The sequence below is a fragment of the Struthio camelus genome, chromosome 3 (genome assembly GCF_040807025.1).
Source record: "Struthio camelus isolate bStrCam1 chromosome 3, bStrCam1.hap1, whole genome shotgun sequence".
Classification (NCBI taxonomy): Eukaryota; Metazoa; Chordata; class Aves; order Struthioniformes; family Struthionidae; genus Struthio; species Struthio camelus.
In genome coordinates this window covers 117,296,763-117,440,941 of record NC_090944.1, presented here as the reverse complement: position 1 = coordinate 117,440,941, position 144,179 = coordinate 117,296,763, and the positions used below count along the sequence as shown (strand labels likewise).

Sequence of the window (144,179 nt, the reverse complement as noted above, 5' to 3'; positions counted from 1 at the left end):
GGCTGATTTCTGCCAAGCACTGCAGATAGGTCTGATCTCAGCTGCCTTTTGAGACCTCCAACATAGATAAAATCACCTTACACACCCTTCGCCGTCACTGGAAAAAAGTAGCCTCTTCTAGGACGTGGTTCATCTCGTCCAGAAGGATAAAACTAAAATACTGAAGGGAACCAGACCCCCGAAAGTGTTTGCTTCTCACGGCAGTCAACAAAAAGAGCCTAGGGTGACCAGCTTAGCTGTAGACATGCACATCTGGCCACATAAGTCTCCTCCACAGAGCTACATCTCCCCAAAGAGCTGGTGCGTCTGACTTGAGAGCCCTGGCAGCTCACACTAAGGTCATATAAGAGGTCCTTGACACCAGCTGCTTGACCCAACCATTAGCTGAGGGTCATTGCACTGCAGAAGAAGTAGTATAAGCACAAAAAGTGCTTTCCTCCCAACTGCTGCACTTGAGGCTTGATGCATTACCCAAAGCAGGGAGACCTGGTGCATAGTAGCTGAGGCATGAATCCATTTCTCTCCTTATTAGTAATGTTGACCTCCTACCTCTAGATCTGTCTGTGATTCTTTCTGAAGACATCTTTTCTTTTCCAGGGAGCTTTAGGTAAGCTATTGTTAAGAATTTACAGCCATCATGTCAAGCAAATCCTGCTGAATGCTTATTTGAAATATTTTTGTGCAGAGGTTACCGTGACTTCCCCTTCCCTTCCTGGGAACAGCAAATGGCTTCTGTACCCAAGTTGTTCCCTCGCTGACTCAGTTTATTCTGTCAGCATGTACAATTACCTGTGTAGGCACAATTTGTCAGAACTCCTTTTGTTCAAAAAACTTGACTTTTAACCTACCAAAGATCCTTTTAACAGATTCTTTACTGTCACTTATTTATGTGAACTTCCTGTTGATCCATTTGAGAAGTTTGCCTGTCAAAGGAGTTTGGAGAAGGACCCAGTGTCATGATGCACAGCACAAACTCTTTGCCCCTCAGCTGGAGTGTTATCAGCTGATATGAATACCCTCTTGTGCAATTGTTTATTTATAATCTTCATCTTTGAGCACTTACACTCCACTGATGACTTGAAATTTAAGCAAGTTATTTACAATCATGCTGAATAAGACCATACTTCTATTCTGCTCACAAGTTAAGTTACTTATCAGATTACATTTTTCTCTCATTCCTTTTATCTCTGATACAATATGCTGCTCTCAACAACAGCATCAAATGATCTTAGATGTCTGAATATAAATCATGCACATGTCGAAACAATAATGCTGAAAGGATTATCATCACCCCCTGTAACTACAGTAATGGAAAACAGATACTGAGAGGACATTTTTCTGATCCCCGGAAAATCCCTGAAGAGGTCAATTTACTTTTCTTTGGGGTATATTTAACACAAGGAAAGTTATTGGGCTATTCATCTGTTGAAAGAACTAAATGTATAATAAGCATAATGTCACAGTATAAATTTAAAGTATATTTTATTGCACCATTATGGTGGGCGTCTCCAGATGGTCCTGATATACATAGTTTTAAAGTAAGTACTTTTTTGACTGAGCCCACTGTTCAGTATCTGACGAAATGCTCTGTCAAAGCTGAGATGCACTTCTGTTTGTGGGAGCCTCTTCCAAGTAGCAGGGGAGAATATCATCCACCTAAAGCTAACCAGCATCTGGGTTTTGTTTTGAGTAATTGTAGTAGAACTGGGTGTGGTATTTTGCTGGAGATTTTGGAAGAAGAGAATTTCTTGTATGCTATTGGCCCAGCTTTATTCAAGAATGGATCTATTTGGTGTAAGAAAAGAAAAGAAGTGCTAAGAAAAAGAACCCCCTCTGCATCATTCATTTGTGCAATTGTAAGAAGTAGACATCCAGCCCTGATGCCCTGGATTTGAGGCTCTCAAGTCCAAATTGCGTTCTATTTTTTAGGACCTCAGTAAGTCTCAGTAAATGCATGGACTTTTCCGGACTTCTTCATGGAGGTTAGTTCTGTCCAACAGAATGAGTTTTCTTAGTCCTATTTTCAAGTGCAAAAGCTGACTCCTGTAACAGATAAAGTCAGTACCTCTTTGTCTGTACTGTTGATTCTCTGCCATCCAACAAACCATTTTTAAGCTAATGTTATTCAGAGCATAGCCACATGAACAGCTGTGTCAGCACAATCAAAGGTGCAATAACCTTCAGCTTGGGGACTGCTGTGACAGAATAGGAGCTCAGCTCCACTTTTAAATAACCAGACTTTGCTCATCTAGCACGTTTTGACTAAAACAGGGTGGGCAGCACTCAATATGGGCAATTTAGCTGTCAGCTCTGGCGGATCAGCCACCTCCAGCTGCCAAAAGCAGTAACCTGTTCCACTGGCACAGCTGGAGCTAGAAGAAGACATCTGTCTACAGCTTAAGCCACAAGGTTTTGGCTATGTGAGCTCTCTTAAAGAGGCTTGCAAAAGGACCACACAAAAATGTTCAAATGAGAGTTGTCATCCACCTTCGTGGCTGTTTGTGACACAGATGTTTTCCCCAGGTGCTCTTGCCAACAGTAGTCTTCAGAGTTATCTGGCAACTTTGTCCATCTGCAGCTAAAGTAGTGTGCACAGTTCTGGTTTCTGAATTAGAGGAGGACAATAAAAATAACATATGGGATAGAACAGCTGACTTATGAAAAGAGACGGAAAAAACCAGACTGTATAGTTCTGAGAGAAAAAAGATGGGGTGGATGGGACAGGTTTAACAGAATCATGACACTTGTGCGTAAGGTGAATGCAGTGTAGTTCTCCACCAAGACACTCTGCTGAAACTTAGCACCAGTCACTGAAACGAACAGGAGTTTAGTTTAAAGCAGATAAAAGAAAATACTTTTTGCACAGTAGGTAGTGAACTTCTGGACTGCATGCAGAGTTTGGGCAGGCAGAGAGTCTCAGAGAATCAGAAAAGGGTTAGATAAATTCAGAGACAAAAGGTTCAGAAGAGAAAATCAAAGGGCTGTAGCCTTTAACATCCCCAATTCAGTGACTGCGGTTGTTGAAAGAGTATGAAGGAATGGATTACAGATACAGATGCTCTCTCTAAATGCACTTGCCTACTGCCACTGTCAGAGCAGCAGGCTGAGCCACATTGGGTCCAACTCAGTAAGGCGAGGTTTTGCTTATGCTACTAGAATAAAAGCTCACAGAAACAACAAAGATTGTGCATATCTTCAAAACAAATGCTCTACTGTGCAATCCTCCCATCTCTGTCTAACAGAGTTGCATTGGAACAAAATTCCTTTTCAATTTGTTCCTCAGCAAGCCTGTTACCCTCCCGTATGTCACTGCTGCCTGCTGGAGTAAGCAGCACACACCACAGTTAGTGTTTAAAAAACAGCTCCCTCCAGCTGAAGGGACAGCTTGCTTCCTCTCCTTGCTAGTTGGCTAGCTGTTTGTCTCTTGGTACAGTCTGTGAAAGCTGTTGTGAGATGTGCAGGTTGCCAGAAGAAAACATTGCTCTGCCTTGTTTACAGAACCTGAGCGCCCTTAAAAAAAAAACCCACAATGGTTAAACTGAGTAACTTGTGCCCTGCTTCAAAGGATGGAGAGCACATAGATATTCTACCCCAGAGCAGAGCACAGGCTGAACAGTGCTTTTAAGAGACATATTTTAGTCTTTGCTTCCTGCTTGCTTGTGGGAAGAAAAAATTGTATGAGCCTTTTTCCCAGATTGGATCACTTCCTTTCAGCTGTGTTGGAGGACTTAATGATCAAAGGTAGTCCTGCAAAGCCAAGGTACTGACTGTTCCTTGTCCATGCATAGTCACAGATATGAAAAGGATATACAGGCTTGGTGAAGTTATATCTACAGATCTAGTCCAAAGATGGTAGTAAAGTGGCCTGGAGGCATGTCAAAGCAGCTAACACTTATAAACCATCTCTGCATGTTGGTTCTAATTCCTTTCTCCTATCTGTTAATGACTTGGTACAACCTTTGAGACTATCAATTTTCAAAACTTGAACGTGGGGTCAGAGACTGGGATTCACCTTGCCTAGTTTTAGGGATCAGCAAAGGAAATGTGTATATCTGAGCTAGTCACTTAAAATCCTTTCATGCTCAGTAGAGATCTATTCAGTACAGTCAGTAGAGTTCAAAACTTAATTCAGTATTCCACGCTATGTTCAGATGAATCATTCCCTAGACTGTCATTCACGTACTACTGCCTGGGTCTCAGCTGGCTACAAGGAAATATCATATGACTAGCTCAGATGTAGACACCTACACTGTAGACTACTATAATCAGGCAAGATGAATCCCACCGAAGGAATGGGTAGATCTTGAAAGGCCGTGCTTGCAGCACAGATTCACCATTCTGTGCACCAGATGTTGTAATCTTTCATCATTTATTAAAATATTGCAAAGGGACCTTAACATAGATAAAGACCTCCCTGATTTAGAACTTCTCATCAGCAGCCCCCTCTTGTCAACATAATAAAAATTTACATTAAAAAAAAAAAAGCCTGTGAAAGCTTATATATGGACACAACACACCTGGACACTTTCCTTGCATGCGCACGTGCCCACATGAATATAAGCAGAACTGTACCAAACAGCTTCCTATGATCTCTAAGACCTCCTGGTCACCTCGCAGACCTCAGTCTACTCATTTCCTTAATGGTACCTTTCAACAATTCTTACCACACCACTGAAGGAGCAGGTGCTAATTCTAATTCGAAATAAATATGTCCTATATCCTTTATGGCAAAATCTAAACCATGGTAAGCCTTATTACTATAGTAGAAAGGCCCACATTTCCTTAGCCTGGCTTCCCATTCCCAGGGAATGGAAACATTGAGAGTTCATATCATCTTTTCACACGCTCTTGACTAGATAAGATCACTTTTACTACCGTGTGTTTCTATATCCCACACTGCTGTATCCCACACTGCTGAATATTCCCGCACTGCTGAAGATAGCTTTGCATGTTCTAGATATCCAAAAGGGATACTCAAGGGCCACATTACCGAAGAAACTGTGCTCTTGAACAACCTAAGCTATTGTTTTAATGACTTGTTTTATTGAGGAAATACTAAATGTGATGTCATGCCACTTAACCGTGTAACTGACGTGTTGAAAGCAATGTGGCGCTACAGCAGCCTGTGGAGAACGTGGGGAATGCTCTCTTGCACAACTTGCTATCCCAATGCACATAGATAGCAGATGCTTTATACTAGTCACTATGCTAGAGCAAATTGCTCATTTGGCCTGGCTCTCTTGGGTGATTCAAGTGAAATGAGCCAGATTCTTACCTTCTTTTTATCTCTTTCACTTGCATTGTTCCCAAGATGGGAACGTCTATGCTCACCCAGGAATTGCTATCGTGAGTATTGGGATATAGGAGGAGACATTTCTCTTCCCCATTATCTTCCCCCTTTCCTAGAATTGCTGCTTCGTTAAGTCACAAAGTACTGAAGTCAGCATAAGGGACCAAAGGAAATCCTTCAACCTTTCCTTCCTAAAGAAGAACCAGCTGGCTGTATGTCATCCCTGACTGATGTTTATCTAATACCTGTTTTTAAAGATGTGGAAACTCCACACTCTTTTGCAGACTGTAATATTCTGGCGATTCACTTGCCATCCTTGCTGTTAGGACTCTCACCCCTATTATCCCATTCTCTTTTAATGCATTTTATTCCTACTGTTATCCATTGCAGACATGGAGCATAAATTTTTCCCTTCCTCACTGCAGCGCTGTCTTTTGGCATTTTTAAGACAGTTATGTGCAGGGTTAAACACTGACTTGCACATAGGTAGGTCAGTAATATTTTGAAAGACGGAGATAACTTGAGAAGTCTGAACATCAGCCAGCTCTGTGCGGAAGCTTCTATCATTCATTCTTTTTTACTGATGAGAAGACCAAATCACATAATTGTTAGTTTATGGAAGTAAGATCCTGAAAAAGTATTTTCACTCATGGAGTGCCAATATGTGGTGCCCCATGGGGGCTCCCTGTAGAAAGCGTCTAGTGGTCATGCATCATTTTTCCCATGAGTTAATTTGTATAATGGGTTGGTAGACCTCCAGTAGGCACATCAGATCTTGGTCTTTATATCTTCTATGCTATCCTAAAGAAATAATTTAATGAAAAACCATCCATTCAGTCCAATGTGAATTGGTTTATTTAAATAAATTGCTTTATTATGGTGTTGCTCTTTTTCTCCTTGTCTCGTTCACTCCTAATGCTGCAATCACTAATTCTCCTAATTAGACTGCAAGCTAATTAAAAGCAGAGCTGGTGTTTACTCTGTGTTCTGGGTGTAGCATCATTGATCCTGCTCTGGAACCCAGGTTCCAGGTTGTCATGCCATCTGAAAAGTTAAAAATAGTAGAATATATTTCTAGTCCCCATGAATCTTGTCTCTGAGATAGACATTAACTCTATTTTTGAGATAGGACTAACTCTATTTCTGAGATAGGACTGGACAGTGGCTGCTCTTCGTCTTAGAATATTATTGCAGTAGGCATGCTAGTGAGCTTGCAGCCATTCAAATGCATGCATGAACAAAAAAAGTGTTTATTCTCTGCTGTATCAGTCTTAATGGAGAAAGCCAATGTCCAGCTTGCCATTTTTTAGTCACTCTGCCTTTGCCTCAGTCCTATAACTGGGATGTGATTTTTTTAATATTATCTCTACTTCCTTTCCATATTTAGATGGGACACAGTCTGGGGCACATTATGCAATGCACACTTCTCTGACTGATACATCACCCCGACCCTAAACCTTAGAGTGCATCCGACAATATTCCTCAGTCAAATCATACTCAGCTCAACACAAACATTTTAAATAGATGAACCTCAAAGAAGAAATGCTGCCCTAAGACATTTCAAAGGCATTTGCAAAAAATACGACTCAGGATTTTAGAGTTCTTCTTGTTTTCATTATTCTGTACTCAAGTGCTGGCCAAGTATCAAAGCTCCTGAAAGCAGCAAGACAACTGGGATATTTAAAAGAGGGAAAAGAGCCTTTAAACTATCCCATGAAACAAGGACTTTTTTCTCTGAAGATTTAGTCTCTCCTATAAGGTTTCATTTTTACTATATTTTAAAATCAATCTACAGTGATTCTTTAATTACACTGCTATCAATACAGCAACAGTATATCCTTAAAGCATTATAAATTCATACTGAAATTAATCTGCCTAGACCCCAGGGTTCAGACTACCATCTGTAGTCTCAACGTACAACGCTCCTTTGTTTTGCCCTTCTTATTTAGCCTTTGGAAAGTCCTCTGTGACAGCCAAATCAAGTGGTTTCAGAGAGTGGCAATTCTTGCAACTACTTTTCATCAATCATTCCACTTTGTTCCCTTTTAAAACAAGTGCATTCAATTTCCACTTTAATTAAGAAGCTGAAAACATAAGAAGAGGCATAAATAACATAGACTGTAGAAAATATATGCCCATGACAGAGAGCCAACCTATAGTTTCTACTGTCTTCAGAAATGAAATTGACTTTGCTAGCTGACTGAAGCACTGTTTTTAATAGCATCAGATGTTAACTATTGTATATTACAGTAACCCAAATTGAATAACATAAAACTTTGTCCCTATTATCTGTAAAATAAATAAATATAATAAAAATGCTACTTACTAGCTTTACTACTATAAAGCTGTGTCAGTCTGATACTCACAACTGAGCACGTGGCACAGCTTTTCATAATTCTTTTCCCTCTCGTATGAATGCTTACAAAGGAGAAGTATATTTCGATCCGTTGTGAATTTTTGTAAAGATATTAAGGGAATGTTTTCAGCCTTCCATTCTACAGGACTTCATCCTTTCAGTTATCTTTCCAGCACTTTTAGCTACCTTACTGAAATGCAAAGATATCAAAGAGCCAGTAATGGTGGAAATATGCCATCTTTTGTGTTTTTGACTAGAATTGAAATAGTCTTATTTTAGTTTGGTGGATATGTCTCCACAGAATGTCTGATGTCTAGTGGGTCAGAGCCAGGAACTCCCTTTGAACGCTGTTTTTACTAGTTGCCTTGTTTCTCTTTTGCTGTATGTACGCCTTTTACAAACAGTTCTGCTGAACAACATCTCTCCAGTATATTTATAGATTTATGTATGGTGTGGTTGCCTGTGTCAGCAAGGCACTGGAACTGATGATTCAAGAACCCCAGTCCTATGTCTTATGTTTCTCAGATTTATAGGACCAGCCAAGAAGAGGTACATACCCTAGCTTTAGGTATCCTGGCAACAATTAAGAAAATAACAGTATCAAAAACAGCAGTAGCTTTCGGCTTCACATATATTGACAATTAGTTAGTTCTTAAAGTGAAGGAAAATGAGCAATAAGTCTTTCTTTCTTTATATCCCCACACTAAACATTTTTCTGCAACTAATCAGCTCACACAAGATTTCCGTCACTTCTACCACTGCTAGCTGAGGTGTTGATCTAAGCTTGGGCAGCATGACCTGGGAAAAGGCATAGCTTTTTAGTACTTTGTAGAACACTACTACTGCCTTAGGTGTTTCAGGGCAGAGGGAGAGACTGAGCAAGCAGAGAAGGAGGGAAAATTCTGTCTGCCTTTGGTAATGGAGGAAAAAGAAAGTGGCCGAATTGCTTTGACTGGGGAAGCACCAATACACACCAATGGTGGGGTGGGCGTGAGCATCATATCGCCAGGGAGTCTAGAAAGGTAATTACCTAAAGTCACTGAACAATGGAGTATTAGAACCAGATTAATACAACAGATGACTTGGCTCTGAATGGCAGGTCTGCTCTGCTACCTCTGGCTTGCTAATTCCCTCACCTATAACTCAGAGGTAATAATAACAATACTTGCCTCAAAGGGATTTGTAGGTTTTTACCAAGAATTATGTAAATGCTATTGGTACAGCACAGAATGATGCTAACTAATACGAATAAGTGTATAAGAAAGAGGCCCACAGTAAGTGACATCTGAACCTTAGCAGTGCAGACAGTAGCTCTGCGAAGAAAAATGCAATGATCCCTTCAGTATGTTTTTCTCCTTCTTCACACACAGATTAGAGATTTTAGAGCAGAGGTCCCACAGAATGGGGAAGGCACTGACCTGATATCTCTGCACCCACTGCTCTGCAACCAAGTTCCTCCCAGCGGGCGCACAAGAACCGGATGGCACCCCTCAACCACACAGCCTGGTCACCATGCATCTCCTGCTCAGGCTGAGTGGGATGCAGGAACTCCTAAACCACAAAATCAAAGAAAATCAGATGTACAAATTACAATTATTCTGGTTTGAATAGCCAGAGTCAGCAGGCAGATAAAGGTGTTGGGGTGTTGCGGTGTGTGGGTGTGTGCGTGTGTGTGTGTGTGTGTGTGTGTGTGTCTGTCTGTCTGTCTGTCTGTCTGTCTGTTTATATAGAGAATTTTCCTTTACATAATGCAAGAAGCAAAAGTGACTGGGGTGTTCAGATTAGAAGAGTACCAGTATATGGTGGCAACAGTGAGTGAATATTTTTCCACTTTAGAGGTGTGATCCTTGATCTTAATCAAGTCTTAATCAAGACTTTTAAAAATGTGATATTTGAGCTAATCAAATTTGCATTTAAATGATACAGTATGTCATAGAAATAAAATTATCAAAGAATCATTCTGATGTTTGTTAGCAATCCCATCACACGTACTACTTTTATCATGCAGAATACTGACGAAGCCTCTGCTATTAAAATAAGAATAAAAAATAACCGTATAGAGTAGTAGATGAGAAGACCAAACCTTTGTCTGCAGCACTGAAAGGCAAAGCCCAAGTACCGCAGTTTTTCAGGGTTCTTTTTCCTTTTCATGTGAAGATTTCAAAAATGTTGAAGCAGAAGTCAAAATTAATCTGCCTTGGAACAAACTACACATTTACTTAGCATCTCATACAGAAAGACACGGTCAAATTGTCCATCACATCCCTGTTACGTTTTACTGTGGCTGTTAAGAGCTCAATTAAACCAGATAAACCTTTACAAAGTGAAATTATTTTTATAGCTGCCTTGATTACACTCTGCCCCTAAGTCCAAACTGTGTGTTCTCTCTCACCACAGTAGATGCTATAAACAGCTGCCTCCTGAGGAGAGGAAATAGGAAGTGGAAGAATGTTTCATCAGGCAATTAGTACTATTAAAACATATATATGTACATATATTTAAAGTTGCAAAGGCTTGCCAGGATACAGTGTGGATCTGTGTCTAACACAATAAACATGAAAGTATGGCCTCATTCTTTGCTGCAAAGTATTTATATTATAAAAATTGGTTAAACATGTTCTGCCTCTATGCAGACTGAAGATGTTTCACAGCAGCACACACAAAGCCAAAAGATTCTACAATATACCAAAACAGTTTTTTCAAAAGTTTATTTTTCAATGCTGTAATTATTCTGTAAGTTGGCCTGAGATGTAGAAATATTTTATCAAGTCAAATTTTATTTATGCAAACATACAAAACAAACACGGAAACCTACTATTAAGTTATACTAGCATAACATATTTCAGAAATAAAGTGGATGTTTCTGAGAAACAAGGTATTGCAAAGACTTTCCTATTTCATTATGGAGTATAAAGCTATGGACATTCAGCACTTTAATTTTCATTTCCACTCTGGTAAGTGCTTCTCATCTTGAAAAGTTTAATTTTCAGAGCAATTTTGGAAGGTGAATATGTATGTGCTTTCCGGATACAGTTTGCTTGCTTTTTTTGACAAACTGTTATTGCATTTCCCAAAACACTCATTTTTTTTCCTGTTTACAGTCACAGGGATAAGCTTTTTATAAGAGCGTTACCCATGGGGAGGGAAAGAGCCAAGCAACACTTGGAGTCCTCCTGAACAACTAAAACCCCTCCTGAAAGTTTTGCCAGCTATCAGAAAAACTAAAAACATTATTTTAAAAAGAGAGTGCTTAAATCTGTGCTGTTTTGTTCGTATTTAAACAGCAATATGGATCATCTTATTTTCAAAACCAGCTGTAATTCTTTTGTTAGCTTAAAGGGCTCACTTCAGGAGTGTTTTGAATGACTGACTGACAAACTTAGACCAATAAACTGAGTGACTGAAAAACATTACATCCTTACGGCAGATTTGTAAGGCGAGAAGATTTTTACGTAGAAATATGAAAAAAAAGATAGGGGCCAGTTTTTTGCGGAGGACCAAAGTGTGATACAAGAGCTAAGACCAGAGCTGGCAACAAGGGTTTCCAGGCCCAAGCTGGAGGCGACACAGGAGAGGCATCCGTTTGGCCCCGCACCACTGGCACTGCTCCCTGCAGGATTAGCAGCACTGGTGGGAGGCAGAGATGCTCAGGGGAGTTTTAAACAATTTGTTTGAGGGTTGGTTGTGATTTGACTAGCCAATTCAACCAAACGAATGTTAACACAAGCCCAGCCAGGGCAACATAACTCAGGTCATCTTTGGCTGAGCTGAGTTGTAAGCCTCTAAAAACTTGCTAAAACTTTCTGTGAAAATCATGGTTAACTGTTGTCCTCAATCCTGACTTCAGCTGGGATCTTCTAATAAACTTGGAAGTAGTTTTGAAATAACTATTTCAGAGTACAGATAAAAATACATATTTTGAAGTAGGGCTTAACTATCCCATGGCATGGTTATTATATCTCCTGCACTGCTTCAGGTGCCAGTGTAAAGTCATGTTCTTCAGCATGTAGGTATGCGCGGATGCGTACACACACACACACATACACACAGACACAGACAGACACACACAAATACCGAGCTGTGTGTATTCTCTACTGGCTTTAGGCTTAAGGGAATTCAGATATGGAATTTGGGCCAATCGACTCAATTTTCACTCAAGAAGTTTGAGACTAGCTAATCTCAAGATTAGTTTATCAAAGATGATCTTCCTTTGCCATGTATAAAAAAACTAGCAGACTCTAAGCAGAAGGACTTGTACGTGCTAGGCAACCATGACACAGGGCTGTCTGAGCGTAGAGGTTGACTATAAGTTGGCACTAAATACAACTCTTTTGACTGTACATCCCAAAGCTCTGTGCTGAGGCCAGATTTTCTTTAGTGAGGTGCCTGAAGCATATATACAAAAAAATGACTTGAAGATGTCCACTGAGCTGATGGCAGAGAAAAGAATGAGGTCGTATCCCTTGATTTCTATTCTCTTGCTTTACCAGTCCTCCCTGTCCTTACTTAATCCAAATATAAATGGATAGCTGATGGCTTGCAGGGAAGAATAGAGCACCATGCAGATTTCATTTTCCATAAAGAACCTGAAGATTTTATCTGCCAGTGGGTGGAAACCTCACCACTTTTTCTGAAAAGTATTTTAACTTCCAGAACATAAGAGACAGCCCTCATCATTTACCAGACCACCAGAGGTTAATTGGCTCTCCTACAAATGACCACAGATGTTTGCAAGATGTTGCTAAGTCCCCTCTGAGACTATCATTACCTGCCTAGTGTCAGTGCAGTACCGTTATGTAATTTATTCTTCTGGAAGAACTCCATCACAATATAACAGAATAACATAAATCTCTTCACAAATGTCTTTGCCTTGGGATAAGACCAGCATTGAAATGCTGTAGGGATTGCTTTACATCAACCAGGTTCTGTGCTTGATCTTGCTGCCATGCAATGGCTCTCAAAGTGTTTTTCTGCCACTCTGGCTAGGACATGCCCCCAGACATGGCAGATGTGAAACCCAGCCAGTAAGTGCCAATAAATGCTCACATATGCAAGTAGTATTTAGTAGTCTAAACACGGGATAAAACAAGCTTATTTTTTTTTCACAGACCCAGTCTGTTCACGCCCATTACTAGACACCTCTCAGCAGTGTTTCTGATCGGAATTACAGAACAGTCTTCCCCTCGACACCGTCATTTTAACATGTAGCCAAAAGGTGGCAGTACTCATCCACTAGTCCAGGCCCAAGCGTTGCCTAACTTCATTGCAATATTCATGTTTGTAGTATTAGTATAATCAGATCCTCCTCTGATTTATTTCTATTTACAGCAGATAGAAAATAAAAGTTCCATATTTCTCTTGTGCTGGGAGTGCTTCACTTCAACAGCCATTGGGGGTGAACCCTGGGAGCTATCTGGATTTTTGGCATCTAGTAGCAACACAGCATGCTTCTGCCATCTCCACTGCACAGTCAGCCTATGGAGCTACAGCAAGTCCCCAACTGCGGAGAAGGTTTTAATTTTGCTGAGGAGCACAGTTCTCAAAATGTCATAAAACCATGAACACACAGCTGGAGCAGTTTATGAACTGCGGAAAAACTCTGAGGATTTTAGCTCAAGTATTAATTCAAAGAGCATGCTTTGTTATTTCCTGTTTCATTGTTGTTTGTAAAATAGTTTAATGGGTAGTGAGCAGTAAACCGTTCAAAATCTGCTGTGCACATTGATGCGGTTTTATATTGCTGGAGAGGGAAAGATTTCGCTGCTTTGGGTGTGAGGGAGAGAGGAAGATTATCCTGATAATGAAAACCACAACCAATGCATTTACTTTGGAACTATTGTTTCAGTTACATTACCATGTAGATATTTTAATCAGAAATAAAAGTGATAATCCCTAAATGTAGGCCTAACAACAATCAAAACAGTTGCATACTTTTAAAAGGAGGAAGTTTAGCTATTAGCAGTGAGGTTTACATGCAGCCAGAGAAAGAATTTTCTGTAAAACAAAGTGACCCTGTTTAAAAAATAGAAGGCAGTATTCATTAATAAGTGATAATAACTTACTTATAATGCTGATATGAATCAATGTGGCTACACTACCTCAAAGCATCTAGGCTGTTATATGTGTGAAATTTTCTTGTGGATTTTAGAAATATCTACCGCAAAGCACAGGCAGAGTGGGTGTGAGCAAAGGGACAGGCTTGCATCCACACGGCTAAACTCTTTTTACCTCTCCTCAACATAATGAGCTCATCAACCCTAATTTTTGGGAACAGTCTCTGTCTTGTGCTATCCCTTGAGCAGTGCCTGGGAACGCTAGTGGGCACAGGAAGCCCTAAAAATATAGGTATAGAATAGAGTATATTTACTACGTGTTTTCCTGCAGAGTGTAGCATGATAGCAATGAAACAGGAGAGATGACTGTGCAAGCGTGCTCACACCTTCGCACTGGGTCTATTTACATTACTAGTACGGGCGTAGCCAAAGAGACTATACAAGTGGAAGTCCCTACCCACTAACCAGAGAATAACCAGGGTACAGGAGACCCTTTGTGTGAAGCAAAATTGTTATCCCAGGCTGGGCGTTTGCAATATACACCGTACTTGGTTCTGTCTATTCTTCCCTAAGCTTCCTCTGGAAAGCTGAAGGCCTTTAAAAAAAATCTTTTTCCAGTTAGGATCTCTTTTCTGACCTCACAGCAAAATCTGTGATTTCTCAACATACCATGGCTGATACCAATCAAATTCTGAACACATTTTTGGTGCTTCTCCATAAAAGCTCTTTTCCTTGTTGCCATCCTGAGCTACCTCAGAGTCGAAGAAATCAGAATTGGGTTCAAAGTCTGATTTCAAAATATACACAAGGAATGACGCCTCCAGCTCCTACTAAAGGTCAAATGCTGAAAGGGAAACTCATGAGAAGACATCATCACTCAGCCCAAAGAATCCCCTCATCTAGGTCGATGAAAGCTAAACAGTTTTGGGAAGAGTTACAGAGAATCCTGATCAAAGTGTTGCTGTATCTTACAAGGGAACAAAGTGTCTTCACAAATGATCCTTTAAAGTTAAATAGCAAAAGGAAAACTCATGGACGTTCTAGCATTTTGGAGAGACATGGCAAAAATCTTTTCTTCAGTTTCTAAAATATTCAGCCTTCAAAGGTGCTGGCACAGCTTATTTTATTAGTTTTTTGGAAAGAAAATAATGGAAAAAGGCTTTGATATCAAGGCTGATGAAGTTTAAATGGGATTATGTGGTGAACTGCAGTTATCCATGTTCATATGTTTACATTTATGGAAAAAACTTGAGACATTAACAAAAGAGAAAAAGAGAAGAAGAGTCTTCTTATAGCAGCTAGGAGCAGCAAGGGGATTTCACGTGGTCAGCAACAGATAAACCTCTGGACTGGGCTTGCGGGGATGGGTGCTGGATTCTAATTCAACCTGGACACTGACCTGTGAAACAACCATGAATGAACCATCTTCTTGCAATGTCATGGTCTCGCCTTTTGAAAATGCAAGCTCTCAGTGCAGGAACTGTCATTCTTGCTTGTAGAGTATCTGTCACAGCGGTGTCCTGGCTTCAGCTGAAACACGGAAGTGCTAGGGCAATCACAGAAACCTTGGCAGCTTCCCCAAATCTCCTCTGGTACATCAAGCAAGATCCATTGGGACTGTGAGCCCTATGGCCTGCCTGGTCAGATTCTTGAGATTTTTAGGGCTGAGACTTGGGAGATGTTGTGCCTATGCTCTTCTCTTTGCTCTGCATAGCTTTCTGTGATCATTTCAAGCCTAAAAAAAATATGCTAAAAGACATTCATTTGAAATCAGAGGTAACTTCATGCTGCAACACCTCTGAAAAATCAGACCCTTAATCTCCCGTTGTCTCTGATCTTCATCTCCAGAATGGGAGTCAGACCTCCATAAATGACTGGGATTACAATGACAGCATCATATAACTAATCAGAAAGAAAAGAGCAAAATGTCTATTTCATACGCATTTCTGCCAACATTTTTAAAGCCAAGCTCAGGAGAGTACAACTTTTATCCAGGAAGAGTATGTTTGGGGTAGGCTTTTCGAAGGTGTTTAGTGATACTATAATTTTGTTCACTTTGAAGGCATTAACAATTTTGCCTCTAGCTTCACTGAGAGAGGAGTTAAATCATTGCAAAATGCTTTAAAAAATACTACCTTGCTTCCCTTTTGAAAGTGAACTCTCAACTTTTGTTACATGATTTTAGGTTAGTGCCTAGGTGTACTGATGACTACAGACACTGATATCTGACTTGACTGGTTGTGCAACAGATGTGTGCACCAGATTTCTTTTTTTTTTTTTAAACATGTTCCCCCATAGAGAAATCATGTTTTCTCTCACTGCTCTTTTCACTGATCTTCTCTGCCCATCTTTTCTTTCCCCATCTTTACAGAGATTCAAAACTTGCCTTTCTACCAGTACAGAACATGCAGTACTGAGTCTTCAGAGACTGTTTTTCATAATGTCTCTCTTGCTACAAATACTGCACTCCATAAATTTGACTTCTATGTACCTCTTCTGTAGCTGCCTTCTGTCACAGCCTTCTATCACCACTAATGGCCAGTAGCCTTTCTAGTTTATGGTGGGTATGAGATGTAACTTTATTGACCATAATATACTTGAGAGGATTTGCTTGGCAAAAAAATCAATGTCAAGAAAAACTGTAACACACTTTGTTTTGAACTACAATAGTAGTAATAGTCATTATTCTGGCAACATGCAGGAATCTCTGAACAAAATTGGAGCTAGATGTTGAGTAAATGCATGGTAAAGAAAGCCTCTGCTTTAAGGATTTAGTGAATTTGTAAACAACTTTCCCTTCTTATTGTTATCTTAATAATCTTTGGAGAGGTCTATAAGGTCTAATCAGGAACAAGGCCACAGTAAACTTCCTGCTATCCGAGTGTACCTGCAGGCAAAGTCTTCCCCCAGTCATCTTGTAACTGAGTTTGATGTGTACACCAGTAATTAGACCCAAAAAAAGAAAGAAGGGAAAATCAGATCGTGTATTTGAGGAAGTTAGCTTTTGGGCAGCTTCATGGTAAGAGAAGTGCTAAGCAGAAGAAAGGTAATCTTATGATTAGAGAACTGGATTCAGATTTAACCTAGGCCTTTATAAGTAGACCAGAACAGTCCAGGGCCATGGTTAAATGTCAGAAGGTGTCACAAGTTTACAGCATGGTTTTGAGCAGATTGTGAGATCTCAAATTAGACAGTCTAGATCCACTGATACTCACTTGAATTTAGTAGGTAACAGTTAGGCACTTGCAGCTGCTGCATTGTCTGAGCTTCACGTGTATAAGCATGATTAACGTATGTATAAGCATCAGCATTGTGAGGAGTGATCCGATGGAGAAGGATTGACAACCTGATTGATTAATTCAGCCAAATATTTCATGACACTTTGTGTGAAAGGGAAGTGAGAGAATTTGCAAGAGAACGAGAAATGGGTATTACTGGCTGAAGAGAGTACATTAAAAGAAAAAGAGGGGCAGAATTCTGCAGGTGCCTGCACCTGTAAGAACTGTTTTTTGCCTACAGGCAATCCTTCAGTACATCACTGCGTCTTCATGAATGAAGTTTGGAACAGCTGAGCAGGTTACACAGCAGGAATGTCTTACCAGCTACCAAATAAACAGCACAGAGAAGACCCTGGCTGCAAAACTGGAAACTCAAGTAAAGTGCATGCATTCAGATAAGTTTCTCAAGGTTTGTAATCATTCTAACTAGAGTACAAAATTTATTCACAGACTTCTAACAAGGCCAGTAGCAAACTTCCTCTTCAAGTTTACTAACAAGCTCTCAAGTACTTACTGCTTCTCTCCAGGCCAAAAATTCTGTGATAACCAACTTTCCGGTGGCTTTTGCAACTTTTTCTGTCATTCAAGCCAGAAATGTAGAAAGTTGCAGCAACTAATTAACCAATATAACCCCAAACCAGAGTTAGACTTGAGGCCAAACCCACACCCTTGAACTTTGGAGAACTTTGGTGTGTAGGGGCTGCTATAAGTAGCTTAATAAGATTGTGTTTTACAAAGGAAAATTTGGAAAGTAAAGGCCAGAGTTCTTTTTGTGGTGGGACAATGTTACGCAGATGCTAAGAGAAATGCCTGAAAGAGGGAGCCTTCCTTCCCTCCTAATAGATCTATAATCCCCCAGTTGATTCCCACCATTTTGAGGAAACAGGATTTAACAAGGCAAGAAATGCTAGAGAACAATAGCGTTTATGGGGAATGACACCACAATTCTCCTCATGGGACCAATATCTCAAGCTCAGGCTTAGAGAGGCCCTAAGTTTACAAATATTAAGAGTGCATTTGAATGCTCTCTAATCCAATTAGGAACTCACAAAGTTCTTGGCTTATAGGATCATAGGAGCCAAAATGCCCACGTAAGATATTCTTAGTTTACATGTTACTATGCTAAAAATGAACAGGGGGAGCAGCAGCAGGATTCATGTACCCTTGGTGGAGGAGGATCAGCTTAGGGAACAAAAAATAAACACAGGTCCATTGGCCCCAATGGGATGCACTCACGAGTGCTGGGGGAGCTGGCTGATGTCATTGTGAGACCATTCTCAATTATCTTTGAAAGGTCATGGCGATGAGGAGAGGTTCCAGAGGACTGGAAGAAAGCAAATGTCAACCCTCTCTTCAAGAAGGGCAAGCAGGAGGATCTGAGGAACTACAGGTGGGTCAGCTTTATGTTGATCCCTCGAGAGATGATGGAGCAACTAATCTGGGATACTATTTCCAGACACGTGAAGGACAGGAAGGTGATCAGTAGTCAGTATGGATTTATGAAGGGGAAATCGTGCTTAACCAACCTTCCACGATGAGATGACTGTCTGGGTAGAGGAGGAGAGAGCAATGGATGTTGTTTCCCTTGATTTTAGGAAGGCTTTTGATGCTGTTTCCCATAACTTCTTCATAGATAACCCAAAGAAGCATGGGCTAGATGAGCAGACGGTAAGGTGAACTGAAAACTGACTGAACTACCAGGCTCAGAGGGTTATGATCAGCAGCACAAAGTCCAGCTGCAGCCCAGTCACCAGTGGTGTCCCCTAAGGGTCGATACTGGGGCCAATAGTATAACATCTTCATCAAGGACCTGGATGAAGGGACAGAGTGCACCCTCAGCAAGTTTGCTGATGATGCAAAGCTAGGAGGACTAGCTGATACACCAGAGGGTTATGCTGCCATTCAGAGGGACCTTGACAGGCTGGAGAAATGAGCAGAGAGAAGGAACCTCATGAAGTTCAACAAAGAGGAGTACAACATCCTGCACTTCGGGAACACCAACATGGTTATGAACTAGCCATGTGCTCTTGCAGCAAAGAAGGCCAACAACATCCTGGGCTGCAACAGGCAGAGCATTGCCAGCAGGGAGGTGATCCTTACCCTCTATTCTGCACAGATGAAGTCACATCTGGAGTGATGGGTCCAGTTCTGGGCTCCCCAGTAAAAAAAGTCAAGGGCATACTGGAGTGAGTCCAGTGAAGGGTCATAAAGAAGATTAAGGGAATGGAGTATCTCTCATACAAGGAGAGCTTGGACTGTTTAGTGTGGAGAAGAGCAAGAAGGCTCATGGGGGAATCTTATCAATGTTTATAAATATCTGAAGGGAGGATATAAAGAAGATAGGGTCAGATTCTTCTCAGTGGTACTCGCTGACCGGACAAGAGGCAGTGGGCACAAACTGAAATATAGGAAGGTTCATCTGAATGTAAGCACACGTTTCTTCTCTGTGAGGGTGGCTGAACACAGGAACAAGTTGCACAGAGAGGTTGTGGAGTCTCCATTCTTGGAGATATTCAAAAGATGTCTGGACATGGTCCTGGGCAACTTGCTGTAGGTGACCCTTCTTGGATCAGATCGTCTCCAGAGGTCCCTTCCAATATCAACTATTCTGTGATTCAGAGTAGCAAAGATAAGTGTCCAAGCTTCATAAATTATCGGTAGAAAGAACTTGTTATCTCTGAAATGCGATTCAGACACCACGTATGAAAAGGACAACGTCCTAAAACTAGCAAATAGTAAAAGTTTTATCAGAGAAGGGAGCATAGCAGACAGGTGCCTTCCCTCTCTGGAGCTTACATTCCTGACTGGGCTGCACTTTGCAAAATGTGAATTTGCCTAGGGCTAACTACCTACTAAAGGAAAGCTCGTTCTTTCAAAGGTACAGCTACTGGAGCAAAAGGTGGTGGTGATGAGACTCTTCAGCAGCAGAATATCTCCAACAGTAAGTGGTTCCTGTTGAATTTTCTAGCCAAAGTCTCATATCTCTCCTAGGAATGACTACCTTACCTGAAAGAGTCCTCAGAAGGTCAAAGCTTGCTCTATCACTCTTTAGTGTTAGCCTGAAGATCCCTGGAGAATCATGCCAAACATTTAAAATCACGTATGTACATATTTACAAAATCAAGAGGCAACTCGTCTATTTCATTGCCACAGCTTCCTTAAAGTTGTAACAAAACGTGCATGCAAATGTAGGGGGTGTCCCCAAGCATCAGTCACTTCTAGTTAGCATTAATACTATTTTTGAACTATCATGAACTCATGAAATGGACTTTCCTTGGGTAGTGCCCAGACTTAACGTATTCAGGAAGAGTAACCAGCTGTGGCAAGAGTTGCATCCTATTCTATATGGCTATGGTTCCCAGAAAGGTGGTATAGATAATGATGTCAATGCTTTTTTACTTTAAATCCCTGCAGATATAAGCTACTACAGTTCTTCATGTAGAAGGGCAACAAGATATGTTGCCTTGCGTCATGATGCTAAGTAGAAATGGTTCCAGGCCAGCTAAGCCAGCAAGGTGGGGTTGCCTACCGGCTTCCTCTCCTCATACCTCTTTCCCTCATTCTCTTTGTGACCAGGTGAAAGTCTCTGTTCAAACTTGGGATGACATGGATTGACAACTCTCTCCTACCCCCTTTTCACAAAGATTGATTTCTCCTCAACTTGTTTAGAATGAGACCTGGGCCACCTGTGCATGAGCTGTCAGGAAACGTGGTGCTTTCATTTAAACAGCAGGCAGCTATCAAAACAGCAATAAGAGAGGCTATCAGGCTTAATAAAGGCATGCATTAAAAGTAAAATAACTCTCTAAGGTCCAGTAATGTTGCTTTTACCATTTGTCAGGTGTATAATCACTCTGGAGAATAAGAATAGTGAGGCCTTTGTAAAATCATGAATCAACATTCCCAACAATTCAACTGCTGTGAGTAGGTCAGGTCAATACCCTCACGTCTCAAAAAACTACTTAAGCCCTCCTGTCTCCTGAGACCATTACATCAATAGATACCTCCAGTACTACTGAAAATGACAGCTTGCAATGTAATACCAGGAGATCCCCTTTAATAGCTCTTCTATATTAACAGCTGTTGGGCTCTACTCTGGGCGTTTGTCCTTGTTTCCGAAACCATGCCATATATAACTCCCCTGTTTTATGTGAGAAGAACTTTTATCACTTTCAAGAGGATCTTTTTTCTTTTTTTAATATGAACAGAAGAATAAAACATATAATTCTTAAGAAAGGACAATCAGAGAGGTAATACTGGCTAAAAATTTTGTTTCCAAAAATTTAGGAGGGTTTGTTTAGTACGCAAAACTGTGCAATTTTCTTTCAATGAAATTTTTTTCGGCCCTTTCTCATATTTATGGCTGATAAAATCCTGAAACTGGTGCTGCCAATGCCAAATCTAATTGATTTCAATAGGCCTAGATTTTACCCACAGAGTTTATATGAAGGTTTGTGTTCCCGCACTTTGTGCTACGACATTCTCTTGCTGTAATTGCAACTTACCACCTCAGAAAAGGAGACTTCTGTCTTCTTTGCATTAATGCTTCTTTTGTATCATTTACATACATTGTTAAAATCCAGTAGTGAAGGCTCGCAATGACTGAAAGATTATTGCCACAAGCCAGTTCTCAAAAAGACAGTGGGAAAAGACAAATAGATAAATATATTAAATCTGTTACTAAAGCAAAAGTGAAGATTTTCATCAACATTTTATTCCATTAAAATGTGATTTTTTTCTCCCCTCAACATCTGAAAAATCACTTTTCTTGGGCAGGGAAACACTCCACCACAAGTGGAAGTTCTGACTTCAGCAGGCTTTAGGCAAATCTAGTTTCATCCCATGTGAACTGAAATGCTTGGTGGGCATAGATACCCTTGAGCTTTCTTTAAAAATGAGAAAGAGCAGGAGAGACACAGGGAGAGAGAAGTTCATCTGGGACTTGCATTGATCTCTCCATTTACCATAGAAGGAGCCAAAGGAGGACAACACTTACGTACTTAGTCAACACTGTGTCAACTCATTCCTCTACGTTCCACCATGTGCATGCAGGGGAGTTTTTTATCACATAACCTAACAAGTCTGCATACTAAGTCAGGCCTGACCTCCTGGCCCATGCCAGGAGCCAGGCATGCGTATGTGTCTTTACGGGCGAGACCATGGGAGCTGGCGGAGTGTAGGGTAGGCTGAGTGTCTCAGCCCAGCTACTGGAGAAATGCACACTGTATGTATACATATATGTATTTCCCACTAATGAACCTTCCTCCTGATCAGCCAGAGAGCGGAATAGGATGAAGCCGTTGGTGCTGTTTGAGTTTGCGTGCATGCTGAGCGTGTCTGCCTGTGTTGCCCTGTGTTGCTGGCTCTGTATATGTGTATATTTGTGTTTTATACATGTGTTTGTGTGTGCCTACTGGGAATATGTGCTCATCCCTATTACTGGATGTACCTGGGTGCATGGAGGTGCAGTAGCATGGCTCTACTGGGCCGCTAGATTTGGCCTCCTCTCTAACAAAAATTAAACAAAATTGATCTGACCAACTTGCAGTTTACAGACTTGGAATGAGAAAAAATATCAGAGGTGAAACAGATATTGTTCTTGATTTTTTGCCAATTCCAGGAACCTACTGAATTGATAAAAGGCCTATGGGAGGCAGCCTTTTATTCTATCCTGTTCTCCTCTACCATTATCCCAACCACAGGCTTCTTATATTTACCACCTTTCATGAGGCCTCTTCTTATTCAACTTCTTTATGAGCAAAGTATTTTGTTTCCTGAGCAGGAGAGCTAATGAAGCAGTCTTCCTACAGACTCTTTTGAATACCCTCAGCACTGCTCTGAATTCCTTCAATATGTCTTTGGTCATAAGACAACTGCATGGTAGTGAATCCTGAAATGCTTACACAGTGATTAGCCACAGGACTTTCCCTGAGCAGAAAGTCCAGCATCTAAGTTATGCCTGTGCCTTTCTCAATGGATAAGCAGTAGTGCTGGGTTGGCTCTCTCCTTTAGAAATTAGTTTCCGTGAGACTTCTAGATGTTTAGCTATCTTTGAGTCTTCTACCACTTTTTAAATTTTGGCCGGAATTGACTAAAGACTGGGATAGATTCAAAGCGATAAAACCACTTAATTAAAATCATCCCGATCTAGTGCAAAAATGGGTACCTTGCACCTCTCTGTGACCTATTCCACTGTGCTTGAACAAGTTACAGTGAAAGCGCTAGTAGCATGAGGCATCAAAACATTTGTTGTGCTGCCACGTGTCACAACACCTGGTTTGTGACACCCTTGCAAGTGCTGTCGGTCCCTGTGCGAGCAAGAAGAGGAAGTTACATTTCCAGCTGTCTTTGTTGTGAAACTCACTACAGCTGGACACCCTGTCTTATGATTTAAGCCAGCAGAAGTAAGCATCTAAACGGATGAAGGTGTGCCTAGTGATTCTGTCTTAGCTAGTAAGTATATAGGGTGGTTCCTGGTGATGAAAAATATTCTGGTGATGAAAAAATAAAAATGGATTGGAAATATCTTAGCCCATGAGGAAGAGGGCTTCTTCCATCTCTAATTTATTTGAATGTTCAAATATTGAAACTTTCCATATATATGTATATATTTTTATATTATTTTAATTTTTATAGTTCATATATTTTTATTTTTTATAGCAAGCATGGAAACACAATTTCATTAGAAGTTCACTGTATGAAAAACCACTCTATCTAGTTCAGAAAGGCATAGTTAAAAAGGAAATATATGAGAATGGAGGTTGACTGATAACTCTTTAATGTATTTATGCTCGTAACAACTTTGTTCTTTTCCTGACCTCTTGTTTCAGTTATTTCTTTCTGATGTTAAAAGTTCAGGCTGTAAATGTTCCATAAGAGCTGCAATCAGTTTTCTGAATGGCTGAAGAGAACAATAAGATTTTGTAACAACTGAGATGCGTCTTAGCCCTTGCTGGTGAAAAATGTAAGCTACAGAAAGTCCTTTTCATCTTTTAGCAAGGGTCCATTATTTCTATATATCTCTTTTCTGTGCTTTATGAAAAAGTTTGTACAGTAAAGAATGACTGACTATGTAGTAGTTCTTTCTTCTTTTGCCAAGCTCTTTTTAGCTTTGGCAGCAATTCTATTTTCCCTGTCATCATCTAATGTCTATTTATTTTACATTGCTACAAAGCCAGTGCAATTCCCTCATAAATCCCAGGTTGTGAAGATGAAGAAACAATCCAATTCCTTTTATTAAAATTCTTCAGTGTCCTCTTTTTGATTCATACCATCTAATTAGGCTCAGAAAGGTCATCAGTTTGAAAAGCTCCTGGAAAAGCATCAGCTGAATTACGAGATCAGAGGTTGCCAAGTGCCTTGCATTTTTGAGCTCTGAAATACCTGATCAATCTTGCTTGTCACAGGTGTCACAAGAGTGCTTGTCACTGACTGTTGATCTAACCAACCTCATAGTCTCACTCCCTTTCTCTCATTCCCACCCTCCTATCCTTTTCCCCAGTCCCTCATGCTCTCCCTGTACACACGAACACACACACACGCACGCACGCACACGCACGCACGCACACATGCACGCACGCATACCCCTATTAAATCCTGAGGAATGTGAAGATATTACTCTTGCTTTGCATGCTGTTTGAACACTTCAACACTCCCGGCAGCTACCTAAAAAGAAGGTGAAAATAACAACAATGGGAAGCTTTGGTTTATGGACATAATGAAGTAGATTCTTAAATGTAGAATAATCAATGCTAAGTGACATCATGGGGGGCTGGTTCAGAAATATTTTGTGGCAAGCCGGGAATTGCCTGATTCTTCCATTTTGTAGGCAGTTACAAATGGTTGCTCCTCCAGTGTATGGAGAGAGAAAGAGTCATCTTCTGGATCATATTCCTTCTCACAGTATGATAACACTTTGCTCACATCCCTGAGTGTAAGTCCTGGATTCAATCTTAAGTAGTATTTTTAGAAGTAGACAGCCCCAGATGATGCTATGATGCTTTCTGAACACGCATGGTGCAGACACTGCTTCCCAGCTACTCAGTTGCTGATGAACTTGCTGCTAATGTGCTTTTATACTGAACTCAAAACCACCAATTGACAGAGAGAATTCAAGGAATCAGTGCAGTAAAAATGAGAGGATGAAAGTATCACATCAGAATGACAGCAGAAGAAATGCACCTCCTTGGAGCATTTAGAAGTTTATGTCCAATACACAGAAGTCAAGCTCTTCCCCAAAAGTAATCCCAGCATCATGCCTCTCCCTATACCTAAAGCTATAATACACTCATCCTATCATCTCACACACATCAGAGGGTTTCACAAGAATCAGCAAATCTGATCTGATGAAAATTTTGAATTCACCTTCTGTGAAAACAGCTTTTCAACTCTAACTATGCAGAGATTGCAATGAGGCTGAGTTCACCTTCCACTGATATTTCTTCTGATGTATAAAGAGTGAAACAGCAGTTTGTTTGTCCCTACCCTTACCCATTCCACCTTAGTTTTGGGCTCCAAAAGTTTTAGGAGAAAGTACTTTCATAAATACCCAAGATCCTGGCTCTGGACAGGAGCTTTCAGTGTTATAGTAATAACACCAGAGTCCATGTTCATGAAATATTTTCAGTTTTGCTAAAGCCCTAATGTTTTCTGTCTCTGTGCAAAGATTGGACTAAGCTCTACATTGACATTTCTTCCAGCCCTGTATAGATATGATTCTCTAACTGGTCTTTCCACATGCAAGCTGATGAGTGACACATTCATTTTATGAGAAATGCAAGGTAATCTGACTAGAAAGAATAAAAGAAAAAATAAGCTGCCTTGACTTGGCTACTGAGGTAACTTCTTATATCATTTTGAAATGATGATGATATGCTTAAAAATGAGGATGATGAAGCATAATTTCCTAATATGGTTTAGATTCTTCTGATGCTAAGCAGTGTAAAGATAGACATCTTATTTACATAGCTTATATTTTAGAATATCTAGAAGGCATAGAAGTAATCAGGACTGTCCTGCAATGTTCCTTGACTCTGATTTTAATTCTATTGAAATATATGACCCTTACACTGCATTTCAGGGATAAAATACAATACAAACAGGGCAGAAAATCTGAAAGATCTGAGCTTTTCATTTTTTACTGTATATTCTTCTTAACTAGAAAAAATGAAGAAGTCCGCAAGCACTTCTTGTACTAGTGCGTCATTTAGGGGGTCATCAAAAATGCATGTGGTCACAAGAGGAGGATAAGAAGATATTTTAAAATAAAACTGAATTTTATGAAGGAGTCATTAAAATATATAAATACAGAGCAATTCAAAATTTTTATATATATATATATATATATATATATATATATGTATATATAAAAATGTTTTTTTTCTTTTTAAAGAGATATACTGTGTACAAAAAGGTGGCTAAATGATCACCACAGCTTCTCCAAATACTTGTAGGTATATTTCGCTTTTCCGTATATTGATAGAATAACTCCGTAGAAGTCAACGGAGAACAAATGCAAGTATATGTGTATGGGCGTACCTCAGCCCCTACAATATCCTTTGAGGGAAGTTGATAGAGAGTTGCATGTGAGAATATGAGGGCTGGCTTTTGCCCTTTGCCTGGTTAGGCACTGCCTGCTGTCACTTTAGCACTCTCTTTGTTTTATGTCTGGCACAGGTTTTATGTATACCTTTTATTTGAAAAAACATTAACTGATCTTATCTTTCTCATTGCGCTAATATTTAGCAACCAGCACCAAACAGATTAGACATTCTGGCCTTTATAGAATGGGAGAAAAATTTGTCACATGCTCAACTCTCTCTTGACAGAGAGGTGTTAAATATGTCTTTTCCAACACAAATACATTGGTGAGTTACGCATAGTCAGTGCCCGTGAAGAGTGACTTGTGATCTTGCAGCTAGACGGAACAATGATTAGGAACTCCCAGGAATTCAAATGAAACAGTATTTCTGAACTTTATACCTTTTTAGCAATTAACAAACTAAGGAAAAAGCAATCCAATTTATGAGGCCTGAAAAAAATTTTGAAGATTATCTACCTCATAAAATGAACTTTTAAACCTAAAGTCGTATTTCTTCAAGCTAATACTTTAGTTTATCTTTGATCATTATAAATTATTCTCAGTAAAGAGCAGTGGTTAAGAAAGCAGTTGGCAGCATGAATCACTGAAGTTCATTCTGCTTTATTTATTGAAAAATACTAAAAAGTAAAACACACAAGTACTTCAAATTAAAATGGTTTGAACCTACCAAGATAGCTGCTTTTAACTGTCTGTGTAAAATTATGGTGAAAGTAACCACCTTTGGTTCCAGAATAAACTTTCCATGTATTTTAGAGCCAAAAGCATTTGCTTACTCAGATTTTTCACTTGAATGATATGTAATATGTATTTTTAAATCACATACATTAAAGCCTTTAAAACAGAAGGATGGAGAAAGGCATCAAATACCTCTCATCTTAGGAGATGATGCATCATAATAACAAAGAATCCAGACAAGTCTCACTGAACAGTTCATTCTTTTAATTCATTGACACAGTAGCTTGTGAATGCACACATAACTGCACAGTACAGCTTAATTCCCAAGAGAGGTTTCTTTCATCCAAGAAAATTGTTTTCCAGTGCCAAGGCCTCAGTTCTGCAATAATGGGATCCTAATAACTAAATATTGGTATACATTCTCTCTGGATTGAGTTTTACACCACCAGGCTTTTCACTAGGAGTGGTGTCCTGGCCTGCTGGCATCCGTGACAGACCTATTGCTTCACTGGTGGCCAGACACTCACTCCATAGTATTTGACTGCCTTTCAATGCATTCTATTAATATTATTGGTTATAGTATTAAATGACAAGTCACAGGTAGGTAGCTGTTTATTGCATAGCCAGAGCAAAATACTTACCTTTTGACTATTTTACCATCTTTCATCCCTTAATGAAAAAAAAAAAAATTGTTAGGAAAAATCTCAGGTTTTTGACTTTCTATTGCTTTTTCTCAAGGAACAGAGTCATGTCTTGGGCTGGGATACAGGTACCTTCAGAATTAGGTGAAATTTCCAGAGAATCACAAGCTGTTAGCCACTGAAGACTGACTCACAGCAAAGAGTCAGTTCCTTCATGCATGCTAATACACAGGGTGCAACGGCTCCAAAAATCCACGTGCAGTGCTGCACAGAAGTCGCTTGCGATATTCTGGGGACTCAAAAACCCTGGGGAGTTGGGAGCTGCTGCCTTGCCAGGCACTAAGGGCTGTGCCGTGGTAAAAGGAGGTGCTTTTCCAGCTTACAGCAATGTGGGAGGAACTGGGAGTTGTTGCCATCCTGGAAAGGAGGTGCCAGCAGGGGCTGGTCTTGCTTGTTTGTCTTGCTTGCCCCCCTGCTCCTGTGAAGCAGCGGTTTCTGCCAGCTTCAGAAGCCCAGCTGTTATTTCCCTCTTACGTTATGCTCTGCTCAGAGCTTCCAAGTCATACAGCTTATAGAATTGAAGGGTGTCTGAAATCCCCGTTTGAGACAGCATATACTGCTGGGAAGGCACATCTACCCATAGATCCCACATTTCCTTTGGTAACTACGGAGGCAATGAGCCTGGGTGGCCTCCCCAGTCCTTCACATTAGTACTTGCACTCATTTTATTGGTTTACTTGTCCATTCCTAAAGCTTTGCAGCTGGTCTTTAAATTTTTGGAAATGATATTATAAATATTACAAATAACTGAGTTCACAGGCTCTTGCTGCATTTTCACTGTTATATGATTTATTTTTAAATCTGTCATCGCCTTGCTTAATTATTTGGTCAGCCTTCACTGAAGGGAGCTCCTAGGATCTATGGTAATCAATGCTTTGGGGCTCTGAAGGGCCGTTCCGGAAAGGCAGGAGTTCATCAATTGCAACCACTTTTTGAACCTCTGATGTCAGAGCCTATGAGGGAGGCTTCATTTTGAACTGGACTGGGTGCTTTGGGGGAAGAGGTGTCCAAGCGTGAGGAGGAGAACAAGCAATTCCGACAGCCATTACACTGAACCATTGAGTTCCTTCCTTGCAAACCGTTGCAAATTTCCAAGCTGACACAGAAGAGCTCATACCTTGTAGCCTTCCAGGGTTTAGCACAGACTTTTCTATTTGCAAAGAGCCAGGGCAGACATTGTTTGGATTTCATTAGAAACTCATCAGACATGCTGGATCTGAAATCACTACTGCCCTTGGCCAGCTGGAAAATACCCGCTTGTTGCAAGGAAACTCTAACCCACTAATTGTCCTAAAAAATTCATGTAGGAACTCTCTTGACCCATTTTTTTTTATTCCTTTTTTTTTTTTTCCCCTTGAAGGCATGGATCAATTACTTTCTTAGAAAAATGTTGATCATTTCAATGTCATCTTTCTGGAGGTTTAATCATCACAAAATGTACAGTGCAAAGTCATGTAGCATGAGTGTCACAAATTAACAAGATGATACTGTTCTGAGAGTCTTTCTGGTAGGGAGAATCGTAACAGTTTTGAAAAAAAAGAGGCCTCACCATGCTGCTCATTGTGAAATCTGAACTTGAATCAAACTTTTAGAATATGAAATATTCAGTTTTTCTATATTTCTCATTTTTTCTCTTTTTCACATGCATCTGCACTTTTGTTTTCCAGCTGGGACAGAAATCAAGGGAAGCCAAAATACCTAGACAGGAACAGATAAAAGCCAAAACACTGAGACAGGAACAGTGAAAGGCCAAAATATTAACCAGAAACAGGAAGTACTGGACATCTCACAAGACAGCCTCCATATTCTGAGATTTCCAGCCAGCCAGTGGTGCTGATTGAAGAGGTTCAAATTATTTGGATGAGGTTTGAATAATTATCTAAATCTTTAGTTATTTAGTAGAAGCAAACATGAAGTCTGAATCTCTCACAATTTGCTTGTCACTTGAATAAATGGCCATTTCTCAAATTTTAAAGGCAAATTTGAAACAGGAAGAAATTCAAGAAAATATCAGAGTTGCTTTAACAGTAGATGCTCTCTGTCTGCTTGCTAGGGTTCTAGGTGAAAATGGTCTTCCCAAATAGATTAAGCTGGTAATCTTTGTGGTTGTTGTACATTTATTGTTTGGATAGCTTTGAGGTTTTGTTTTGTTTTAGTTTGCAACTGACTTTTGAGCCCCAAGCAGAAGCAATAAAAAAATGTTTTAAGAGAAACAATTCACTAGACAAGAATGCCCAGAAGGCTTTTTCTTTTTCTTACTGTCACTTACATTTGTACGACTGATGACTGGATAGCTTGCCACGCTACACAGTAGTCTAGCACACGCTCTCTTAATGTTCTTTATTTGCTCTCCGCACAGAATATAATAATGCTTGGAACTAACAGGCTGGACCCCTATCTGGTTTCTGATTATTTGGGTAACTGAATAAAACGGCTGGGAAGCTGAAGATTAGTGTAACAGTTCACCAATAGCTACCTTCTAAAGGAATGCCCTCTCCAAAGCCTGCCGCTGTTTCGCAATCCAGATGGAACCTGAACGTGAAATTGGCTTACTGTAAATACAACTACTACAACAAAAAGGGCTTTAAGTGGAGAAATAACACGGGGAAAATTAAGTTTTAATTATGTTATGCTTTTGGTGGTGATTTTTGATGCATATGGAGATCAGCATATTTTGAAAATCACTTTCCCAGTTCCTTTTTCATCAGGAAATGAGTAACAGGAAATATAGCTTTATTTGTGGTTTATTCTGAAATATACAGAAGTGTTACAACCTTTACTTAGCTTAGCATCCATCAAACCTTCTTTCCTGCTCTTTGAAAGTTTTATTGCAGTAAAAGGTAGTAAAAGTCATTATTATGGGCCAATGTTGATAAGATGATCATTTACTGAAAAAGCATTTTAAAAGCACTCAGCTTCTCCACTAAATTAAAATCTTAAGATAACATGCCACTTAAAGTGACAAAAATAAACATACTGCAGTATCTGTGGTAACAACATGATCAACTTGAGAACATATTTGGAACTGAGATTAGGGGTAAGAGAGCAGAGGAAAAAGCTGATGGAGTGGTTTTCCTTACTCTTTCTACTAGAAAATCAAATTATTTCCTTGGTGTGAGCTTGATTCGCAAGGTAGAGAAGGTGAAGGTATTTGTGTTTGTTCCAGACTGCTTTGGACCAAACCTTATTTACAGGTTGGTCATTCATCATGCTAAAGTTCTGTATGATGAAATGAGCATATTCAAGTTTTGAACACAGAGAATAAGCCATACAAACATTGTGAGAATAAGCCATACAAACTGATTACAGAGAAATGTCAGCTGAAATACTGTGTCTAGCATAGCGCAGAAGAAGAGATTGAACAGAATTTGTATTTTAGAAGGGTAGGTCGAGGGGAGGGACAGCATAATAGCAATTCTCAAAAACAGAATGCAGTACTATAAGGAAGATGAGAATTGAATGTTTTCCATATTGAAAATGGGTAGAAGGAGAAATAATCTACTTAAATTGCAGCAAGAGGGACGTAAGCTAAATATTAGGAAAAAGCTCTTCAATAAGAGAAGATTTATCAAGACAAAGAGTTACTGGAAATCTTTAAGAACAAGCTAGACAAACATTTCTCAGGAATGGTACGCAGAGCTGACAACGTCTTTTTGGCGGGGATGAGAAGCCTCTTCCGGTCTTAAGATTTTACATTTTTGACAGTGTGTGATGACACCCATATATTCTTCTGTAAGTATGCTATTTGTTCAATGCAATAAGGGATATAGATCAAGATCAGTGTAACTCCCTCCTGAATATTGCTTTATAAATCCTTAATTCTCAGCATACAGTTATGCAACTCGAGTCAAACCAACAATCTCTGCAGTGTAATAAGACTATCTGACAGTGGCCAATGCCACTTCTCTAATTAGGAGCATGCAGTTAAGCATACAGAGGCAGCTCTAGGTTGGTTTACTTAAGAGGAATGCTTCTTCCATCACTTTAAAACTGGCTTCCATCTTCCACTTTAAAACTTATCTCTGGAAATAAGCTTCTCTTCCAACAGTTTCTTAATGGTTTCTCTACTTATAACTCTGAGTGATCATGTTGTCCAAGTAAATAGCCTTTCATACTCCAAGGAACTTTCGGCCACTGTGACTATTTGTGGTGTTGAGTTTTCTAAGAGGAAACGTTCACATACAAACAAAATTTTCCCCCGTTTAGTTTTACTGTTCCTGCTTTTCAGATAAGGTCATCAATGGGTAAGGCCATCAATAGGTCCCTTTTATTGTAAAATGAGAAAGAGATAAAAAGAAAAGTCCCGGGTCAGTTTTTAAATTCACAATTCTTTGTTTTCCCATTTGACATTTCTTTGTCATTCAAATATTTCTTTGACATTTCAAATGCTTTGCTTTATCCCAGTTCAGAACAAGACTCAAACACTTCCGCGTTTCTGTAGAATGAACAGAGTCCTAGGTTTAGGTCAATCTACCTAGTGAATTGTTTTGGAGTCAGGGAATTTTGCAGTTTTTAGGGGCTACAGCTGTTGGGTCTTCCTAATTTCTGAGCTAAAAAGCCTGCTAGGGTGGCTGTCAAGGCACTGAGCAGGTAAGATGTAGCTATCTTTCCTCATGGTCAGTAGTGAACTGATTTCAATAGTGAAACCAGTGCTTTTTTTGATATAGCTAATAGAGAACCCAATAAAGCATTAATCTGAAACTGTGAAGCTGCATTCATTCCCACTGGTTTTTAAGAGCATGCTGATGAAGAAAGTGTAATGCGAATCCACACTGCAAAAGAGAGCTTATTTTATTTTCTTTAGTATTAGGAAGGTTTTGTATCCACAGTAGTGTATAGTTATGAATTAAATAATTGATCTAAATTTTAAGATTAAGCAGTCCTCAGGTTTCCCTCTAGAAGAATGCCTTACAAGACATGTGAAACTGGTAAGTTTCGATGGAAGAGTCAGCGTACACATAAATGTAAATTGAATTTTAAAGAAACACTATTGATTTCAGATCCTCAGGCAAGAATATGGAAGTAACTAGAGCCTTTGTTTTTTCAAATTATCAGGAATATCATCTTCTAGCTGAGAAGAGTTACTCCATCATTGTCAATCTAAATGCCAAATACATATTTTTCAGATTTGACAGATTCATATCAGCTGTAAATTATGATAAACATCCTTCACCTTCACCTCTGCAGATGCAATCCAACCCACCAATGGAATATAGGTGCTGAGCTAAACATGGAATCGTAACAAAATGTTCACACTTGAGGAAACTACTTTCCAGCTCTAAATGCAGAATTCAGTCACATCCTTTTGCCTCTGCTTACCTTTTGCCTCTGCTTGTACTGAGCATGAACAAACCAGAAGAAAATTTTGCTTGCTTCCTCATATGAAAAATGTAGCATTACTTATACTTCGAAGTAATACTATTGCAGTTTAGATACTGTAAAAATATGACGGTGAATTTTGTTTCTCTTTCCAGTCTGAATATACAATTCCATTTTATCTTTTTTTTTATAGTGGCTTCTCATGCTAACTCTCCCTGTGATCACAACATTTCCTCCCCAACAACAGAGAGACCAGTAATCCAAGTGAATACACAGAGAATTTGTGTGTCTTGGCAGCTGTGATTTGTACACTAATACATATTTTATTAACTCCAAAGTCCAATTTGCTAAGATGTATGTAGTTTGTACTGCAGGCCGAAGTCACATTGGGACCCGTCGAGGAAGTCCTAAGTGAATCCTTAATCATGGCATGTCCTTTAGAAAAAAATGGACTGCACACCTAGAAAATTCAGTTTCCAGTGCCAGATAGCTAACTTCCCACAGCTCTTTCTGCTCTCCAAAACTCAGCAGTGTCTTTGAACAGCTGACAACATTTTAAATGATACATCTGGAGAAGCAAAAGCACTAGAAAACATCTGTTTTTGTTGTTGAACAAAAATAAACAGTACAAAGCTGAAAGCTGAGCAAAGGAAAGCGTTTCTGATATAGTTAATGTTTTGTTTATTGCACAACTCTATTCATATAAGCTGATGTAGTACTGGTGGGTGGATCAGAGCATTGTTGTCATCTGCTGTAAATGCATGAATATCACTGAGTGGGCCATGTGAGCTCTCAGCACTAGAGTCATGAAGAGGTAGGAATTAGATTTGTAAAGGCACAGCAATGCTGAATTTTTCAGCACCAGAACTGCTGCATGCAATTCACAGTACCCAGGGAAGGAGCTCTGGGACCCCTCTGTAATACAAACGAGAGTCCTCAGCAAAATAGATTAGATTCACTAGAGGCCCCACATTGGCTGGAGGGGTCCTATCTGAGCTGGACTACGGGGAAAGACAAAGATCAGAATTGCTCCAGCATCCAGGCATCAGTGTCTTATTTTGAACTTCAGAGAAGTATTTCTGTCTGCTGATCCCTCCATCTTACCTTGACTTAGATAATCTAACTCTTCTTTTAAGAACTTGTGAAGAGATGAGTCCTTTCATTTAAAGGAAAACTTGAAAGAGACGCTGTGACATCCTTATTGACGTTTTGATTGGAGTTTAAAGGATTCCTTGAAAATTTTAGGGACAAGGTGCACTTTGCTCCTCCTTCTGGAGAGATCTAACCTGGCCTCCTCCTGCTCCCAATAGGGTGCCTCCAAAATAGTGCCAACATTTTTAGATGCCGAAATGCTGCTCTTGCCACTGATTCTAGCTCCTAATCTATTAAAAAAAACATTACTCACCTCAAAGATGCTACTCTAGACTTAAATCTTTGTGCTTCAGTTCTCCATGAAGTTCAGTAATATATCTATTATTTACACTAAGGATACTTTAGTAATGGAATAGATAGCATTAACTGGGGCGGAAATAATTTTTGAGAACCTGGCTTTATTCTTCATTTATAATTGCTGTAAAACCTATATATGACAATTGACGATGTTTGCAGATAAACCTATCCCTTTCAATAGAGAAAGCTTTTATAAGCATAAAGCTTTTAGAGCATAATTTGCCTTAGGACACTGAAAACAATCATGTGTGTTCCTTCACTAATCTAGTCATCACATCTGATTAGAAGTGGTAGATGGTGCTTTTGATTTGGTCTCGAAAGATTTTTTTCAGATTTTGTATCTACCATTCACAAAAAAAATCTGGCTGAATATTTGAAATTTTGAAAATTCTGAACAAAGTTTATGTCCATTCTTGTTTGTTTTGTTTCTTTTTTTATTTTTTCCAGTGTTGGATCTTGGTGTCTGAATCAGGTTGTTTCATAGTAAAATAAAACATTTGATTTTGAAAAGGATGATAGGATATTTTGCAAATTTTTTGACAAGATTTTTCCCCAAAGCCTTTTTTCATTTTGGGAAATCATTTTTAGGGGAATCCAACCTGACCCCTCCCCTTATTTCAACTCCAATTTTGGCAACCTGGAAATTTTTTGATGAGAAAAATCATTTAAAAATAATTCTTGTGCCAAAACCCAGTATTTTTCAGAGGCACAACAGCCTAGATCACAGGCTGTAGAGACTACCTGTTTCTTGCAGTGTTCAAACAACAGTTTGAGAACAGTGTGAGCTCTGCTCCTCAGGAAAAGGGAAATCAGCTAGAAAGATGACACAAAGCAAAATGCTTTCGTCCAATAGGCCGACAGACACCCTTCAACATCTTCAGCTACCGCTGTGTGGAATACTTGAATTGCCTGAATGAGAGGTACCCAAAAGGTACAGGGACATTGACATTGAAAGACAACAGTAGAAAGATCATTAGCATAAAAGAACAGACCAAAAGATAGGACTCCTAAAAACTTCATTCTGCTATTACCCTACTTCCACAGTAATAACACAGAGTTGGCATGACTCAGCTGGCTCTCTGAACCGTTTCTCACTTTGCATTGCCAATAGTACCCACGGCACAAGGCTGCAGCAGTTCGAGTTCAGAGGCTGGCAGCGCTTTTAACACAAAATAAAAGATTTTTTTGCAGCTTCTTAGCTTGAAAACTGTTGTCCTCTTATCAAAAAAGCTTCAATAACGCAAATCCAGACTGCATGCCCCAGCATGTGGCACCACTGATGCTACTATAACACGTGCCAGCAACATGAGCCAGCAACATGTGTTTAGGCTCATCTAAATAGGCAGCCTTCTCTCTCCCATGGAGCTGCAAACTCTGGCAGAGGGCTGAGATGAGTCGCTTGGCAGGCTGATGCGAACCACGCAGGCTTTGATGTCTTACCACTCCCAGCAATCTACCCTATGCACCCCCTGAACACAGGAGCCTCTATAGGCGGATTACAGAAAATGGGTTATATGTCCAAACTTCAAACTTCCTCGCTGGACTGTGACCTGGAATGGCTGAGGCCAGGCATGCCACGTGTCCAGCATGCTTCCTATTTGCTAGTACTGGTCTTGCACAGACATGAGGAACAGTAAAATTATTAATCAGCAGGTCAAATCCTTTTGGTTTTTTTTGGATGGGCAGGTTTGACAAGGGGGAACTTATAATCTAAGAAAAGAAATTATTCAGAATCTAAATGTAGCATTGCTCCTTTCGATGGCTGTGCTGGTCTTCTTTGGCTTTCAGATAATACTATGATAATGTATCTGCATCTCTGTGCAATACTGTAGGTTACATCTTTTATGGTTGCACTTAGATTTACAGTTGCTTTCAACATAAGTTGAGGGAAAAGTGGTTCTTCCCAGCTGTTAATTCTGATCAGCGCTCTGATCAAGAACAGACCAAACTTGTACTGATCAAACATGATGACAGAGCAGCCAGTCCGCATGGCAACACAGCAGCATTGAATACTGAAGTTTATTCCCCTTATAATATATTGCTTGTAATGCAAACCATCTTCTACGTTAGACAATTGAACTGTGAATCCATCTGGGAGGCCTGACAAATTGAAAGATGAACTTTACTGTGAATGTAGGATCAGTGTTATTCAATGAACCAGATTACAGAGAGGAGCCACTGCTGATGGGGAGATCAGCACAGACAACAACACGTTGTGTTATTTCATTTGCACAAGTGGCAGCTTTTGATACAATGAACATATTAAAAAATAAGTGACTAGAGTGACACTGCACATGTGAGAATTACATGTCTAAGTGATCCTGGGATAATTTTTCTAGCTTTGTTCAATCTTGAATGGATCATAGCTTTTACTAGCTGCTGACTCAGAAGAGAAGATAGCTGATCTTTTTCACTAGCAAAGTAAATACATAGAGAATTAGAAAGGCAGAATAAGCTCCTTTTTGCTTTCCAGCACTTCTGCAGGGCTCCTGGGGTTATAGAGATGTTAATTCAAATGACTGAGAAAATATGATCCAGTTCACCGATAGATTTTAAAAATAGATTTTTTAATGCAGTGGAAACAAAGGTTGGCATGAAAGATTCAAAATAGAAGAGAATAGCTTCTTCTTAAATGAGTATAAATTGTCTGTGTGTCATGGCAGTGAACATGCTTCTTTTTTTTTTCTTTCAGGAACTACGTAACCACAGAGTTCCTGTTTACTGTATTTCTTAAGGATAAAGTTTTCTGCGGTAAGAGACACCTAAGACCATTAGGCACGCACACTACAGATCTAAAGAAAGTCTATTTACCAGAGCTTCCAGGAAAAATATTGACAGGGCAGTAAAAATACTTTCCTTGATTACTCAGGCTCATATTTTAAACCTAAAATTACAGGAACTTTTCTCTTTTACTGATTTATTTTTAGCATCTTTTTTTCTTTCCTTTTTCTTCTTCTTTTTGCTTACCTTTTAAAGCATGGCATGTTTCCATTGATTTTGCAAACAAGAGTCAAATTTTGGTACATGCCTCTAATATGCTTTATCCCTTTTTCAATATTTTGCAAGTCATTAGGAAATAATCAATAGAAGGTAAATTACCTTTCTCCAGGAACTGACAGATAAAGCTATAGCATATTTCAAAGAATATGGGCTCTATCTCAATCTACTTTTTAATAACACATGGGTGGTGATATCTGTGTAATGAAATTTAGCTGTCTACATATTTATGTAGTGCATATTACTGCAAAAATCTGAACACCAAGCAAACACTGATGAATTATCCTGGAAACTCCCTGAGGAAGAAAAATATTCAAATTTTCACATATGAAGGTGAACAGATAAGTTAAAATGAATGTCAGGCTATTTGCAATTTATGGGTAAAAGATCCCTCAGTCCTAGAGAAGAAGGGAACTCCAGACTTCTGGATGTGCTTTTCATTGCAGAAGTTTGCAAACACGGTGAACTGTCGTCTGACACACTTGTATAGACATCAAGGATCAGTATCTCAAGTTCGGCCGAAGCACTGTACAGTTTGAAGGCCCTGTCCTGTGAGAGGGAAAATAGGGCTCCCCTCCCCTTCAGGCAGCTAGATGTTCTCTGAGCCTTCGGGTTCGCCCCTGAGACAAGTCATTTGCCTTCTATCTTATTGACACAGTGGAAAACTTTAAGGAAAATTTAAGCTATACAGTCATCTAAAAAAGATCACAGAATCACAGAATCACTGAATCACAGAATCACAGAATCGTTTAGGTTGGAAGGGACCTCTGGAGATCACCTAGTCCAACCTCCCTGCTCAAGCAGGGTCACCTAGAGCATATTTCCCAGGATCACATCCAGACAGGTTTTGAATATCTCCAGGGAAGGAGACTCCACTACCTCTCTGGGCAACCTGTTCCAATGCTCTGTCACCCTCACAGTGAAGAAGTTTTTTCTCAGGTTCAGATGGAACTTCCTGTGGTTCAGCTTCTGCCCATTGCCTCTTGTCCTGTCACTGGGCACCACGGAGAAGAGACTGGCCTCATCCTCTCGACACTCCCCCTTCAGATACTTGTACACGTTGATGAGATTGCCTCTCAATCTTCTCTTCTTCAGGCTCAACAGGCCCAGCTCTTGCAGTCTTTCTTCCTAGGAGAGGTGCTCCAGCCCTCTAATCATCTTGGTAGCCCTCCGCTGGACTCTCTCCAGGAGTGCCATGTCTCTCTTGTACTGGGGAGCCCAGAACTGGACCCAGTACTCCAGACGAGGCCTCCCCAGGGCTGAGGAGAGGGGCAGGATCTCCTCCCTCCACCTGCTGGCCACACTCTGCCTAATGCACCCCAGGATCCCATTGGCCTTCTTGGCCACAAGGGCTCATGGCTGGCTCATGGTCAGCTTGTTATCCACCAGCACTCCCAGGTCCTTCTCGGCAGAGCTACTTTCCAGCAGGTCAACCCCCAGCCTGTACTGGTGCATGGGATTATTCCTGCCTAGGTGCAGCACCTTGCACTTGCCTTTGTTGAACTTCAGGAGGTTCCTCTCTGCCCACCTCTCCAGCCTGTCCAGGTCCCTCTGAATGGCAGCACAGCCTTCTGCTGTGTTAGCCTCTCCTCCCAGTTTAGGATCATCAGCAAACTTGCTGAGGGTGCACTCTGTCCCTTCCTCCAGGTCATTGATGAATATATTGAACAAGACTGGACCCAGGACTGACCCCTGGGGGACACCACTAGCCACAGGCCTCCAACTAGACTCTGCGCCGTTCACCACAACCCTCTGAGCTCAGCCATCCAGCCAGTTCTCAATCCACCTCACTGTCCACTCATCTAGCCCACACTTCCTGAGCTTCCCTAGGAGGATGTGATGGGAGACAGTGTCCAAAGCCTTGCTGAAGTCCAGGGAGACAACATCCACTGCTCTGCCCTCATCTACCCAGCCAGTCATTCCGTCATAGAAGGCTATCAGATTGGTCAAGCATGATTTCCCTTTGGTGAATCCATGCTGACTGCTCCTGGTCACCTTCTTGTCCTCCAGATGCTTAGTGATGACCTCCAGGAGGAGCTGTTCCATCACCTTTCCCAGGATGGAGGTGAGGCTGACAGGCCTGTAGTTTCCTGGCTCCTCCTCCTTGCCCTTTTGGAAGACTGGCGTGACATTGGCTTTCTTCCAGTCCTCAGGCACCTCTCCTGATCTCCAGGACTTTTCAAAGAGGATGGAGAGTGGCCTAGCGATAACATCCGCCAGCTCCCTCAGCACTCGTGGGTGCATCCCATCGGGGCCCATGGATTTATGGATGTCAAGTTTGGACAAAAGATCTCTAACCTGATCCTCCTCAACCAAGGGAGAGTCTTCCTTTCTCCAGCCTTCCTCTCTTGTCTCCAAGGTCTGGAATTCCTGAGGACTGGCCTTAGCAGTGAAGACGGAAGCAAAGGCAGCATTCAATAACTCTGCCTTCTCTGTATCCTTTGTCACCAGGGCACCCGCCCCATTCAGCAGCGGGCCCACGTTTTCCCTAGTCTTCCTTTTGCTATTGATGTATTTGAAGAAGGCCTTCTTGTTGTCCTTGACATCCCTTGCCAGATTTAATTCCAGCTGGGCCTTAGCCTTCCTTGTCGCATCCCTGCACGCTCTGACAACGTCCCTGTATTCCTCCCAAGTGGCCTGTCCCCTTTTCCACATTCTGTACACTTCCTTCTTCTGCTGGAGTTTGGCCAGGAGTTCCTTGCTCATCCAGGCAGGTCTCCTGCCCGCTTTGCTCGACTTCTTCCTCAGAGGGATGCCCTGCTCTTGAGCCTGGAGGAAGTGACGCTTGAATATTAACCAGCTTTCTTGGACCCCTCTTCCTTCTAGGGCCCTACCCCATGGGATTCCCCTAAGTAGGTCAAGATGACTTAACATTTCCTGGCTCCTGGATCAAAAAAGAGATAGAGATCATGCAGTAAAATGGAGCAATTTGTAAAGTCCACCAGGAGAAAATATTTGTTTTAAAATGGTACCTAGAGCAGGGCTTGTGTCAGTCTGGCTCTACCGCCTCAGCACTATCTGCAGGTGTTCCAGCTGGAGATATCTTGAGTTGGACCTCTAATTTGCATCATTCTCTGTGTTTCCGTGAAAATGGCCTATATACTACTTTGATCAGATGACGTTTTGACGTATTGTCCAGAATTAGAACTTTCCAAATTTTAGGGTATGAAAAGTCCTTAAATCAGAGTCCACATGGGAAGGTAACATATAGTACAGAAATTATTGTTAATCTATTTCAGATGATCATCCTATTTGTAGCCATAGAGGTCTATCAGGAAGTAATGCTGCTCGTGTTTGAACTTTATGTATACATTTCCAGTGCATACTTCTCTTCAAATCATTCCCTTTTCAATTTTTCAGAAATTTTCCAGATTAGATAACAGCCATGTTATCTTACAAGGGAAAGAACACATCTAGACATCACTTTTAAAAAAATTTGAGGAGCAGGGAAATAAAGAGGAAGAACCGAGGGTTTTATCACATAAACAAAACTCAGAGACAAATCTCAGAAAAACAATATCTATAGAAGGGATTAGCTTGCTTTGAAAGTATGGAGAAAAAAGACAATATTCGTGTTTTATGTCACAGATATGTATAGTTGCTATGGCTATCCGGCAGCTGCTATTACAGAGGACATTCATGATATCTTTGAACTCTCCTGCTCACTTTCTATGAGATGTAATTCTGTCTTTTTGTCTTTTACTATAGATATTTTTATTCTAACCTACTGTTGCCTGTGATTTACTGTGACATATGCAATATGTTCAGTGGAATGCTAAATGAGGTGCATCTTTTGCATGGTGGTTTGTAACTGGAAGCCAGGATTGGACAAGCCAAATTGTATTTTCGGGATACCATAGGAAGCAAGTTTGCTGAATTCCTGTATATATAAACAGATGTGACAAGAACCGGAGAGGTATGATAACTCTACCGAAAGCTACTATGTCTAGTTGAAGTGGTATCTGAAACCTTTTGGAGAGACGCATGGAAGACAACATTTTGTTTCAGAAGCAGATGTAAACTACTATAGAAATGACTATTTTACGTTTAATACTGACCAGTAGGGAATTGGATTGGGTGTATAGAAGTGAAACATTATTTGAATGAAAGCAACTATAAAATGACTAAGTTTCATAGTTTCAGAAAGGTGTGTGAGCAACAGAAAAAACATAACATAATAAACTAATGAATACAAAAATTGCAGGAGAGATGACAGTTATTTTAAGAGGCTGTTCTAAAGACTTGCTTGCAAGCTACACTGATGCAAAGCAAAAAGAAAAGTCTAGCAATAAACTACTAGGGAGAGCTCTTTAAGGATCTGAAAATGTCAAAAGAGAAGTCAAGGTACACAATTAAAGGTCAGATTAAAAGATTGACCTAACAATATAAGGACAAAACAAAAGATGAGACAGAAAATTTCAGATAGAAATGCAACGGTCAACAGAAAAGACACAAGAAATCAAAAGACAGAAATCTGTAGGAAAATGGGAAAAGAGAGTCAGTAATGAATAAATCTGAAAGGACTAAAGTATTCCATCCCTTCTTTGCTTCAATATTGCCTCAGAAAAGGTAAATTTAGGCACTTAATTCATTTTAATAAGGAGAGTTGCACAGGCAGTTGAGCTAGATGTCCTGCTTAGTCTTGAAGACATATCACTCTACACGCTCTCATGATCTTTCTCTGCAATTATGATAACATTAATACTGGTTTTTAGGTAGGAAGGAATTCAATTCTCTCTTCCCAGATAGATCTTTTCTGGTATAGGGGAGGAAGAAATGATCATAGTCAGCCATACAGTTCCTAGAGTTTCTTGGATTCAGGACAAATATAAACACGTGGTGCCAAGAAAGTCAGTCATAGGCTGAACTGTAAATGAATACAATTAGATACAAGGTCTCATCTCAGAAGAATGTTAACAGAAGGTGTCTATAATGGAAAACAAATGGTAATCCTGAAAAAATAATTCTTACTGAAGCCTGCTGGGAATTCTGAGTTCATTCACAGGCATGTTTCAGTGTTCCTGTGTTCACATGATACCTTTATATCCAGAAATTCCGGGTCTTCCCTGCACATCTGGTGAAAAATAGTCAAATACTTTATTTTTCCTAGTTCAGCTGAGAAGATGTCATCAAAAATAAAGAGCACACTGCCTCAGTTCTTGAAACAGGAAATTCTCCATGGCAGCAGTCCTGCTCTGATCCTTACAGTTAACATGTGCAATAATTTTTCATGGAAGGTGGAAAGACTATCCAATGGAAAATATTTCCATAGTGATTGAGTGTGTTTCCCATCTGAAAATTCAGTGCCCAGCAAGGGAGAGATGAACATATGTCTTCTCACCAAAGGTAGTGCTCATGCATATTGGTCTGACTAAGATAGCACTGCACCTTCAAAACTGCTGGTCTTGCAAGATCTTGCCAGGTCAGTCTTGCCTCTGAGCTGAAACACACCCTAAGGGTACTCTACCAAATTGGTTTTACTGTCCAGTACAAAGTCTGTAATTTAACTGCTATTTAAAACCAAATAGACTTGAGTTTTTCCAAGAGTGCTTTATGATGGGTGTACAAGACTGTCCAAATAAGAAGGTAATTTTAGCATGTTAAAGAAAAAGTGGTTTTATGCAAATCCAGTGCATATTTTTTTCTTAGAACATCAGCTATATTCTGATCTAGATAGTCACAGAACTCAGCCTTCCCCCCACTCTCCACTCCTTAGAGTATTAGCCAGACTAAAGATTTATAAGAAAAAGTGTTGTCTTTATTACCTGTTAGAGAAAATGGCCTTACCCTTGCTATGATATCTGTGTCTATATTTATACCTATAGAGAAATGTCCTTCAAAAATGCTCCTGAAAGCAAGCAGATTGTCCAGAACAAGGATGGGAACTGGCATGCAAAGACGATTTTATTGACTAGGTGGAAATTATGATGCCTTGCAGCAGTTTTATTTTTACTTCTGCATATGCTTAATGAAATCAGTAACTTTAGAAAATTAATTTGAGTTATTGTGGCCATGCAAACTAGCTCAGTAACTGGGATCAAAGAGAAGGTGGCCATTCTTGTTTTGTTAGTGACAAACAATTCTTTTCTTTGACCCTAAACTGCAAGTGCTGCAAAATAAGACCCGCAACAGAACTCGGAGCTTTGTGACTTAAAGAAAAGCAATCACAAATGCTTTTGAACATTTTTTCCTAAAGTGCTCATTCTAGAAATGCGTAAAAAGATTAAAGGTGAAATTCTGTGGGAGCTGAAGAATTTCCATTGAGCTGAGTAGGAATAAGATTTACTTCTGAGAGACTTTGCTACTGTAAGGTAAAAAGAAAAAATCTGATACAGGGATGATCCATAACAGTGAAATTGCCCTGCTTGAGAATTAGTTATGAGAAAAATGGCATTCACTTTTCTCTGTTAACAAATGCCTAATAATTAGCGTCTTCTGAAACTATATCTAATATATTGTGCTTTTACCCTTCTCCGAACAGATGTCATTAAAGAATCTGAAGCATCCTATACAGCATGATTTTCCTTCTTTTTCTGATCTGGAATTACTCACCATGGTATTGCGGCCAAAATGGACAATATTTCATTTTAGATAAATGATGTGTTTCAGATACTTATCTCATAGCTTGTCAGACTAAAAATGGAAGGCCTGGGAAACAGCCTTTCCCAGTTTTCCAGCCTGACTTATTCCTAGCTCAGAAGAGTCCATGGAGAAAAAGTCTTAAAATTGTGATGTTTTTATGTACAGAAAAGTGATTTGAGATCTTTTTATGAAGGTTTAATGGCTTTTACTGAGAATCTCACTCAGCTGGAGTCAGTAGCTAAAGCACCTGGTCTCTTAAGCAAGAGCACACATAAGAAAAGGGTCTGAAATTCATAAAAAATGAAAATATTTATATACTAGAGTTCATAAGTTGTTTTTTTCTTTAATTTATTACATACATCATATACATTCTAAGCATATGATGATGTGATCTGAAATGCAGGTTTTACTGGCATCATTTTGGAATGACTGTATCACTTGTAAGTAGTGCAGACCTGAGAGAACTATATACATCATCCCAAATGAGCGCAAATAAATCCTTTCTGTCATTCAGTGCTTTTCTCTGTATTCTTGCTGTGTAGCTAGGTGAACACTCTCAAGTGAATTTGGAAAGCCAGCAAAGCACCCTTTTTTGGATCAGTTTTGAGCAGGATTAGATTTTAATTAATTTGATGAGAATTCCTGATTTACGTAAAATAGCCTTCCCGAAGGATTGTTCACTAATAATTTCCACCATTACTGCTTTGAACATGGACTGAAAGAAAGGTTCAGTATTAAGATAGCATGTGATCACGTAATTAAAGACCCAAATATATGGAGAGGGTAAGCAGGGGAGGGAGAGGAGGAGAAGAGAACAAAAGCTGAGCAAGATATCCTGTTATGAACATCTCTTACCTTTTGAACATTGGATTTTGCAGTTTAGGAATCTTTTTATTTCTTTCTTGTGTATGAAATAATGCTATGCTTCCAATCATATGGTTTATGAAATATGCATATATAAAAAAGATAAATCGTTATGTTTCAACAGAACTGCATGATATATGCATGTGTAAGTAAGATTAGAAGGAGTTTCCCTAGAGCCCCTTTTCACCCACTAACTTCACTGCCTCTGGCTTCTTCCAGGTTTTGCCTCCTTATTTTGTGGGTTATCTGAAGATTTATTTTCAAAAGTGAACTCATGTGGTGGATGCAAATGGACCATTATATCTACTTTGAAAAGTATATACTGGTCCTGATAACATTGTATGTGATATAATGTTCTTAACTAAAAAATTGCTTCACTTCAGCCTACAAAAGGATTGAAAGATAAACAAAACTAAGGAAAGTAGTGAAGAATAGTTCTGATGAAAACGTACTTTTGTGGGCTGTTAAAGCAATAACTCTTAATATGATCATGAAATTTTCTGTAGTAGTATATTGAATACCTTTTTTCCTTAAAATATTTGTCGTAAGAAAAAGTATCCAGTTGTCTGCTAATGGTTCAGTATTACTAAGGGCTGTACTACCACATTAATATATATACATATATATATATATGCATGTATGTATGTATGTACATATATTAGCAATAGGTGTACAAGGCAAAAAGTAAGCCATTATGCGAGGCCCCTAGGAAGTTCATTACCTCTTTTACAAAAACATCAGAGTAATCATACCGCACCTCTGAACAATGCCTATAACAGAAGCTCAGGTGCATGGTCAAAAATCTTCATATGAGCAAAGCTGCTCCCTGTTTTCCGTTCCCTAGATTTATATGTACAGCATATTGCATTTTTGCATCTCGTCTTTGAACTTGTCTGCAAGATATCTGGTATTATGTAGTGCTGTATAAATAACTTATTAACTTCTGGTGCCTGTATTTGCTCTATACTACATTGATGCATTTGAGTCACAAAAAATTATTATGAGACACATGGAAATTGTTCATAGAGCGTTGTAGTAGTATATTTTGCAGTAGCTCCCATGTCATGGTAATGTAGTCATTTGGCTGCAGTAATCCCTGTTGATATGGGCTATGCGACTGCTGAAGAACACCATGTTTACGATAGTACTCGACATTTCTAGACTCGTTGCTCAACATTTCAGGGCTGTTTTAGGTAGGAATACACTATTGTGTGCTTTAGGATACACTGACACACACTCAACTCATGGTCGACACCAGGCAGAAAGCAGTGCCAGGCAACTTGTGTAAGAACTCTCTGACATTTAAGGAAGTTTTGAGGCTCAGAATGGTTCTGTAGAATATTGGAATCTGCCATGACGAATCATTATTTTGCAGAAATGTCTAATATTTAGTGAAAGATTCATTTCAGATTGGCTTGCATCTCAGTGGAATTTTAAAATTTGTTGTGCTGAACTGAAACATTCTGTGTAACTTCCTTTTTAACCTATATCTGCCTATTAAGCAGCATTACCACAAAAAAAGTAAACATTTTGTAGCTGAGCTCTAGTCTTTGAGGTCCACCTTGGATGGACTCTGTCTCTCACAATGTGCTTCCATTTTCCCCTAGCAAACTCTGCAGTGCGTCATGGGAATCATATGCCAATAGCACGTTGTAAGAGATGTCCAAGTAGCGGAACTGCCTAACTGGGATCAGTCAGGACAAAATAATCTAATTATTAACACTGCCATGTGCTACAGAAGCACTGTGTTGCAAAATAAATTATCTGAACTCCAGATCTCTTTGCAGTATTTTAGAAAAAATTTGGAGACACTTAGAAATTTCAATAATTTCTATTAACATTTTTGGGAATGACCTCAATTTCATGCAGAATAGATTTCATTTCATTGAAAGAATGAGATTTTTAATATATGTGGTGACATTAAAACTGTTCTTAGCACTTTTTTGACTTATGCGGTCAGTGTGTGTATGATGAACTCCAGGTTACGTATGGATGCACTCCAAGTTATGTACAGCTGCACTGCAGCTAGTGGCTATTTTCAAAAAACTGCTCAATTTCACTTTCGATTCATTCAACTATATTCATATAAATATCACTAATTCAAAAATAATGGCTGGAATTATGTAATTTTTTGTTGGATGACCTTTTAAAGGAAAATAAAGGATTAGAAGAATATTTTTAAAACAATTGAGTGACTAATTCTTGGACATTGCCTCAAAGTCTTATATTTGAACAATAAAAACGATGAATAAACAAAAAAGCTTAGAAAATAAATTGAAGAGAATGGCTGAACTAGCAAAAGAAATCTAAAAAAGATTAAGATTTTTATTCAAAATTTGAATCTGACCAAAATGTTAAGCTGAGAAAACTTTGATTTTTTAGTTTTGCACACTCACTCCTCGTTAAGTCGAATAAAATGTTAAGCTGAGAAAAATTTGATTTTTCAGTTTTGCACACTTATTCCTTGTTAAGTCCTATGAACCAGCGATTAGATGTGAAAAAAGTACCGTGTATAAATTCACAAATTTTATCAGATCCGTTTTCTCAAAATTGGCTTTGGCTTATTATATGAGACTCCAAGTTCAGAAAATTTGAAGAAATTTTTTACAAGCACTAAGATAGGATTTTCCTTTCATTTACACCAATCCTATACCAGTGTAGATCATTTGTTGTCAAAAGTACATGGTAAATGTCAACTAAGTTACAGGAGTGGGATCAACACCTGCAGGAATGTAGTACTTCCTTAAATCCATCCTATTAGAAGGTAAGGTACAGCCATCACTGCAATAAATTTTAGAGACAAAAGGTTGAGTAAATAGAATTTCCTCCATGAAAAATAAAAATGTCCCCCTAGAATAATGGCATTTAGTAGTGCAAAATAAACTATGTCAAAATAGATACAATTGCAAATCTTTTCAGTGTATTATAGTGACATTTCCGTTTAGATTAATAGTTTAGATTAGTTTGAACAGATATAACGCTTCTTACTTCCTCTAGAGATCAAGAGGGCTATGTGAGGATAACAGCTCCTGCGATAGAAAACCTTACCGCTATCAGATTGCTCATTTCCTGCTTTTGTGCTACCTTTCCGAGGGAGGCGAAACACAGAAGCATAGAACGGGAGCGTTTTCAGAAGTCTGGTTTTGGTTTGTTTGGGCTTTTAAAAATTGATTTCAAGATATTCCAGCTCATGGTCCTGATCCAAATCCTGCTGAGCACGGTACGAGAATTCCCAGGGTCCTTAATAGGCTTTTAATTACATCTTATAAAGACAGAGTTTCTAAAAACTAAATAATAAAATTTGGCTTTTCCAAACTGCAAATCTCTGCCATGTATTCTGTATACCTTTCAAGTTGAACTTAAACAAACACCAAATATGCAGGAGACAGCTGCACGGCAGACCAAGAAAAAGATTATGTCAGAGAGAGACGTAAAAGTTGATACTCTTTCTTTTAACCAGGGGACTGGATATTGTCCTTGGATCTGCAGACTTGCCTATTAGCAGTTCTTAATGGGGTGCTGCTAGTGTGCGCAGTGCTTTTAAGGTTTGTCAGAAGAAGGGTGGGTCACGGCCTTAAAGCAGCGCGTGGAGATTCGGCGGTAGCAGTCCACTTGTGATAGTTAAAGAACTAAACTGTGTTTTTCCAGGAGGTCATTAAAAAAAGTTGTTAATGAGATGATTGCGTGAGAAGCACTAGTCGCTGCGCACTTTTATTTGCCTTGTCTTGTCTAAGGAGATCTGGGGCCCCGCAGAAGACGGCCTTTTAACAAGATTCATAAAAATGCAAGTTTATCAATCAAATAAAAGGTAACTGGACATGTGCAGGACTAGTGAGGCTCTAGCACAGTGTGCCAAACACAGCAAAAGGAATTAAAAGAGCCGCCCTCCCACCGCCTCTGATTGTCCCCGTGGCTTTTCCTGCCAGTGAGGTTATGTTTTAGTGAGCAACTGCCTTTCCAGGGAGGGGAAAGGGCAGGGAGGGAAAGTGGCAGACTGAAGGGCACCAGGTAAAGGTTTATAGGAGCCGTGTAGAAAAACTTGTTGGTTTTTCAGTTTTCTGAATAGGTCGAGACTGTAAAGTGCAGTGTAGGAAAAATCTGATTATCAGATGTAATATTCACACAAGATTTTTGCCGTTCAGTCTGATCTTTAGGTGTATACAGGGTTTCAGTGTTCCTTAATAAATTACCTCTTCTTGTAGCAATTAACCCACTTCCGTGAGGGTTCAGTGTTTACTTGGGGCTGTGCCAGTGCTAACAGCTACGGTTTAACATTCCTTTTAATGGCTGGCAATTACTACTGAGAGCGAAGGCTACATAAAATATTAACACTTAAGCATCTTTTACACTCCTTTGAACATTTGATTGTACGTATAATATAAGTGACTTTTCATTCTTACAAACCTGTTATTTGCTTAGAATTCCACTGGACCCATGAAAATGCTGCAGTTAAGTGCTTTCTGTTGATTTATTAACTTCCCTCAAAGTCTGATGGAAGTTGCTCCATACAAAATATTGAATACATTTCGTTCCTTAAACTGTTCCGCAGTAATGCCAGAAGAATAAAGATTTCCACATTTTTAAGAGAGGTAAAGTAACTTTGATAATAACTTTTACAGCATATTTCTTTTTCTTTTCCTGCCGTACTACCCATTTGAGAAAATCACCCAGTGAACAGCTGCTGTATTTGTAGAATCAATCTCACGACTGCTGATTACATGCAATGTAGTCCTTTCAAAGTACAAGAGAGCAGGAAGATTAGGTTGTAGAGTACGACCAAGTCTCCGACAAGCAACGTACAGATCCAGCAGCCACTTTGGATCTCGACTTCAGAGCTGGTTCTCCAGCTCCAGCTCCAGAACAGAGTTGATGGAAGCGGAGGCCTTTGGTATCCCACCCATGCCTAGATCCATATTTATATTGTGTGGCGGTTGTCCCTATCAACAAGCAGTGGTTTGCCTAGGTCTCTGGTCGAAGAGCAGATGTGAGTAAGTATCCCACCCCCGCTGTGTTCTCCCATTGGCCTCATCAGCTATTCCATTGTTTAAGGGAAAAACACACTTACTTCACCGCTTCGTGTTCCGTGGGCCATTAAGAGAAGTGATAGACAAATTTTCAACATCTTGGCATTGAGTCTGGATAAGCTCTCAAATAGTTGTAGCTTACATAAATCATTAAAACATCTGGGATCTACAAAACTGTCAATAAATCTCAAGCAATATGGATTTTTCATGATTTTCTTTCCATGTTCAGCTTCTGTTAGGTCCAGCAACATTGTGAAATGAATCTTTCTCAGAGTATTTTGGCACTCCTGCTTTTAGCCCTAGATGGACTTTGGAAATGTACAATGTGAAAAATTAAAGAATCGACTACATGCTTCTGAACCTTGAAAGTTTTTTAATAGTGATTTTATTCTAGTCTTCATCAAAAGTGCAGTATCTTCAGTTTTTGGAAGAGGTTAACAGGACACTCCATACTAGTTCTCCTTTTTTTTTTTTTTCTGCTTATGTCCATGGGAGATTATCCTTTTCTCTTCTGTTATCCTTCTATTTCCTTCTATTGACTTAAATTCATCCTGAAGACCCCTTTCTTTCCACATGCAGCCCTTAAATAAAAGGATGTGAATAATTTAAATGAAGAAGCCATGTAGAAGCGAAGGAAAGCATAGTATAGATTTATTAAATCTCTAAATAACCTGATTTTGAGTTCAGTGTCCAAAACATCTGCTCATTATATCTTCTAGCTTAACATGGAAGAAGCATTACTTCATGAAGCTTGCAGATATTCCTGGCACTAAAAAGACAAATTGAAATAAAGCAGCAGTAGGATCTGGTGACTCAAGCACTGTGGGGATGACAAAAAAACTGGGTCTTCCCCTCAGCAGTTCCAGGAACCTTTTCAGCTAAATCACTGACTTCTGTTTTTCAGAGCAAATTGCTCAGAATTTGCAGAGCAAACATTGTAAAATAAAGCATTATTTATGTATTTTTGTAGAATAGAAAAAGCTCATGAGTTTTTCAGGCAAATCCTTTTAAGAAAGGAACCTGAAAGAGAAAATCCAAAGCAAGGAATTTTTTTTCCTGTAGAAGTATTTCTACAAATAATGCAGAATGTTTCCAAAGATTTCCATGTACCATCAGCACCATTTTAAGGCCAGAATTCTTAAAAGCAGTGAACTCCATGCCTCATTTTTGAGCACATGCCCATCCATCTTCATGCTGCTAGTAGCTTAAGCATGTTAGCATTACTAATGGTATAAGCATGTGATTAAACATGGGCATAAGTCCTTCGCTGAGCTGCCTAAATAAGGCTGCGTGATACACGATACGTTTCCTTATAGTTGTTACATACCCAGCCTCCTTTTCCCCTTAGAAAAATGTTATTATGTTATCAGTGAGTTCATAGCCAGATATATAGGATCACTGCAAACAGTCAAAGCATTATTTCACAGCTGCCTTCTTAGTTAAAACTGCCTTTTTAGGCACTGAGAAGTGCCTTTTGGAATGAAGTGGCTTTCTTTATCTCTCCTACCGCTGAGCCTTCAGCGGTCTCTCTCCAACAACAGCTCAAGATAGCACGCTGGGATGCCCTTTCCTCTCAGGCAAGGATGTCTGTGCTGTTGTTCCCTGTGTGGTCACTGCAACTAGAAGAAATAGAGAAAAAAGGGAGACTTAACTATAGGAAAGAAAGGAAATCTCACCTAAATCAGAAAATAAACAAAATGCAACCGCTGCTCACAACAGGCACTCTAATGAAATTTGCACTGTTACCTTTAAAGAAAGAAAAGTAGCAGAAAAGTAGAGCTAGATGCCATGAAGGCATTAGCCGTTTGCAAGCTAGGCTACAGCTGGATGAATCAGCTGAGCTAAACTAAAGGCTTGCTGCCTCTGAAAAAGCTGTGCTGCTCTCTTTGCTCATCCTTCTGCCTCTGCTGCTGGCCCTTGTGAAGGCTCAGGGACTACCTGGTCTCTTCTTTAGGTCAGTTCAGCTCCCTAAAACAATTCACATTGTTTTAAATTAGCTTACCAGTGCTTAGTGAGGTGAATCAGTTCAGGATTTGGCAGAACAGCACAGCAGGGGCACGTGGGTGGTGCTGGGGAATGACTGTCTCCTTACGGTATCAGTGATAAATGTACTGGACTGCATCATCAAACCGTACTTTCAGAGGGCTTAACGCCTACATTTTGTGTGCATGACCCTGCACTTAGGCTATCTCTTTGAAGGATTGCACATGTCTCATACCTGAAAAGGATAACCAAAAAAATCTACATGACGAGTATACAGCAACCTCAATCTACCCAACAGGAGAACCTAAGCTTACTGACTTTGAAATACAATCTTTTTCCCGAGTTTAACTCTCTTTGTTTACTTGAGATTCAAGGCCAAAAAGACTATCTTCTGAGCATAACTGTTCTTTCAAAGTACTTGGCAGGCTCAGCTTGCTCTTTTGGTGGCACGACGTCATCCATATAATACTCAGGCCTGAGAGTACGTACCTCAGGAGCAAGAGCCCCATGTTTTGCGCCTGTGTCTCTATGAGGACGCCCTGTCCATCAGGCTACTGTCCATTCTGTGTGGATACAACTCCCTGTGGTGCTCTGTGCAAAGAAATGCAGATTCAAGGAGCCAGAATGAGAGAGTAGGGATTAAAAACAAAAACAAATGTCAGAGAAAAGTAGGTCTGGATTTGGTACATCTCCAGATAAAAATGTTATACAATTAAGAAAAGCCTCAGTCCTGTACACTATGTCTATTCACCATGTAAAGCTAAACAAATGCATAAGTGTTGTTAGAACTGAGGTCCGTCATACTAGTAGTAGATAGGCATGCCGTTTCCATAAGCCACAGCAGCAAATGCATAATTTAATAAAAAAGGCTTTTATTCATGTCTATTGAAAGAAACCTATAAATCCTCCAAATGGTACATTTAGGATTTGGTCCAAAAGTTACTTAAGCCGATGGAAAAGCTGTTATTGATTTTAATAGGTATTTATTATATTTGGCTATTCCTTCTGCCGTCACTCTTTCCCTCTCTGTCATCTCGACTGAGTTCCAGCCCCATCTCCTGTATCTTACCACTATGTGGAAGGCAGATGTTTAAATGAGAGACTTGTTCATTAGTTTGTTTGAAACATGCCAAGCACGTCCTGATCCTAACTGAATGCTAAAACGATGGTAATAGATGACATAATTACAGTAATGATAAAATACTGTGTTCAACCATGTTACACACTATTTTATTCCAGAGTCAACAACGAAGAGCATTTAACATATTGACAACAGGAATACACATATATAAGTCAAAGGACTGTTGTGAATATACTCTTCTGATTTAGTTGCAACATATTTTGCCTGTTGAGAGTAATTTTGTTTGCTTAAATGACTTATTTTTTGTTAATTCATTATTTCTTTACCCTGCTAAAATGACTTATTTTTTGTTAATTTGTTATTTCTTTACCCCTGGAAAGAGCAGTTGGAGTAAAACTCTTTTCTGAATAGTTCTTCTATTTTCATGAGATCATGCAAACACAAAAAAAGGATTATAAAAATTTGACAAGGAAGATAAGAATTTATCTTTTATTTTTCAAGGATTAGTCCTAGTTTTATAAATATAAACCAAAGCTTACAGGTGTCTTGTAAAATTGTTCTTAACATTTATTGCATTTTCCCCTGTACTGTAGTTGAGATTTACAAAGAGAGCAACTTGATAGACATTTTTATTTTTCAGTCACCGTAAATGTTGTGACCAGTCATGCCAATTATTAACTTCAGATTTCAAAGGAGTTTGGATTTTGGTTCAGTCCTTGGCTTGACTTTAAGTGAGTGCATATGTTTAAGTCTTTTTAAAACTAATCATTTTCTTAAATGGTTAACCCAGCCAGACCTAGTTAAGCATTCCAGCAGCTATCAGCTTCAGATAGGTATCAATCACTAACTCCTAGGAATCTGTGCCATGGGCTTAGATGAGTACAGCGGAATATGTCAGAACAACCTGCGAGCTGAACAGAGTTCCCTAGCATATTCATGCAAACTCTGAGGACAGGTCTTTGTCTTAAACCAGTGTTTCTTTGAAGCTTCGGTGCCAAAGGCGAATTCACTTTATCTTTGCCTGAAAGGAGAGCCTTTATCCACCCTTTCAGGGCCAAAGCAGAGTCATGCTTTTCCTGTAAAACAACAGCAAGGGGCTACAGTATTCCTGAGAACGTGAGACCTGAGATCAGCTCCCACTTCTGTGTCAAGCTGCCGCAAATCTGCATCTATCGAGCCTCTGGGCTTCTCCTGCTGTTAGAGCAGGGAGAGGGCTACTCCTGTAGCCTAGTCACTGGGGTACTCACAGGGATAAGAAAGACCTAGGTGCCCAGTCCTGCTTCACAGACACGTTCCACAGTTAGCAGCCAGCACATAAAATAGCCTCAAAAAAAATTTGGGTCTTTGATTTCTCTTGGACTCCAGGGAGTGCCATTGCCACCAGTCTACAAAGTTATGTTTGCCTCTCTGGACTGACATCTGAGGAATTTCAAAAATAAATGTAGTGATGAAGCTTAAATGTCTCTACAGAGAGGCGACAGCTGAGCAGAGGTTTTCAGGATCAGAGTTTTGGATTATCATGTAATGCCCATGTTAGCCACATAAATTCTCTTTTGCTCCTGCTCATTGCATCTTTCAGTTCCCACTAACATATATGTGAACTGAAGATAATCATTCTCATTTAAGATTGAACCTTATATGATGGGACCATCATGAAGAGATAACACACTAAATTCATAAGGTGAGGTAATAAATTAAAATAATTAATGTGAAAAGTAAAAACCAGGGCTTCCCCTTCATCCTCATTTTGGCAATTTGGGGTACTTTGTGATATAAAACAAATTTTCCTTTCCCAAATAAACTTGCCTAAAATTCTGTCATAATCGTCAAAACTGTTCTAAAATATAAAGCAGGTAATTCCAGGGAGCTCAGAAAAACTATATATATAAAAAAAAGGTGATGTTGATACTTGAACGAGCATCTCGCCCTCTCAGTTTCCTTCAGCAGTCTGAGAATAGCTGCTGTGTACCATGAATCTTCTGAGAGCACAGAATGATTTGTTTCATTCAATCACTATTTTGCTTACAGTCATAATGACAGAGGGTCTCTCTCTTTCTCTCTCTAATAGTTCCTTAGAGAGTTCCATCATACCCAAGTTTATGAGCCTTGGATCATCTATGGCCAGTAGATTTAGTAATAAACAGAGTGGAAGTGTTCTTCATTGGAGTTCAAAGTAAATTTCTACCAGCTCCTGCGAGACACTGTTCCCCCCGGCCTCTCAGCATTTTGCTGTAATGACTTCCTTTGAATGGAAAGAATAGAGAAAGAAAGGCAGCTTGCACATCTTTAAAATGTATCTTGAAATACTGCAAACTCTGTAATCGAAGGGCATTCAGATGGCTTTGCAGTGTGGCTTTTCAGGTTCTGTTGCGATGCTAGAAGCATGATCCATGGGAAGCACATGCAACGTGGTGAGTTGAGTGCGTAAAGACTGCATAATGGAGCTGTAGGTCTACATTTCAAGGGAAGGCTGTAGCTTTGTATTATCGAACATCATCTTTGGCCATTGAAAAACTGGTTCGGTTGGGCAAGGTCTGAATCTTATTGCCTGATCAAATGTTGTGAAATCCCACTGTACGTCCCACTGGACATAGCACCCTGATACATACAAAAAGGAGGAATAACCAACAAGATACTATTAGCTCAATCTACTTCATCTTCTAAAAACATTTAGAATGAGAAAAACTCCGCAACCTCCTGGATGTGCACGGGCTTAAACAGCTCTATTCATTTATTTTCAAATCTTGAAAATTAATTGTGGGCTTTCTTTTGTGGATCATGTGGTAAAATCACAGCACTTGAAGGAACAAATGTTTTAAAACACTGGTGGGACCCAGAGGACCAGCTTGATTATTTTTATCCAGGGTATAAAAATACCAGACATGTATTTTTATCTCCCTTTGAAGGAATCTGTGGATCAGAAGGTAGGTAATACTTTCAAACAATCTTGAGAAGTGAGAATTATAGGCACTTCAGAGAATTACCTATATCCCTCTAATAAATTCTCGTGAGGTTTGTCTGAAGATGGTGGTGGTTCAGAGAAGGCCATAAAAGTGCCTAGGGGACGTCATAGTAACACTTTTTCCCCCCATAAGAACCAGTGGGATAGTGGGGAGCACAGAAGAAACGGCACATATTATGTAATACCCCCCCAACAGACTGCAGATGTGTGAACCAGTTTAAAATTTTTATTAGGGCTTTTATTAGACTGTGATATAGCCCCAGCCTCTTTACAGTTGCCAACTTAGCCAGTTTCTCACAAGTTATAAGAAATTAAAAATACCTAATGCTTAAGCTATTCTACACTGGGAATGGGGGAGGGGGGAAGTCCCAAACAAATAATGGTTTAGATGCTTATGTAGCCAGGTTCCTCCTGTACCTTGTGATTCTACTTGTGAGACCCGTGGCATCACTCAATGGCTACTTCACTGCTTTGGAGCAGCGATAGAGTTTAAACCTAAGGAAGCTCTTCTTATATCCTTGCTGATTCTGTAATTGCTCTTTGAAACACTCATAATCTAACAGTTAGGTTGTTTTGTTTTATGCCAGTTTTGTATTTATCTTAATGTCATGTTAATGTAATCAACAGTTTTAGTATCTGAAGTCTTCTCCCAATCTAAAATAGATGAAAAGATATAACTGTGCTACCAAATGTTGTCTGATTTATGTATCTTGTTCCTGTTTAAGTGAAGTAGTCCTAAGGAGTATCTGAGCTGACATGTCTCCATGCTTGGCTTTGGTCTCTGTGACTTCACTGTCAGCCAGGGAGCTGAGCTGCTATAGCGGGCATTTGATGTGGAGGAGGCATGTGGGAGAGATCTCCCAGCTGGCAAGGAGACAGTGAGAAGGGGCCAGCAGTTGACTATCTCTTATAACAGGAACTAAGGGAAACCAGTAAAATGATCAGGTGGCAGGTCCTAAAATAAGTAAAAACTCAATATTTGCTCATTCTGCATACATTTAAACAGTGAAACTCTTTTCTATATAGTCTGTAGTTACCAAAATTTTACATATGTTCAAAATCATTAGAGAAATTAATCGGAGAAAGAGCCATTGGGGACAATAAAAAACACCAGGATATAGCCTCAGGCTCAAAAGTTCGTAAGTCTGAGGCTGTTAGAAGCTGGCTAGACTAAAGAAGAACCATATTATCTTTATGCATACACAGGCCTCTGCAGGGAAAGGGACTGCAGAATAAATGGACACTTGGGTTAATCAATTATTGTCTTCTATATGTTAACAACTGAGCTGATCACAACCAAATCTGAAAGTCCTTGGATGATTATAACTTCATGCACTTAATAATACTTATTAAAGCACTGTTGAAAAAAAAATCCAGAAAATCTCCTGATGTCTTTAGATGTTCTTAACATTGGACTGTTTGCTACAGTTCAGTTCAGATAACGATGTCTGATTTCAGCATGGAAACTTTAAAATATCCACAGTGGGGCAGCCAGAAAGGATCACAGTAGGTGGAGAAAAAGTGGTAAAAAGAAGAGTGAAGGCAGCAACTCTTGCAGGGACTACGAGTAGGAGATGGATTCTTTGGCCTCTTTGAGCACTTTTCCAGGTCCAAGGACAATCGCTCCAAGGACCCATCCCTCTCTTTTCAGTCCTATCATTGGCCCTAGCAGCAGGAAAAGAATACATCCCCTGGGCCCATTTTTGCATTTAATTTAAGCTTTTCATTGTAAAAGCACTGCAAACTGGCTTTAGTATGAATGAGAATTAAGTGTGGCACATATCATTATGAAATCACATGGGGCCACAGTGAAATTTCATATATTGCTACACACATTCATTAAATCAGATCACTTTAGAGCCTGATTATCTTTTTAAACAAATTTGGTGAACGAGCTGTAATATTTTTATATTCACTCAACGTTTTTCAGCCCAAAGCACTTAACAAGCTTAAAGTCCTGGAGCAGGAACCAGCTTTTGTTCTGTGCATGGACAGCACCTGGCACAATGGGAGCTGGTCTGTTACTCAAGTTTCCATGTGTTGCTACAATACCAATACCACCAGTAATAAGAAGAGTGGAATGGAAATCCTGCCATTTCTGGGGCAGGGAATACTAGCCAAAGAAGGAAAGTCTTGTTTGAGTGAATGAGGCAAATCTTAATTTTTAATGAAAAGTTACAAAAAGTAACTACAGTCCCAGCTAAGGAGAAAAGTTGTGGATTTTAAGGTCTGATCTAAATGGTCCACCTCATTCACATGGATCACAGCCTATTTGTGATCAAGCCTATTTTGTCAACAACAAAACATATTTCTAAATAGGGTAAATATCTCCATTGTGTGAATTTTACTAGTCAGTGAAGATATAGGTATATATACTTATTTACACTATATAGCTATGCATTAACAGATAGTATCTGGGTCATGAAGGATTTCCGACCCTACGTATATATATATATAAATTATATTTATATGCATCTTTTAAATATATATAACCCCATGCACCCGTATGGGCTGGGGGGCTGATTTGCTAGAAGACAGCTCTGTGGAGAAGGACCTGGGAGTGCTGGTGGACAACAAGTTGACCATGAGGCAGCAGTGTGCCCTTGTGGCCAAGAAGGCCAATGGTCTCCTGGGCTGCATTAGGCAGAGTGTTGCCAGCCGGTCGAGGGAGGTGATCCTGCCCCTCTACTCAGCCCTGGTGAGGCCTCACCTGGAGTACTGTGTCCAGTTCTGGGCTCCCCAGTACAAGAGAAACATGGCACTACTGGAGAGAGCCCAGCAGAGGGCTACAAAGATGATGAAGGGATTGGAGCATCTCTCATATGAGGAAAGGCTGAGAGAGCTGGGACTGCTCAGCCTGCTGAAGAGAAGACTGAGGTGGGATCTCATCAATGTATTTAAGTATCTGAAGGAAAGGTGTCAAGAGGATGGGGCAAGACTCTTCTCCGTGGTGCACAGCGATAGGATGAGAGGCAACGGGCAGAAACTGAGCCACAGGAAGGTCCATCTGAACATGAGGAAAATTTTCTTTACTATGAGAGTGACTGAGCACTGGAACAGGTTGCCCAGAGAGGTTGTGGAGTCCCCTTCCTTGGGGATACTCAAAAGCCATCTGGACACAATCCTGGGCAATGTGCTCTAGGTGACCCTGCTTGAGCAAGGAGGTTAAACTGGGTGATCTCCAGAGGTCCCTTCCATCTTCAACCACTCTGTGATTCTGTGATATGTTTAAAAAGCCACACTATATAAATATGTATTACTTCTGTTTAGAAGTAAGGGTGCTTTCTTACTAATATTCTGATTAAGTGCTCCAATCAATATTCTGACTAAACTCCCAAGTAATTACTCTGAGCTTCAAAATAGGAGGTCAGAATCTGTATCCCTTTGTAACCAAGCTCTGGTGAGGAGGAGCATGCAAATGGAGTGGTTTATATGCAAATTGGACCATTTGCAATTGGGCCACATATGTAATTTGAACTATATTAAATGGTGGTTTAGGCTCAGTTCTCCTAGTGTTTTCCACTTTGGTGCCTGGAGAGGTAAGCTAAAGAACACAACAAACATGGGCACAGTCTGGTGAGGTAACAGGCCACTGGATGTCATTATTTCTCCATCTGTGAAGCTGGAACAAGTCTTCTCTAGAGGTGGAAAATATGGCTCTTACAGAAAGTAGTTGAGTTTGATTTTGAATGTTCTTGGTAGTTTGGAATGCTTCTCTTTAATTTAAAATAGCCTTTCAAAGTCAGACTTCTTCATGAGTCAGTGGAAACATACACATCCCTTTGCAAATGCAAGCAAAAACTTTGAATGGTCTAGTTTTGGTACAAATTGGTCAGTCTTCAAATGCCTCAGCTAACAAGACCAGACTCTCTCAACCCTCCTGGCTGCTCAGACACTTCGTGTCTTCACTGAGGCTTCCTCCTCTAGTGACTTCAGAGCAGCCAGGTATGTGGAAATATAAAAATAGTTTAGAAAATAAGCATAAACTTAGTTATAAATGTATTGGAGAAATGGAAATCTTGTCATTAGGATTCTGGAGTCTTTATTCCTACAGCAACCTAAACTGCCCTGTATTTCAGTGTAATACTGGGTTCATAAACAAGAGATGGAAAGTACCAAATACTAAGTTTCACATTTAGTTACTATACAGGCATTTCCTCTAAGAAAACTCTGTGCAAACTACTGACGGCTACATTAAAAGTCAGGCATTAATTTTATGTCTTTTATTTTTCTGGTCTGAAACATCAGTAAATTACCAGAAGCTCAGGTATTTCTCCTCTGTTAATGACTTTCAGCACTTGACCAGTAATTACCAGAGTATCGTTCTATTCCCTCCATTATCACTATCAGTATACCTCATCAGTCTGAACATAAATAAATAAAAATTTCCTACATATTTTCCTTATTTCTATTTTCAGAGTTCAAGCAATGAGCTACATTATGTCATACTGTGTACTAGCAGGACTACTGTTTTTTATATGCCAGTTCCTTTTACCTTGTCTACTCTACTATTGTGTATAAGGAGTGTATCTACATCACAGTCACTGAATATCTGCCACTGGTGGCACCACTTGACAACAGTGGGTTGGCTCAAGCAAAGCTGAAGGACTTTGCTCCACAGAATTTTCCTATTTTAAAATAAAACAAAGAAAAACCTAGCTTAATGTCCAGCTTTCAGAAAGAAGTATTAATTCCTACTCATGATACAATCAAAAGATTTTAGAAGCAGCTATGGAAAACCTTTGAAAGCCCAACACGGCGAAGGCCTCTAAGTGGCCTGTGAAAGCTCAGGGATTAGTATTAATGAAATATACATGTTCAAGTGGAATATATTGTCCTGTCAAATATGCATGCTTGATATAAACATTTCACACACACACACATATATAGAATATATATATATAGAATATATATATATATATACATATACATATACATATATATATACACACACATATATATATAGTCAGATATATATTTCAGTCTAAAACTCCAACTAGTGTTCCCTAAAATACGTCCACCTTTGGAACAACTGGCTTGTCTGGGGGTTCCAAAACAACAATGAAATTTGGTGTATTTATAGAATAATATTTGATCTTGTGAACAAAATTATATACTTTTGATGTCCCTAGAAAGACAGGAAATTTTGAAGGTAGAGTTTCATGGGTTTGTTTTGATTTTGTAACAAAATATACAAGAAACAAGTAAAATTTGAAATTAATTCTCATCATTGTGTGCCATGTGAAGGTATAAGAGAATATAGTTACTGGATCTGAAAAAATGGATTATTCAGGCTGAACGGGTACTGAAACCATGCAAGCTAAAAGAACAAACATGAAAAAAAAATATAGAACTCAAATAAATAGCTATAAGCACTCAAGTTGAGAGCATAATTTTAAAGCAAATGGTATATTTGACTAATTTCATCTCCTTATATTAGCAAATCAATCACAAAAAATTTCAGGAACTTCTGAAATGGATTTATTATCTAACATTATATGCTGGATAGCATGTCTAGAAATCCCAGAACTATTTTCTTAGTTGTCAAAGACACAGCCAAAACATTATGTCTAGGATTATTAATTGATTTTATTGAAAATGGAAAAAATATTTTAAGTGTTATTTTTTCCTTGAAAATTTTCACAAAACTAAACCACAGTTTCCGACCATGTCCACATGTGACTTATTTGAGTTAAACTGTGTGGAATTAAATCTTAGCAAGGGACCAATCTAAAATCTATAGAAATCTCTGGGACCTTTTCTATTAATTTCAGCGGTCTTTTGATCAGGCCTTACATGAAGAAACACATTTACGAGTCCCAAAGTTGGAACTCATTAAAATATATTTCATTTATTTTACATGTGTAATTTAAATGATTTTTATATTTTATAATGCCCTAGGAAAATATATTATTTTATGTTACATAGAGATAGGGAAGTTACAGTAATATAGGAATCTGGAGAAAAATATTTACTGGTACAAATAAACACTGTTATATTAATTTCTGAAAGTCTACATCATTTGTATTAATTAAAGATAAAGCCATATGTTTGCTCTTATACCCTTCTTGACAGCACAAATGTGATCATCAGCTTTTAGGTACACATTATAAATATGACTTAGTCAAAACGTGGTTCAGCAAGATCCTACTAGGGAAAACAGGTTGCAAGTATCTGAAATAGTTCTTAGTTGATTAAACCAAAACCTCCCAATATCCCACCCTTAGTTTATGACATCACTGAGCATGTCAAAAATCTTTCTGTAAAAGATATCTGCCATCATGCAAGAGGTAGGATGTTCAGCTTCATGTGTAATATTTTTGTGCAGCAAAGAATAAGGGTTTTTCTGCCATGGTCTAATAACTTAAGACAATTAATTGCACAATACATAATGGCCAATCTTGTGCACTTTCATACATAGCATGAATGCAGATCTTTACTGTAAAATGATAACAGAAGCTATTGTGACCTGGTGATTAAGTAGCCTTCGCAGAGCCTTATGGGAAATCATTGAAAGGGAATGACATAACAATGGCTTTTTTATCTTGTTTTGCCCCTTCCTGTCCTTTGGAGCTGCCATGCCAGGAATTTGCTAGGAGGAGGGACCTGTATTATTGTTTGATTCCCATATTCTGCCATGAGCACTGGCTCCGCAAACAAGACTCTCTTGCTACTCAGACAGGAGAGATGAGGTTGCCAAACTTATGTTTTCTACTAATTTCTATGGAGAAGAGCTGGATAATAGCATAAGACACTTACGTATCTGTCATTTCACAGTTGTTCTGATAGATTGCCTTTTATAAGCAATGGTTATTTTATAATGTCCTGAAAACCAACTCCACAGCCCACAAATGATGCCAGAATTGCTGGCATTACTACACTTTCTCCTAGATAGAAAGAAAACTTCATGGCAAGTCTTTTGAATTTGCAAGGAGAAAAATTGCTAGCCACAAAGTTGGGGGGCTTACTTAAAAAAAAAAAAAAGAATTGAAATATTTTCTTTGTATCAGAGATGCAGTAATAGCAGGACTATTATTAAACAAAAATGGGAAAGAGAAACTGACTACAACTCAACCATTCAAAAACAGAAGACCACAGTCAAAGACACTCTTATCCATTGACAGCCTATCTAATATCCATGGCAAAGCTTCCTGGCAAATCCACGATTTCAGTCCTTCAGATCACGATCACTGGGAACGATTCACAGAATTTACTCTGAAATAGATATTAGATAAACACATTAAACGTTGGGGAGTAATATTCAGTTTAGCATTTAATTCAAGCTTTGCATATTTAATTCAAGCAGTGCAACAATTATGTGGAAATTCAGTTTATGCTGAATTGTAATAACTTTGGCTGTGACCCTCCAAGTGGATATTTTACTTTATACCTCAGCAATCCACAGTTTTCCCACTGACTTCACAGAGTTTGAAGTGGGTTCAAAATTTGCATGTAAGGTAAACAAACACTGTAGAGAACATTTTAATTTTCTTTCACCCTTTTTTTTGTTTTTGTAATTTTAAGGTAAGCAATAAAATGAACTCCTTCAGAACTCTGGGTGTATGTGTTGTTACAAAAAAAAAAATTCACGTTTTTTTCAAAATTAAGAAAGAAGAAAGGAGAGTTCAGAGGTATACTTGATGATTCACAGTGGAAACATTATGCCGTCTATGTGAAAATTATTACTAAGTTTACTTTTAGGTAGGTAGAACTATAATTAAAGAAAAACAAGCAGACTGATAGGCAATTTAGATGTGCTTAATGATCAGATGTCAATGCTCAGCATTCATCTATTGTAGAAACTCCAAAGCAGGGGTTTACAATACTTTCCCTATTAAGACCTTGAAAAAACATGATTTTATCTTAGTTACTCCATGTCATATTACAGAGTGAGTTGTATTCCTGTTACCTGTGATATCATGAATTCTTTTCTGCACTGTTAATGCTTGAATTGATTTTTGTGTATGCCTCCCTCTACGTCAGAAAAATTAACAGATATCTACAGAGAAAATATTGGAAAAAGGAAACAAAGTAAAAAATGCTATCCTTAAAAGGGATATGAAAAGAACAAATTTCTGAACCCATGTTGTTGTTCCTCTTCAACTTCAAAGTAAGAATTAACATTTAAAAAAATCTAAGACTTTTGAAAGAAATAAACTCTTGAAGAGTTCTAATGTACGCAATATAAACTGAAAAAGAAAAAAAATCCTTGGCGTCTTTGAACTAATATTAGTTTTGTATGTCAGTTTTTCTTTAACATCAACTTTTTTGACTTTTATTGAAACTTCAACAGACAGTAGCTTATTTTTCCACAGACTTAAGCACCTGAGATTTTTGGCTAATGGATATAAGACTAGTAAAATTTCCTATAAAATGTAACTTTATACAAGAACTTACGCGATGTTTATAGAATATATTCCAACATTTGCTTTTTTCAAAAGCAAACTTCTCAGTATTTGTAGGAAGAACATCAGCTGCATTGCAATGCAAAAATGAAAATGATCAGCTGATGAATACAAATAAACAGAGGTGTTTTCTCTGGAGTCACCACCTGCTTCCTGAGTATCTTTATTTCCCACATAAAGATCAGCAAATACCAGGCCCAAAACTGAATGAAATCCTTTCTCTTGCCTTTAATGAGCTATGGATTGGAACTTAAATCTGAAGAAAAAGATGAACAAAGATATATTTTAGGAGAAATTTCTGGACCAGAGTATCTTTTGATTATGTACTGACAAACTTGCTATTGTCACTCTTTTTTATGCATAATTTTAGGAAAAAGATCCATCAGTGGCTACAGATTCATAAATAATTGATAGCTAAAGGCTGGATTATGCTGAAGTATACTCATCTTAATGACAATGAATAAGGATAGTATTTCAGAGCCAAAAATTGCAGAAATAAGGATATATCGGTACTGAATTCATCCCCCAGAAGGAAATAGGTCCAGATAATCAAAATAATATACTTTCTGTAAATGGTCTATTTTAATTAACACAGTTTCCTACTACAATATACTGCTTTCAGATAAGATCCTCCTCAAGTTTAATTACACTCCACCAATTACTATTTTTAGCACAAGATCTCACTTGGAAAGCGAGAAATGAGAAACCAAGTGTTACACGTAAAAAAAAATAATTATGAAGGGAAGAAACTTCTACTTCAAGAAAATTTACAGTATCTACCAATTGCATCTGATCTTCTACATAAAAGTTTCTGAGGAAGAGCAGACTGAAAAAGAACAAGTGTGGGTTTTCTAACAATAAGAGTCATGTTTACTTCCTTGTTTGAACTTTACTCCAAGCTTACTGAAAAACCCATTTTTTGTATACAGGTATGCAGTTTGTAAAGTTTCATCAGAAAACACATCCACAACTTAATTTTAGATTCTGGCCTCATTGTAGTCAAAGAGAGATTGGACATTAAATTCATTGAGGTAAAATTCATCCAAAAAGCTTACTTCCTTGAGCTGAAACATGTCTATCCTTGTTCACACTAGCCCAAATATGGAAGTCAGGGTTTTATATCACGAAAGATGTTTGTAGAGTCCTCCTCCATTACAAACGATCAATAGACTGATTAGCGTGTGATGTATGCTGTTTTATGTACCTTCATTTTAGTGTGCGTTTTTAAAAGGTCTCATTTTCAGGAAATGCTGAATATTTGAGTATAATTTTTTTTAATTTTTCCTCAAGCTAATCACCTAACTCACCAGTCACTTAACAGATACCTTTTCTGGGAAACCAAAGTATCACAGTAATATCACCCAAGGAGTGTTTATGGCTTTCCTTTCTTGTAATCTGGTCCTATAGGACAGTGAGCAACAAATCTGAGGCACTTAAAATCAGCTCAACTCTCACTGAAATATAAAATATCAGTAGCTGCTTGGATCTTGCCAAAATCTGCCCGTATGTTCATCTCAATGCTTTTTTCAGCTGTCTTGGTACAAATCTAAGAAAGGCTGAACTCTTGTCCATTTGATATAGCTTTCTAACGACATCTCTCAACAGGTTTGGTGACCACTGTCTGGGTACTAATGAATAAGTTCCCAACTGTAAAAAGCTATTCATAAAAATTATTAGCCTTTATAGAGAGACAGTGGACTGAAATGCAATCTCCCCTCTTTCTCGCCTTTAGTGATTCTTTCAGATCTCTTTTCTCTTATATAGGCATCTGATAGTCCTCTTCAAACTATCTGAGATCCAGGTTCAGGCTCACAGGCAATGCGGACAGGGAAATGTACATCTTGTTTTGCACGGACCTCAGAAGATGCTGTCCTGCACCAGATTGTCTTAAATTCTCTTACAATATTTTATATATATATATATATATATATATATATATATATTTTCTCCTAATATATCTTGAACTTTGCAAATGGTTCTGACTGCTGATTGATTCTCTTTCTGTACGCTTCAATGCCCAGTCAAAAATTAACAAACTATTCCCTCTTTCTAAGGAACAACTACACTGCAATAATTGACACAAAACAGAAAGAAGAAGAGAAAACAAACTTCCTTGTTCTTGAAGAAGTAAGGAAAAAATACATCAAAGAGTTCCATAACCAACCCATCCTCTCACAATGGTTAATTATTATTCCAAGATTCAAATCGTGTTTTCATGTTAAGAAAGAACACACCACCAGAAGGTTAACTTGTCTCAGCACCACCTGATGACCCTTGCTGTGGTTACAATTTGCCAGAAGGGCTAAATCCCTGGGTACAGCTAGGGAACATCATCACAGGGGAACAAAATTCACCATATTTCATTGTATACAATGCAGAAAAAGCCAGGAGTGCTCCCACTGATGTTAAGCCTACATACATCTCTCCTTTCTCTTTTCTCCTCACAACTCATTGTCAGTGTTCTGCAGTTCTGCTTTTAGCCATGTTTTAATCTTCAATTACTTCATTAAGCATCATTTACTAAAGCTTTTCTTCTGTTTAATGGAGAGTGCTCACCATTAAGATTTGCACCGACATATTCGAAAAGAATTGCTCAATATGATAATAGACATCCATTGATCAAGATGGGAGCTGCACTGGAATGCGTTCAAACAGCCTTGACTCCTCCATGCTGAGACTTATGTGTGGATTATACCTGCTCCTTCATAAGTAATGCAAATAGGTAGAAGTAGTTTAGCCCTCAGTTGAAGTCAAAGCATCTGAGTAGCTATTGAGTCAGCTTTATGTCATAATTTCTCAGTCATCCCACTGTTCTGCTGTTTTCATTTAGAATGAATATAAACTATCCAGATTTAGTGTGAGCATCTGCTTTCAGGAGCAATGCACTTAGGGATTCACTAAGTAAGTGAAACAAATTCTCAGTACTAGTTTTTAACAGAGACTGAAACTAAGTAATGGAAATAGCAGAACCCATGGGATTGATTAAGAGTGCTGAGTTCTCTAATATTCAAAGCATGGCAATTAGAGCCCCGTATGACATACAACTGTAAAATCTAGTTGATCAGACACTCACATACACGGGCTTCCCTTGCAGTGGTTAGCTAACATCACAAATGTTCCTTACATCTCATGGAAAAAACATTACTACTTTAGGAGCCCAAGACATTGCATACTCAATTCACATTCACTTTACAGTAAGTTGCTGTTTATCTGGAACACGTCATACTATTTTGAAAGTCTATCCAAGAGTCTATATTTCATGTCTGAGCAGGCCACAGTGATTACACTCCTCCACGCGTCATTTGTTTCTCTCTGAAAACCATGCATCTAACTACTGTCCAAAGGAAAGCATAGAGGTTGGGGGGAAGGGAAGACGCAATTATCCCTTTCCTCCAGTCAGACTGGGAAAGCTGATACAAGAGTAATAACCAAGAGCCAGGTCTTTCCCACATTTGTTGTCACACCCATTGCAGCCAGTAACTTTCCCTTAACAATAGTCATTTATAAAGACCTGCCTTCTGTGGAAAGATTTATTAACAGCCTTGAGTGGAAACTCCACTATAAAACCAACATGCTCATGGAAATAGTACTACTAAGATATAAAAATAATGCACAAAAGTGACCCACTGATGCATTTACTATAAAACCAAGAGCTAAAAATAAAATAACCTCAAAACATAAAATGAGTGCAATTTTTTTCTTTCCTTTTTAAAACACAGAAGTAGCTTTAATGGATTATAGCCTAAAAAAAGCATATTGTGATTGGAGCTAACAATATTTTCACATTCTGTCCTTCAAAGACTCGACTCGATTTCGTTTTTATAAGACAGAATCTGGTGGTGCAGTAGAAGCCTGCATTAAAAAATAAAATAAAGTAAAAGATAAAATAAAAAAAGAAAAAAGAGAGAATGGAGGAAAGAACGGCCATCAGGACTGAATAATGTTGACCGATACGCTGTCATTCTCACTATTCCAGTTGCTGAACATTCAAATACTAAAGGAAAACATACCAGTGTCTCCAGAGATGCTGGGTCAACAAAAACTCCTTCCGCTGGCATGATACAGTATCTGTTTAACTAATCAGAGGGAAATTTATCATACAGGATTTGGTGGGGTTGTTTATGGAGTCGTTAGCACAATGGCACTGGACTCTCAGATGTCAGTTGCACTCTTCAGAGGATGAAACACTGCAGCTGGTTGGGAAATGAATGGATGCCAAAATTTGAGTTTCAAAATAGAGGACTTCAACTGAAAAAAATACTATTGCTAGGATTTTGTGGATGACTCGGTTTATTTATTTGTACATTTATTTATTTGTTCTTTCAAAAGAACGAGCAGGTGCTGAAGACTATAAAAAGGCAATATGTTGAAGTATTTTCTAGTGTTGAAAAGCCTGATAGTAATTTCTTGTACTTCTTGCTGTAAGAGTATCATGCTTTGTTCCTATTTCCAGCTAATGAGTTTATAAAAGAGCTCTTTCAAGTATCAAAGTAATGGAATGAATTCTTAGGGCAATATTCAGATTGCCTAATTTCTGCCTACTACTCTGAGCCTGTGGACTAAGTGGTTCTGGGCAGCTGCCAGCTCAAATTCTCACAGAGAGTCTCTAAGAGTCTCTTCAAAATCCCTTAACAGTAGATTCGGACAGAACTTTGGCCATTTAAAGATGGCTGTAATAAATGGCATCAAATGTGGGGTGTCACATAGGTCTACATTAGAATTTTAATTCAGTTCAGGAGTGTGCGTCTTCGTCACTGACAGTAGCTTGTTTTACATCCCAAAGCAGTTCCGGAGGGCACAGATTGGATTCTTTTCAGAAGAAAACAAACTGGAAGATGTGCTCCAGGAGTTCATCTAATGTGCTCTAAATGCCAGTGGACATTAACTCCATGGGAACAAACCAGACCAAGTCTGAAGTAAAACTGTCTGAAACGCATCCTGAAATATATATAGCGCTGATGCTGGGTCCTCAGCATCGACTGGCTTTCTCTACAGATCTAGTCCTACTGGCTCAACCTGCTAATGCAAGCACAACCAGAGACCCTAAGTGATCTGGAATAGAGGTCCTCTCCCAGAGTACATATGAAAATATTCTTCTGTCCTTGCTTCCCAGTTATAAAATTGGGATAATAATTTGAATTCTAAAAATATTCATATTTGCTGAAAGACGTCTACCAAAAATATTCCTGCTACCTTGTCCTTCTTAAATATGGTTTTAAGGAAAATTTTAGTAAAACAGAGTGTGGTTCCTCACACATTTAATATTACTCCTGTAATTGACCTAGTATTGTGAGGATTGTTTATGAAGTGCACAGACTATACAGCTTCAAAAATGCTTTAGTAAACGTTTAATGACTTATCCTTGGCTCAGGTGAAGCACTAAAAATGGGCAGTTTTCTCGACTCTGGGCTTTACTAGTGATATCTGTTGTCATAGCTGCATAACAGTTAAAAAGACACTCTAGAGCTGCAGTGATGATCTTCGTAACGGCCTTCAGAGTATCACAGAGAATAAAAAAATGAAATGCTCCCAGCACAACATGCAAGGCCAGGTAAGAGAGACAAAGCTGCATTGCAGGATTAAGAAAATAATGCAAGGAAAAAGGAATCAGATTCAATAGTCTCTGGGGACTTTTGTTGAATAGAGGGATCCTGTGGTGAAGATTCAGCTAAACCTGAATAGAATCATGCTAATGGTGACTGAATTTAAAAAGGTTATACAAGTTTTTCAATCAAAGATTGTAAGAAAAGCAGTAAGTGTGGAGAAACACATGGCTTGATATGACACGTTCATAGAAAACCTGTATCTTCAAATAATGGTTACAACAGAAGCTGGGAAAAATCACAGAAAAGTATAGGAAAGAAGAGAGTTCTTCAAGGGCAGCTCACAGCGATCTGTCCAGCATATTCACACTGAAGACAGGGATGAACAGTGAGGTGACAAAGCCTACTGATACTACTAAGCAAAGACAAGGCTGACTGCAATTACTCGCAAAGGAACTCATGATACTAATTGACCAGCAAATAAAGTGGAGGACGAAATTCTGTTTAGAGAAATATAAAGCAGTCCATATATAGTTCTATAAAACAATTCTACAAGGACTCCACCACCCAACAGACAATGTTAAAAAACCAAAGCTAAGCAAAATCCAAATAGAAGCCTAGGAACTATGAGGAAAGGAACAGAATAGGAAGCATAAGTCATCATCATGCCACTGTATAAATCCATGCTTCATACTATGTGCAGTTCCTGTCTCCTCATCATGAAAAAGATGTAGTAAAGTTGGAAAAGGCTCAGGAAGTCCCTGAGCCATAAATTTCTGGAGAAGTATCTTGAGGCAATATGAATGATGGCATGCTTGCCTGTTCTCTGACTCTTCCTTGTACATCCCATTATTCATCACTCTTGGAGACAGTATAGTGGGCTGGGTGGGAGAAGTGGGAGAAGTGGGAGAAGGCTAAGTGCTGTTAATGACAAATGAAGCTGATACTTAAGAAGCATCTTACAATGGTTCCTTTTTCTCATCAGCACATAGGCCTTTTCAGGATTCAACTACAACTAAGCGTTCTCCAGCCAGACCAGAGATAACTAAAACATCTCTGTGGTAGCGTTTGCTGAAAGGGCAGAAAAAGAAATGCCAAAGTCACAGAGATACATCTTCCCTGTGTATCCCATAAGTGGGAGGAAAAAGGAGACTGAGCATCAGACAAAATCAGGTGTGAATTTATCTTTAGAATGATGCTTAATATATTTCATAACAATTAGGATTTGAGTACTTACTTGGGAATTCCCTATTAAAAGGGTATTTTACAGGGTCCTTGTTAATGCAGCCTATACAGGGCAGTGCTCTTTGAAAGCAGGAGGGAGACCCAGGTCTTCAGCCTCAAAGCAGTGGCACAGAACATCCTTGGGAATGAATCTGATCTCTTGCACGACCTGGGACCTGTAGAGGCTGGGATCAGAATTACTTTGTGAATTACAGATCTGATTCTTCCTCTCACTGTTCCTCCTTCTCTAAATCACTAGTTCTCTGTGAAACAACACAGAGAAAAAACAAAAACTAAAAATCCAGAAGAAAAGGAATTATGGTCATCTAAATACGTTTTTTGAGAAGATGAACAGCCTCAGGGAGCACAATTTGCTGCACAGCAATTTCTCCAAGTATGTGTCACTGCTCAAGTTCAAAGGTAAACAACAGAAAGATTCTAATTTGCATGCCCATGGGGTCAGTACCCACGCATGGTCTAAAATGACCTAAAAATATGCAATAAAAGAGCGCTGTCTTGTGGTTATGGTAATGACATAGTTCATTTAATACCTCTGCGTTTGGTGATATTAGGAATCCCATGACTGCTTGCAGAATGAGGGACAAACATGAAGAAGCCTGTTCTTTAATTTTATTAGCATTAACAGTCATTGAGTCCCACCACTCCAGATAATTTCAAAGATGAAAGAAACCAGAACCTTCTAGAAAACAGAATCCTTAAATGCAATCCTTTCTCCCGTTGTGAAATGAAACTAGCTCTGCAGCTTCTTCTATACACGTTGTGGTACCTCTTAGTATCATACAGTACCATTTCCTTTTACTCAGAAGCAAAGGAGTATAGTGTGCTGGCAACTCCAGTAAAGCAAGCAGCTTCCCACTGATGATGAGCCTTGCATGCTGCTGATGCTGAAATGACAGAACATACAGCAAGCCACTCCAGGACTGTCATTTATCAGTCACCTTTAAGGCTTACCCATAGAAGTAAAATTTAATAAAATTCAGACTAATGATTCATATAATTTCATATACTCCCTCAAAACTTTCTTGGAAGTTTGAGAAACTTCTAAGGCCAATTATAAAATGAAATGCTTATAGGGGATTATTTGCTTTCGACTTTAGAGAATGGATCAGGCTTATACTTTGAAGAACAAAGACTTGCTCTTTACAAATGTTTAAACATAGCCCATTTAACCATGAGGTTAACATTATTATGGAAACACTAATAACAACTCTACAATCAGTGTTTAATTAGGCATTAAAACAAATACCAATTGAAAGCAAATTACTGCACTATAGTTCCTCTTACAGATATTTTGTGCTTCCCAGGCAAAGAAGCATCTGGAAAATTGCCACAGTAGAGCCCCTGAGGTTTTCCTTAATTGCAAGGGATCCCTAGCAATCTGCACAAAACTTTAGTCCTCATTTTTGCAAGTTATTAGCAGGAGATGTAGGTATTAGGTTAACGCTTTACACATGCTCTGTAGGCATGAATCCTATCATATTGCTGCAGGTGCCCTTACATTAGGGCAGCTATCAGCTGGTTCCACTGGGGGAGGGGGTTTACAGATCAGTTCAGCTGAGGGTTTGGCCGAGCTCTGAAGGAATGCCATAAAATTTTTTCCCTCTCCAAGCCATTGCCACTCATTAATAGCTTTTCTAAGAGTTCAGATTTTCAGAGAAATTAGAATTAGCTGGAATCTCATACACTGAGTAAATATCGTAAAGGAAAAATCTGTAAGACCATCTAAAAGCAGATTTATGCACATTGTTCCTCATTACTGCATTGAAGTGTATTAAAGAAACCACTAAATGAAATGGGAGTCACCAAATGCCAACGTATCAAAAATACACCACAAAACTTGAAGTAGTGAAGGAAAGGAGAATGTTGGGGCGAAAAAGTAAGTCAGACGAAGAACTTCAGTCTCTCTAAAGAAAAGATACATTTCCCTTGACAGGGGACAAAATTCTGGACCAAAGAAAATCATAGTAGAAGAAGATGTCTCCAAGACATCCTAGATTTAAGAGCTGTACAGAAGGGAGCTACCCAGCCATGGGCTTCATCAAGGCTTCCAGAAGAGAAATCCAGAGGGAGTGTGCTGTGCAGGTGGGGACTGCAGTGTGACCCAAAGATTTTTAAAGATGCTCCTTCTCCAAATGGAGAAATTAGAATGCAATTTGTTGCTTTTCCTACTGTAGTCGACAGATCTCAGTTCTCTTGTTAGTGGGTAGCAAAATTGCTTTGCCCTCATTCTCTTTTTCCATAGCGAAGAAGCTTACCAGAAGTGGACTTTCTGCATGATTTGTTTTCATCAGTCATTACATCCATCCATGAGGTACAGAAACATCTGGGTAAGCTAGTTAATGTGTAGCTGACTTCAGTTAATGTTTACAATTAAGCCATGAGATTCAACAAGCAGTGCATTTCTGAGGGATTATCACACACCTCAGGTGCAGTATGAGGCACTAGCCAAAAGCCAAGTGACTTCAGCTACTCAAAGAGTGCAATAATCCCTCAGAAATCTATTAAGCATGAGTGTCTTATAGCTATTATGATATGGAAACTCCAAGGTAAAAAGGTCATACCTATGCTTTTAGTGGGAAATATTGACATATGTATGACATCACTGCCAGCCAATCGGAAATTGCCATTGTTGCCCAGCATTCTCACATCATTTCATATAAACCAAAAGTTATAAAGCAGTCTACAATGCTCTGAAAGTTAAACAGATCACTTATGTATTGAAAACTTTTACAAAAAAGAAATAAAGATACTTTTCTATGCAAAACTGGTCTAGATCTAGCCTTCCTTTATGTCCGTGTTTAGGTTCATAACAAGAACAATTCTAGTGCTGGAATTGCTTTTATGCATAACATTAGAGTACATAAATTATTACAAACTATGGATTTGCAATAGTATTTGCAGGCTTTAATGAATCTATATGTCCTCTTGTTCAGGATGGGACTCTTGCTTCTGTCTGAACACTTGCTCCCTTTCTCAGTAGCATCCCAACTGTATATCCTTTTCAATTGGCTGTTGAACGAGACGCTGGTGACCAAAATTTGATGAAGTTGGCATATTCTAAATACCAAAATATATTTTAGCCCAGATGGACAAATAGGAGGCAGGCCGTCACCCCTTCCAGAAATCTCAGCTATATATTGCACATATAATGATTCAAAAAACCTTTTGTTCCATCATCTGTAGGATCACATCTACACAAGTAAATTAGGCAGGCCTTGGTACTGTTCTCTGGCAGTGAGACTAATTGGCATAACATTTTCATATTAAACCCTCTTATCCTTCAAAACAGAATTGCTCATGCAGAGCAACTTTCCTACTGGGAAAGGTCCCTGGACCTTGCTAACTCCTGAACTCTTGCCTGGGCTTGGGAGATAGCTCTTTGACTTTGGCCAAAGCGTGTTAGAGACGACTCTATTATGCTCTGTATGTGTCTAACAATTCAACAACACAGTAAACCTGTCTAATCAAATCCAGCATCCAGGAATCTTTACTTGTGTTGCTTAAATTACTAGCAATAGACACAATCACAAAGAGGAAATCAGAGATGAACTTGCTATTTGCCAAATGAAAGCAAAATAGAGATTTTGTACGAAGATTTATTTAGAATGTAGCAAAACCGTGTGCAGATTTTCTTTGAAATTGGAAAGACTTCCTGCTTACTAAAAAATGGCAATTTTCAAGATATTTATGTCACTGTACCAGCTGCTGACTCCCGCTGTGATAACATGCCCTATTAGGCATAATGAAGGACCACTCAAATGTGAATTTTTTTTAAATGCATGAATATGACTGCACAATATTAAGCATTCAATGTATAATGGCTAGAGAAAATAAGCAAGCCCTCTTTATGCCTTGCAGAGTCAACAGATAGGCTCTGTCTGGCCACTGAGAAAAAGTGAATGACAGATCTTAAAAGCTTTTCGAAAGAACACACTGATATTTGAATTTGCAGTTTCCATACTCTAGCTGATGTCAGCCATTGGGTGAAAGCCTAGATATCAAGTAGCCAAGACAAGCATCTAGCTGCCACTTAAAAGCTATCTCTTTCAGAGAAGAACTGAAGTAGTATTCTTCCTACGGCTGCGTCTGCCAGGCAGCAGACAGATGCCCGCTGTGCTAGCTAAAGCTCCCATATTTCAGAGTGCAGTGTGCATTGCATGAAACCAAGCTATAGATTACAAAGGACCACAGCAAAGGATAGACTTATGGTTTCATGCCTCATTTCTGTGCCAACAGCATTAGTGAAAATGCTGCAAAAGTCAAAAGATAGAGTCACAAAAGTACTTTCTTTTGGTAAGCTGCAGTGACATTATAAAACTACTGTTCATAGAAAATAATCCTGGATCGAACTGATCACAAGCTGATTCAGTTTAAACTAAATGGAAAGTGAAACAAACAAACTCATAACCAAGATTTCTTTATGTCAGAAAGGTAGATTTCAAGACATTAATAGACCCAGTGCATGAAGTCAATTGGACTTCAGAATTCCCAAATATCACCACAGAGGAGGCTCAGCATACTGCAGCTCAAAACTTTCTGGGGCTTGCAACCTAAGGAAATGGAAACTTGCAGAGAAGAGGTCTGGAGATGGGGAAGAGCACTGCCAGATGGCTAGCAGAAACAAGAGGATAGAAAAGAATCATGCTGAGGTAGAGGAAAAACAACTTAAAAGGCTTAATATATTCAAATCAGAAGAAATGACTAATCTCCTCCCCAGAGTACTGAAAAAACTGGCATGTGAAACATCAGCTCCACTAGCAACTGATTTTGCTGCCCCAGCATATTGCATAAAATGTTACCTTGTGACAGGATCATAGCCAGCGTAGCTTTAACTCAAGGACATAGAAGAGAAACCTGCACACCAAAAAAACCTGACCTCAACGATTGTTTTGAAAATATGTTTTACAAGAAATTTTGGAGGAAAAAAAATTATTTAAGGACATGAGAAAGGTGGGTAAAGAGTTAAAAACTAATAAAAAAGATCAAGATGCATTCTTTGATGAGACAGTGCTATTAAATACAGGAAAAGGGAATATTCTACCAGGAGTCTCTGGAAATGCTGTGTCACATGGGAAAGACTTAGAATATAAAAAGTGAAGACTAGTGCCAGAACTGCAAGCTGGGCTCAAACAATTGCCAGATTTGGGCCTGGGAAGACATTTTATTTCTGGTTAGATTAGCTGGGATCTTGATGGTATTCGTCTTCCACTGTAGCATAGTCCATGGGTTGCTTTTTGTGCAGGGACCACTAATAGATTTCCCACAGCTATAGCAATCTTGGGCATGAATGTAACTATGACATCTCTTATTCTTGGTTTCTAACACATAATAGTTCAGTTTCCTGTAGAAATTCATCTATTGAAAGACAACAGACTTGGTGTACAAGTACTTTGACTGCAATATAAGGTCAGGAAAGCAGACTAGATATAACAGTCCTGACTATTTCAAACTGATACTAGAAGTGGCATTCCAGAATTTTGTGGATTGCTTTCCTGACTTTCCTGGACAGGATGTCAAATTCAGATTATTCCCTTTAGGTCCTTCCTCACCTCTTCCCAAATATTTTTTGCTTTCTGGACACTCAAAACATTAGATGCTGCATGTAGCAAGCTAGCATGCCAGTCTGTGTAAAATAACTGTTGACGATTCGAACAAGGATCTTCATCCTTTCTTCCATTTTTCCAAACAGGAAAGTAACTCTCTAGAGCTGTACTGTCCCAAACCTTATACTCCTCCTTCAAAATTCTCTGTTGCTCTGATGTGGTGACAGCATTAGTTATCTCCTGAATATGTCATTTTGAACACAGCAGCCAGTACTGTCTCATTTCTTCCCTCTCCTTACCTACTGTCTCTTTGGTATTTATACGGTCTGCTCTTCCTAGCAGGAACCATCAACTTCAACCTGATAATGTCTACAATAGGAGGTCCTACTTTCTACTGGAGAAATGTTCCCCCAATGAAAAAAAAAAAAACAAAAAACCTACTGATGACCATACTAAGGAATTCATTTAAATTTGAGAAGAATTTCATACTCAGATCCTTTGAAGCCAAAAAATAATTTAAAATACGATGAGATTTTTGTGTATTATAAGAAATAAAATGATGACAGAGGGGGAAAAATCCTGGAAGGAAGAGACAGACAAGAAATGATTAATCAACGTTTTCAGAAGCTATAACATTGCTATAAGGCATGCAACAAACCAGATCTTTTTTCCAGAATCACATGAATTGCCTGCCATCATTGGTGTATCTCTAATAAGGTAGACTCTTTACAGGAAGTTGTAAAATGTTTACCCAAATCCTGTCAGGAGATGGGAAAAGGGGAAACATGATTTTTTTTTCCTTTAGGTGTGCAGTGCTGCTGAGAAGCCTATAGGAATTTACTAAAGGAAATACAGCATCTTATAAGAAGACAGATCAGAAAGTCTACAGCTTCCAGGAAGAAAGCAAAACTTTCTCATTAGCCATAGGAAAAAATAGCGAGTGGCAAAGGTGGAGTTTTAAAGAGGCAACTTAGAGTGTTATCCTCGCAGACTGGAAACTGGAAACTGAAATATTAGCTCTAGCACAAGTTTCTTCTGGGATCACTGTAGTATAGACCATCTCCTTTGCTAAAAATGAGGGGAGAGGTGTTAGAGTGAACCTCACCACAGTCCCACATTACATGGGGTAGCACGGCCATTGCTCCTCGGATGAGTAGGCCACAGGTAATTCGAACCAGAATTTATGGATTTGTTCATATTCTAAGAGCTGTATCACGACATATGTGCTCAGTTATTAAGAAGAATGGTCAAGAACTCAGCCCATTCCTCAGTCTAAACAGATCCTTCTAAACTGCTAAAATGCTGCTATGACCTGAATTTATAGAGGTTTTTGTCACACTTATCCGGATGTGACACAGTGGTCACCCTGCAGCTAAACAAATGACATATCATTGATGTAAAAATCCTAACACGAACATTTATCACTTAATGACCTCCAGTGTTTTCTCTTTGTTTCCTCTTTCCTTCCAAAGAGCTGCTTATTTAACATCTGAAATGATGACTTTCGGCCAGCATTAGATTCTTATTCTTATTTCAGTAAAAGTGAATGCCTTTTATTTAAAAATACAGCAACAAATACAGTAAGTTCAGTAAACAGTGGCACTGCACACTTAGATTTAAAAGGGTGTTAACAGGCTGCTGTCCAAAACTCTTGAAATGGGAATCTATTTCATAATCCAGATTCTAAATACACCACAACAAACAAAAATTACCACTGTGCCAGCAACATGGCTATTAAGGCCTTGGTATGCCTTTTATTACGCTGATACCAGCATTATTTCAGCGTGCTGTCCCCCAAACAGTCATTCAGTTGCCCTGAGAGGTAATTAGCAAGCCTGAGTTCTCTGGGATGTTGTGATAATATGGCGATATTACAGATTTATACCTCTTGGATTCAGGTCATAGCTGCTTGCAATCCAGGCCAGCTAATGAGATAAAAAATAGTGTTTGCCAGATGAGGAAAAAAAAAAAAAAACCACCAGAAAGGAAAACTTGATTTAGTTACCAGCTCTTCTGGGCATATCAAATAGTGGTGATTATGAAAGTCAGTGGCCATTTTGGGTTGACACAGACTATTAGTGGGTCCAGCTGAGGATGAGGTAAATATTAAATGCTTAGGGTGAAATCCTGGTCACACTAACAAAACTAAAACTGATTTCAGTGTGGCCAGGGTTTCACTCTTCAGGACCGTTAACTGCTCCAGCAGTTCTCTGCACCTGTAACTCTGTAGGTTCAATATCCAAGGTGATATAAGTCACTAAGGGGACCCTTAAAAATTAGACTTTTTTTTAAAAAAAGAACTCTATAAAAAGGTATTTGACAATGTCCATAAAAATGGAATCACTGTTCAGTGTAGAACATAAGCTGAGGTGATAGCCAGAAAAAAATGACTTATAAAACTTTGCTCAATATGGAAAACGAGCGTCAGCTTCTTGCTGCTGTATTGTTAATACATGCAAATAAAAGAAAACCTATAAGGTCTATGAGAGCTTATTGTGGATGAGTAATATTGAAGGCACCCTCGTAAAATGCATAATGCAGTCAGTAATCCTCAGCAAATCTCAGGGGATTTCTTTCTTTTTTTTGACTTTCTCTCCTTTCTCAACATCTGTTTTAGGTCATCCTTGAATCCCACCTTCTCTCCAGGAAAGGAACACAATAGTGTGCTCAACAGAGCCCCCCGGTACGCTTTCACACACACACATTCTCCAAATGACAAATAATCTCCATATATCTTCTGGGAACAATAAAAAACCTTGGATGTCCTCCCAGAGCCCTCAGGAAGTTCAAAAATCTTCAGAGGGGGCCCTGGATTGAGACTTTATCTCTAGAATTTTACGTAACAAACTTGGTAAGCATTGCATAACGCTGAATACATATTCAGTGGCAAGAAGACAAGACATTAAAAATAACACTGGGGAAGGTCAAGTGAGTCAAAGGCCCGGTGTGCTGTGATCACTTCACTGCAAGGACTAGGTTTTTACTGTTTTATCACATTTGTATGGTGCTCTCTGCTGTTTTGGAACCACAGTTGCTCCTGGATGATGCAGTGCTGTGCAGAACTGAGCTGCTGAATTTCAGGTACGATTAACAAAGCTGCATGGTTTTCATACTTCAAGACTAAACATACTGAACCTGAACACTGCATCTTCCTTTAGCAAAGTGTCTCAAAGGCCTGGAAGATAATGCTAGTCAAAAGCACAGGTAATTCCTTTTTTTCTGTCATCATGTGCAACATAGACTTGCCCTTTGGTTCCACTGCTCAAGTTACAGGCATTCTTCTTCATGCTGAAGTTTTTTCCTTCTTGTGTCTCCTACAGCATGTAAAGCTTCCAGGCAACATCTCCATAGTTTTGTCCAACCTTTTTAGATGGCCCCTTCCCACTGTCCGTCTTTTATTAGTTATAGCATGAGACTGGCCAGCTGACTCACATGGCATCACAGTATATGACTGAACGGCTAATACATTTACAAATAAGAGGATTTTTCTATGGATCTTTGTAGATGCTTCTAATGTGAATTCTAATTTATATAAAAATACCTGTGTATGTACACACTTAGAAGGGTGTGTGTGAAAAAATTTAAGTCCTCTTTGTGAACCGCCATGCAAATGGAAAAAAGAAAGAATTGTTAACGAAATCACAGATCTTAAAAGTAAATTAATGTGTTACTGGGTCATTTACCCATGGAAAAAAAGCTGAGTTTGTTCACTGTTCATTTCTTTGATAGGTCCATTTACTGCAGCAATTATCTCATGACGAAAGGACAACAGGAGATGATCATTCACCGCTGAAGTAGACATCACTGAAGTAACGAGTAAGTGACATTCATTTGCCTCATTAACACTAATATTCATGTTTATTCAGGCTTTTGTTGTACATTTTCCCTATACATTACTGAACTGGATGCAAAGTAAGAGTAGCGGAGTGCCAAGACTGAAATTAGTGAACTCTGACAAAAATATCCTTCAGCCTCTCTAGTGAGTCCAGCCAAGCCCAACCCTCTCTGGCAATAACTAATTCCAAAGTTCTACAGATCCTATTTGAATTTCTGGTAATTTCTTCTCCATAGTCATGGTCATCTGTGATTCATCTTACAGTAAGCACAGTGAATCACAGTGCTGATGATAATATTCTGATAGCTTCTCTCCAAAGAGCGGCAAGGTTTTTGCCCTCAGTCATGCCAATTACTAATAGTGATTACTTTCTAGTGCAAAATTATGAAATGAGCTTGCCTACCAGTGTTTTCTAAATGTAGCAGTACTGAGTTCAGAGGAGGCTAATTTATCCTGGCAACAAGCAAAAGAGTATTAAAAGGAGGAAATGCTGAGGAATTCCATAAGAGAGGAATTCATCCCTGTATAGAAGGCCAGCTCAAGCCCCAGGAGCTATTTCAGTGGGAATTTAAGCCATAGCAATTTAAGTGGGATTTCAGTTGTACATAGACCTGTGCTTGCTTCCTGCATAGAGGAGACTTTCAAGTGAAGAAATTACAAGGAAGATGCAAAGCAATTACAAGCATTCTAGATACTTTCAATCCCCGAGGCTCAGGATATGAGTGCACAAGAAACCTAGGACAAGATAAATGAGGGTGCACACCTCTAGTATGTTAGCTTTCTGTTATGGTAAATGAGAGGTAGGGGAAAGAAGATTTGTGCAGCTGCTGCTGCACCTCTCAGGACAACACATCCACAATATATATTTTAAACCAGCTATTGCATTTTCCATGTATCCTTGTTCCTTACTGCCAAGTGAGAACAGACCCTGTCTCCCACCCAAACCAGCCTTCTGAGATGCAGGGCCAGTTGCTTCAGAGCTAAGACCTGACTACATGGCTTCCAAGCTTCAGCTAGTTTGTGTGGAGCATAAGTAAGGTGAACATACGGTTGTCTGTACTCACTTGTGCGGCTCTACGGCTATGCCTTAAGATATCAAAGCACAGGCTCTGCAAAAGGCAGTGTACAAAGTGAATAAACCTCTGTACAATTTAATCTCAAATCCCCAGAAGTGGAGTGTCACTGAGGCTACTTTTCCCTGGATGTGTCAACCACCTTGAGCCAGTTTTGCTGCCAAAGATGCAGACTGACCTCCAAAATTCCCCTGCACCACTTATCCTCCCTCCTTCATCACCAGCTGAAAATTAACCTCTTCTTGCTGGATTAATTTTAATACAGCTCATTTTTCCAACAAAGTGGTTTGGAAACCCAGTGCATTAATGCTTGTGCAGGTGCTTGCGCTGGCATAATAATGGAATGAGCGGCATGGGCAGAGTGTCTGTGGGCAACAGGGAGGGCGAAACAGGCAGTATGGCTTCACAACGGCATATGAATGTTCACGAAATTCTAGCATGAGCCTCTGCCTCTCAGTGGGATATAGTTGGGTCTAAAGGCTGCTCTCCTCCTTTCCTCAGGATTTAAAACCATGATGCCTAAAGCTCAAGGCCTAGGCATATCAGACTGTCACTGACCATGGCTATTGGAGGGAGGGAGGACGACGGTGGTTGTGATCCTCCTCTACTTCCCAAATGTCCCCCCACATGTAGCGCCCTCATCTGGGATTTGTGATCAAGTTCTTCCTCTGCCTGCTCTAGAGCTAAGATTGGATCCACTGAGCTCATCAGGCAGAAGACCAGTGTGGCTGCCAGCTTCTCCTTCTCGTGGTTTATATGAAACTACATACACTTGCAGCACGTTACACATTTGGGAGATTTATTGACAAAAATACACCCATTCAAACTGGCATATCTAAACTTTGGATAAAATGCCTGAGGTTTGAGTGCCTAAATCCATTTCAAAAATTCAGTTTTCAGCATATGTGTCTTTAAAAAGATTATTTTCATCAGCATGCATAATCACAGTTAGAAATAGAAATTTGCCAATGACTCAGAACTAAATGCATTTGCTTGGAAAACATCTTTCCATCAATTTTATCAGCTCTAAACAGAACATTTTCTAGTATTTAGCCTGCACAAGTCTGGAAATCTTTTCACTTGTATGTACAGAGGTAGAGCTTGTCGAAGCTTTTAGGTACCTAAGTGTCTCACTAGGTGCCCAGCGGAATTTTTAGAAAGGCCTAGGGAGATCAGCCTTTGATTTTCATTCATTTTAATTGGAGTTAAGAATAGACATAATTCTAGTCAGATGAACAACAGCAATCTAAATCAAAGAAAAAAGTCTAACTAAAATTCTCCTCTATAATTCTGACATACTTCTAGGTGAAGTCTAATTACTTTAAGTAGTTTTTGAATTTTTTAAAAATCACATTTAGTGACTTGTGGAATATTTCTGAAACCTAGAAAGCAGGCCTCAGTAGTCTCTTTTCTTAAACTTATTTAACGAAGTTACTGAAGCAGAAACTTATCATGCATGAATGTGGAGCAGAGTCATTTGACTTTGACTGGTGCATACCTTTGGATACAGAGATAAACTGTACTGAGTCATGTATGGTATGTTTTTCTAAGCATTATAGCCATGCTCAAAAGATCAAATTTCTGTCTCAGTTTCAAAGCTTCATTTTCCTGAATAGAAGGTAGACTGTACTTTTAATTTTTTAACAAACCAAAATCAGTTCAAATGTGCTGGCCTCTGCTCAAAGGATATATATTGTGTAACTACTTCTTCATTGCTGCCTCTTTTTTTTTTAAGGAGATAGACATGTTTACGAAAGAGAATAACTTGGATCCCAGCACCAGGCAGCAAGGCAAGAATGATGCTTTCTTCTTAATGTGCTAAACTATGATTAAAAACATTTACACTATATTCTTTACTTCTCTATGGACATCTTGTGTCATCATTTAACCTCACAGTGCCTCAGTTCCCCATCTGTAAAACAGGCATAACATTTCCATACTTAAATGGGCCTCAAGAGGATTCTTTAAATGGTTTCTTCTTTGAAATGCTGAAGATTTTAAGTACTCTAAATGAATCAGTCTTATTTATTGCTATGTCATAAAGCTATTCTATATACCACTATATAAGAGGAAGCCAGAGTTCAGCCAAGTCAGCTGAAAGACAGTTAAGCTGTGGTGGTCGCAAAGGTCCAGCAAGCACCCAATGGATGAAAGGAATTTGGGCTTCTACTTTTCTTGTGTCTTTTTTTTTTCTTTTCTTTTCTTTGCTTGTGTCTTTTTTGGTGGTTTTTTTTTTTTTTTCTGTGTGTGTGTGCATGTATTTAGAAGTTCCCTGAACTATGGATAGGTGCTTTTTGCTGTGGAATCAGTACATCACCAATAGCTAAATAATAAACATTGATTCACAGTTACATGAGGCTTAGATATCACAGAAAAGCTGCTTCTGCTAAGGAAGATATGTACCTGAACCTAAGGCACATGAAGAACCTTATTCATTCAGGTTCAAGGGGCCTTTCTCAGAGAAAAACCTTATGCTGAGCTGCTGAGATTAGCTGGCTTTGTGCGGCATCAGCACGCAGACAGAAGGTAAAACCACCCAGTCCAGCAATGTGTTTAGGATGACTTCACTGTATTCCCAAAAGAACCCCCGAAAGTGATATAGAAGGATTCCTTACGACCATTAACATCTACTGCTATCTTTAAAACAAATTCTCTTCACTTAAAACTCATCATGAACAAGAAATAATACAGCACCTCCACATTTCCTTAGAAGAATGTTTCAGTGTTTCTCTCAGCTCTCCAAGGACTTCAAAACTGGGCAAGCAAAGTGCTCAGCGCGGAAAAGAGCAGAGGACCGCCTGCGTCTACACAGAGGTACTATATATGGAGTGCTGCTGGTGTCGTTCTCGAGGACCACATAAAGCTTTTTCTGCTGTCATTTCCTCCGCACTTTGCTAGCACAGCATGAAGCACACTATTAGAAACAGAGTTTATTGCAGACTTGCAAACATTTATTGGGCAACTTCTAACTTGGTGTTAAGTTATGGCAATATCGTGTTCCCAAGAACTTCTTGGAGAATGTTAGTGTTTCAAAGAAGGCCCCACTGAGAATTCCTCTGTTACACAAGTGAAAGGCAACACTGTTTAAGGAGATGGAGGTAAAGATATAAAGCCCCTCTTCTGGGCTGACCCAGCAAAATATTCCATCAGCTCAAATGGCAGAGCAATTGCCTTCAAAAACCCAAAGATGAAGTTTTAGACCCCCCCCCCCCCGCAGACTGATTCTGAGCATATCATATCGTAAATAGTATGTAATTCATATTCTTTAATTAGACAGATCTTTGATGGCCTTTAGCTAAGCATATTTTGGTAACTGGATGTTTCAGTGGAAAAAAATATTAAAATCCTTTTACACTCAATGGGATCAAATTTTGTGGCAAAAAGAGACACAGAAACATTCTTTTGCTAAAAAAAATCCTGCTGGTGAGGAATGATTTGATTACAGTGTGTAAGTAACCTCAGAGAGAGAGAGAGGGAGAGAGAGGAAGAAAGCATTAAAAGATCTGTTTAATCTAGCAGACAAAAACTTAGCAAGAACCTGTGCTGGAAAGTTAAAGCTAGATAAATTCAGATCAGAAAACAGACACACATTTTTAATAGCAAGGCTGATCAACCAATAGAAAAAAGAACATAGGGACAGGCTGCTTTCTCCTTCTTTTGAGGAAGAATATTAATGTATTAATATACTAATGCTGAACTAATGCTGCATATTAATGCTGAGCGCTATCTGAAAGGTATGTTTCAGTCAGATGCAAACTCCTGGCTCAGTAGAAGCAGACATAAGTGAAATTATAGGATGTGCGATATGCAAGCCAGACTGGATGACACAATTGCTACTTCTGCCCTTAACATCTACCAATGCATTTGACACTGTATAGCTTGTGTCTTTGAAATTCTAGAATGAAAAATGTATTTTTATTAGTTAATTTGTTGCCATAGTAGCATTCTTAGCGAGGAGCTGGCTTCCTAAGGGGCACAGGTCAGGCTTTTTGTAAGAGTTCTCCTTTTTCCATCTGTCATATTACCACTGCTGGGGTCACCAAAGCATACTAGCTGGAGAAAAAAACAAGGGGGGCCCTATAATATGATTTTTTTGAGGACCCTCTGATTCTGGAACTTGACCTTTTTCTGGCTAAAATAAACCCAAACTGTTATACTAGCAACGTTTTTGAGAAACACTGAAGAATGTGGAATGATCTGTTTTTCTTTCCTGTCCCCTCTAGTGTCTTGGTCATGTTAAATACTTTTTGATTCTGTTTAAAATATGATGTTTTAATCACATAAACAACATATAGCACCCCTAGTAACCTTATTAAAGTTTGGAAAAGATCTTGTATTTGGAGAGCTGAAATAGGGCAGAGTTAGTACACCATACAGAGAGGTGCCTTGTAACATTATCATTTTAACCGAATTATCATTTGAGAGGCTTGTGGTTTGTAATCTGGTACCCTTTTTTTAGGCTTCAGGTTTTGATACCCAAATTGAAGTGTAGCTAAGCTAGCCAAATAAATTCAGAACTTTTACAATGATTTTTATGGCAGTGATATCATTATTTAAAAGACTGGCATTTCAGATTTTCCAAACACAGCATTGGAAATAACAGGAAAAGGTTAAGCTCAAAGATACAAAAACAAATCCAGATTTTTTCATTCCCATTTTCAAGTAATTAACCTATTTTCCAGTCTTTCCACAAATAACAGAGATAAAGGTTGAAATGATTCAGAAAATACTTGGATAGAAGCCACACTGGTCTCTGCGGCCTGAATTATGTCACTGAACCCACTCAGTTTATTTGATAAACTTGCCAATTCTGAAATGCAAAGTTGAGGATAATAAATGATTATTGAAAAAGATTTTACAAGTATTTTTTCATCACTATAATGTACTCAGAATCAAAATGTACCTTTCGCAGCACGGGATTTCAATTCTTACGATCTGTGTCAACTGCGAGGCCTGTAGGCACCTCAGTTCCTGAGCTGTGTTTTCACCCCTTGCTGGAGAGAGCGATCTTGGCTTCCACTTATCTAACAAAACCCTTTTAGGCTAACATAGTATTACAGAAGCCTCATAATTATTAATTCTAGTAGTCATGAGATTGAAGTAAGGAAGAGAAAGCAATTGATAAATTCATAAATACTGAGGAGCAGGATGCCTGTAGGTCGCCAAAGTACTAAAAAAGTTCTTCAGAAAGGGACATGTCCAAAGATGGCTTTGAAACTTATATACCATTACCAAGGTGACTAACATTTAATCTTGAGCATGCGGCTAAAATATCCAATTAGGTACAGAATGCATAATAAACGTCTCTGGTAGAAGGTGATAGCCATCAGGAAACTGCACGATGCAACACATTAAAGGCATGTAATTGAAGGGGATCAGTAGGGTGGATTCTTTGGTTCGGGTTGCTGGCCTAGTGACTCTAGCTAGACACCACTAGGTTCTTCTTGGTCCCTGGTGAATGGCAGTATAGTCTCTATTTGCCATGTGGCCATGCATAAAGAAAGTAGGATGACAAATCATCTGCTGGGCTGAACTATGAGGCTGGGCACAACTGAGTGCATCTAGTTCCTGGAAGAGCTGGAGATAAAAGCAGATTCTGGCCAACCAGTTGCATTCATAGGTTGAACAGTTGCACTCTGGAGGGCCAGATAGGGACTGGCATGCGGGAGCTTCTGCCGGGCTTGTCCCTGAGTGCTAATAACCAGGAGCCAGTACAAATTCAGATCTTCCTGAGGAGTGGCCAAGTGAACACAAGAAGCTCCAATTTGTTTTGAAAAGTATTTCTGACATATGTTAGACTATGACTGCTCCAGAACAAGTACTTCTTCCTTGTGTGGAGTTGGCTTCATATCATTTACTGTTTCAGTTCAGAAACAAAAAGAGAGAGGCAAGGTATGGCAAATGGCTATGGGACGCTGTATGTGATGGGGATAGTTCTTGTATAATATCCCTAATCTCATTCACTCTTCCTCTTGAGCCAGAGCTGAAAGTCAGTGTAATACATCCAAATAAACAGTGACGGGCAAAAATCACAGTGTGGGAAAAATCCACAGTGATTGGCCAACATCACCCAAGACTCGCAAGTGATTTGTTAGTAGATAAATTTCAGCTCTCTGCGTGCCCTATCCTTCATGCTCAAGTTGTGCTTTTGGAGAAGCAGCAGCTCATGGGAACACACTTGCGTGGTTAAAGATGTGCGGTAGCCCTTCCCGTGTGGCCTGACTGAAAGGACTGTCTCTGTGACGCAGGGAGCAGTCTCCCAGGGAGGCTCCCCGACACTCCTGTGCCAGCACAGACAGCATTGGACACGAGGAGACTGAAGATGTGATTTGCCCCAAACATTTTGAAAAGGAATGTCTGCAGCACCTGAGCGGGGAGCTCTCACGACACGACAGTGCAGTTAGTGAAGGAATGTGGTCTCCCAGGTACTGTCAAGTATGTTTTTTCAAAACAACGCAGACACAAACTTTATGGCTTAAAGGGAGCAGTGCACAGGAAATTAAATATATGTGATAGAGACAAGTGGAGCTAAGAGACCTCATAAACATAGATGGAGCCATCTGTACCTTTAGCTCAGAAAGCACCTGTTAACAGCTTACATGCTGCATGCATCCTGCTGTTGGAAGAGTACTCAGGAGATCTGATTCCCAGTCCACTTCATTCATCACTAGACTTCACTTTTTCCCAATAGAGAAGATCATAGCAAGGAAATAGATAACAGATGCTGTCCTAGTTGGTCTGTCTCAAGGAGAGCGTTGCTTGGAGAGCTTGCCTCCAGTAGGGAGTCCCCAAACAATGTTTCTTGTACTGGAAACTTAAAGAAGTGTTAACCTGACCCAGCATGTATAAATTCTGCAGTCAAGGATCCCCAAGATCCTTTGTGAATACACTCTTGGAAATGCTCAGTGAAACAGTCTTACAGACTGCAGCTGTTCTTTTGGATCTGAATAAAGAGACAGTTGCTGAGGCAGCCAGATCATCACCAGGACCTTTCAATTGGACTCCGAATGTAACTGGCCAAAAAACAGCCTACAGGTGTTTTCATACCTGTTTTGATCCTACTTCAAAATTCAGTGAAATCTGCAGGGATAGAGCAAAATCACAGCAGTATTACACAGACTGGAAACTGCCTCCTCATTCCTCTCTGTAACAGGAAAACTTTAAGCTTTAATTGTGCTAAAAGAAGATGGGCTAATTGAGTACCCCCTCCGAAGTGGACAAATTACTTGATTCTAAGGATTCTCACAGTACTGCACTCTTACAGCAAGCCATAGAAAAACTTTCCGATGATAGAAATCAAAGAAGAGAGAGAATACTGTGAGACATTTACTAAAGTATTAGGTGCCAGTAGCTGCCAGGAGAGCAGCCAGTGCTTTTCACAGTTAGAAAGCAAGATGTACTTGTGATCTAGTTCCAGACTAAAGATAAGGAGGACAAAGACAGGTCAAGAAAAAGAAAAAAAAACAATGGCGTTAACAGCATTACATATCTATAAATGATCTGTCTTGTGTAATCCCAAAGCACTATACCAGCTTCATCAACTATATAAACTCCAACAGAATTCCTATCACGTTCTAGACCCTTTTGGACAAAAACACAGCAGTCATTAACACAATTAATATAACTAGAAACACAGCATCTTGCTATAAAAACATCTGAAATGTAAACTGCAAACTGGCTATTGCCTTCAGCACTGCAGGAACAGGACATATCTTCTCCCACACTATCCCCTTTATGGATAGCTTAATTTGACAACTATTAACAGAACTGTAGACCTCTACAGCTGAGAGATGGAGTGATAGCTTCTGGAAAGTTTTCATTATCACTGTTTACAAGGAATGTGAAGGGGACATGGTGGTCTTCACTTGCAACATATATGCTTGTAGGAAGCTTTGCCAGTGATATCAAACACATAGTTACATTCCTCTATTAATAATGAATAGGGTGCAAACATATGCTATGTATACAAATAACATGTATGCACTATTTACCCTCTTTCACCTAACTTATACCACTATGTTTTTAACTGATGTGGAATATTGTACAACAAGTAACTCTACAACGAAAGGTCAAATTGGACCAGGAATGAAAAAAAATACTACAAACATTACACAACAAAAAGCCTAAATATTATTCCACGAGGGACTGTTACATTTTGAAGAAAACAGTATTACTAACAAATTCCTTGTGGACTTCCAGTGATGATATTTGATTAGTATGCCTACGTGCTTTTCAAGTGCTCACCAAGAACAACAGCTGGTAGTGACAAAACTCCTCAAGCATCTGGTCTTGTCCTTTCACAATATTCTGAAACCCCAAGAAAAAAATTTGTCAAGAAGCAAGTTGTATGTAAAGCTGAGATTTTTTTCGATGAGACAGTGACAGGCAGAGAGTGATAAATTTATTCCATAAATACCAGTTCCTAATAAATTTAGACAACAGTAAGATGTTACCCACAAAACAAGCAACGCATATGAAAAGTTGGCTGGCCTCTCTTTTGCACATCAAGACTGGAATGTTATTCTGTATCATTGCATGTCTGACCATCAGAACAAATGCTCTAGAAAGACTATTTATAAGATCTGAGAGGGAAGAAACAGATATTTTTCTATTATTGACTCTCAGTCCTTCAGATGCAGCTATAATACTGATAAATGGAACTGGATACACTATTTCCCCCTATTAAACCTCTAAATACTACACCCATTACCTACAAGTTTTACTTAGTGTGAAGAATTAACATACCTGGGACTTCTGATAACGTAATGCCATGACATGACTGAATGTATTGAATGCAAATACTTCGGTTCTTCTACATAAATATATTTCAGCTAGAATAAATGTAAAAAGGTATACTAATACAATTTAAATTTTGCCTCTAAACTCAATACACAAAAAAAATTAAGCACTCCTAAAGTTTGGACGTTTTCCAAAGCCAGCGGAATATTTCTAAACTACTTCCACAATTTTGGGGCAGTCCTCACACGAATACTAAAAAAATTCAAGAGGTACTGTAGAGCTAAGGTTACCCACTCTCACATAGAAATGAAAACCTCATTATCTCTCCTGAATAATAGTAATAAAAAAGTACCAAGCTATTGGATAGGTAGAACGTTGAAGGAAGAATTACTATCATCCAAACCCATGCAGGCTGAATCTGCCCCTACCCTAAGAGTGTCTTTCTACATAGTCACAATATATTTTACATATTCAGAATGAAACAAATACAAATTTCTTCAAACATATTTTCTAAAATATTTGGTCAGTTTCCATCTTTTAAGTTATTTAATGGCATAGGAAAAAAAGAGTAAACAGCAGGATTAAATGTTCTTGTGTTTCTTTCACCACGTTTATGCTCATCAACAGATATGATACATAAAAATTAAGAGATAATTATTAGTGTAGAGCACCAGTGCAGTTAATATATAATACTAAGGTTTATTTCTGATAATGGATGCTGAAAATTCTATATGAGAGGATCTCATTCATCTACATATAAGACAACAAAGATTAAAAATGAAGCTAAAAGGTATAACAAAAAAGTTTATATCAATCCTATTTTTACTAACTGCACCTCACACAAAGATTGAAGATATTGTTTTCCATTAGGAGAGTGAGTCAAATTTTAATGCTCACTTATGCAACAAAATTAGGGCTTGAACTTTAACTGGGTACCTAGAAGAAAGCCAGTGATTGTCACCAGCTATCTTATGATTGCAGTTGGGATTCAGCAACACGTGGAATACACTTGCAGGAGAATTCTGATAATCATGTTAGCAGAATCAACTGGAATTTTTCTTGGGTACCATAAATAAATTTGACTTGAGCCAATGTTTATTAAAAAGAAAACAACGCTTGAAAACTTAAGTCCAAATTCAGATTTCAGAAAATACTTAAATGCTTCTGATTATTTTTCCTTTCTACTTCCCCAGTTACATTGCTGGCCTGGAATGTACATCTGCAATGAACAATGGTTTAATTTTCAATTTTATCTTTAAACAGAAGTGATGTCTAGTTCATTTTATGGTTCCTTAAAGTCTGAAAGTCCCTCATACTGAAGCTTCAAACATTTAGATAAGAGATTTGAAGTAAAATATAAATGAAGTTGGTCAGTATACTATTGGCTGTCCCCCCACCCCTAACCCATTTTTAATGCAGTATTAAGCTGTGGAATACATAATAGATTGCATACATAATAGATTATTTCCATTAAATGTTATATATCGCTCCTTCCTATCAAGAGCTGCAGTGAGCTACTGCCTTTATGGATCTGTTTGCCATGTGGGTTGCAGACATCTGTTGAATATCAGGGAATGTAATCAAATGATTTGCCAAGAACTCCATCAAAAACGTGCTTTGTACATTTTTCTTAGTTGAGAACACCATCCACAGTAGATTGACCTAAAGGAGGCTAACACATTGAACTGGAAGCAAAATGTTTAACTGAAGTGATGTAAGTCTCATTGTTAATCAGACAAATTCTTCAAAGTATTGTCTTTTAAAGTTGGAGGAGGGCTGCAGACTGGACGCAAAAATGACTAAGCAAAGGTCCTTGAACCATCCTGCTGCTGGCCACGGGAGCTGATTGATGATGGGCTCTGTCCACTCCTTACTGCTCCTGCAGGGTTTATTTTGCCCTGAGATATCTAGGAAGGCTTATTCTTAGCTTGGATGACCATATTTCCTGGGGGAAATGAGAACAGCTGGATATATCTGCTTGCCTCCCTGATTGCAAAGCAAGGGAGAAATCCATCTGCATCCACCCAATTTGCTCCTGCATAGGATCTTATTCCAGCCAAGTATTTAAGTGCACAAAAGCCTATGGAAATATGGCCTATATACACAAGGGAGGGAAGACAAGAGCTTGATTTCTTGTTCTCTCATGGCACTTGGTGTTGCTCTTACTGTCCCAATAATAAACACCTCTTTAAGTGTCATTCATCAGTCTATCTCCTTTCTTTTTACAATAATAAATAAAAAAGTAAAAAATTAGTAACAGCTACACATCTAGGAGCCTTAAGGTTTTTATGCCTCACAAATTGCACAATCATGTTTTTCATACAATGTAGGGTCACGATATGAATACTGCGGAAGTGACTTAATGGAAAAGTTCTGGTTTCCTTCATAAACTACTCTGTTAGACAACAGAAATATGCTCATGTCAGCGGAAGCTTTACAATAAATTAACCTAGTATAATAGTACCACCCACTAGGATGGTTACAGTTTAGATTCTGCTCATCTTCTCTGACATTCTTTTTCATTTAGTGATTTATAATTTGGCATACAAAATTTCTGTCCAAGAGTGAGTACTCTTTGTGTGGTCATTTATAATTACAGCAAGAGGGGAAAAGAAAGCTTTGGGGAGTTAGAATTTTTCACAACAATTTAAAACCCCACCAAAATAACCCTATGATTTAAAACATGAAATTCTGTACATTCACAATGGGGATGAGAGCCCATCCCTGCTCTGCCATCAGTGTAAGTTAAAAGTAATTCCAGTATAGTCAATAAAATTACAGGGAGGTAAAACTACCATGGAAAACGGGAGAAAAACTCCAGCCATCCCTTCTCAACACTATAATATTCCGGACTGAGAACCTCCTCAATGAAAGCATCTAATCCCACTAGTGACTTCCAGAAACCTTGGTCAGGGTTTTCATTAGCTTTATCCTAAAGAAAGGGACAAGTTGGGAGGCTTAGATCTAAATCTAAATGTCCTCTGAGCTTAAGGATAGTGAAGTTCCAATGATTTCAGGACAATATCTGCTGTAGATCATGGCGTATTGACTGTGTAAGCCACATGAAATTATCCTCCACAGTTTTTGATGAACACTATAATGATAATATGAATAATAATGAGTATGTGTAACTGGTAGTTGCCCAGCTGGAAAACATAAAGTTTCAGTATATATCTGCCAATTGGACTTTTAATGACAAAACCACAGAAGTTTAGAATATTTGAAAAAGGACAAATGGAATAAAAACATACTATCTCTGTGAGAAACTATTTGATTTGTAAACTGCAGCATTCTAAAACAAATGTCATGTGTAGAAAAAATGGAAATGCTTACTGAGCACATATGGAAGAGAGTTTTCTTGATTTAGTACTTATTGCAATAAAACTTATTATTAAAAATGCAAAAGCAGAAATATCTGAGCTTTTGACTATTTCTCAACATTCATCCAGAAGAGATTCCTTCTCTAGGGCAGGAGGGGGAACAATTTTGTAATTTCTGACTTAAGCGATACTAAAACTCTTTGAAACAACAAGGCCCAGGGGTGACTAAGGCAGCTGCCTGAATTCCACAAAAATATATTTACAAAGTCCATTTTGAGTTCTCTGCTTTTCTGTAATGGAATCCAGCTGCTTTAACCACTCAAAATTACCTCTTACAGTGTGAACAGCAGCAAAGATAAGCGTTACATTAAATTGCAGTTAGATCTCAATCTTTGCTCAGCTTTTTGGTTAAAGGTCTGAAACAAGAGTAAGCAAAATAAGAAAAATATATCTTTGGTCTGCAAAATAAAAGAAATGCTTCAATCATCCCAAAGAAAAGTTTGATGAAATCCTCATACTGAAAATAATTTATGCTAATAAAACCTGAACATGTAAGAGTGCTCTTTTACAAAATACCACGAAGCCAGACTTGAAGGTGAAGGCTCATCCTGTCTTGTCTCACTCCCTAAATACTATTTTTCCCTTCATTCTCTGCGAAGCATTTTAAGAAACATGGCCCTGATCATGAGTTTAGTTAAGAACAGCTTTATATAACACTAAAAATTCTGGATTCAAATTTCATTGAAACATATGCAAAACAAAATCATACATACAGGAATGACTAACGTGGGGGTCTGGCTGGGAACATAGTCCTGTCATACCTGCTTGGAACAAACTGATAAGAGAGGAGAAATAGCATGCTATGAAACAAATGAAGTTTAGGGCCAAAGTCTGTGGGAGAATATCCTTTGTGTGAATGTCAAATAAGACCTAAACTTAGAGCTCGTGAAGGAGTGTTTTCTCCTTCAACAGAAATTTGGTAAAAGATATCCCCAGAAATCCAACAAAATTCCCTCTATATTAGCCCAGCTCTAACAGAAAGATATCACATCTGTGCTTCCAGGAGGGCCCCCGCCTTGCCCAAACTACATTTCCCACCCCAGACCATGCTCGTCACTCAGCTGCATGAAGGTAACGAATCGTAGAAGATGGAGGTGATTAGCTGAGCATGAGACATAGAAGGAACTTCTCATCTTCTGGTCTCAAATGGCACCACTGCAACTTTCTAAATGACAAATCTTTAGTTTTCAGCCAAAGCCTAAACATTTGGAATAGGGAAGAGGTGAGTGTTCTGGTTTTCGTCTTTTTTAAAGTCATCAGGATTAAGGTGACTCATGCCCTTTGAGGATCTGACTCAGGATTTTTTTTTTTTAGTTCCTCAATATTTTTTTTTTGCTTTTTTCTTAAGGGTCCTAGAAAAGAGATGAGAAAACAGCTGCAAATTAAAGCCTGTGAAATGAGTTGCATCTGAGGCAACAACAGAAAGTAAATACAAAGAAAAAATCATTTATTGTCTTTCCCATTTCATGATTTAATTCAGTCTCCTTGACTTTCCAAGATTTGCCTGAGTATTTTTTAAAGCTTGAGGTTGGCGATATTGCTGAACCCAAATTTTGAGCAGTCAGTAAAGCCTTAAAGGACATCTTGAGGTGAAGAGCATTCTTCATCTCCACCCCTTGAATTCTTTCCAAATGCCACTGCCTCCTTCTCCCCTGCCATTTTCCCCGCTATCTCTGATCACCCACAGGCCCGCTTGCCCTGTTGCAGTCCTTCCTGGTGCTCAGGGCGCTTAAAGAGCACAAGACAGTGTGGCTGTGCATAGGCAGGAGGTATTGCCCCACGGCCCTGGGGCTTCCTTGATGAAAGTGCTGCTTTTGAGCATGGACTCCATCTCCCTTTGTTTTGCACTGTACTGTGCACAGCCTTTTAACTTTCTTTAGGAAATAAAGACCCCTTCTGTAATTGTATGCAAGCAGAGCAGCCTGCTGTGTGAATGAATCCAAAAGTTAGACAGACCCATGATTCTGTTCAGATCAAGACGTACTCGACAGTATGTGAGCCTCTGGAGGACGTAAAATGATGCTATTGTGCACCCCTCTGGCCTTAGGGTGGCAGTCTTGCAGCTGCACTGAGTAAGACAAGGTATTTGTGTGTGCTTCTCACTTCTGAAAACCTCAATTCCCTCTGATACCACCCAACTTTGGTCATGTTCCTAGCTCCTTCTTACAAACAAACCCAACTCTAACAGAACTATAGGACAAACAGCAGGCTGCCTGCTGTTATAACCTGAGTCAGCAGAAACATACCTCATTTCATGTCTTATTTTCTTTGTCCAGATTAAGCTCTTAGGCAGTGCTTGCCATCCAGTGCCAAGACCGAAATGATGCAGCTGGACACTTCAGAGAGAAGTTCTGGTAAGTGATGACAGATAAGGAAAGTTTTCACATCTAGGTCACCAGCTCAACTCCAGAGATCCTCATAATTATTCCCCAGTGATGGCTATTGTGTAGGACATGTGAAATGAGCCTGGTGCTCTCAGCTAAACTAATACAGGTCTTTGCCACAACAACAAGAACCACACCAGTTATTAAAAAATGGCCTGAAGCCACAGAGTCACTTCATTTATGCATTGTGAAATCCAGGACCCCATGACTTCAGGATTTAGTTTCCCCACAAGTATCGGACCAGCAGCCAATCAGGCAGAAAAAAACACAAGGAGAAAACAAGAATGGAGGAGAGAAGAGGGATAAGAGGAAGAAAGGTTTAGGAAAGAAAGATAGGAATAAATATCCTTTCCATTCCGATGTAAAAGAACTTTAACATACGTGAGGGGATGAACCAGGGAATCAGGAATAGCTGTCCTGGAATAGTATTGGCACGGAATAATTCCACTCCTGGGACTGATTTCCAAACATGCAGAACACTTAGTTCAAATGCATAAAAGCTGTTGGTGCACAAACCCTTGGGAAATCATGTCTTTTATGTTTAAGTTTTTTTTTTTTTTATCATTTTCCCCCCTGTGGCTGAATGTATTTGAGGAGACCAGCTGGATCCAATTGCTAGGACAGTAGTATTGCACTCTGCTCCCCCCCATTTTCCCCCTTTTACATCAGTATGTTGGCAAAAAGGTTGTTGGCATCATCACCCAAAGCCAAGGGTCAGCATGAAAAAAGAACGTATGAATACTTTTTATGAAGAAAATCCAATTTATAAGTTAATATTCCTACTTTACAAAACTATCAAAAGTATTTTTATGCAAAGTTAGACGGATACGGAATCAGATTTCAGATTCTGGAACATGTACTATGTAGAAAGGTCAGGGGGAGTGAATATTCAAGATTCAGAGGCAAATTCAGAGGCATAAACATCCTACACATTCCAACTAAGACAGAATTTTTCCTTTCATATTCTGCTGGTGGGATATTATACATTGGTTGTCAGTGTTAGTCTCTGCAGTGCAAATATATATTTCAAATTAGCAATTTATGGTTCTCAACCCAAATGTCCACACTGAGCCACTTAGTTTTAAGTGGCTGTTTTTTCAATCTGACTCTTGTATTATGTCCCATGGTGGGATGCTCTTCAGTTTGGAACGGACCTGCCTGTGACTTAGCATCAGAGCAGGAGGCCCTTAACTCTCTCTTCTGGTTGTTCTGCAAATCTGCCAAAACAAGGTGAGGTTAAGGGCCAGTTCTCTGGAAAAAAAGCTGTAGTTGAGTGGTACAGTGTTTATTGTGTTAGTGTTTCTATTTAATATTTGAAGAGCTTACATGCTAATATGTTTTTTTAAGGGGTAACGCAACAAACTCAAATAGGTTTAAAAAAAAAAAAAAAGCGCTTCTTGTCTTCTCATACCTAACATCAACCAAGAGAGAATACAGACCAAACTATTCAGTGTTTATATCAGTGCATCCACAGTCTCCACCTCTATTTTTGTAACAAACATTCTTTGATAGAATAGAAAATGAAAATCACACTCAAAATTTATATTGGGAGGAAGTCCAGCTGTGACGAGACCCCTCTTCCCAGCAGCCTAAACCGGGTAAGTTGTACAGAGATATCCAGCTTGCTACTTACAGTTGACCAAGTGAACTGTGAGTGGAGTCAGCCAGCAGAGTGTATCCAGGAGAAGGGCTTCAGTTCTAGTTCATGCATCCTAGGAGATTGCAGAGGGGAGCTAGTGGTTGTCTGGGAGGTGTATCTATGTTTTGCTCCCTTCAGAGAAGCCCTGTTTTGTTAAGCCTGTTTGGTTGCTTCATTCCCAGTGAACGGAAGCTGTAGTCCTCTGAAGACTGATGCAGCTTTTCCAGATTTCTGCTTAGGGGTGCTGAGACGGTATTTTAGTGAGGATTTCTACAGCTGTGTTCAGTTCTTCTTGCTGCCGGCTGGGGTCTGCCATGATCAAACTTGCTATTTCTCTTTCTAAGCTAGTCTAGTATCTAGGATGAACCCAATGGATAGGCTTTGCTACCTTTATTTGCTGAGGAATAACAGTTCCAGCAGCAGCCCTGTTTTTCGAGAAACCTGGAACAAACTTGAGAATTATAGGAGTTAGTTGATTCTCTCCCATCTGAAAGAAGTAGTTAAGAGGCTAGTAATGCCAAGGCTCAGCATAACGAGAGGAATTAACCCGTGACAGGAATTATTTCCTCTGGCAAATCCCCTTGGCAAAGATGGAGGTAAAGGAATGAGCTGCCCCAGTGGGAAACGCCTGTACCTGATGTGGACTTTGCAGGTCAGTTCTATTTCCCCGAGATGCTCCATTTGCTACTTGGAAAGAGCAGGAGGTGGGGGTGGAAGGAAAGGGAATGGCCAAATTTAGACAGCTGCAACGAGTACTGGCCAATTTCTATATGATCCACTGTCCACCCCCCAGCAAAAGATGTGTAAAGGAAAAGGAACATCTGCGTTTCTCTCATTCTTATCTGGCCCTTGGGGACTCATAGGCAGTTGGTCTAAAGCTGTTCTGACTTATCTTGGGTGTAAGATCAGCACATACAAGCTGTAACTGACACCCAAGCGAACCCACCTTAGTTTTGGCTCTCAGTACAGCAGAAGGTCAGTAGCCTTCCTTTTTTATCAGAATAACTCCTCTTTGCCACAAAATTTCATTTGCTCAGATGGAGCTAGTTCAGATGAACCTTTCTGTAAGGTGCTGTAAAAAGTAGCTAGTGAGGTTTTGCCAAACCCAAACGTACTTCTCTCTCTGGATAATTCTACCATTCAGCAATGGAAAGTCATGAGTACTTCATAATACATCTCACTGATAAGCAATGGCAGGTTGGGAATCAGTATATTACCTAGTCTGCTTGAATATTCCTTTTTTATCTAAGGTAACACAGACTTGTGATGCAATTTTTTTTCTCTCTCTCTGAAAATAACGGTTTTCTTTCTGGACAACAGATTGGGAGGCTTTGCATCTTATCTGCCTGCTTTGTTCTTAAAGCCACATTATGTCCTTTCAGTCACGCTTCAGCTTCTTTTCCAGGTCGACATCTTTTTTTTTTTTTTCACCTGACATAAACATGGCGAACAATTTTTGCTTCTTCTGTGCTGTTTAAAGAAGTGGTCTACTAGCACTAGACCATTAGTGACCTTCAGATGTAAAATATAGTGACAACTGTTGCTTTTTCAACTATAGGAAAGCTTTTTAAATGTATCCGGCATAAAGGGGAGCTTTGTATTCAAACCTGACAGAGTTTACTCTGACTATTTTTACTTCACAAGTTACTTGTTTGTTTCCAAATCACACTGCTATTTTCTTCACTGAGGAAGGTTGTAAAAGATGTTCAATAATAGCTAAAACATCGGGAATAATTAGGAAAGGAAAATGTATTGTTTTCTGGAAACAGTGAGTCTTGCACAGAAACTGATTTTTGAACTTCTATGTTACTTTAATATTGAGGTTAGGACACAGTTATGGAATAAATTTGCAACTAACATCACAATGCTCAGCATGACTAATAATTAGCCAAAAAAATGTAACTAGTAGTTCATCAAGACTCTTCTTGTATTTAGGACAAATGCAATTGCCAGGTTTATTTTTACTTGCTTAAGCATGATGTAAGGTTTCTTCCACTGGAAAATCCCTTATTAGTAAATTTATCTGGATTATATAATATCGTCCATGGGGTTTTTTCTTCTCCTGATGACTTGTACCTATGGAATTCATTTTATAAACAAAATTCTCAGTGTGTGACTTCAATGGCAGTTGTGCTCAGAAGTAACCCCTCTCTAATACAGGGCTTACTTCTTTGTGTGCTGTCTGCATGCAATGTGCAGTCTGATCTGACTGTCAGTCCACACTGTCAGCACTGCTCACAGAGGTCTGTTGACTCATCTGAATGGATATACTTTTAAGTGACTCTGAAACTCCTTAAGAAACCCAGAGGGACAGCATGTGCAACTGCTTATTTCTCATGCACTACTCCACAACAGTCAATATTGGATTACCACAATTATACCTAGTTCCCTGTCCCAGTTGACTCTAATTTTGCAAGTGACGGCCGAAAAGTCAAATACAGACAGGTTTGCAAAGACCCTTCTGAAACCTAGAGAGTCGTAATAGATCCTCCCGTGAACTTTGACTCTCTAAGGTGGCTGTTTAGTTATATTAGCTGCATAAGGGGTTGGTTTTCTAGAGATGCAAGATATGGGCTGATCAGTCTAGATCACGGTGTCCTTAAAGCCAAATATAGCACAGATAAATAGCAAACCAGCTATGATGATGATGCTAAACCAGCCTTGCTGTAAGGATTAATGCTTTTCTGAACAGATGGGAGACATGGGGGCACAGACTTCTTTACACAGCTCTCCCCCCATCTCCACTGCCTTGGCCCATTCAACGTGCTGTGAGCACAGAAAGGAGGAGACTCAGTGGTGTGGCTCCCACAGTTAGCAGCATAGCTTGCACTATCAGGGGGAACGTCGACCGCAGCCAACATCCCACCCAGCCCCATGACTTCTCAGGCCTAGCAACAGCACGTGTGGATGCAGATGCATACAATGGTCTTTAAAGGAGGTTTAAGGAGCACTGAGGATTGCACTGTCCCCAGCAGCCTCCCACCTCCATGACATTCAGCTTGCATTAACAATGATGCAAAGTTCAAGCTCTCTTTTCTCAGCTACCACAGCTGCTAACCCCAGCTCTAGGGAGGGGCCCAGAGGCACGTTATGACCCTTAGCTTGTACTCCGGCCTAATTGCGATATTCATTCGATTGCAGCATTTGCTGATTCTCATTTATTAATGCAGTGGTAAACGTAGCATCACACGTGCTTGCTCCGGTACGCAGAGCACTTCTCTTGAGAGCTGTATGTGCCCCAGTAGTGCAATAAGGATTCCCCTCCTCCCCCCTTTTTCTGTGGGAAAACAAAATGTTGTCTCTGCCAAAGGACATATTTTACGTCCGTATACTGCGAAGGAACTCATGGGCCTGGTGATTTTTCACTGAGCACTGGTGGGAAGCCCCAAGTCCTGTGTGAAATACATACTCAGGGAAAAGCATGCTCTGTGTACCTATACAACCTGCCTCTTTTAGTGATAGGTCCTCAGGGTAAAACTAAGGCCGTTCAGCTGACTCCACTTGAGACTGCAGGAGAGCTTAAGAGGAGAGGGTGTAATGGGTTCCCTGAATCATTCTAGCCCCACCTCTTTTGTTTAGAAAAATAAACGAGGCTGTGCAAATACTTTGCTGATCACAGAATCTACTGGCAAAATTATTGTATTCTTTATTTTGTACAAAAGGGAAAACAAAAGCTGGCAAGGATCACAGTGTGGATATTTACGTCAAATCCAATAAAGGGAAAAAAGCCATGAGCACTAGTCAGTATCCGAACTGATATGAAATCAAAAGCCATTTTTTTAAAGTTGGTTGACATAATCTAGAGTAATTCTTAATAAATCCTTTCAACCAGACAGAGGTAACAAGTTCAATTTAAACTACATAGATTCTTTTACAAGATTAACAAAGAGAAAATGAAGGGCAAGATAGAAGGCTATATGAAAGCATAGCAAACAAGAAAGAGCAAGAGCTGTTTTTAACAGAAGAAGGAAAAAGACAACGATAGAGTCAGGTAAGAGAAAGAGAAGACAATAAAAAGAAACAAGGGAGAGGAAGTGAAACAAGAAAGAGGAATGAAACAGGAAACAGCTGGAATTGAAACAAAAAGAGAAAAATTGGAACTCATAGGAGATGCAGAAGCCCACACAACTGTCAGCTTGTAAATAGCACAGCGTTTTCTCACTGTCATTGGCACCATTAAAAAAGGGATACTAATGTGTCAATCATTTTCATATTTACCTGCTTTATGAGATCACAAACATCTGTGGTCTCCCCAATCAATGAGCTACTGATTCATTGCTACCTAAATTCCTAAGTTCTGATGGGAACAGGTAAGTGCAAAGATGCTTGCCTGAGCGAATCCTGGAAAAACACTGAATTGTGTCTCTTCCAGTCTATAACAACAAAAATATTGAAGACCTGATCCAAAGCTCATTAACATTAGTAGAAAAAGCCCCACAGTTTCTAGTCAATTTCAGATCAGTCTCTGAAAGGAGACTTAGCATGGTAATAGCCCACCTTGTGAAAAAACAACACCTATGGGACCGATGTCTCTAAAATGTGCAAGATGCTGTCCAGATGCTATTAAGATTTTTCACAGACATAGCAGCATTCGTTCTCATTCTTCTTAAAAGTTAATAAATAATTGTGTTCTTAGAAATCAAGTGATGGAGTACAACCCTCCTCTGGGGAGCAGCGAAATGTCTACTATACATGTGGACAAAAAGGTCTATTTAAATGGTCAAAATATGGATTTTGCTTGCGTATTTTCTTTTTTTGCATGAGCTACAATGCAAGAAATTTGCCTCAGATGCCCCAGCATGTATTTCACTGTAGTTACTGTTTGAGGTTACAATACAATAGGCCAAATCAATTTATTGCCTCATCCAGCCACAACCCTTTAAAGCAGAGCTTAAAAAAACCCTAGTTTTCCCATCCACCTGTGCAACAGCAAGACGGCATTGATGAATATATATACTGTCATTTTACACAACCACTGCCTCACAGTCTGGCTAGGTTACCGTCTGACCACCATTTAAACAATTTTTGTTTAAAATCAATACAGATATTTGTTTTGCAGTGGAACATGTCATTTTTCACTGAAAAGCTCAGCAATCAACACCCTGCTCCCATCTCTTTTTCTTTGGAAGTGATGAAACTGTTCCACGGAAGCTGAAGTTTAGTAACAACTATTTCATTCACCTCTATAGGGCATGCGTCCCAGGTAAACTGCACTTACCATGCATGATGTTCCACATCTAACTCTTCTGATGCACCATCTTCCTTCTTTACTATGTAAATTATGATGCATCATGAAAGTTGTATTCTGAAGAGATAGAGCAGATGTATGAGACACCTGAATTAATCTGAATGAGGTATGCTGGCTCAAGTCAACACACACACATCAATGTCAAAATAATGGCACTTCCAGACTGACAAACCGAAGTATTTCAATTCCAGTCCACTGAATTTAAATATTTCAGTTTGTTTTTTCCTATAAAAATTTTCAATTTTCCAGAAATTGCATTTTCCTGATGAGTGCAGATAGTCTGCGTACTGACTGACAGGGGGATGGCACTTGAACTGCCTTGTGGCTGGTTTTGGCAGTAGGAGAAGTTCATGTCCTAATTCCCTAATTCATGTCATCTTTTTTTTTTTTCTGGGAACCTTTTTTAAAAAGACGAATGGGATTTGGCATGATGAGAAATGATCATGACCTTAAATCTCAGAAGGAAAAGTACCTTTTGAACACTTTTTTTTTCTGAGGGAAACACAGGAAAAAAGGCAGATGACCTTTGCAAAATTTCCAGTGGAATAAGGTTCATATTCCTCAGTTAGAAACAGTTTCTCTTTCTGCTTAAAAAGAGGTAAGCAGTTGAAGAAAAACTAATTAAAGAGACCTTGTCTGTAATGTATGGACTACATGTCTGATCTGCAACGATATGAAGAACAGAGAGTGAACAATATTTTTCATCGTTACATTATAAAAATACTTAACAGGAACTTACTGTGGTATGAGGATTGTGTGTAAACTTGCTTTCTGCCTTTTTTTCCCCTATAATTACTTTTCTTTGCAAACAGATCAAATGTTTCAGTGGAAGCTGATTTTCACCTAGCACTAACCCATTAATACTGAACCAATCTGCCAGCACAGAAGACAGACAGGATATTTTTCATTACTAAATATCAGCATTGTCTTTTTGGAGAAAAGGAAAAGAAGGAGAGAGGAAAGGGAATTTCTTAATGCTGCAGACAAAAGAACATAATCTTGGTATGAGCACAGAGTAGAGTGCTCAGCTGTCCAGGTTGAGCTTCCGTGGGTTCAAACTTCTCATAAAGGTTTCACATAGCTGGAGTGATACATGCTACCTTAAGAATTTGCTAGGAGAGGAGGTTACATGCCATGTCACCAGTCTTCAACTCAGAAGCTCTTGAAATCAGTTTTGAATGTGAATCTTCTGCAATACGTGGCTATAAATTCTGGGGAATCTCTTTTGGGACACTGTATTTGTTGATTCAAGGCTAAGTGACTCAATTTGCTATTTATTTAAACATTCCATTCACTAGCATATAGTCACATAAAATGTGGAATCACATGTTTGTGAAAGGCCGAAAGGCCAGCAGGGCATTAACACATGCCAAAATTCACTTGAGTCAAAGCCAGGTTTGTTTAGTTCACATATATAATGAATGAGAAAGTGCAGTCCGTAAGTTATAATAGATTTTTAGCAACTGTAAAGTATTTAATTTATAGCTCACATACTAAAGCCAGAATACTTCCCTTCTATTGTATAACCACCTGGCCCTTTAAAATGGTAGTGGATGAAGCCTACTTAAGTACAATTTAGTTAAAGCGTGAAAGTAAAACTGATGCAGCATTTGATACCAGTCAAACTTCTCTTGTAACCAGCTCCTCAAACTGTGAACTACAGAAATATTCTGCTGCTGGAGAAGGGCTGCCTGATGTACCTTCTTTTCTCAGGAAGACATCCCCACTTTATATGGTGACTGTTCTCAGTGGCAAGCATCTCCAACATTATCCTCCCAACATGGGGCATTCTGTATAAGTGTTTCCTCTCAGACGCTTGTGGGACATATTATTACAAGAATGACTTATCAGTATTTCCGCTGAGTAGCTTGAAAGCACACCACAGTGAGAGGGACAGAGACATTACTTGTCTATACTTAGAATAGGAAATATTGCAATGCCTTGGACGAAGGCATAAGACGTTATTTTGTCCACTGGAAGCAGAACTCTCTATTGAATTCATGAAGGAGTTCAGCTTAATGCAATAACCATATATGTGAATGAGAACCAGGATAAAGTATTTGTTAATCTTCTTACTGTGAAATAATATTGGACATAAACTAATTTGGAAATAAAACTGTGACTCCTCCTGAAGGATATTTTATAAGAAATATAAGTGTAACTGAATATTTCATTTATCATCGTTTACATTGGAGTGCTTAATATTTTAAACAATGTTGAAAAATTTACTACTCAAAACTTTCATTGATATTATATAACTGTCCTAGTGGAATCGCTGCTTAGAGGTAGAAACTATTTTACTGTAGTGAATGCTGAAATATTGTTTATGAAGTGTCATCTTCCCTCTATAGGTTACATAAGTGCCAAACTCTAGAAAATGCCATAGAAATATTAAATTAATTGTTTCTTGCTGGTATCACTAAAATTGCACTTGGAGTTGAAAAAGCTTAGTGAATATGAGAAAATATAAGTGAAATATTTAAATTTTCCTCTCAGGACTTTGATTTTCATTACTTAGCCTATTTAAAGTAGGGAAAGATCATATATATCCAGTTTGCTTCTGTAATAGTTGAACAACAACAAATCAGTTATTCTCCTCCTCTACAGAAACTATTAATTTGTCTGCTTTGCTTTGTTAAGTGGATCATTTTATGCTAAAGAGAGGATTAAAATGCGCAGTCCCAAAGCAAGCTATTATAATTCAAGTTATGGAATGCTTTGGGAGAAATGCTTTAACCTATTAAATAGAATTGACTAGATTTTCCCGATAGACATTTTGGGCCCCTCTGAACTTCTGGGAAGGTAAAAGGGTATTACAGTCTAACACACGCTCCCAGTAATAACTCTCCTCAGCCTGAAAGACTTCCACTGGAAATACGTACTTCCAGACCGGTGTACTTACAGAGCCCGTGTCTTTAGAACGCGAAGGCAGGTAGGGAGTATTGAGTCAGGAAAGTGTTGTCAGTTCTCTACTGTCATAGGTCTTATTTATTATTCTGTACTCTTTGAATGACCTTTAGAGACAATTCACAACAGTTTTTTGCATCTTGGCCCTGGGACCTTAAAGCTCACACGTGACACTTGTAGCAAAAAATCTCAACAAGAAGTATTACTACTTTATACCCTAATCAAAATATTTTTCATAAAAGGGGAGGTACAAAATGAACAGGAGGTACATTTATTTTCCCAAAACTGAACTCATTTACATCTTCAGACGACTAAAAGTCGGTTAACAAGAAAAAGAATAACTGAGACTTTTAAGTGCAGTATGTGAGCTATCGCAGCTGGCAAACAAAACTAGTCCTGTCAACAACATTTAACAAATATGTAGCATAAGAGAAGGTGGTGGGAGTGTAAGAACACAAGAACAAAAAACAGCGAAACTGCAAAACATAGAACTTTGATAAGGGGTATAGAGACCTGTAGGAGGGAAATACTCTAAGCCTACAAGCAAAAATGAATTGCCTAATACAGTGAGGAGGATAGGAAAAGAAAGAGAGGAGATGGGATTCAGAGACAGAAAACAAGTTTGATTAGAAGTGCCTGGCTAGGTAAGAGAAGATCTAGCAGATGGTGCAGTGAGAAAGAAGCACAAGGAGCTCTGCAAATTGGAAAACTGAGAGAACAGAATACAATCACAGCTGTAGGAGACATCAGGGCTATCCCAAAAGCAGACAGCTGCCCAGGTTTGTCTTTTCCCTTCACCTGACCTCCATCTCTCTGTTTCTGTCCCAGTTTTGACTCCTTACAGCAGAGAATAGCTTTTGTTTCTTTCAGTAATTTAGGTAAGTCCAGAGTGTTTAAGATGGTACTTCTCTCCCTAGCACATAGGTTCAGCAAAGAGCTGTCCCCTTTGACTTTCAGAGCTAGCTTGCTAGTGTTGATGGAGACTCTTGTGCCTACTGAGACTTTACTCCAAAAAAACCCTGCTCCTTTCAGCTGTCCTAAGCCCTCTGATTACAACAAAGTATCTTCCTCTATTTCTTCTCCACTGTTTTATAACCACAAACCCTCAGCAATTCCTACCTGATATTGCTAGAGCCAGTCAACAGCTTTACAAAGTTATGCTAATCTTCTTTTTTTTTTTTTTTTGAATAAACGCTGTAACTGAGCAAAATGAGATAGGATGAGTGCTGTAGAGAGCACATACAGCTTTTACTTTGCGGCATATCAACAGATAGGAGTCTCTTTCCACAGATATTACTTATTTTAGTGAATAGTAAAAATGCTTTTCCTCCAAGAATTCTACTCAGTGTCTTGAGCCTAGCAGTTCAGTTCAAGTATTGGAGCCAGTTGTTTGGTTGTGAAGGGTTATATATGCTGCGTGGGCACTCCTGCCCCTGACTGGAGAGAATGCAGACAATAGTCAGAGGCTCTGAAGAAAAAGAGATGTTCTTAAGGGTATTTACCAGACAAGTTTCAATTTTTCATAAGGTTAGCGCATTTTTGACAGCAGCTTTGCTGAAATTTAAAGTGCAGGGAGTTGAACGGTTTCTGTGAAGGTGCCTTGTAGTGCTGCATAAATTTACTCAAGGAATGTACCTCTTCCTTGACAGCCTCCAACTGTTGTACTTACTTTTAAAAGACAGCAGGAGCCTGTTTCTACTCTGCCCTAAGTACCATCAACTCACAGAACTTGGTACCCACTTTCTTCATACTAGCCTCAAGTTATATAGAGGTAGGTAAAAAAAACATTTAAAATTTCCAGCTTATCCGCATAAACTAGTTCTGCTTGTTACATCTGTCTCCTCTGACTTTCACTGTAAATTACAAAGCCACCAGTGGAATCACACAGTGTCCTTCTCAGAGCTAGGTGAAGATTAGGTCAACATTTTCATTAAAAGAAAATGAGTGTAGGTGTGACTCACTTGTTTTTCCTTCATCAAACCCTTTTTAGGTTCCCAGACTGGTCTGTTAATTCACAAAGTACACATTATCCTTTTCACCTCAACCTCAGGTCATACAGAGGAATGGGTCCATGGATATCAAGAAATATTTTACAGCTAAGGGAAATAATAAGCTGTTGAACCTTCTTTTGAAATATCTGTTATTGGTGGGGGTTGGCCACTGTGGTATACAGAAAAAACATCAACCTGTTACAGAAGTCCTGGTGTGTAGATTTACAAAAGTGCTCCTTCATATTTGGATTTATAAAGAGATATTTAAATAGATGTACTTGAAACACTTTCATCTCTGTGGTTTTCTGTCAATATTAAGGATGTTACACTATTTCTTATGAGTCAAAAGGGCCTTTTTCTTTTATATGGAAACTTTATTAAAAAAAACAAAACAACTCTTACTACTGTAAAGTCCAAGTATCTATCTCTGAGAGATCGTTACATTCCTTTTTCAGGAGCCAGGGCTTAACAATGCTGTAGGAAAAAAAAAGAATCTATATGACAAATCTTGTAGTACAAGTTTTTGTGGTTAACCGAGAAACATGCCATGAGTCAAGTCTTTGGAAAGAGTTTAGTAATTAAAGACAAATGCTATGACATAATCATTTACACGCAACAGAAAGATTTTTAGATTAAATCTGGCCTGACCCATTGCTCAGCAAGTGTTATCTGGGATTCTTGAAAGTCATTCATTTATTTACTTACTAATTTGGCCCATATGTTTTATTAAAAACAAAAGCCCACATTTCTCAGAGGAGTGAGCTCCATTCCAACTCTGGTTAATGAGTTTGGTCAAGTGAAGAATGGACCTGTTCCAGTGGGTACTATATGAAGATACTCATAAAACTAGAGAGAAATTTTTGGTATTCAAGTAACTTTTTTTCATGAATTAGGCTATTTAAGTGCATTTAAATCAGGTGACTGAACCCCTGCTTAGCAGAACCATCAATCACATCCTTGTAGTCTACACACAGAAATGACAAACTTAAATAACCTTGCAAAGAGAAAATTTTGAGAACCTGAGCTCAGCTGTATCGAATAAGCACGTCCATAAAGCTAACTTGGTAGAGAAACAAGCTAATTTGGTTGAGGTAGTTAGGGACTTCCCGAAGGAAAAAAAAAAAGGTGTAGTTATAATAAACACCAGAGACATACCTATACGTATCTTGAGATGTTGTTGGATGCAGGTATTGTTCCGTGTAATCATTGAGCTGAAACGCAGAGCCTGGAACCTACTTTTTCTTTCTCGTCTGGTTCAGCCAGAATTATTCTATTACCAGTTCAAACAGCTATTCCAAAAAGCTTTTGCTGGGGTTAATACTCCTTTCTCCTTTTCAGTTTATATGGATGGCATTTAGGAAAAAGAATAAGGCAGCAATCAGCAGATAGAGCACTGAAGAGACAAAAGGAAGAGATCAGGGCAGAGCACCTTTTCGACCTGGCACAGCTGGAAGGAGAGAAACGTAGCCAAAAGATTGGTGCTTCCAAAATCTGAATGGAACTAGAGAAAGGATTTTTAGTTATGAACTTCTGGGTTGCTTTTCTTCTTCCTTTCCCACTCTATTCTTCCAATTTGCCAGTGAGATGAGCAACGTGGGCTAAAGGAAAAGAAGGGATAAAGGAAATGGGAAGAGGGGGGACTAAATCTGAAGCTTCTACAGGAAAATAGAGACTTTCTCCAAGTGGAAACCTGCTCCCCAAAAGGCTATTTTTCTAGCCAAAAAGCGATCACGTTCATTTCATGCAGAATGGTGAATATCCACGTAGAGTGTTTTGAGCAGCTGTCAGGAAGGAAAGGCTAGTCTTTATTTTAACTTAGTCCTCACACATGAAAGAAGCTTCTAATGACCTGCTCAGCTTCTTATCCTCAGTTTGTCCCTACTCCTACGGAGATGTAAGACATTCAGACCAGTATCGGTGGGTAGAAACCTACATACAGGAAGCCAAGCTGTCATCTCTTGGCAGGCCTTGGGCCTTGTGGAGTTATTGCTTGTGTGGAAAGAGGAGCAGTTTGGAAAACAGAAATCAGGTTGAAAAAATAAATGTGTGTTGCATCAAAGACAGGTGAGACTATAGCTGGACATCTCAAAGAGACTAAAGCCAGCTGTTAATTCCCACCGAAAGTGAATGGAAATCTGTGCCTGATTCCTACTTGGAAAATCTCAGCCAGCTATAATGCAGCTGACAGGGTTGAAGTAACACGTTAGGAGACAGCCCCATGTATATGGTGTCTTGTCTTCACAGCACTGCAGCTCTCATCTTTTTGCGCTCAGGTAGGTAGCCTGAATAGCTACTAGCTGTAATTGCAAACGCTGGTGAATCAGTTGTCTGCTAGTGTCACTATTCAGCTCCTTCTTCGTACACCTTAACTTAAAGATGAATATCCACTCACTGTATAGCTCTGGTCAAGCAGCTGGATGCCAGCAGGCCGATACTTGGGCAGATGCTTGCGCAGATCACCACTGACCCCGGCATGGTGCTTGTGCGCCTCCAGAATCAGGGCCCCTCACTGCAGTGCAAGGAAGCTTTTCAAGGACAGGACCAGGACTCTGGCCCTAAGCATTCAAAAAGAAGTATAAAAATGATTACAATATAAACTAACATCTTTCAGCATATGTTTTCCACTTTCTCATGTATCTGTAGATCAAACAAAGGTACAGAAGAGCTGCTTTCTTGATTTGTTGGTGCTTTTTTTAAATTTATTTGCTTTGGAGAGGTGAAATCTGATTCAAAGATGCATTTGCCATTAGTAAGTGCTTGGCACTGGTATTTAAAACAGCTCTTTTCTATCTGCTGCAGCTCTTACCTTTGCTTAAGCCTCAAAAATCCAAGATTTACAAGCTAATGAACACTAACTGACAATATGTAGACAATACCCTGTGCACTGACTGTTTGGTGTAGATAACTAAGGCTTGTGAGTTTACTCTCAAACTGACTGCCTAAGCCTGGATATCTGCTGAGATACTTTATCCTTTTATGAGGGTGAATCCAGAGTGCACTGAGTAATGCATAATAAAATTAGTTTGAGAGAAAAAGAAGAGAGCAAAAAAAGATAAGCACAGTAAAATAAGCTCAAATGACTTCACTGTTCAGTAATGACTCCTACCAATAACTGCATTGTAGTTTTATCTTTCTAACCAAGATTGTGTTAATGCTCTAAAATTAAATCTCTTGTGAAAGTTATCTGGAATTTCTCAAACAAGTTTTAAAGGGGTTTATTTTTTCATCAGAGGTCATGCCTCAAGAATTTGTAGGAATTCCGCCTGGAAAGTAATAATCAGTGGAAACTGGCAGTCAAAGCTAATTTATATTACTCTTCCAGATAAAAATTCCTTCCATCTTAGACCTGCATTTCAAAAAAGATGATTATCACTCTTGAGAGAATACATCAGTGTAAAAAGAGAAGGAATGACTTAAGAGACGTTTCTCCTGCATCTGTAGATTTGGGTTTTATGGTGGGTTTTGTTTTTTATAATTCTTCCTTCTGAAATGTGTGAAGGAGACAGACAAAAGGACAGGAAATGGAGCAGGAGAGGTACGTATGAGGAAGAACCAAAGCAAATTTAAGAAATGAGTTGCCAGGTAATTTCACAGGGATTTCAATAAAGGACTTCAAAGCAGGATGACACTTCACCAGATACAGAAGTTGGAGCCTTTTCTTTTTTTCATTCTGTTTATGTTGTTACGCCGTGTCCGTCCCTACCGTATCTGGCTTTCTGTCAAGATGTAGTTTAATAGGTTAACTGATGCAAAAGGAAAAATAAAGCCATCTCTCTTTAACTTAACTTGTACTTGCACAAGTTTCCATCTCTGCATCCTGGTGGGCCAGCTGTCATTCACTGACTCCCAGAAACTCTTCCTCAAGCCATCAGGCAGAGGTCAAAGTGGTAAAGCTCATAATGCATTTATAGAGTGGATCCTGGACCCAGCGGTCCTTGTCTGAGAAAGGGATTTTAGGGAGTGCGTACTTACTTGGTCAGACCACAGAAAAGCTGAACATGGAGTGAAATCAAGATGAAGGCATTTCTGACAGTACCATCTTAGGTGACTCTCATGTGCCTTTACCTAAGACTCACCCTGCTGGAACAAAACCCTGCTTGTTTTACTATTTCCAAAATCCCATGGACTACACTCAGTTTGGCAAAAGTCATATGAGCAAGATCTGGCATGTCATGCTAGTCATCTTCTGCATGCTAGTCTTCCGCAGGACAGTACAGAGAGACTTGGTTTGTCATCAAAACTGTAACTGAAACAGTAACCAATCACCAAAAGCACCAGTCCAAGTGATCCACTTGCAGAAAACAATATTAAACAACCCCACACAAAAACCAGGCAGAGGTTGTTAATTGGATCTCGCTTTGAGATGCTGCCAACTGCTACACAGACCATATGCACATTACCAAACAATATGTTTTTGCTGTTATCCTGCACAGTCATGCTAGATTACATATTTTCCCATTCAAGCACAAAGCAGAACACTTGTGAATGTAGGAAGCCTTCTATTTATTACAAATTCAATTTCTTCTATTGTAATATTTCAACAAGTTTTTTAACTTAAATCCGTCAGTGTCACACACACGTGTGTGTGTGCGTGTATTTATTTTTTCCACAGAATTCCAAATCCTAATTTTGGTGTAATACCATCAATAACCCTATGCGTTTTCAGAAAGTAGGTAATCCTTTAGGAGTGGAAACAGAAGACAGACTTGCTTCCAATTGTGAGCTCATTCCTAGGTCACCAGTGAAAGCAGAAAGAGAAACATGCTCCAAAATAAACAACAGTTTGAACTCGAAAGCATTTTTCTTTTAGGGTGCCCAGCTTTGCATGAAGGAATTCCTGCAAATTCTCCTTAACCATTCCGAGGGCTATTTCAGTTTCCCAGATCATTAGCGGGCATTTTCAGTGAGTGCACTGTGACAACATACTGACTCTGCAATACTTTTTGAAGAGGAGGGTTTAAAAGGAATATGTAACCAGATCACCCATAGGCTCATAGCTGAAGCTACTCTGAAGGAAAAAAAAAAAAAAAAAAAAACAGTTACGAACAATGCAAATAACAAAGACCTTGACTTAGTGAAACAGACAAGCTGGAATGGGTGCCAGACAGTTTAATTTTTCCTAACCTACAATTCTGCAGCAACTACCAACTAGCAGATAACTTATATGTAGATCTGCATCTGTAGAGTCTTGGAATCTTTTTCCAAATTAAAAAAAATATATAGTTTTAGGTAAGTCACATAAAAGTGATTAATGAAACCCCAGCTTAGTTATACTTAAATGAAGCAAATCACCAACTATCAGCTGTTAGCAGAGATTTTTTGCTCCTAGTCCTTTCGTCTTGCCTTTGCATTGTATTGTTCCTGATTTATTAGACCCCTTTTTTGAAGACAGCAGAGGGAGGGCTTTACATTTAAAAACAATCACCAAATCAATAATGCACCACTGTATGGCACTTCATGCAGTATCCTTCAACATCTTGAAAACACCCATCATGAGCTACCAGAATTGTTATTCATTCTGCTGCATTCTTAGCCATTCCCTGTCCGGGATTTCTGTGCCTGTCTTGTGCACTATCACTGATAGATTTGCACAGTGACCCTTGCTTGATTATCTTGTCTTTTGCCAGCTACAAAAAAGGAACACTTGCTGGTGAAGGCCAGACATGTGAGGTGTACCCCACGCCCACTGGACTTCTCCGTGGGACTGTTTACCACACTGAGGGATTTCTATGACTTCCAGACATTAATGTCAGGCTATTTTCCAATGACATGACTTTCATTCAAAGGGATAAACGTCTTTCAAATATCCAAGTCAAAGACTGCTAAAATATGGATTGCCTCTAATCCTAAGGCAGTCAGCTGACCATCGGGGAATTGCGGGAGAAAACGCTGCCTCTGCCACAGCGCAAAGTATTTCCTTTATGAAAAGACAGAGCAAATGACTGGACAGGCTCTGATACCCTCAACAGAGGAGTCTGATGTAGAAAACAGCTGAACTCATCTGCAAGGACAAGCCTAACATATCCTAGATAGAGAGAGCAAGTACAAAACAGGATTCACCCTTGAACAAATATATAAACAGTAACCGCAGTGAAGTGATGGTCCTTCACTTGGCAGGATGAGGATGGGCAGGAATCAACACACCTAGTAACTGAGTGAAAGGATTTTAACCGCTATATTTAGGCGTTGGGAAGTTAAGGCGCTCTGCTGCTGTTGAGAAATACACAGTCTTAACTTTTCTTTAGAGTTGGATGCCAAATTTTGGGAAAGCTATTTTCAGAAAAAACAGAGCTTTAGCATGACAATGTTTCACTAATTTGTCATGGTTTTACCACATTGCTGTTTTCTGCATTTTTGAATGAAAATGTTTTAATTTTTAATAAGCAAGGTTGCTTTTCATTTAAAATACCATCAACTTTTATTTAAATGAAAAAATATGAGTTTGAAATAAAAAAATGGATGAACTGAAAAGGCTAATGAACAAGAAAAACCAGTTATTCACACACTTATGTTTCAGAGACCATAATCTCACTTTACCCTCTGACTCATGCTCAGATTTGTCCTGCTTACGCAAAAGTATGCTGTGTCCACTGGGGGTCTTTCTTCCTCCCAAGTGGAGGCACAGGAAACTTAAAGGCATTTCTTCCCATCCAGCCATCTACCTTGGGGACAAGGGGGTGGCCTCCCTCCAACTCATTCAGTGACCTGCTCTCAAAACTTTTAAAATATGCTGTTGAAGAAATAGATAGCTTAAATCCTGATAATCGAATCAAATAACTTATAACTATCATTAAAAAAAAATCTTCCTCACACCTCTTCATTTCCAGCTCTCTGACTATACCCACCATCAATAGCTAGGCTCTTTTAACAATCATGTCATATTCTTTCTCCTCATGAGAAAAATTACAGTGGTGAAGACTAAATAACAAAATACTACAGATGTGAGGAAGACACAAATCTAAGGTCTCACAGGCATTAGATCTAATAGCTAAGTCATGCATAGTGGGAATAAAACTTATTTTAGCAAAAGTATTATCTAGTTGCACAGCACCGTCAAAAGCTCAGGCACAATCATGAAGTCAAGAGGTATTAGAGAGAAGAAATCTGCTGAGACCATCCAGACACTTTTCCTGCAAATGAAGGCTTTGTAAGTAATTTCTTGGTTGTGACTCACCTGATGGAGAATTCCTGAGCTATTCAAAAGAGAAGGGTTCGTCTTTTCATTCACTGCCGAGAAGCAGAGATGTGCACAGGTGTCATGGCCTTCTGCCCTCATCAGAATGATTATCCACTTCATTGTCCTTTATCTTTTATTCCTCTCTGCTATTTTATGCTACCATAGTCTTCAGTTCTTCTCGTTACTGCCAGCCTCCATTTTGTCAGCCTCTCGGTTTAAACTATCATCCTCCTATGAACCGCCCTGATCAAAGGAACAAAAAACACTGCTGTAATAAGACTGAGGGAAGACATTTGATTTTCCCAGTATATAGGTATTTGTTTGCTTTACTACTAATTACATTTCTTAGAGATCAAAGTAAGAGTTCAATCATGACTAGTGATCTCTGGAGGTTCTTTGTAACCTCTGTGACCATGGCAGCATGGGACTTGGGCTTGAGCCCAAACTCTGATCACCTAAACTGCCTTCAAACATCTGATTTGCACTCTGGCAGGAGTAAATAGGAGGCCAAAGGGTTCCTTAGGGAGGAAAATACAAACACTGTCTGGGGACTCATCTGAAACAGAATCTTACTACTATGAGTTTTGAATGACGATATACGGGATTTAAGAAATTTGTGATGGCTAACAAACAGGACAGGATCTTAGTGGAACATTTAAAAGTGTATTTTTATTCTATTTCTGTGGTTTCAGAGAAGAAAGGGTGATTTTTCTTTTTTATATCATCCTTTGTTCATTCTCTGTCATGACTACTGCAAAAACACATTGAACTCTAACTCTCCCTTCTTGTCCTGCCTCCCATTCTCTAGAGCAAGCTTAAAGTTTGTACTGTCTTTCAACAGAAAGCTGGAGAGTCAGTAAAAACAACCTGTATTCTGTATCTATTTACTGCCAAAATGCTCTCAGCGTGGTCTCCTCATGATGAGAGGAGAGATGTTCACCTAGCAATCTCTGGTCAAGGTTTTTTTATGGGTAATCTAATCCATTTGTAGATCCTGATTCATGGAAGAGAACCAGGCTGTGATGAGCAAAGCAGAGCTCCCACAAGATATTCCAACACCTGCTTTTAAGTAGGATCTTTTAGGTCTTGATTTTTCTTCTACTGAAAATGGAAATATTTCTTTGTGAGGAATAGCAAGGGAAGAGGGGGACTTCTTCCTTTTATATATATATATATTTTTTTTTTTGAAGGAGGCAGTAGGATGAAGACATTAGGGTTCTATTCTGTTTTTTTCTGTCCTTAATAAATCAGCTCCTACTAGCTTATTCTTTTCATTCTTCATTTCTGCATGCTCCCAGCCTACTCTTGAACTGTTACTGGCTGCAACAGAAGATGACTCAAACCTTCTACATAATCTTAATAAAGAGCAGTTGTTCTATGGTCACATATTGTTCAACATCACTGTGAACCACCTGGTGACAAATTTTGTGAAAAACTTTTGATGCATCTGGAAAGTTATTTCATTGAAATGACAGCGGGGTGATGATTCTGTTTCAGTTTCATTCTGAGTGCTGGTGATGCTTAAGGGGAGGTAGACCCTGTTTTCACAATTTCTGGAACCTCAGATTAAGTTTTCACTACTGGCTGCTGTCTAGATTCAGGACCAAAAATGCCATTATACTATAAAAAAGTCAATTTCAGAGTATTTTAGGAGAGATAAACTGCAAGAAAGCTGATGATGTAACATATCTAATTAAATCATACATATGCTCATATGTGCTCAGCTGCTTGTACAGGTTTCAAGTTCTCAGAGATACCCCTTCTGGAAGGCAAGACCTGGCCTGAAGTAAAAGTGGTTTTAATGGGATCACAGATAGACATAGCGGCTGGATGGTTTCTGTGATGGACACTTCAGGTGCATAGGGGTAGGAGATTAAAAATACTCTAAGTAAACAAAATCTTGTAGTTTACCCAGGAAAAAAAGAAATCCTGAGGATTACTCATCACCAATTCTGATATCTGCAATATCTTCATGACTTAACATTACCCCATATAAATGTAAAAATTAACTGAAAATTCAACTTATTTTTTCCTGAAAAGAGAATTCATAATGGGATATTAAAAACAAACAAACAATAAACCAAAACAGAACTCAAAATCTTACTATCTTTTAACTCATCATAAGGTCATATATTTCTAATTTTCGGTTTAGCTGTCATGCCACAAGGAGACTAATGTTTGGAATTAAAGAATTCAGGAAAATTTGAAGAGTGATGAACATGGGCTCCTGAATGAAATTGTATTCCAAACAATAACAGATGACATCGTATTAATTTTATGCATTATTTTAATTATATTTATTCTGGAAAAAAAGAGACTCGTTATTTGATTTGAGAAAGCGATCAAATAAGCACAGTGATAGGCACTCCCTAAGCTTAGAATGTGGAGCTATAACTAGGCTCCTGGTTTGAATTTCTAATTCCTCCACAAGTCACTTAGTGTTTTTATTCCTCGGTTTCCTCAGGAAACTTTATAAAAGTATTGGTAGCCAAATTACTGGTATTTCCCAAGAGCAGATGCAGTGTCTGTATTCCTTGTATTCCTGATAATAGCACCTGCCCCATGAGAATGTTGTGAAACTCAACTGATTAATATTGATATAAAAAAAAATTGAATAAAGGTTAGATGAAAGCCACCAGAAGGTGTTACTTACATTTTATCATTACTACATTATGATTTAATATTAAAGTTATATATGTATAGTCCCCTTATCATAACTGAGGCCTGTAAGAAAGAGTAAAAACAGATAATGTCTTCTTAAATATAGCAACACCACGCTCTTTAACCAAAAGGGAAGTTCCACAATGAATAGCCAAATCTAGACATATAGTTTGCCTTACAGACCAGACTAAAAGCTCAGGAAATGACAAGCTGAATGTGACCTTGTAGTAATAACTAACTACATAAAAAAAAAAATTAAGAATTAGATCCTCTCAGGGTAATAAATTCTAACCCTCAACCCTGTCCCATTCATGACAGTAGGATTTCATTCACATACTTTTTTGGTGGCTGAATATTTTCAGATTCCACCCTGCATTTCTATAATGTCTTGAGGAGACAATGTGAGAGATACCAGTTTCTGTAGAAAGAAAGCATTTTTTTTCTTGTTCATTAACCCCTTCCTTTTGCAGCACTGTACCTGTTTGCATTAAATTAATTCCTTTCAGTCAGTACCATTAAAAAGCACAACTGAGAAGAAAGGGTAAGCCAAAGAAAATGAAGGATGTTTTGTTACCTTTTTTTTTTCAAAAAAAAAGAATTTATAACACTTTATTACTCTAATCAATTTCAGTCTCTATATACTGAGAGCTACTCTAGGGTCTGGATGCTTTACAATATTTAAAACTTAAATGGATTTTTCTCTCTTAAAATGGAATATTTAAGAAAGATCCATCAGCGGGATTTTAGAATTAAAGTCCTGCCAAGGCTGTCAGAGTTGCATGAAGAAGTGATGCTTAACCTGACTTTGTAACAATTACATGTGTGTTTGCAGTATTAAATACATGCCTGTAGCAAATATCATACTGTGTGCCAAAGGAAGGTGCATCAACTGAGGAAGGTGGTAAGCATCCTGGTTTTCTGGTCACGTGGAAAATGAATACTATTTTTTCTTGAAAATATATAGAGTCTGACGGGAGTCAGATTTATAATATATTGGAGTTAAATTTCAAAGGTATTTAGATGCTTTTCTAAGGATGCAGATGTACTTCAATAGGATTTTTTAAAGTGCCTGGCCATGTATCAATTATCATTTGAACAAAATGATAATTGATACACAACAAAATTCCAAAAACAAAATTCCATTAGGTTCCTCCTGCTTCTGTCTCTTTTGGTAATTTAAACATAAAAATCTAATTTCTAAAATCTGAATAGACTGATTTTCTTCATCAAGACCACCAAATATTTCATAATAAACAATACGTCATGTGCTGCCCCCGCCCAAAGAAAATGCCCTGCCTTCTATGGAGATTAGGGTAAAATTCTGAACTGAACATTTTTCACCCTTTTTTAAAATCAGGCCATGTTAAAAATTAGATCATTTAAAAGGACTGAGACACTTGGAAACCTCAGTCTCACTGCAGTCTGGTGATTCTAGCTCCCAGGACCTAACTGAATTAGTGAGATGTGGTTGGTGCTTGTGAAATGTTTACTTCAAATCTTTGAATTAAACGTATGAGTGCCTGGCTTAAGACAGCACAGACCTTTCAGAGATTTAATCAGGGAAGAAGGTTTATATCAGTAACTGGATAACAGGATATACCACATGATTATTGTCTCTTTTTGACATTGTTTCGCTCGTTCTTAGAGCTTAAGAAACAGTTTGTAGCTGTTTTTCAAAATCATGATTAAACAAAAAAGGCTACATACTATTCCCTGAAGGACTCCAGACCTGTTTTGCATGAAACTACTAATGAGCAAATGCATTGCTACTGCTGGAAAGCTGATATATACGCCCTGACACAGCCTTCAGCTGAACAACAGTGGGCATTGAAACCTGCTTTATTGCCTTGACTGAAGGTTTTTCAGAAGGGAGGCATGCACATAATGAAGAAGCTAATCTGCTGTACTTCTGATCTCCCCTGAATGATTTTATTGCCATAGACAACAATCTGTGCCTGTTAATCCTTGCCTGTGCCCAAATAGTGCTTGGCTTCAGCTAAAATTGCTTTGAAGGGTGTTAATCAGCATTACGCAGAGAACTGCATCTGTGATCCTGCCACTTATCCAATAAGAAAGTGGATTAAGATCATTAGATAAAATGCACCTGCAATACTAGATGGAGTGATCATCAGCCACAAGCAAACATCACTTCAGTCATCATAACTAGAGTGGGAAGTTTTAATTTCACATTAATTTTCCAGAAAAATTAGATTTTCAAGAAAAAGCTAGCTAACGCAACTATCTCTCTGACTCCTTATTTTTCCTTTATTTCACCTTATTCAGAACTGAGAACATTTTGACAGCAACACAGGCTCTTGGTGTGATAACAAGCAGGCACAAGGAACAGAAAAAAGAGGGAAAAGGAAAACACAGACCTTTACTGTATTTTTTTTCCACTTCGAAGAAATAGTTTTGCTTCATGCTCCCTTATTGAAATATTTTACAACTGAAATCTTTGAAATGCAGGAGTACTGTTAATTTGATTTTTGTTTAATCACAGAAGAACAAAGCCACATATGAAAAACAATGAGGCCACTGAGGAAAGTGATAACGTTTTGTATCGCTGTTAGGATGCTGCTATCGTGTTCGTGTTCAACGCAATGCTTTCAAATTCAGGGCCACAGCTTGGCAGGGGCCTCCTGTGTTACGGAAGCTCCTTTAGAAACTGAGCATGCTCCAGCTGGAAGTAGGTCAATTTTTCCCTGATTTCTCCTGACTACAAGATTGTTCTTAAGCTTCTTCTGAAAGCTTAATTTATTCACAAACAATTCAAGTTCATTTGTTCACAGGCCAAGGGTGTCCTTTAGTTTAAATAATTGTTTTCTTCCCGCTCAGTTCCTAGGATAGACTCACATTGATCAGTCACCCTTTTTATTCTTCTGTGCTGGACAAAACAAGTTTTTACTCTTCCTTCACAGGAGATAAACGCTTTAATTTCACTAATCTATCCAGAACATAGATGACCAGGGCCATATAATGCAGTTTTGATGCTGTCTCACCAACATCCTTTACTGCTTCTCCCCTAATTCCATTAAAAATAATTTCAGTTCAACTTAGAATATTTTGTTCACCCAAAACGTAAGGTGCATCACTTCATTCTTTGACTAAGTTAACAAAACATTATTTTAGTCCCATCCTTCCTCTAAAGCAGAGGTAAATTTTTAACTGAACTTTCATAAACAGTTAGTCATTAACAACTTTAAAAAGGTCAAAAAAATCTACATTTCAGAAAGTAAAAGAAAAGCAAAGGCATTTGTGAAAGGAAATATTGCATTTACAAAGTCTCATAGTGAAATAGTTGGATGTTTTCTAAATCATGCCTGCCCTCCTTGGGATCAAAAGTGCATGTAAAAAAGCCAATTGCTCACCTATCATGAGGACAGGGCAAAGCAACCAAATTTCAAGATAAAGGAATTCTTCTGCACCCTAATTTAACCGTTTCTTCTTCCTCCCAAACAAAATCTCTGTAGTTGGAGAGGTCCGGTAATCTGCTTATGAAACATCTTGGGCAGGTTCTTCTGCAAGCAAAATGCCCAAGGGGGTATTTAAAGGGAGAACCTGAGAAATCTCATCAATGAACTGCCTGCTCTGAATCAGGATACTGCTGTTCATCAAAGACCATAATTATTAATGAAAAAACTCTACCCCTTGCCAAGACATCTAACAGAGTTTCTCTCAAGTTTTGGTTGAGTTTTGAGACTTTAAATGAACTATAAAACTATTTGGAGTGCTCTGATCAGAAATCAGCTAGAACATTATTTGGGAGATTATTTGTTACCTGATTTCTGTTGGAAGAAAATTGCATGTTTTTCCTAAATTAAATGTACACCTTCATGTGCAGTATTAAATGCTTTGTTAATGTGCTTCTAATTGCTGTGTGGGGGGAAGAACACATTAAAAAAATTCTGAGTTTTCTATTTGGCTTTCTGGTGTGCATGAACACAGGTTTTATAAAAACTGTTCAGTCGGTATATAAGTCAAGTGCATAGGTGTCTGAGTGAATGGATTATGAACACACACACACACATACTTCATGTGTATGGGAATAAAACCAGACAGAAATATGACACATTGTCCCACTGACTACTATTCAAAAGAGGCTTTAAATATCATTATTGGTCCTAGTGCATACATATATTTCTCATGGAAACCATTTGTCTCGGAGGAGGCTTGAAAACAGATAGATGGAATTATTTCTCTATTATTTATAACCTTTTTTCTTTTTAAAGCCCCTTGACCTTTGTTCCCTCTTTCCTAATTTACTGCATCAAAAACTCAGGAGCCATGGATTTGTAGTTTGCTATTTAGACATCGGTTGTTTTCCTAGAGGGAGGTATTTCAACACAGGAAACTTCATCAGTTTCAGACCTTCACACTCCAACCAAGACATTGACATATTTATTTGCTAGAGATTCCTTTGCAACTTCCATTTGTCCTCCAAGAAAGCAGCAAAATGCAGATTTTCCATCCTAAACTTTAACACAACACAGACCATCTAAAACTGAAATAGAAGAGAAATGAAAGTTAAAATCAAATAGGATGAAGCTAATTTCAGATTTGCCCCTTCATGTAACAATGAGGTAAAAAGGCCACGAATCAAATTAAAATAAGCCTTTGCTGGCCACTTTTAAACACAGACCCTAATCATCCCTGGAATGAGGGACTGAAACTAGTGAGATGCACATTCCATACGGTGATCACCATCACCATATGATCCACGATGATGTTTCTGTGGAAATTAATGTTTTCTTTCAAAAAAATACATTACACTATAACTTACTGACAGAATAACTCCATCAGAAGGGAAAATTTCTTCTTGTTTACCTAGAAGAAATATATTCTGCTTCACTGACCCTATCTCTTCCAAGGTTTAGGATAAACGGATGAGCTTGCTTCAGTTTAAAAGCATTGTTCCTTAGTAAAACTACTCAATTGGTCAACATTAAAATTGGCATTGGTCAAGCAATGAAGAAATCATCTAACTTTTAGAGTTACCCCACGAAATAACTATGAGCTAACTGCTAGTAAGATTCCACCCCAGTAGATCATTTTGTGACATGACTGTTGTAATGAACTAGAATTAATTCTGATTTAATTCTTTGCTGATGGAGTCCTACACTTAAAAACACTCCTTTGGCTTACATTTATAAGATAGGTGTCAAAGAGAAACAAAATTGCTTCATGCTGACCCAAAACTACATTAAAGTGAGATCCTGGTAGTAATAAGACGACACAGCAAGAAAGAGAGAGAGCACAAGTAAGTTTACAGTGCGTTTACAGTGACTATTTTGTGAATAAACTGGAGGACTTGTTTTCCGAGGCTGTCAGTGCAACAAAACCCTTAAATGTTATATTAATGATTCCTCTCATCACACAATTTACTTAGAAAAAATACATATTTCATTAGCCCCTGTTAGTGTATGAATAAAACCTCAGAATCACAAATTATGATTCCATTCTGATGCATAAATTTATTGCCCTATTTACTGATTTTCACCAAAGACAGCACTCTCTCTCCTGACTGGGCTAACAGCAAGCATCCAGCTGGTTGGCAGTGCATGCAAATCAAGGCTTCACTGTTTATACAATAAGCCACAGAGTATCTGATATTCACTTTTTTCCCCCCACTCTTGTGAACTGAGCAATCCAGCTGTCATATAGAAGTGGACCGGTACCGGATTCCTAGCTGTTGCACAACTTGACCTCCCTCTAACTGAATGAAGAATCAATCTTATTTGTCATTCTTTGTTGATTTACCCCAGAGGACTAAACGACAGCATAGCTCTCTTTTGGAAAATTGGTGCATTATACTTTCTGATCTTTCTGCTCTACAACTCTCCAAAAAAATTATAGTACGTGAACTGGGATTATGGTGACCTATTCTATCTCTCTTATTAGAAATATTAGCCTTGGTCAATTCAGACTTGAGTTAAGATGCTGTTGGGCAATTTGCACTCCCTACATGAAATCTATTTTAAAAATGGGAGCATTTAGCAATCATATAATTTTATTTTCTCTGCTGCCACATTCTAATTCATAGTAATGCTGAATGTGCCACTAAGTGTCAGAAGAAGCAGGGCATAGTTTAACATGCTTATTAGGCGCTCATTTCCTGAAGCAATGAACTAGAAACTATTTCCATGCCACACCAAACAGTTACAGAAGCATGGTAAGGTACAGTGGCAAATCTAATTAATGTTTTTGAAGGAATGTGTGGGTTTGAAAGATAAACCTATGCAGGGGTTGGAAAGCAACGCGTGCAATCAGCTAGTTCCAAGGGCAATACAAGTTTATTTAGTCTATAGTAGATATTTCTGATATTTCTGAAAAACAAAACGAGGGTGACTGATTTCTATTACCAGCAGACAGATCTACCCAGACTTGTTGAAATTCTGGGAGGTTCTGATTCCCCCAGAGAAAATAATTGAGGCTGCATCAAGTATACCAATCTACAACTATCTATTACATCCAGGCTTTGCAAGCAGAATTCAGATGAAGTCAAAGCTTCCAAATATTAACTAAAAAAGTATTCAGAACTAATCAAAAGAGGTTAAGGAGCTGAGGGGCATTTAAACATCCCATGAAGTATTACAGAATATCTAACCACCCACCGGAGGGCTGGGTTTAGCAGTGACTGCTGCTCAACTCTTATGCTGAAAATTCACTTCTCGCACTTGCTTTTTCTTTCTCCTCTTGCTTTCTGTTCCATATTGTCAAGATCACCACCTACTCAAGCTCAATTGTCATAGTTCTCCTTTGTACCTTCACAGTTGTGGGAACTCATCCTGGATTGCTTATCAACAGATTCTAATTAACACTGTGGAAAAAAAAAGTCTTCATCTTTGTTTTCAACCTACTCTTCAGTCTCTATGACATAACTGAAGGCTCCATGGTCTGCTCCATCATAAAGAACCATCACAGCTTCTGAGACAAGATTATTTCCCCTTCTCCTGTGTAGTGCACCAGTCTTTATTGCAGCAACATATTTAAAATCCGTTACTTCCTTTTCACCTTTAGATCATAAACTTTGTCCTCGCCTTGCCAATCTGCCATCTGACTTTTTGCTTCGTCAATCTTTTCCTGCCTAAGTGACTTAAAAACTATTATTTACTGGGAATAACCACAGCGCAAATAATTAATTGACACCTCAGTCAGAGCTTGGGTCATAGTACTGTGTGAGATAAGAAAACAGAAGTCTTGTGCCAAGGAGCTCAAGTGAGCTTGACAAAGGTAATAAGGTGATAAAAAACTACAGAGAGTAGGTAGAAGCAAAGAATTTATTAGACTGCGTTGCTACCATTACAAGCAGTAATCACAGAATCAATGTTTCTGAAGTGCCAAGGCAAATCTTCATCTTAACCGTTAAACCTGTTCTGAAGACTATGATGAATTAGGAGGCTTTTATGGGAAACTATACTGAAGAAGGTAATAAAGTGTCTCAGATAAAACTGCGCATATCAGCATAGAAGCCGGAATCACCAGCAGGGCTGGAATGGGAAAAATATGAGCCTAAAACATGGAGGATAGGAAGCCTAGACACAGACCAAGATTATTTTGTGTTTGCTGCCAAATAAACATAACAATTGCAACAAAAAGGGGGATTGTTTGAAAATGCTGCCACATGAGTCTGCCAACAGGTAAACTGTTTTAAAGACACAAGGTCATGCTTTGAGCATAAAGGCAACAGGAAGATAGAAAGAACCCTCAATTTACCAGTGCCTGGGGAAACCCGGTCTGTCCCACTGATGTCTTAAGCTGTCAACAGGTATGCTACAAATACACACAAACCACATGGATGCAACATTTTATGTATTTACTTTCACTGTCTGAAGGAAAAGTGAAATCACAATGAGACTCCCCATAATGAATGAGGGGTATTGAAGTAGCCTGCATCAAAACATACACCCTGGCAGTTCCACGTGACATCATAGGATAGTTCAAGATGGATTTCATGACGACATAAACCACTGTTTAATTTCAGGTGTGTAGGGATCAAACAGCTCTAAGTCTTGCCTCACAGATGTAAAAATGAAATGTTTACTTTTTTTCAGGCAATTACTTAACTTTCCCAATTATCCAGAAAAATGATCTCATTGTAGCACATAAATGTGCACTGGACATGCTATATGTAATCTACCAAAATATAGTTTTTAAAAAAAGATATGCAACAGGATTGAAACACTTGAACCATGTGTGTGGGCAGTATGCAGCAAGACTAAGGGGATCCTTTCTACTGTGGTTATCACCCAAGCCTCACTGAACACTTTAAAAAATAAGAATATCTTTTGAAGTATGTATAACGGTATCCACTTTATTTGCAGATCACCAGTGAAATGGGATGATGATCACACTTTCACACCGAGTGAAAAATAAGTCTTCCAACCTGCTGCTACAATCCTTAAACAGCTCTTATGATCTGTATATTGCTCGCACTTTCCTCTGTGTTCCCTTACCACGATATAGATGTTACAGAAGGCTGTGAGATGGGACCTTACTGAAAACATCTGATCGGTCTCCTGTCTTAGCCTCTAAACTAAACAGAAAGAACCTGAAGCTTTCATTACTTTCACTTACCTCTAAAACTTTTCATATGCAGCATTTGGTCATTACTCACCGCAGGTTTAACAAGAGGATGGCAGCTATAATATTCTCCAGTAAAGGGGTATTTTGGTGTCTCAAATCCTGTCTGGAAGGGTTATCAAAGCGTCTGGATTGAGCATCAACACAAGCATGATTTGGACAGATCTTTGTTTGACAACAGGTTAGTGATGAAAATATTATAAAGCTAAGTACATGTCATTCGAAAATAAAAGGGACCTATCTGGGCATGACCGATAGTCCTAAGGTCAGGAAGTTGGCGCACATTTCCTAAAACTCATTTTGTCCTTGCTGTCCTCCACTCAGCCATGTTGCTTCCTCATAAGTCAATACAGGTTGAACCTGTGCAAATTGCAAAGACCATGCAAAGGCTGCAAGACAACCAGTGATGCCAGGTACAAGCGGATTTTAACACTATTTAGCAGCCCAAAAGAGGCAGGTAGGTGCATATGTGCGCAATATGTGTGTGTGAAAAAATGGGTTATCTGTGAGCTTACTAAATATGTACAAGATTCAGTTCAGTCCTAGAGGCATTCATTCTTCCATGACATGAGACATTGCATATATTTTCCCAAATAAAATAATACAGAGAAGGCTGAAGGGATATATTCGTGTGTGGCACTGAAAGGTATGACGTAAATAAAAGCTTTCCCTACTGTCACCTTCTAATGCGCCCCCTTAAAATATTAAAAGGAAAAATATCATCAAAAGAACTTTGCATTCAAGGTTTTGTGAGAACTGGTTAATATGCACAGTTGTCCCAGTAAATCATTAAATGTGTTTGCAGTAAATCACTATGGGAGGCATTGAAATAACTGGCACTACTGTTTTGGCTCAGTTACCGGTTTTACATCAGGGACTTATTTTCCAGTTTTTTCCTCTAAGTTGCTGTAATCATGTGCTGCAGTTGAATCTAAATTGAATGGCATGCACAATAAATACGTTCCCTCATTGAGATCATGCAAGCACTATAAAATGAAAAAGAAAACAGTAGAAGGCATTGAAGTGGTTCACACTGTGACTTTTTATAAACCAAGAAAAGAAAAACAGCAGAAAAACAAAACTCGTCAGATTTATCTGCTCCTTTTGACTTAGTAACAAAGAGTATGCTCACTTTTCTTGTGAGGACATCTATGGCACAGGAGAAAATCCACCTGAGCAGAAAAGAAATCCCAACTATAAATCCCTCTTCCACCTACTCACAGATGCAACCCAAATGGTTAATTTTTTTCAGAATCTTACACTGGAAATGATGACCCTTAATGCAAAAGGAGCCATTGGAGTAAGCAGACATTGATTTGCAACATAAGCACCATGCTTAGAGCCGAAAGACAGAATCTGTACCTTAACAGCACTCCTGTCTCTCCTCGCAATTTTGTTATTGCTCAATCTTAGGCCACATAAAGCCCACAAAGCTTTAAAAAGCAAAACAGCTACAAAAGCCAGGAAGAGACATTAGCATCTCTCAGTTAATCTCTTTCAAATGTAAACAGTTACACATCAAGAGCTGATCTTACAAAGTGCCCTTATCAGTGTTTACAGAGAGCTATCTGAATTTGGCTGGTTTTGGTTCTTGAATTAACAACAAATGCACCGAGTAGGATAGAAAAAAGGGAGCTGTACTAGCCCAGAACATAGAAGATCCAGTTTCTGATCCCAGATCTGCCTCCTGGTTTCCTGCATGACCGAGGTTCCTTAACGTGCCATTCTGTGCCTTGGAGCATGGATTGCTCTGTCCCTGGTTGTTTATCCATCCGGTCTAGCTAGACTGTAAGTTTCACAGGACAGCTGATCTTTTTGGTAAGCATTAAAGTAAAGCTAATATAAAGTGAAGATTTATATATAAAGACTTTGTTTGTTATAGAGGCAATATATTAGCAAGGGGGCAGTTTTTCATATTTCTTACCTTCTACAATTGTGCTTTAGCTGAAGGAAACAAAAAACGCAGTAGAAAGTGTAAAGAATGTAATATATACATATACACACACATGTACAACGCATTTGGAATATGTGACTTTTAGATGCACGTTAAGAAACATTTCAGTCATGTTTTCTGCTTTGCAATGGAAATATACTCTTTACTAAAGATGCTTTACTTCTGAAAAAATGAGCTAAAAATATTAAACTTTTCTGATTGTGTCTGAATTTCTCACTTTTAGACTTAATAGATTATTCCTGATTTTATTTTCTGAAGGAAGACTAAAACTAGAAGTGAATAGTTAGAAATCTGTTTCTCTTGGTCACATAAACACTTGTTTCTCTTTTCCCAACAACCTGAATACTCATTTCTGGTACTTTTTTTTTTTTTTTAATATGCTGATTGTAATTCTGGAAAAATGAATTTAGAGTCATGGAAAAATTTAGGTTGGAAGGGACCTCATGAGCTCACCTGGTCTAGTCCCCTTGAAGCGGTGCCACCTTCAAAGTTTGATCAGGTTGCTTGAGGTCTTACCCAGCTGAGGTTTGAAAACTGCCAAAGATGGAGTTTTTTTGGTGCTTAGCTGCTCTTATGATGAAGAATATTTTTCTCATATCCAAACAAAATTTCTCTTGTTGCAACTTGTGGTCATTACTTCTTGTCTTTTTGCAATGCTCTTGTTAGGACAGTCTGCTTCCACCTTTTCTATAACCTCCCTTTGGATAGAGGAAGACAGCAACTGCATCCCTCATCTGCCCTTAGCCTCTTCCAGGCTAAGCGAACCCAGTTCCCTCAGCAGATCCTCACATATCATATAGCTAGCTTTCTAACCATCTTGGTGGTTCTCCTCTGGGCTCACGCCATCGTCCAGAAACATCTGGAAGAGTTCTTTTGTCTACTGTTTAAGTCTAAACTCCTTTTAGATGGGTCTGGTTTGGAGATGTTTTATGCTGAAATTCACTTATTTTGCAATCAGGAAAAGCAGAATTACCAGGTTTCCTAGTATTTTACTGGTATTACATAATTCACCTGGAAAGGCATATAAAGCTTTCCACGTGACTGGAAAAGAACAGTTGAGCTTTTTACTACAAAGGACTTGAGGCTTTGTCCCTACTTCCAGGCAAGAGTAAGTGCAGAAACAGTGTGGACATAGATAAAGCTTTCAGCAGGAATGTTAATCCAAGCTAGGCTAATTCAGTACTCAGAAATGATACTCAGTCATTTAGGGGAGGTACACATCCCTTCTGTTTATGGCCCAAAGTCTAATTTCTAGGCACCTGTCTCCCGTATCTCGTGTAAGAATCACTCCCATTACAGTCCAAGGAAATTTACCTACTGGCCAGTGAGCACATCAGTTTGCCAAAATCCCAGCTGTCTCGACAGCCTGGGGAGTTGTCTCAGGGTTGCAGACAAGACTGCCTGGACAAGGGAGGTAAGAATATATCATAGCCCTCAGTTATTCGGACCATGGATGCATGGGGATATGCTAACAACAACAACAATAATAATAAATAAAGATTTTCACCTTCAAGGAGGGACCCAGAAGAAAAAGCCAAGACCACTATCTTGATTTGGTTACATAACCTTTAAGAGGAACACCATGAGGGCCAAATAAGAATGAGTGGCATTGTAACTCTTGCCCTAGGGAGCGAAGCAGCTAAACACATCATTTGCACTGAAGTCATTTACAGAATGGCTATAAATAACCCACATGTTGATTTTTGGCTTCCTGCAGCCTGCACCAGTATGAGAAATGACTCCAGGAATAAGTCCAGAAAAAAGCCCTGTCCACTTGCTGACTTCCATTCTGCCTTTTGCTTTCACATCCACTTTAAGATAAAATTGCTCCTGGTTGGAATATCCTAGCATATAGCAATGCTATGAAAAAATTACATTACTGCTCAGTTTCTCCTGCCTTGGGAAAGGAAAGCAATCTTTACATTCTGTTCTTAGAGGGCTCTTGCATCTGCTTTGTCGGTGCATTTGGATGGCGTCTGGAAGACAATTTACACTCTGCTGAACAACACCGTGGAGTCCCTCACCATTTCCCATGTTTTGTGAGTTCCATAATATGGGTTCCAGACCCATTTGCTGTAAATGTCTTCCATACAGCAACACTGCAACTTTCCTCAAAACAGCATTACGTTTACCACCCTCTGCCCCAACAAACAACACTTTGTTTGAGTATCTTCCTTGGTAAATCTATTGACTGAATGAAACTAACTGCCTAGTCAATAGGAAAAAGTCCAATGGCAACATAGGAAGTCAGGAAACACTGGACGGATCCAGCAAAAATTACTGGGGGGAAAATTAAATGCCTGTATGGAAAGTGTTGTAATTTAGTTTTATTCCAGGTCTAAAAGTGGAAAAACTTAAAGCTTCATACTACTTTACAGCGGCGCCGTTCAGGGTCTGCCAATGTTTCCATTAGGAACTGCAATTTTCAGGGGTTTATAACTTGGCCATAAAAATTTGCTTTGGGATGAAACTAGAAATAAAAGCTCTCCACCCAAAAACTAATTCTCTATCCCCCCCTTTTTTTACGAAGAGAGTTAAACTGAATTTGTTTATTTTTTAAGTCAGCTCAATAAAAAATACTTTTTTTGTCATGTTCTGTATAAATACAAAATGTAAGTTAACTTAGAAGGATGTGGGGTTACAGCAGATGAGAAACCAAACACACATTAAAATTACTGCGCTGCAAGAGGGCAAAGGTCTTTTTGGTCTGTGTTAAAAATTCGAGCACCATTCCTAAGAGACGGGCAGTAGTTATTTTACGCAATTTTGCAATAGCGAGGCCTCATCTAGAACACTCTGCCCAACTTGACCATCACATTTTTGGAGGAGTAAAGCCACAGAAGAACAATAAAATTGTTACAGATCTACGAAACATGACATATGAGGAAAGACTGAAGAACTTAGGTATCATCTAGAAACGGAACAGCAAGGAATAAATGGCAACAGTCTCCCAATATGCAAAAATATATTACAAAGAGGATGACGATCAGATGATTTCCAGGTTCACTTGAGATAGAACAAGAAAAGAATCACTTTACTTGCAAGAAAGAAGTTTCAGGTTATATGTCTGTATTTTTTTTTTTCTAAATACATGGCAGGGAAGTTGTGTAGTGAATCATCTGAGTTATTCAGTAACAGGTTAAAAAACAACATAGCAACAACAGAGGAAATAATCTTTCATAGTACCCCTAAAAGTGCTTTTTACTCTTGCCAACAAAAATACAAAAAGAAGCTGAAAAATCAGGTGCTGTATTCTCTATTAATTCCACCTGCAGGGCATCATGCTAGCAAATGCTGAACTTTGTTTACAGCAGGTTTGTAATACCTGAGTATCACAAAAGCGCAAAGGAACTGATCTTTGTTACAAGTCTAGCTCCAAAAAGTTTCTAAACAGCTGCTAAAATCTTTCCTTCTCTTTTCCGTTCTTTCTCTAAACCCTTTGTTTGTCTACTTGTATGATGATGTCAAACTCTTTCCAGCTTCACACTCCAGCACGTCTAAAATACTTGTGTAAACGCTAATCAGACCTGGCTTCTAACACTTTCTGCATCAAGATAAGGCATTTGGCACAAACATTTTCCAAATATATCAGTAAGTTTCTCATGCATGAAGCCTTATCAGCTTAATCCGAATTTTGGATCCACCTGGTCATGCTACTTAGCAAATATTTCTCTTGAGGTTGGACAATCTATTTTGAAGCTAGTTTGAAACCTAGCACTGAAATATAAAGAGGATGGACAATAGTAACCTCAACTTTTTTGTCATGTTTTAAATTTTGCTGTTACCCATCTTTCTACTATTGGCAGATGCCTATATCACCACCCAATACCTTTATCTGTAGCAGGCCCGCTAAAGTCAGTGGAACCACTCTGTAATGGACCCTCACTTGATACGGAGTACTGGAACCTGGGCCCATTTCAGGATTATTTAAAAAAAAAAAAACAATTTTAAATTTGCAGTGTATACTTCCAGCAGTGTCTATCTCATGTGCTAAAAGAAATTCAGTCAAATATTCCTACTTACCCCCAAATCTCGAAACCAACAGAAAGACTTTTTTTTTTTTTTTTTAACTGAAGAATGTTCAGAGTTTGGGTGTTTTTTAAAATCTGTACTTTTAGAGTTTTTAGAGCACATTTTCAAATTTTTCTTGCAACCATACACACTAAAAACTTGTTTTATAAAATATTCCAAAAAACTCTCACAGGACTGTATAGGAGCTAGAGCTTTAAGAAATACAGCAAAAAATCACGAAACTCGCAACAAAATGGTGAATTTGTAACACTGCATTTATCCCATTATGCAATTGGTTTATTTTCCGCATTTTATTCAAGATAGAGAAACTAGACAGAGCAATTTCTGTTTTTCAATGTGACTTTTGTTTTACTTTGCTATGCTAAACTAACATAATTTCAAGCGTCTTTATCTAGAAACATTCTAACCTTCACCTAAAGAATTAGTCCCTATATAACCAAAACTTTAGATTACTGCCAGAATAATCTACACCGGTTTGAACAGAATTTAGGAAACAATCTTCCAGGCTTTTGGGGAAGAATTAGAAAGTTCTTCTGAGATCATTAGCAAAAAATATTGGCCTCTAGTCATTTCTGCAGTAGCTTATCACAAAGGCTCAGGGTTTATAGTAATCTCAATACAGTGCAAAAACATTGATTTATAATTTAAAAGATTATGATGCTTTGAAAAGCTTCAGAATAGGCTTTGTATTTGGCAGAAGGACCAGCTGATAGCATTTAAAATTTATGTGATGTGCATAAAATAAGGTATTGCTGATTCTTTCATAAAGATAGGCTTATCTCCAAGTGGTGCTGGGGGAAAATATCATTACCTTCGGCTCTTCCTAAAGGCTTCCGACATCTTCTGCTCCCTCTTTGACTCCTAAAAATACTGTCTTCACTGGACTTAGGTTACAGGCCCTAGGAGCTTTCCTCTGCTGATTATTCACACTCTACTCTTTCCTCTCATCCTCTCCACCCACATCTCATCAAATTGCATCAAGCATATTTGCCTGTGATATCTGCTTCCCAGATACTGGCTGCCAACTTCAGACACTATCACCTGGCTCACAGTTTCATTTACTGCTGTTGAGTCTCACAAAAAAGAAGTGCTGCATGTTCATTAATGATATGAAACCAAGGATATTGCCATTTTTCTTCCAAAGAGGTTAAACCCTCCGAGACCACGTCTTCCAGGCATAACACTGTGACACTGTCTCACTCAGTACAACTCAGGTTGCAACTCTAGATCCAAATGCATTTGAGACCCAGATAATTTTATCTCCACATCAGCTTGTGCAAGTTAAACCCAGCTTATTACTGACTGATCAGGCAAGATCATTACCTACTCAGAGTCAATCATACCAGCAGCATGTTGACAGGTTCGTATTAATCTGATACTGACTTGAGATGTGATAACTTAAGTCATCCACATGCCAGATACGCCGGGGCACAACAAGCATTACTTGATCACTAGGCTTCTACCACTTCTACACTTCTATTGAGAGACGAATCCACCTCTCTCACCAAGTGGACATGGATGGAGAGAAGCTGGGCTCTGATCTGAAAACAATCTCAGAAATGGACTAGATATCCTTTCCCAAATAAGACCAAAAAGCTCAGGGTGAGCACCCCAAATCCATTTCAGAGGAAAGTCAACCAAATCAGCTTAAATGATCTCTAATATAAGACTATGCTAAAAGTTTGATTTTGCCTTGGAACTGGTCAGTTGGCAATTAGAGATGACCTGAGACATGTAGAAATGACTCGTAGAAACGAAAGATTTGTAGAAACATGGGCCTACATACGAGATTGCAGACAGACAAAGTACACAGAATTTGTGTGTCAGCAAATATGTTATGACTGAGCTTGGATTACACAGTGAAGTCACCGAACCACACAGAGATATACACATTGCAGATATTGCCTGTTGGTGCTACAGGGGTCAGAAGTAACCATGCTCCTGCACTGCATCATTGTCTGGAGTGCACAACCTCCGAAGTGGCTTCAAACTCCTCCACAGCAGGGCTTTTTGCCAGCGCGTTTGTGTTTTCTCATCCCTGCAGAGGCTTCCTGCAGCATGATTTCCCTGTTCGTGGTGCTGCTCTGGAAGGTGCCCCAAAGAGCACATTGTTACCATAAACGCTACCTAAATACTGCTCCATACTGCACTGTAAAAATACGACATCCAAGACTCAAATGCCCACAGGCTGCTCTTCTCCTCATTCCGCCCCGATTTTTACAAAATACACAGCAGATTGTTTTAGCTGCACAGAACACTAATTGGTACTTGAGGTTCTCTAGACCATATCTCACCTTTAATTAAGAAATTTTCAAGAGAAAAAACTAAATGAAGCAATACTATTATAGGCAACCCCTGGGTGGGTTACAAAACAAGAAACTGATGACTGAGTAAAAGTTTAATCACGTAAGGACTGCAGTAACCTCCCTCAAATAGCCCAACATACTATGAAATGGAATTTGTATGCAGAAAGCAAAGAAAACAGACCTTTTAATTTACCAGGCTTACAACTATGACTATGACAATAATGCTGGGTCAGAATGTTCCCCTTAAATCAGTGGTTCCATAATTGGCCCCTAATTTTGTTTATAAGAGAGTAAGAACATGTTTTAGTTTGCCATTGGTTGCTGTAATAATCGCAACACAGGTCACCCCTCCCCGGCTGTCAGCAGCTTGCTACCATTTCACCTACTTTTTCTCAAGGCTTAAAATTTACATTGCTGAATTGACTCTTCAACATCCTCTGCTACTTGATGTACTATCCAGGAGAATCAGACGCTGAGCTGGCACAGGGTCAAATCCACAGTAACTCCACCAATGTCAAGTCCTCAGCTGATGTATATTGGCATAGTTCTACCGATCCCAATGGAGCTACACCAATTTACAGAAGGAACTGGCACAGATAACTCCGTTCTACTCTGTATAGCATTAACAGGTCCCCCTAATTATTTATTGAAAGAACTTTTTATTTTCCTGTTGCACTCTAAAGCCAAGTTCTTCCAAGGTGGTCTCAAATCAGTGCCTGGATCTGGATGTTAAACTATTTTTGAATGTTAGTAAGTTTTGTGTGCCACAATCTTAACAAATTTGGCCAGCCAGCCAGAAGGTAAGCTCATTCAAAATTCCGAATAGGATGTTGGGCAAGAATTTGGGGACATAATTTGTGCCATTTCATTATCCTTGTAAGCCAAAACACAACTTTGTCTACAAGAGACATTAGCACATACAGATATTACACATGTAAATCATTATAACAATAACATATGCACTTGTGGTTATAGCACCGGAGGGAATCTGACAAAGGAAAATGAGGCCCATCACTCTTAGCATTACTTCAGAGATTAATATTTGTTTACGTACGAAGGAAAGGTTTTAAAGAAATCGCATGAGATAAATCTAAATGACTTAAGATAATTACAGTGCAGTCTTTTTTAAAGCTCACCTTAAAGCAGATTGCTACTGAAGAATACCATATTAAACTTTCTGACACTTGCCTGTTTCTCTACAAGCGAATGACACTCATTTCAAATACAGCTATACACAACAGTAAATATAAGTACCCACATCAGTGCTTGGAAGACATGGATCTATGTTGTTATTTCTGCTGCCTGTGTAATATAACCTATTATGTTATCCCATTAAAATTCTGTGGTTAAAAATGCGATGGCTGAAGTAATTTGCCCAACATTGCCTCCTGTCAAAGAACACAGATTGTCACAACTAAATGAAAAAAAATGGACAGCATTTTCTGAAAAATTAATTTTTCAGAAATATTACTAATTCCAATAGCAGTAAATTCTAATACTGGAAAACGGCAAGAAAAGTATTTCCCAGTCCTCCCCTGCCTTCCTTTTATGTCCCCATTCTCCCTTTCTTTTATCAATTTTCACTGGCCAACTGAAAAAAGGAAAGAAGCATAAGAGAGAAATGGAGACAAAAAACTCAAAGGAAAAAAAATACCTCTGTAGTTTTGAAGATAAAACTCTTTTCCAGGCAAAAAGGGAGAGTGGAGGGAAGAAAAACTTTAGTCAAGTAAAAATTCTTTGAAAAATAATTTTAACAAAACAGAAACTGTTGCACTGAAAAATTATTTTGATTAATTTTTTTCCATGAACACTATTTGTTATATTTCAAAACCTCATACAATAAGGGCAGCCAGCCTGCAAGTCTGGAATGCAATTCAGCACATGTTATTGGTGGATGATTTCAACATAGCCACAAGGGGAATGCATTTAAAGATCCATATGTTTGGTTGGCACCAAATCAAGTTCCATTAAATAACACTGTATTCAGCTACGCAACAAATTTACTTACCATACGTTTCACATGAGAACTAATTTATTTGATAGGAATATTGCTGATGTTTATATTGGTTTACTGTAATGAAAATAGTATTTTCCAAACTATGAACAAATGCATACCAGTAGTTTTACAGTGGCTTAACCAAAGTACTGGTAGTGCTTCAAAAAGGGAATTTATACAATACGTATGTTTCTCTGTACTGCTTGTGCCAAATGTAGTAAGGAGTTCCGCTAAGAAGATGGAACTTTCTTATAATTCAGGGAGAGCATACCTAATCTCTGTATTGGCAACGCAGAGAGCTGTTGAGGCCAGCAGGACCACAGATAATTCCAAACTTGAGAGCTTGCTGTGTCTGAAAATGCTTTTAAGAAAAGCAGCATGCATGTCCAGTTCTTCTAGAGTAGAAGACGATGCGAGACTCTCATTCCTCATGACACCCTAGAGAAATTATGAAGGCACTCACTTAGTTACTCTTTTAACTGAACATTGAACCCTGAAATTTGAGACGTGAAACAAGGGCCATTATAGAAAATGCAAAATTCACATACCATTGCCTATCTGGTCAACAAAGCTGCCAAATTTTTTCACATACAGAAAAACACTGGCGACTGAATTGTGCTATAAAAACAATACAACATCTTGAGGATTTCACTTAATAATTCCATGCAGTCTGGCATTAATCAATTGGACATCTTCGAAAAAAAATATATTTCCTTAGTGGGGAAAAAACAGTTCTTCCAAGAAAGTCACCTTCAGTGTTTCAGATGTTTATATTTTTGCTTAGAGAAGCATCATTGAAAAAAAAAAAAAACATTTGAGAAGGAGCCAAAGATGATTTAATAATGCACTTACTGAAACTTCTGCAAATTGTCTTTTTTGTCAGCTTTCGATATATAAAATCTGCCTTGGCACTTGTAGTCTTAGCATCACAGTCTTCTCTTTTCATCAGGACAGTTCTGACTTCTGGTTATGAGTCATGCTAAATTATAAATACAAATGGAAGCATGGACCATATCGCTTCCAAAAAATATGTCAACATACTATTAAAAATACATGCAGCACCATCTTTCATTTTTGATCTGGTTCATTACTAAGGAAATTATTTTAAATGAGTGCATAGCACTCCACATCATATTTATACCTGCTGCAGGTGGCAATAATAAAAACACAAAAATCTTTCCCTACAAAGCAAAATCTGCATGGTTCCTAAGCGTAAATTGTGTCAGGGGATCCTAAGTTTTTCCCAAACCAGGGGGAAAGGAAGGGTGACAGAGAGGTACCTATAAATCCTATTGACTGGAAAATACCCTGATGCATAACAAAGAGAGGACTCTTCCCATTTTCAAACACATGAGCTCCTCGTTGGGCATTTCTTCAGCTGATTTAGATTTTAACCCGTTTAGTAGAAACACTGAAAAACATTAATTCCTCTGAAAGGTGGAGGGTCAAGGGTTAAGTCAAATGAGACCACCCAAAATCTGAACATTAGGGGCCTGATTTGAATGACTGCATATCTGGAAATATTCTACTGAGGGTAACGCGATAGTTCTTGGTCAGGAAGTTACCAATCATTCGTTAATATTTCTGCAAGGTAAACAGAATGAAGGGAAGCTCCATTTTGTTTTACGTATAAATGAAGTTTGTTGCTAGAACAATGTATCACATTAACTGGCAAATGATTTTAACTAAAATTTCACGAAAAAGGAAACCTAAAAGAGCAACTTCCTCAGATACAGACATACCTTAACCAGGCTAAAGATTATCAATTACAAATTACAGCCATGGAAAGGGAAGGATGGTGGAGCATTCAACCACTCTTATTACTCTGGAAGTATTAAATCATTGCTTTTGCATTTTTGGCATACTACTGTGACCAAGGTTCATAATTATTTTGGCTGCCCCCCGTAAGACCTTGGCTACATTAGGAATTTCACCCCAAACCCTTCAAACTAAAATAAAACAAACTCCATCTTTGAAGCCAGACTTTCTACATAGATCCATCAGTGGGAACTATGGGAGTCAGTAGGGGTTGGTCACACGCTTGAGTATCAGTATTTGGCTGAAATGCACCCCAGAGAGGACTTCTTACACCAGATCAACTATTACAACAGGTAAGCCTTGTGGTTTGATTTACTGCTTTGTAGTTCTGCGTACTTCAAAGGTCAGGAAGCAGAAGAAGTCATTTGATTAATCCCCTACTGTATACATGATAGCTATGTCTCTTGATTGCTCGTGTATTCAAATTACAAACTGATGTGCTTTATGTCTACAGCACATATTTTAACAAATGCCTTCAACTACACAAAGAACGCACAAGCGAACAATTAATTCTTCTGCGGTTTCATTCTGTGCATCAGAGTATTAGATTATTACTCCTTAACACTGTATTTAATTTAAAACAATAAGCACTTTCAAGAACCCTACGCAACATACCCTTGAACCATAAAATACTAACCATATAAAGTAATGGAAGAGTCAGAAGCGTACTCTATCTGACCTATTTTGACTGGCTTCACGACGTTTAACGGCCCAGTTTACAAAATCTCATAGGCTTTATTCTCAAGAATCTAACTTTCTTGTCACTAGCAATTCACAAAGAACAATGTTTAATGCTCATTATATAGGCGTTTTTTGAGAAAATAAATTAGTATTAATACATACCAAGGAGTCTATGGAATTACACAATAAACCTAGACAAATTTTCAGGTGCCTCATCAACAAAGCAGCATCTACAGCCCTCATGTGCTGTAACAAAATGAGTGAACATTTCTGTACTTCAAACCAAACTCACAAAAGCCATCTCAATCAGGAAGAGTAACCTAACGTACGTCAGGTTGGGCCTAGGGAATAAGAGGCCTTACTAGATCCACACCACTGGCACTTTTTTTTCCAAATGTTCAGTGCACATAGTACTCACTCAAAACATCGGGAACATAAACTCATTCTCCTCTTCCGCCTGAGAAGAGGCAAGTCGGTATTCCACATTCTCAGATCACTCTAACCAGCAATCAGCAGACTGATGCAGAATGTGCTCTGTCTTCCCTACTTCAACTGTAGTAAGTAAATACTCATCAAGAGAAAGATGGAGAAAACACATAACTCTTTCCCAGGTACTTAACCAAGCAAGATTAAATTTGGAATACAGTCTCTGCTCTACCAAATGATTACACGGTCTACAGTCAACAGACATTTGATAAATTGACTATTTAGGTAATGGAGGAAGGCCTGGAACATAGGTGAACATGCTCAGATGGGCAGAGAAATTAAATCCAGCTGTCTCCTGTCTTAAACTAACACTCTAAGCACTGAAGTACAAAATAAGGGTAGAGGTACCACCGCCTTTTATTCTGACTCTCACTTGTAAAGACAAATATTCTCACTCACAGCTTAACGCAGGAAAAGCAATTGTCTCCCACATTCTGGGCGAGTGCTAGTGACCAGTCTATAAGTAAGAACACAAACAGGATGTAGTAAAGTCCCATGGGACCATATAAGGAAACATTTGAGCAGACAATCTGATATTGGAAATAGAACCGACAGTTATTTCTTCTGAGTAGTGATATGGGGTATGCCCAATTGGGGGGGGGGGAGAAGGCAGGAAACTGCATGAATTGGTACTTGTGTTACTTCCTTTCTCTGGAGCACCTTTAACCAGCTGCATCACAAATGAAGGCTGATTCAAGCCAAAAAAGTCACAGAAAAGGTTTTTTTCTTTGAAGATCTCCCAAATAAACTTCTTGACTGTCTTAGAATATGTGTCAACTGGAAAGTAAACTCCTAATGCTTTCCTCCATCTATGTCTTAACAAATTTCATCCTAACATACTCCACTAGGTTCCCATTTCCATGTTTTGCCATCTGGATCTCATCTTTATAAATACAAGTTACATTCACCCACTTGGCTCACTTCATCTGTAGAGACTTGTTAAACGGCTTTAAAGATGATTTACTAAAAAAGCTAGAGTGTAAAGATTTAACAGCAGAAGAGATTAATTTAAGTAGAGAACTTCTTACTTTAATGTCGAAATTATGTTACCAATGATTTTTGGCTTCCCATATTGATCAGCTGATTTCTGCCCTATTTACATTTGCTCTCTGGCTCTACATGTCTGTACTACCACATAAATTACTCAGAAAGCACCCAAGTTCACAGCACTGATCTAGTCACAAATTTCAAATGTCTGACATACAAACGTGTAATGTCAGAAGATTGAAAACCAAAAAAAAAGTCCACACACTAGTGCTTTGTTTCTGAAGCAGTACAGAACACATTTACTAAGCCCAAGAGAGTTAAAGTTTAATTTAAACTCATTTTCTTTTGCTCACTGAATTATGTTTTTCCCCAAAACAGCACCAAGCTTCAACAAAGTAACATCAATCTGAACAGTTTTACTCACTCTTACTTCAGATATATTTTAAAGTCGTTTTAAAAGTTCATATTTAAATGCCAAACTCTATTCTAAGTTTGAAAAATAGTAATAAAAAAAGACCTTGGGAGAATTACTAAGAACGTAAATAGTATGCCAACTAATTGCTTTTGCCTTCTCCAGATCAGCACAGAGCCGCCTTCTTTCCAGTTAACGTTGTTATATCTTCAGTAGCTCAAGTGATATAGACGCACGCTTGCAATTGAAGTTTTGCATTTTATTCTTTAAAATTATGTACCGGAGCGTATCTTTAATCATGGTTTGCTCCTTCACTCTGGAAAAAAAAAGGGAGAAAAAAAGAGACTAGGCGCTGAGTTTGCTCCTTCTCAAAGTACTTGGCTTGTATCTCCCCAGCATTTTCAGATGTAAATGCCCCTACGCTCTCCTTCTCTGAACCTACGTATAACTGGTAAGATACACCAATTCAGGGTTCTACACGCCTTAGCACTTGATATTGTTAACTCCGTCCCAGCAACATGCCACTAGTCATTCCAACGGGAATTGCTTTTTTATCATTAAACACTTTATGAAGTACTTCAAACTCCACCCAAAAAGCAACAGGTAGATCCCAGAAAAGTAGTGCCATAAGCTTTACTGAGATGCCCTTCTGGCAAAGGAACCACTGCATGCTGCTCCAGTATCAATTTAAAAATGATTTTTTATTTAAGTGCAGTGAAAGAGGTGTAGGTCAAAAAGGAAAGCCCAGTCAAAAACCTATTTGGATTACTTCTGTAATATGCTATCAAGCAGCTAGACTAACTTTGGCTATTCAAGTTTTCATTTGACTAGAGATCTAACAGCAGACCCACTGTCTTCAGGGACTAATATTGCTCCTGGCTGCTTCTCAATACCAACCAGCAGTCCAACTTTTTCTGGGCTAAGCTTCAATCTTCTTGTCCAACCTGAGCTAGGCACCAGCTGGGACATGGAACCACACCTTCTTCAGCAAATGGGCTAGGAAAGTCACACTACCTTCACTGTAAGTATCTGCAGACTGAAGGAAAATATTACCTAGAAGCCTTCTAACTTCCCAAAAGGTTCTCAAGAATTTTAAGGTCATTGGATGACTTGGGATCCCTTTACAGCATACACCTAACAGATTTCCAGTTTTATGTCATGATGTATCTCCTGATTGGTTGGTGCTTCACTCGTAAGCTGAGGAAGACTGAAGAAAACAGACAAATTAAGGACTCAACTGTTTTCTAAGAACGTGGTAAAATACTGACCTTTGAAATTGCTTCCCAGTCTATACAAAGAGAACAAAACAAAACTGCATCCACTGTATTTGTAACTGTTGAGACTGCAAAGAACAGTCAAAAGAACTGGGTTTGATTTGGCAACAATTTCTATTCCCACCATGATCTTTATTTCAATTGTTTGGTGCTATTCTCTGACATTGTTAGAAGTCACCTTGCCAAGAGCCTGTCATTTTCCCATTCCACTGCACTTGTCACCATAATGAATTACCATCCTGCATTAGCGCTTCCAAAAGCCTCCCAACAGCAACTGTAGCAAGAGCAAAAAATGATGCAAAACTCAACATGATGTATCATCACTACAGCATTGAAACTCTACTTGTCACAGGCTGTAATTAGACTTGGGCTAAGGCAACGTTAGCTCAGCTGCCTCTGAACACACCTGTTTCAATTTAATTTGTAATAATTAGGAAGCCTAGGGCACCAGGAAAAAAATGCTTTTCAGTTACTGTTTCAAATAGTAGAGTTTTCATGTGCCATTTAAAATTCTGTTTTTCAGAACAGACTGCTTGCTGACTTGCTAATGCTAGCAAAATGAAATAAAGCAAAATATTTTTAGCAGCAGGAAGTTGTTACTTGCTACTGCCAATTACATGCCTTGTACTTGAACAGTGACATTTTTTCCCCTTTGCTAATTCTTCAAGATAGGTAAAAGCTGGCTAACAGTGCATGAGGATATGAACAAAACTTAGTCCCCTGGAGCTGGCCGACACTAGCGGAGTAATAGCCAATACTGGCAACAATCGGCTGTGACAGAGCAAACAACAGTGTCCTAGATCCACTCTTCAGTAAAGGGGGAAGAAGAAGAAGATTAAGCAATAGACTTGGATGTATTGACTTTGGCAAAAGGCTGAATACCTTGTCATGCTAATAAAATTACTGAATCTGGAGGAGGAGAAAATGGGGCAAAGGGGGAAAAATAAAAGTAGTGTAAAAATTACATAAGAATAGATATTTATACACTGAGTTAATCTACCAAACTGACAGAGATGAATCATCTGCCATTAAAATAATGGGACACAAGGTTTCTTTACATTACAGTCATTATTTACAACCCCTTTCATAGATGATTCAAATATCTTTTAGTTTAAAGTGTGATCTTGCAGGCCAAAAAAAAAAACTGTTGGCCAAAATAAGTTTCTACAGGAATGGTGCCCAAAAAATGATTTCTTCAAAAACAGGATATATCTTAACAATCATCACGGCACTTTTTGTTTTTGTTTTGCACCTACACTTACAAGCCCCATCGGGCTCAAGCAGGTCACACAGAACAAGACCTCTACTAACACCACAGTGACACCAGGTAACAACCAGCATCAGTGGTATAGCCAGACGCACCTACTTATGACTTCTTTAAATATAACATGATCTCTTTTTTTTTTTTTTTGAAATGACATACGACCCTGCTTAGATGCGGAATGATTTTCACAAGCTGAAAATCCTACTGAAACCAAAAAGGTGACTCTCAGTGAACTAACTTGAACATATATTTCTGCAGGTAAAGGTCTATCATTTTAATTCTGAGAGTAACTTGCCTTTTGTCAGCCATGATGCCATCAGAAAGATAACATACTACTGTATATTTTTCCATCTTAGAACACACGAAAAAATGGATCTGGAAAACTTACAGCAATTCTGACTATT

General features: G+C 38.8%; 1 long non-coding RNA gene across 1 annotated transcript; it reads right to left on the bottom strand.

The window, feature by feature from the left end:
* Positions 1 to 50,823: 50,823 nt before the first annotated feature.
* On the bottom strand, positions 50,824 to 108,541 carry LOC104140310 (uncharacterized). Its single transcript, XR_011140436.1, has 3 exons — positions 103,220 to 108,541; positions 52,662 to 52,763; positions 50,824 to 51,808 (listed from the first exon to the last, which is right to left on the bottom strand). It is a non-coding gene; the product is annotated as an uncharacterized lncRNA (long non-coding RNA).
* Between the last annotated feature and the right edge of the window lie 35,638 nt (positions 108,542 to 144,179).